Here is a 142,346-nt window from a genome sequence, read left to right as displayed (position 1 = left end):
ACTTAAGTCCGGGGAACGAGGAGGCCATTCAATAGCTCCTCTTCTTCCAATCCATTGTCCTGGAAACGTTTGGTCCAAATATTGATGAACCCCTGCAGCATAGTGGGGTGGCGCACCATCTTGCTGAAATACTAGACGATTTTCCAAGTACTCGTTATTTTCTAGTATATCCACTAATGCAGGATGAATCGTATTTTCTAATAACTCCAGGTACATCTCTCCTGTTTGATTGCGAGGTGAATAGAAGGGGCCTAGGATATGGTTACCAAAAATGCCAGCCCAAACATTCAATTTTTCGAAATATTCTGGGATTTGAATCAGCCCAATAGAAAAAAGAGCATTTATTTCAACTGTTTCAGGAAGTGGATAAACCATTATCACTGTTCAATGTACCGATTTTGCAACTAAATAACTTTAAAGTGCTATTTGTCACTACTATGATTTGACAACAACAATTGACAATCACTATTAAACTTCAAAATGTTGCTATAATAACGCTCTCAACAATAACCAAAATTTAACTAATTCATTTACTTTTTTTTTCCTAAGAAAATGTTGACACGTTTTTGTAACTTTTAATAGCCCCTGTATCGGCTAGGCAAATTAGTAGCGATTTAAAACTTAAGGGTTATAAGCCACATAAAAATACCTTCAAAATAAGGTATTACTCGACCCCCCATTCGATTTAAAATTTTGGGGGCGGTTGTCACCCCCGCTAGCGCTTTGCCCTTAGGGGGGCGAAACTAGCAAAAAAATGGTTCCCCCTTGAATCAAAAATTGACGGGTCCGAGGATTTTTTCGTAAATGTTTTGAGGTCCCCAAAATAGGCTCTGTTTCGTTTTCAAATGGCCACCCTGTATAGGCACCTCGAGTAAAAGTAAAACTAACGCCGAATCAAAAAATTGTTTTGCGCATATTTTTTTTTGTTAAGATTTTTAAGCGAAATTTTATATCTAGGCACCTCGAATAAAAGTAAAACTAACCCCGTTTCAAACAATTTTTTTTACAAGCTATTCCAATCTGGTGGGACAGAATCAACCCCTTAAGGTGCGTTGTACAAGTGATGGATGCGTGAAGATCTCGAGGATCGTTCGGTATTCAGTTGTATCGGATTTTTTTAATCAAAAATTCGTTATTCGTTATTCAATTCGAAATGAATATCAGTTTATGACAACTGTCAATAATTTTTATTGTAAAATTTATTCACTGAGGAAAACTTATTTATAATAAACGACGGCGGAAATAGTTACTGTATCCGATATTTGTTTTCCATGCATTTTAATGAGCGTCCCACTCCGTCTGTGTCAATTCTTTAGAAAATTTTCATGGCTTAACATGATTTTGGTAATTGGAGTTATTGCCGAATTTTGGATAAAATAATGAAGATTTTTCTATTTTAATATTTCAATATGGCTAGCCGGCATTCAAATATAGAAATCCAACATTAACTAACGGGCGATCAAAAATGAGTTGCTGTCGAGTCGCCTTTGAAAGTTTAAGTTAAGTGCGATTTCCCATGTAAACGAAAATTCCAAAGGTGACTCGACAGCAACTCATTTTTGATCGCATGGTATATACGGTGTATGTACACAATTTTCAGAAGCAAGAATATACAAGGTAAGTCACTGACAGAACCAACGAGTAGGTACAACAAGGTGGAGGAGCAAGTTTGGCGGAAGTTCAAAAATAAACAAAAGGAACCATCCCAACATGTACCTACCGGGTTTCTCAATGTTTATTTTCTTTGTTTTTTAAAATTTCACGTCGTTTTATTCTTTATTACTTTCGCCATATGTAGGAAACTTTAGAGAGGAGGTAAATTTTATTTTTTCATTTTATTTAGGCATAACTCGAGGACCATCTTTGGCCACCAACTAAGCTACATCTCTGTACCTCCTATTGTCAGCACAATTAGAGATTTGGAAACGTTGCACAGTAATTAAGTAAAACGTGTTCTCTTCAAATCAATCTCGTCAACAATACATTGAAGGGAATTGAATTTTATCCCTTTAAAACCCCGCAAGAATGAAATAAAAACCTAGCCTAACAGCCCATTGTCATAAACCTGTTTATTTAAACAGTCAGAAGAGGGCACAATAGAAATCAGTCAAGTGCGATTATGATGGAATGGAAATGCGTCGCTGAAAAACTTTTACATTAATAACTGATTACCCATTCCTTTTCGGTAGGTAGCGTTTGACAACTTTCTAAAGTTACGCCTTACTCCATCGATTTATTGAGCAAAACTTTCCGCAGGTGCGTTGTAAAATTCAACCTAATTGTTTCGATAATGGCAAGAAAAGAACCTACACCAATGTTTTCTGGCACGGTCAATATCATTAAAAGTTCAACAACCGTTTCAATTGCCAACTCACGAATGAATCAATTAACCTACATTATTTTTATGCCATAACTTCCTTAGAATTCGTACCGACTTCGCGCAATTATATTCAAATGATCGCTATTTCGCACCGGCTAATTAATTGTTGTCCTTCGTTTTTCATTCATAATCGCATAATAAAGATAAATTTTATTAGTCTTGCATAATCATTCAACCACACGTTAATGTTTACGAGATGCTTTTACTGTTCCATTAGGTATTACGTCCGTTATTTATTCATTTGTAAATCCGTTAATAATTTTCATAACAGATTTTCCATTTCCTCGAAATCTAATTTGTGCCTTTAATTTGCACACATTCTTTTCGCTTTCTACTTTGTCAAGGCTTTCTTATTTGTAACGAATAATTACAAGGTACCTAGGTAAATTATATGTTTAATTAGAAATTCATGTTACATTGCTTTAGTTTATGATATTCTGTAACTAACACACGCCTTTTCCTATAGAAGAAAATAAACATTTCCGTAACGGGAATAAGGACGAAAATGGTATATTCGATCGGATTGTCTATGGAGACATTTCAAAAGGCACATCCTGAACAGTCTGTTACTTTGTGCTCTATTTGTGCATTATCAGCATCCAATGAAATCGCCTAAATATAAACATAAGATCGTGCGGTAATTTAACACTCGACTACTAGCATAAATTTGCGCGTTTTGGTGCTCTATTATTATTACTATTATTAGCAACCAAAATACCATGCGCACGCACTTTGCACTGTCATTCTATATTTTAATAAAAAACGACAGTAGTACCTATGCTTTTAGTTTATGATGAAGAGATATTAAATTCGGCAGCTATTTCCCTTAAGTTTCTTGTAGGATTCTCTTCCACAAAAATTAAAACATTCAGTTTCAAATCGAGGGTTTTTTACGGTCTCTTATGTGGATCGCATTTAAACAACCACTAATTTTAAAGAGATCTACACAGAAAATAAATCTCTTACGCTCCTTAAACTGTTTCCGGCACTATATCAATTGACAACGTTTTCTTCAGTTGAATACATCGCATACGAACGAAAATAAAAATCCGGAAAACCATCTAATTGATGACTGTTGCTCAAACATTTCGTTGAAACAATTTGTACTAATATTGGCGCTATGGGCAGAAGCACCGTCTTGCTACAAAACATATTCTTTGCATTTTTTCAAAAATGTCGTAATGTAACCCTACTCAAAATGTAGGCAGATGAAAAGGACGCTACAAGAATACGCAAAAGAAGTATGAAATAATTAAAAACAAATGTGTCCCATTTTAGACACTTTTATAGGATATCTCCAGAGATGATATTCCAAAAAGATTAAAAAAATTCAACAAATATTCAAAACAGTTCAAATATAAAAAATAAATACGAAAAAATTTCAAATAAATTTACGAATTTTTAAATTTTTTAAAATGTGTTTTGAATCTTTTTGAATCAATATTGAATTTTTTAAGTTTTTTTATATTATTTTAGATTAAATTATATTGGATGATCCATTTAAAAAAATGATTCTTCTTCTTCTTAAATTTTCCCTCGAATTTTCCTTCGAAAAAAAATGAAAAAGGATTTAATTTTAGGGAAACTTGACGAGACCTTGAAAGGACATGCTGGGGACACTGTAGAGGCACTAGAGGGCAGCTTAAGTAGAATTTGAGAAAAACTTGAGAGCGGCTTGTGATGAAATTAAGAGAAGCGTGAGGGGAGTGTGAAGAACATTTGAGTAGAAATCTAACAGAAACTGGTACTTAAAAAAATTGAAGGGATGTTGAGAGCGGCATGAAGGGAATTTAACAGGGATTTGAGAAATTAAGCGAGAGAGTGGCTAGAAATCCACAACAAAATTAACAAAGAGACACTGCCTTGTATAGAAACTTGATTCAAACAATCAAAAAGTAAAAAAATGCACTGTTCACAAAAACACATACAAGGTCTGACTATGAATAGCAGGACCGATTTTTACTAGGTAACTGAGCACAGTAGATCAATTCGGCGAAAAGATTAGTGTGCTTACACCTTTGGGCATGTACATACCAAATTTCAGATTGCTAGATTACACGATTTGTCGCTAGTCATTTGTTAAACAACAACATGATTTATCCTGGCCAACAAGATCAAAAAGTAATTTAAAGAAAAATTGTCGAAAGATGTCCCCAAACTTTTCTTTGGCAATAGAAAAATTCTCCATTTAGAAAAAGTAACTAACATTCCAGTGATTTTGATTAGCTTTTAAAGAAAAAATCATGTAAATGACTAAACTAAACTGTTGAGGGCCCAGAACAAGAGAGGAATAATAAATAAATAAACATGTTGAAAAAGGTGTTAATTAATTAATAAAGAATAGGTAGGGATTATGTCGGGGATTTTTTGAAGGCATTCGAATCTGGACCGCCGGTGCATCCATATTCTGGTTGAAATTAATAATTTATGATATTATGGTGTGTGCAGCGAAAGAGATCGCGATAATTTTGTGGGTCTAATCCGGAGAAGTTCTGGAAGAGATTCGGCCCAGAACTACCAAGGAGTCATCAAAACGGAAAAATTCACGCGAGTTCTGTGAGTGGTGGAGTAAAGACAAAGTCATCCAGCGCGACAGTTCAATTTTCCGACTTAAACTATTGCTGAAGTTTAGTGTAACATGAAACAAAAGGGGATTGAACTATGTCGTAATTATAAAAATGTTATAGCCTCCCGCAGTAATGTCGATCAGTACAAAATCAAGCGCACCTAACACATACAACGACAATTTTTTCCTTTTGGAAATCATAGTCCACACACTAATTAATATTGGCGCAACGTGATCGATACGGATGGTTTAACTTACCCTAAGTCAACTTTACGTTTGACACTTTTATTGGGATTGCTAGGTAAATTATTGTCTCCTTGAAAATTGAATGTGGGCAAAGAAAGCACGTGTTCTACCAAAACTAAAATTGAAACGAAGGAACTTTTTCGTTATTTTTACAAGATTCGAACAAGTCGAATATGTCCAAACACCCAGACGTTCTGTTGAGAAATAGCTGACGACTTGGTCAGTCTTTTAGAACCTAAATGTACAAAGAAATGAGTCATGTAGAAAATTCGTATAGAGATACTGACATCCAATGAACCGATCCGCTTAATTTCTTCCTTCACCACCGCAGGGTGTAGCGATTACAAGAAGTGGAACAGAATTATTTTGAAACAGATCTTTACCAGACAACAGCCGTGAGCACAGACTATAAGCCGAATAAAATTACAATAAATAATAATTACGAAAAAAAGACAATATCGAACGTGCACGAAACAGGTTTTACAAGCATTTTAAAGAGGTCATTACAAGCGTGTACTATAAGTGTACCATATAAACAAACCGGTAGGTAATCATAATAATAAAATACGTACGCAAAGCCATAAAAGCAATAAAACGACCTAGATTTTGTATAATTCGAACTTGATCTTTATGTTCTAAATCCCAGATATAAATAACTCAATGACTGACCGTAATTACTAAATCTCTCATGCGTATGTTTAGATATCCAACAGAGTATTGATCGTATGACAAATCCACAGGGGGGATTTAAAAGTAATCGCGATCGTTTATTTTGAGGGATGTCGGGAAACGAAGACGTATTAAATTACAGTTAATCTATTACCAAACGTAACGCTGACGTTTCGATTATTAAAATCGATAAATGGGTTCTTTTATTCGCGTCGAACGTGTTGCATATGTCTACACTTCGAGCCTGTCAAATAAAGAATGTCTCCGCACGGTTTCCGATGATGAAATACAGAATCAATACACACACATTTATTTCGAGCTACAAGATCTCGTGACGAAGGTACGTATTAAACATAAACTACTCTTTTATCGGATATCAAATGCGTTCACCTTTAGAAACTCAATTTCCGCAAAAATGGAACGAACCTCAACTTTCCTTGCCTTGGTGGTGGTTATGATTACAAAAAATCCTAGAGGCTATTATTTATCTCGTTACACAAATTTGGAAGCCAACTGCGATGTACTCTGCATGTAATCTCTTTTTCCTCTATCTCATGCCGTAAAAATCCAATATGGCGTCCATAAGAAATAAGAAAGTAGTAGTGTGTAGCTTTCAACATCTAGCGTGCTATGGAAATTCTGATAACAGATTCAGATTCTCCGAAAAAAGTGCACATAGAAGGTGCTAACGGGACTTCCGACCGTTTAAGCTATGGAAAATGAAAACGAAAGTTGACATTTTCTATTTTTCCGTGATCAACCGAAGATGAAAAATTTTTATTTACAGTTTACAGTTTCAAAGATTTTTCAAAAATTTCAAATGCGTTTTTTCAGTCACAAATTTAACCCACACTGTCTCACCGTTACGGAGATTCCAATAGTGAGGCACGAATTTAAACCACCCTGTACATACAAACACGACGCACTAAGCAGTTACTTAAACATTTTCACACATTCAGAATATACCAACCAACCACTGAAGGAATCGTAAGTAGTCTTATTAACATGTAATTATAATACTCTGTTTATTTCCCAAATTGGGATTATTACGCTACACTTGTCTCTAATACATTATACGATGTTCTTTTAATTTTAGATCAGTCTCAGCCTTAAAAGTAGAAAATTACTTACGAAACAAAATACACTTACCGCGGTGAAAATCGATTCCTATACTAGAAATTAAAATTTAAAGATCCCATTAGCGAACGGCAAGCACACAAGCGCCGCTAAAAATACCATTTATTTTGGCTATGCGACATGGGCGATCATTGTAATTTTTACAATACCAAAACAAGTCTGATTATTACTTTTTATTGATGTACGAGTATGTCTCCATGTTGTTAATTACTTTAATTACTCACCTAATACCTAGTAATCCAAATAAATCTGATTATTTCTGATTATTACATTTTGCGTGTGTCCTTTTTTGGGCGAGCCTGTCCGTGTGCCACTTTTTGTGAAACTTTTAATACCACAAAAAGAATCAATCAATCATTTAGATTCCGGTTAGGTAACCTTCGATTCGTACTTTTATTTAAATTCCTATTCCTTTTACCTAGTCCTTTATTTTCGCGGTACATGTTTCTTTCACATAGTTATTTGCTTCGCCGACCGAGGTCGCGCAGTGTCTTCCATGGTATTTCTAATGCTATCCCTTCTTTAATTCAGTATTGCGCACAGTTGTATCTCTTTTCCCCTTTAGTAAAGCTTCTGTTCTCGAACTGATTAGATACAAATTTTCGTTTGGTATGCCATTACCCTTACTGGATTCGTGTCATACCTGTTAACATGGATTTATTGTTTTGACTTTACCATAATTATCTTTGGAGTGTTCTTGCTTTCTCTTTGATGTCTATGGTGACTCAATTGAAACGTTTTACGCATTTGTTTTGCATTTCTACAATACCAGGTAAGTTTCTCATTAAGTGTGTTATTTTTAGGGCTTTAACCTTCACTCAAGGTTTTTCATCGTTATTTTTTTTGGGTTACATTGTACCTACATGGATTTTACTGACGACCAAAGCCGTACCTAGATGATTTAGAGTTTTGACAATTGACATGTGGATGTTTCTACTACATTATCGACTTGGCATTTATCGCCATTTCAATGTAACTAAACAGCTGATTCTACCAACATTGGCCTACTTGGAATTTCTACCTGAAAATATATGGAATGAAGGTTATTTCGTTAAAAAAAAAGAGGTGGATAGATATGCAAATTTGAAGGTGGGGACATTAATTATGGATTTATTACTATCGCATGTTTTAATAGTGCCATTAAATTTTACCTCTAACTCGTATTACAGAGAAGGAATTAAGTCGTGAGTCTGGTTTCTATCCTGTGGTGAGTTAGTAGATCAGCGGGTCAGTCTTTCTGATCCGCTTGATCCATGGACCCAAAGTTACTCGCAAACACGTTCGTCGGTTTGCTTTTATCCAATTTATGAGCTAGTCGGAAATCAACTATAGACAACTAATTAATTAGCGATTAACAGATATCTCACAAATTTAAATGTTTATTTTAGATTAAATCTAAATCTATGAGAATCAAAGGCGCTTTTTACCACCCGCACGTTAGTAATGCAGGTATTGCATCGGGGTAAAGAATGACCCCCGCGTTTTGAAGCACCTGGAAACCGAATCAAATAAAATCTCGGTGATTTCGGTCTATCTGTACTCTCATTTCCGGCTAAACGGCTGAACCGATTGGAACCAATTGGTACATATATTCAAAGACATAAAAAGAAGAGCAGAATCGCGCATGCGCAAAGCGCGCGGGTGGTATTTGTGCTGCCCAAAGCATTTTTAGCGCATTTCCACAAAAAAAATGCGCTATTGTGGCCACTTTGTCCGTCCGTCCGCTCGTTTTGAGACGCTACTAGTTTTTTATCTTAAGAGCTATTGTTCTACTTTTTTCGCTATTTGGTTCGTTATGGTGTCGAGTCTTGCACCAAGGAAGGAATTTTTTCTGTACCGCTTACAAAAAAAGTTATTGTAAAAAAAACAAAAAACCGTTTTTTACATGTTCCATAATTTTACACTTTTGCCGTTTATTAACGATCCTAGAGATCGTTTATAATTTTGCATTGCTGTCTGTCGTCTGCCTGTTGGTCTGTCCGTCTGTTCCTTTGTCTGTCTGTCCCTCTATCTGTCCGTGTGAACGATAACTTTGTTTAGAAATGTCCGATCGCTTTTACATCTCCGTTAGTTATGAACTGAATTGCATGAAATTCAATATGGGCATAGCTTTAGCCATATAATACGCAATGCCAAAAGTTGAATCGAATCGATTCAAAATTCACAGTGCCCTTTTCGCATCTCGACCATTTATAAACCGAATTGCAAACTTTTTTACTTATAAAAGTATTTGAATGAAATTTGATACATAGGCACTTGGAATAAAGGAAAATCTAAACGCCAATTTCAAAATTTGGTTTTGCGCATGCGCAGTGCCAACTTTTTTATTTATGAAAGAATTTAAATGAAATTTGATACATAGGCACTTGGAATAAAGGAAAATCAAACGCCAATTTCAAAATTTAGGTTTGTGCATGCGCAGTTCCAACTTTCTTATTTAGAAAAGCATTGAAATGAAATTCTTTTCAGAAACTGAAATTGAAGTAGCACGTCAAAAATGAATTGCCCATGTGCAACGCTATCTTTCATATTTGTAACCGGATTTTTACGATTTTAACAGAAGTTGCATCTTACAAATGGGAAATGAATGCAAGTGGAAATGCGCTTTATGTAAATCGTCTACGATTACTTTTTTACTTGTTTTTTGTATTCCCTCACCATATGTACTGTAACCAAAGAGTAACTAATAATTATTAATAATTAGTAAGTGATCTTTGCTGTAACTTAGATGATTAGCATTATCCTTGAATTTAATATGAATGTATTAGAAGTTAGAACCATTAAAAGTATTATTATTATTACTGATGATGGCAAAGTATAAAAATGTTTTTCTTTGCATACAAAACTAGCGTAAAAAGAGATGTATGTGGTTAAATTTCAATGGTATAATTATCAACTTTTCTTTGGTTTTATTAGTTACCCGAAACTGCAAGGAGAGGCCAGTTATAACGTTCGTATTCGTTACACGTCCATTCAGTAATTTCTAACCATCTCGCCATTTCGTGAAAGGAAATGTGAACGGCTCGATTTTTATTCACTATTTTATAGTAGTAGTCACACCTTTTTTTACCAATGTCTACGCGACGTAATTTTATTTTAACAGATCCTTTTACGATAACATATTATTGACTCTGAAAATTCGCGGTGAAGTTTTTGTTTTGAATAAAATGACATAGATACAGATACAAAATATACAGGGTGAGTTTTTTCCGATGTTTAGTATGCGGATCTCATAATCCGTATAAGAAATGGACAAAGAATTGCAGAGTTTTATGTATCTAACTGTACAAGTAACGAAGTCATTGTCAAAAAACCGAAAAATGTCATTTTCAAAAATGCCCTGGCGTTCATTTATTTTCAAAGATATCAAAAATAGTTTTAACAAACCCTTGTTAATTTTTTCTTCGCTTTCTGATAGTGCTAAAATAAAATCACTTATAAGTTTCGAGTAAATAAGTTTCTTATTTCTTATGGACGCCATATTGGATTTTTATGTCATTATACACGGTGTCCATTTTTCGAGTGCCACTATGGGGATCTCACTTATCTTAACAGATAGAAAGTTGGTTAAATGTGGGCAAAGTTGCCAATTTTCATGCTGAATAAGAATCTGAAAAGACATTTCAAATATCTTCAATAGTTTTGAAGATATCTCAAAAAAACAAAAATTTCTGATTTTCGTTTTTATTTTTTTTATGATAAACTAATCGTAGTAGACATTTCTAATTAACACATTATTCAGACACTTTTTAATGGAGATTTCAAATATGGCATCCTGTTTTTAATAACTCTCCAGATGACGGAGAAACACGTGGCAACTTTAGTTTTTTCTTATGGGCGCCATTATGAATTTTCATATTTTGAGATTACGTCTTTTTTTCTCTTTGCAACGATATATCGCACACGGTGGTTCAGTATCACATTTTTCCTAAAAATACAATTTTTAATTTTCTGAGAAGAGTGCTTTGGAAAAATAAAACGTTCTTTTGTTGTGAACAAAAGGTTGACTTATTTCATGTAGTGTCATTTAGGTTTATGCTAGTTGTATTGCGAAAATGCCTTTTTCAAGTGCAGATCAAAGAGATATGATCCAAATTTACTACACTTCTCATCGAAATGCCCACATGACTGCTGCAACATACTTGCAGCGTTATCCAGAGGGGCAACAACCAACCTAGTTTGAGGTATTTTTCTTTGGCTGCAACCAGACAGATGGATCAAACTGTCAAATTTTGTTGACAACAAAAGAACGTTTTGTTTTTCCAAAGCACTCTTCTCAAAAAATGAAAAATTGTATTTTTAGGAAAAATGTGATATTGAACCACTATGGGTGATATGTCGTTGTAAAGAGAAAAAAGACGTAATCCCAAAATGTCAAAATTCAATATGGCGCCCATAAGAAAAACTAAAGTTGCCACGTGTTTTCCGTCATCTTGAACGTAATTAAAAACAGGATGCCATATTTGAAATCTCCATTAAAAAGTGTCCGAATAATGTGCTAATTAGAAATGTTTACTACGACTAGTTCATTATAAAAAAATTAAAAACGAAAATCAGAAATTTTCGTTTTTTGTGATATCTTCAAAAATATTGAAGATATTTCAAATTTCTTTTCAGATTCTTCTTGAGCACGCAAAATTTGCAACTTTGCCCCAATTAACCAACTTTCTATCTCTTAAGATAAGTGAGATCCCCATAGTGGCACTCGAAAAATGGACACCGTGTATAGAGAAAATCCATAATACTAAACACGTATTTCATTTGGGAATCAACTTTTCATCTTTGCCCAGAAGTTTACAATGTGTTTAGTATCACTGGTTAGTGGTTTTGTAATTTTTTTCTCTGTGACATCTAATATGGCGTCTATAAGAAATAAGAAAGTTGTGATTTACTCGAAACCCACAAGTCATAAAAATTTTATTTTAGCATAACCAGAAAAGAGGAAAAAATCATTATGGGTTTGTTAAAATTATTTTTTGATATCTTTGAAAATAAATGAACGCCAGCGCATTTTCCAAAATTTTTCGGTTTTTTTATCACATTGTCGTTATTTGTATACAGTTAGAAGATGAAGAAACTCTAACAGAACATAAAATTCTGCAATTCTTTGGCCATTTTAGCGACTTTGTATCTCTGGGTTTACGAGATCCCCATAGGTACTAAACATCGGGAAAAACTCACCCTGTATATTATTTTCGACGTTGTTCCATTTTTTTTAAATATACAGAATGACAACGAAACTACTATCCAAGCTCGCATTTTAAAATCGCTTCAGATAAAAAACTGAAATTTTTGTCAACTACATAATTGAAAAATGTGCAAATTTATTTTAAGCAAAAAAAAAACAATTGACCATCACTTCTGCTTTGACCGGAAACGATCAGAATTCCGTAATTTAACATGGCAACCCTAACATTATTATTGCCTTTTAGATATGCTTTATTATAGGTACTTGTAAAAATGAAAAATGGGGATAACAATGGAAAGAAGGTTTGAATATAGAAAGTGTCATTGTTGTAAAGTAAATAGTTTTCCTATGAAACTCGATCAAAGTTTAAAATTGACGCAATAAAAATATCGAGTTTTTTAAAATCTTTAAATCCGTTTTTTATTGCGCCATCGGAGAATGCCATGATTGAAGTACATCTCACACCAATTGTTTTTTTTATAAAATCCAAATAATGTTGAAATAGACTGAACGTCGTAAGTCACAAAGTATTAAGTTTCGGTATATGGTGTTTAAAATTTTCCGTAGAATTCTAATATTTAATAACATATTAGGGTTGCCATGATCAATTACGAAATTCTGATTGATTCCGATATAACGGGAAGTGCCTGTCAAATATTTTTTTTCTTAAAATATACACACTTCTCAAAAACTATCATTTTTTAACTTTTTAATTTTCAAATGTGAAAGAGTTTCGTTAGCCACCCGGTATAAGACACACTCCATACTTCACAATGAATATGGTCAATGTGACTTATTTTTTCTAATGGCAACCACTAAATAGTTTTCATTACATATTCTTAAAGAGTACCTGCACTTAGCAGCATAAAAAATTTATATTATATAATCAAATTTAAGAGAAAAACTCAAATGAAAGAAAACGGTTGTGCTAATTTACTAATTTCACTATTGTTTTGTTAGTTATGAATGTGAAAGCAATTTATTGTGCTAAAGATCACTAAAAAAATGTACGTAAATAATTATATACCTACTTAAAAATCATTTATAGTGGCGTGCGTCTAGAGCACCAAGAGGGTCACGATTTGCAATGAGAAACCCTATTTTTCGTGAGGTATTATTAAAGAATGAACTTTTTTATAATATGACAACATAAAAAAAAACTAGTAGAATTAAGAGATAAATTTACAAATTATGTTCCTTAATTTAAAGTTTTTCTCTTAATTTTTATTTTGTAATATAATACGTTTTGAATGCTGCTATATTCAAAAAAGTGTACTCTTTAAGAATATGTAATATAAACTAATGGTTGCTATTTAAAAAAAAATGCGCCCTTTGACCATGCAGAAGTACGCCACTGACCACAAATTTCAAGTACGTGGATTGGTAACAAACTTTTTATAATTTTGGCATTTAAAATGACACTTTTTAGAAATCGTTGACGTTGTCAAATGCCTTACGTTTCACAACCAGTTGTGAAAAGTCAAATATTTCGTGACTGGTGGTGAAAACTATCATTTTAAATGTGAAAATTAGAAAAAATATTGTGTGAAAGACGTTGGGAAACACTCCTATACAAAAAATAGTGCTTTTCCCAACTGGTTACCCAAATAACTATTATACTGTCCGGGAAATTTGACCCATAGTTGTTAGGGCGTTCTGTGCGGGTGCACCGGACTGTTGAAACCAACAAAGTTGCCAACTTTTATTTTTCTTGTGCCGTACATCGTATTTTTCACGGGTCATATAAACAAGTTAAAAAGTAATCGTAAACGATTTACATAAAGCGCATTTCCACTTGCATTCATTTCCCATTATTGTAAGATGCAACTTCTATTAAAATCGTAAAAATCCCACTGAAAAAAGTTACAGGAATTTTCCAATCGCCGTGCTGTAAAAATTGCAGTTTAAATCAGGGAATTAAAAATGTTTTGTGATATGTTATGTAAAATGAAAACGCATATGAGTATTACATGAGATAATACGTAAAAATATATTACTTGGGAAATTTACAGTGTAAATATGTAAATTCCCATAAGTTGACATTAAAATTAAAGTATGGGGTATGTAAAAAAAATAATTACAATGTAAGTATGAAAAACGTCAAACCTATACTGTAAGATTTTGTCCTGAATATGCCCTTGTGTAATATTACTGTCTTGATACTTGAAAACGAAGAACGTGATGTCATATTTATATTTTTGCTGAACTGCAGTTTTTGCGGAGAAGCGAAGTGAACGTCATAGCCTAGTCATTTGGTTATCCTGAACTGAATTGGTGTTTGTTAGTCTGTGTCCTGTAATTAATAGAATAATCTGCGATTCTGAAAAACTGAAGGTAAGTACGTATTTTAATTATGTTTAACTGTAATAATTGTAAATTTAAGTGCAGTAATGTCGAGAAATACGATTTGCATCAGTACTTGCATAGAAATAAAAAGGGCGCGCAATTCTTTTGCATTCGCCATCAGTGCAATAGATTAGCTTTTAAAACATGTTCTGGATTTAGACAACATATCTTTCGACATCACAGACAATTAAACCCCAAAAGTAGTGAAATTAGGGTAAAATGTAACGTTAAAAATTGCATTTTTATTGCTACTAATAAAAAGGAATTGTGTGCTCATATGCGCTCTCACATTAGAGAAAACGTTCCTATAACATGTCCATTTATTTCTTGTGCCAGTTGCAAAACTGTTTACAAAAATGTTCCATCGTTTAAGACCCATGTGATGAGGAAACACTTTGATTTTGCAGGCATTCATAAATTCGGATTTAACGTGACTAACGAAATAGATTGCAACCTACCATCTGGTTCTGAAGAATATGTGCTCGATAGCGAGCAAACTGAAAATGTTAACGATTTACATTCTCTAAACTCAAAAAAAGACTTGGAAGAAATTGGAGTTAAATATTTGGCCGATTTATATCTAACCTTGGAATCAAGTCACTTTCTTTGCCAAAATTCTCTCACAAAAATCATACGAGGTTTTTCTGATTTTGAGAATTTAAATCATGATTACATGTTAGCAAAATTAAGAGAACTCGATAACGAAAGCAGGTTAAATTACGAAAATGTAGCAAGTTTATTGAAAGATAGTTTGTTTGGGGTCGCTCATAATAAAGTGAGCGGTTCTTTGCGGACAACTTACATGCGACACAATTTTTATAAAAAAGAATTTCAGTTTGTAGAACCCCTCAAAATAGATTTAGGCGTAGTCGAAGAAAAAGATGCATTTTTTTACTACGTTCCAATACATGAAACTTTAAAATCACTCTTAAATGACCCAAATGTAAATAGTCAATGCTTTTCTGCGCCGCACGTTTCTTCCGACGGTGTGTATAGAGATTATTATGACGGAATCTGCTGTAAAGATAACACTTTTTTCTCAAGAAATAAACATTCTCTTAAAATAATTTTATATCAAGATTCGTTTGAAATTTGTAATCCTTTGGGCAGTGCTCGCAATAAATATAAAATCACAGGAATTTATATGACCCTTGCAAATTTGTATCCATGGAATAGAACACGAACTGAACAGATACAATTAATTGCTTTGTGTTTTGATAATAGTATATTAAGTATGGAGAACGGTAAGGGATTTTTACCGTTCGAAGACAATTGTTTGGAGGAGGAGCGAAGCGACGACTCCAATTATTGTCTGAGAACGGTACCCTTAACGTTCGACGTGCTTATAACATTTTTTGCGCGATCGAAATTAAAATTATGCAACCAATATAAATATGCACTAAGAAATTAACGAGCAGAATAAATCGAAATGATCGAAGTGGTATGGTGTATATCACTAGGTAACCAGTTTATTTGTCAAAATTGAAGTTAATAATTTCATAAAAATGTGCATGTGTCTGATGTAGTTTACTAGCTTTGAACTTCCTTTATGAATTTATGAGCGTCTTGCTATAGGAAACAACAGCACAAATTGTACGTTTAATGTACCTAACAATAATTAAAGATTAAATGTAATGTAAGACTGTTGATTTTTAAAAAGGCGTCGGTAAGTATTTTTGCTGTTCTGTTTTTAGATCGGTAAGTAATTTTGACGTCGTCGTAATCATAGCAACTGGTAAATTCTACCTACTGTCATGGAAACACCCATGGTAAATAGTCAGAAATGACCGATCGCGCAAAAACATATAAAACACTTTGGTTTTGGTACTATTCTTCGTCCCTTGATCAATGACTTAAAAATTTTGGAAGAAGAAGGGTTAAGAATTAATGAAAATGTAATAGTCAAAGGAAGCATACTTTGTACCGTCGGCGATAATCTAGGGAGTCACCAAATTGGAGGATTTTTGGAAACCTTCAACGTAGAAATGTTTTTTTGTAGGTTTTGTAAAATTCAAAATTTTAATGGGTCAACTTATTTTGGTAATTTGCGTACTGTGCAATCATATGACCATGATGTTAATATGGCTTTAACAATCAATAACCATTTTGAAGGAATTAAGCATAACTCTCCTTTAAATGAATTAAACTATTTTCACGTTGCTCTTCCTGGGTTACCCCCTTGTTTAGCACATGATTTAGTGGAAGGAGTAATCGCCCGTGATTTAATGTTAGCAATTAATTATTTTGTCCAAAAAAAGTACTTCTCCTATGAATACTTAAATTTTAAACTCAGGACGATTAATTTTTTATTTGAAAAGAAACAATCGGTCCCTGTAATTAAAAAAAGCCGATAAGTTATCGGGGACGGCTTCACAATTAATGTATATAAATAATGTTCTACCATTTATCTTGCTTGAAAAAATACCGTTAATTAAATCTAATGAACACGGGAAAGAAATGTGGCAAATGATTTTATGTTTACGAAAAATTTTGAACATAATGTTGGCGGTTGAGGTATCCGAAGACCAAGTTGCGGTTTTGAAAGATCTTCTCCTGGTATACATAGATTTAAGGAAACAGCTTTTTCCTGAAATAAAGCTTACACCAAAACATCATTATATTTTGCACTATCCTCATTTAATTAAAATGTGGGGTCCGCTTAGGTTATTATGGACATTAAGATTTGAAAGTAAGCATAAATATTTTAAAGATGCTTTAAGGCGATCACCGAATTTTAAGAATGTTTTGATATATCTTACAACTAAGCACCAATTCTTACAAGCTCTGAATTCGGAAAATAAAATCCTCTATTGTAATAAAGTTATAGCTGAAAACTTAGAAATTTTCAACCCAGTCAACTATCCTCCCGAGATGTTAAATTTGATATCAAGTAGATATATGTTGAGTACTTTCAGATTTGTAGCCGAAGAAATAACTCATAGGGGTACATTTTATAAAAAAAATATGCTAATTTGTCACGATAAAGATGAATTTGGTATTTTCCATCTGTGCGAAATTAAGTACATTTTAATTACAGAGAGTATGGAAAACTTGTGGTTTGTTGGAAAAAATGTTGAAATTTATTATATGAGTACCGGTTTATACGAAGAGCTACAAATCGAACACTCCCGAAGTACTGATGTAGATGTTTGTATATCTTTTGAAGAAATATTATCTTTTGAAACTGTTTTAAAATGTAAATTGAACGAAAAGTACTTGTATTATTTTAAATCGGCACCTTTAGAAAAATTCTAAATCAAAAACTCTAAACTTTAAAATAGTAAATCCTATTATTTAATAATATGCCCCCCTATTTCTTTCTATTATAAATATGATATTTTGTTTGGACCTCACTTCTCACTTACTTGCACTGCTAATCCTAAAATCTCAAGAAACATAACTCTCTAATGCTATGTATTATGCGTTTAAATTTATTTAACGAGCAAAACACAAAGAAGTTGTGCTCACATGTTAAATAAATTTGAATGCCTTTTTGCTCAGAATAACCATGGCGGCGAAAAAGATCTACACCGTATGGTCCCGAGATAGAGAGAGGAAAACTTTAATTTTGATCGATGAAAATGACGTGGATATGTACAAAACCTTAATTTTAAAGGGTAAGATGGCCATAATGCTCGGCTATTATAAATGAACCATGTCTTTCATTACAGCATCCCAAAAGCTACAAGTTGACGGTTCATCGTTAGCTTTGGAATCTAACGGCACGCCAATCGATTCAGAAGTTCTACCGTACCTTAACCAGATGGATATATTGATGTTATTGGAAAAGAGTGAGACCTGGAAATCAACCGATTCATTTTCTGTAGCAACAGGAAGTACGGTAACAATCGCACAATCGGATATCTCAGACTTGCTATTGCAACCATTTCCTGAAGGCGCCATCTTTGAGGAGAGAGAAGTTCACCCAACTCCAACTGAAAAACCTGACTCTACACCTATCGACAATATCGATTTGACCTGCAAAGTAGATTGCAATTCAGAATTTTTATGGACTAATTTTGAAATCCCCTTAGAGAGACTAAATAGTGAACAACTTGAAAACCTTGGAAATGGTGTGAGAAATAAACTCGATATTAAGTTTTTAGTCCAACTAATTGTAAATGACATGAGACTAATTAAGAAGGTCATTCCAATGAAAGCCTTCAAGATTGTGGCTAAAAAACTTATAGATCGATATCCATTGATTTTTAGGGATGTAGATGAAGATGGTGTTGTACTTGGGGATGGAAGCCATTCCTTAGTGAGCAAATTAGTAGAAAGGAACAACTACTTAAACAGGCCACACAAAAGAAAAAGCACCGAAGCACAATCTTCTCCAATCGTTTCAAAAAAACGGGTTTTAAGCGCTAGAGCAGGCTGTGTAAATTGGTCACCTGAGATCGGCCACCATGACAGTGAAAGCATAAGCAAGTTAACTGAGAATGCCGGAACTTCTGATGAGCAATTTGTGCAATTATTAGAAAAAACTTATCCTCAAATAAGAAAAGTGTTAAATGAAGAAGAGCCACCCTTCTCTAAGCTAATGGAAGAGTGGCCATTGCTGTTCTCAAAAAAGGCAATATTTTGGCACTTCAACAAGCTAACGAACTCTGACATCCATTTAATGGACCTCATCACCAGCAAATGCAATAAAATCACATCATTTTTAAAAACCAAGTTGAAAAATGATTTCGACGACACTAATCTCGTAGAAATTCGTACTATCACAAATATTACGAAATATTTTAAAGAAGATTTACAGAACCTTTTTTTAAAATGCAAGGTAAGAAATTAATAATTCACATGATATATGATTTAAAATCATACTTTGTGTTTTAGGACTTACCTGAAATTACCTTAGAGAGTATTCCCCTATCGCCATATATAATTCAGACTGGGGGTAAGTTTTATTTTTGTGTGCTACATTATATGAGCCGAGCCTACAAGATCAAGGCCTTAGCAAATTTTGGTTGTGTTTGCAGTTTTTGAACAATACTGCACTGTGTCCAAGATAACGAGGGCCACTATGAGTATTTTAGAAACGACAAAAGATAAAAATTTGGTTAAATGGGAAAAAAGTTGCGCAATTAAAAGTATTTATGAGATAGCGTTAAGAAACCCTTGAATTTTTTTTGGTTTTTTAAATACTTTGAAAAAATCGGATTTTGCGATTTTACAAGCTATTTTTTTTCTGGCGTTAATATTTCACCTAGAGCAAAACTAAGGACATTTCACTACAACCATTTTTAACTTTAAGATGGCGTTCTTAATTTTTTAATCCGACGTTTCGTCTTTACGGAACCATCATCAACTTCATTTTTTTAAATACAGACCTGTTCTTTCGATATCATATTCTTAAATCCCTTTTTATTCTGAATTAAATCAGGTATAGTACTTTATGGTTTAATTGCGCTTTAATCTTTTGTTTCGGGCTAAATTCCTATTACGACCTGCACCAATTTTTTAAAAAAATAAATAATTAACTAGGAGGCTAATTAACGTGAGTGAAATAAATAGAAAAAACAAACTCAGAACTAACTAAGAAATCAAATTGAATTAACAGAAAATATAAGAAATAAAATACCACAACGAACAAATTTGAATAAAACGACTAAATTTAGAACATATGTTCCAAAAGACTTTCATTATTTTCTAAACACAGATAGCATCTTCTGCTTCTCATTAAATTCACTTACGTTAATTGCCCTAGCTAATTATTTAAAAAAATTTATAATACAGGTCTGTAATAGGAATTTTCTTAATTAAACCCGAAAAAAGGCTAATAAAAGGTAATTAAACCATAAAGTTTAGTAACTCATTGACATCAGATTAAAAAGGGAATTAAGAAAATGATATTAGAAGATCAGGACCGTATTTAAAAAAATTAAGTTGATGTTGGTTCCGTAAAGACGAAACGTCGGATTAAAAAATTAACACCATCTTAAAGAGCGTTAAAAATTGGCGTAGAGAAGTGTACTTGGTTTTGCTCTAAGTCAAATATTAACGCCAGAAAAGAATAGTTTGTAAAATCCGATTATTTCAAAATATTTCAAAAACCAAAGAAATTTTCAGGGTTTTCTAAACGCTATTTTTTTATACCTTTGATTGCGCAACCATTCTCCCATTTAACCAAATTTGTATATTTTACCGTTTCTAAAGTACCCATAGTGGCCCTCCTTATCTTGAACACAGTGTATAGTTAGTCATGCATTTTTTTTCAATGTTGGTGCTTCCATAAACCAAACATAATTAGCATTCTGAAATGGAAAGTTGTTTGCATGGCCATAATAAATGCTAAAATATTTCTTTCTATCTGTAATCCTTAACTAGCTAATTGTAATGTGGGAATTCCACGCATTGTGAAAATTGCAAATTAGTTATATTTTCATTGGTTATCACATTTCATCACATTACCGACTAGTTTCTGTAAGCAGTCTTCTTTTCAGAAGAAGAAAACATGCTTTACTTCGTGTACCTAGAGAGAGAGTTGGTGCATCACGATGGGTATACCACATTCATAGAAGCTCTTAAAGTGTCATTCTCCTTATTTTTCATTTTAAATTTGAAGTATCCTCGCAATCTATGCGCTACCATGGAGTTGTTGCAGAGGATGATTCTGAAAATACATCCCGACGCTGGGTCAAAATCTAAAAAAGTGTGTGCAACGCGAAAAAAAGTGTTCAATTTTATGAACAGTATTAAAGAAGGTTAATATTAATAGAAATGTCTTCTTTTTAGTTTTAAGGATTTTATTAGAGAGGTTTTTTATGTTTCTGTTACTAATAAGAAAAATATACACTATTCACTATTCTTAACTTTTTGCTTTTATTTTATTTTTTGGCGTGCAAGGTTTCTAACGAGGATTCCAATGTTACCTAACATGATCTTGAAGACATATCCAAAGTATTTTGGGAGTTGTTAAACGTGTACAGGGTTTTCATTTTTATTTTGACACCCACCTACAGAGTTTATTAAAAGAGATAGGCAAAAATTGTTTATACAAAAGTTGCGTGTTTTTTTCTGTAATATATTTTCAACATATCAACAAAAAACAAATGAGCATCGTAATGTTAAAAAAAAGAACAAATTCCCTTAAATGGAACACTATATTTTTACTCAGGGTGAAATCCCTTTTCATCCTGATTCCAAAAATGTATAGTTTGCCGGTATTTCATTCGGCCTTTTTTTTTAAATATTTGAAGTTTATTATTCAAAAAATGCAGCAAGAGTTTTTGAAACACTGTCATGCATTGGAATGGGAAAAATTTGTTATATACTGAGATAATATATTGTTAAAAATTGTTATAGAATGTAAAAATTAATAATTCGAAAATTTATAAAAATAATAGTAATAATCCATAACAATGTTGATTATTAAGTTCTATTTTTGAATAATAAACTTAAATTATTTAAAAAACGGCTGAATAAAATACTGGCAAACATATTTTTGGAATCAGGATGAAACGGGTTTTCAGCCTGAGTAAAAATATACAAGGTGTTCCATTAAGTAAACAAAATAAAGTTAATTAAGCTTGGCGATGGTCATTTGTTGTTATTGATGTGTTCAAAAGAAAATATAGAAAAAAACACACAACTTTTGTACAAAATATTTTGCCTATCTGTTTTAATAAACTCCGTAGGTGGATGTCAAAATATATATGAAAAATAAACAAAAATAGGTAGGTACCATGTAAAAAGGGAAACTAAAGGTAGAATTCGTCTTGACAAGTACAGACGAGCGGACGGACAAATGTAATTTTCACATTTCTGAAATGGAAAATTACATTATAAGGCGAGCCTATGCGCACTAATGATTACTGAAATATAACATATTAAAATATGGACTTGCTGAAATTCCGTTATATGTTACACTTTTTTCATCAACTTAGTATGTGATATTCCATAAACTATACGTAACATACTAGGAAGATACTGTAATAAAACACAACTAATAGGAACAGGAAACCTAAAAAAAGTATGGATTGCCTTGTAACATGCTCTGGAAAATTAAATAGTAAATTTCCCATATTATGGTAAAATACAGTATAAAGTCTTGCTTTTTTGCAGTTGAAGAATGGAGAATCACTTTATGAAATGGGTTAATTTACAAGTTCCTCGTGTTATGCAAGAATAAAAATTGGAACTTACCTAAATCTATCATGAATTCATCTGTGAATATTAATGGTAAATTACGGTAGATGTTACAGTAAAATTTATTTACAAATCGTTAGGTATTTTCACAGAACTTTACGTTGGTTATAAATAGCCAACGTAAAGTTGTGGAATATTACATAAACTTTTTTTACCGTGCAGTTCGGTTATACATTTACGTGTTTTAATATTCGGAATCGACCTTTAAGTAAGCCGTAACATTACTCAATAAACACTCTAGTGGAGGAAAGTTTGTAATTAAAATTTCTCTGCTTTCGTGTTAAGTGACCGTTATCTTTATATGGTGTTAACAAGTAGTTAGTACATTTGTACGCCGAATCCTCCAAAATGTGGGTATTCGTATCTGGAAAGAGTTCAAAGGGTGTTTCACGAATTCTTTTCCCTAATGGTGAATTGTGCCATACACGCGCATCATGGACGCTTCCAGGATAGCCTATAAATTATGTACCGTTAATATGAACAAAAGCATGGATATTACCTGCAAAAACATCTGTGGACATATAATTGGCATCACACACACCTTGCAAGATTATAGAATGGTAGTGATGTCTATTACAATAACTTCCTTGATCTTGAGAAAGAGCCGTAATTGGTATATGTGTACCATCAACTGCCCCTAACACGCCAGGAAACCCCGCACGTTTGGAAAATTGCAGCATTACTTGATGTGCTTTCTGTCGAGTGGGCCACACAATATAATTAGACGATTGATCCGTTAAAATTGTGCATACTTTTTGCACATACAACCACGCTGTTGATGTGCTTACATTAAATTTCTCGGAAATGAGTCGATAAACTTGCTGGTTACACAACATACTCAAGGCTATGAGTAGTTGTGTTTGTGGAGGTTTTGCAGTCGGTCCTACCCCATTGTCTCTTTTTTTCTATTAAAAATTTACCAATTCCACCCAGAATGTAATTGAAGGTAGAATGTGAAAGTCTATAATGACTTTTAAAAACTGAAAGCAATATATTTTCATATACAACTGTACACATTGGTAATAACATACCACTATCATCATACAAAGATGCCACATTTTCAATATAATCTTTTACGGCAATTCGAGGTCTTTTTTGTAGATGTACTGACTTTGATAAAATTGTAATCATTTCATCTTCATCCTCACTATCACTCTCCATCAACTGGGCTATTGCCGCCAAAATTAACTTCCGTTTTCTATTACTTTTTGCAACTTCCATTACAAAGTAAAGAAAAACAAACCAAGAAAGCATGCAAATTTATGAAACAGTCCCTTTAACCTAACCTACAAAACAAATCTGACGCTCTCTATTTACCGTGTCGTTCGATAAATCAACCATAACCACGCTCACCGTAGCTGTTTACCGAATTTTACCGAGACATTTGTCTCGATCCAATTATCGTAAATGCCCTACTGATAAAATCGAACTGTTCACATTTAAAAAATCTTTCTATTCTTTCTCTCAGCTTATCTAGGTCTTCTTTCTTTGTCCTACAATTTGAATTTAGGAAACTTTCGGTTTCATTATTTGTATTACCTAATAGATAAGGGGAATCCCTAGTTCTCTTGATTTTTCCCCGAGTTCATTTTCTTCCTGTGGCATTGTAAGACACTTGTCTGTATGTGGTGAAGCTACAAATTCTTAACTGGGTTTTATCCGGCTCATCTGTGAGGATTATCAAGAACTAGTGAGCCCGTGGGCTACGCCCCACGTGGCGTAGCAAGGGTCCAAGGGAAAATAGGGAAATCTTTTGTTTGACACATTACACGGCCTCATTGAAAAGTGTATCACTTCCTCTGTCGTTCTGAAGGTTGATGGCGGTGGGGTTCATATTGACATAAGATGTGGGCTTAAAAACACCAACATCGACATGTCAAAAACATGAAATAATACACATTAGACTATTATTCTTTTTGCTTTATTGCAACGAAATTGAGAACGGCATACAATTAACATTAATACACAATAGTTGTATTCCATTGTTTGCTTTATTGCAACGCTCTTTCATAAACAATATTTTTTGTTGTTTTGGCATGTGTGAAGATGAATAATGAAGACGGTTTACCAACACGTGAGCATCCAACGTATAATTGTCCATGTGAGAAACATGGTGGTTCAAGATGTAATCCACATACTTGAAGCGATTGCCCTTGAGATTTATTGATGGTCATAGCAAATGCCAGTCGGACGGGAAATTGTATTCGCTTAAATTCGAAAGGCATATCTGATGGAATAATTGGTATACGTGGAATCAATACGTTTTCGCCTTTGTATTTGCCAGATAATATAGTTGCTTCAATGATGTTGTTCAGCAATTGTTTTACAGCCAGTCTTGTTCCATTACAAAGCCTTGGTTGATGTAAATTGCGTAACAGAATGATTGGCACACCAATTTTTAATTGCAGAATATGAGGAGGAGTTCCAGGTAAATCAAGTGAATTTAAAAATTCTATTGGATAATTTACAGCTTCATCTGGATCCATAACGCAATCAATAGATTTGTAGATGTTGGTTTGGCCACTAAGCTTGTTTTGAATCTCAATATTAATATCACTTACGTCTTTGTTTTTAGCTGCCAATATAGCGCGATCGCTTAACCATTGATGATTTGTATAATTATCTACAATGTTGGGATACACACTTGCAATTAACTCCTCTTGTGATTCAGTAGTAACACAAAAATCTGCAGGCAATGTTATTAATCCTGTTGTATTGTCCGTAGCACATTTTCCATTTCCAACGTCCAATAATTGGCTTGCAAATGAATTGGCTGATGCATCATTTTGTAACTGTACGCGCATATTTACAGTAAGCGATAGTTTGTGAAACAATCGCCACAAATGAGATGATTTTAAACATGCGTTTAATTGATCTGCTGGAGTTGATCGTGCGATGACTGGTAAAGTTTGTCTAAAATCACCTGCTAATAATATAATCGCATTTCCAAATGGCTGTTGGTTGGTGCGCAAATCTCGCAAGGTTCGATCCAGTGCCTCTAAAGACTTTTTGTGTGCCATTGTGCATTCATCCCATATAATAATCTTGCATTGTTGAAGAACCTTTGCCATTGCGGATGTTTTCGAAATATTACATGTTGGTGTTTCTGTTAGTTGCATGTTTAATGGCAATTTTAATGCAGAATGTGCCGTTCTTCCACCATCTAACAAAGTGGCTGCAATTCCAGAAGACGCTATTGCCAACGCGATATTGCCGTTTGATCGTACTGTGGCCAAAATCAACGCAATTAAATATGTTTTTCCAGTACCTCCGGGAGCATCTAGGAAATACAATTCACCGTTGTTCTCATTGATGGCTTGCATAATAGTGTTGTAGACGTGCGTTTGCTGCTGATTCATGTTTGTTATGTTGTCTTGAACAAATGTATGTAATGCATTGGTATCGTACTGTGTTTCACGTTGTATTTCACGATTGCAAACTTCTGTAATGGTTCGATTTGGTGATGGCAGTCCCAATTGATTAAGGAGTTTATTCGCCATCATCAAACACATGTCTTCAATGTAAATTAATGATTGATTATACATCTCCGCAGTGTATTGTAATTCTGTGTGTTCACTTGCATTACGTGCTTGATGTAAAATGTCATCTGTCATGGCGTCTTTATGTTGTTCCCACAGTTGTACAGGTCTTGATGGAAAGCATGTTGATATTATAATTGCGAATAATGTACGCATTTGATATGAAGAAGCTGTAAGTGATGCTTCGTGAAGGGAATTGTCCCAATGTTCATCGTTTTCAAGTAAATGTAAGTGTTGACAGGCGTCACGATATGATTCGCACAATACGCCATTTACAGTTCTTAAACTGTGAAATGATGTGGGGCCACGCACAGTAATCAGCAGCAAACGTAAATAATAGCATTCAGCCATGTTTGGATGTACAGTCTCTTGTAAAAGTAATGTCCCTCGGATACCTACCACTGTAGCATAGGCAACCAACATCCCAGCCGCCTAGTCCAAGTTGGATTTGCGGGTGTGCGAGGTAGCTATCTAATGCGGTTCATTTTCAGCAGATATTCCCATTTAGCCAAACTAAATACTAGTTAGTAGAATAAAAGTGAATGCCATCGATTTATTAGCTCAAAGGATCTGCGCTGCATATCCTTGGCTTGGTGCAGTAAACATTTTTACATTTCTTACAATTGGTTTGGTGCGTTTTAAATTTGCAAATAGTTTAGCTAGAGACTATTAAGACAAAATAATGGCCTTTCACTTTTTAATTTTTTGAGTAGGTTTTCTTCTAACGAAATAAAGGTGATATTCTTGTCCTTTAATGACATTGAAATTCCAGTGTCATTAATAATTACTTGCGAGTAGGTCTCCTCATGGAATGCGATTAATTGCCCTACAAGTGCACTGTGCAACAATACCTTTCTTTTGTAACTAGCATCAGAAATTAAATGATATGCATTTGTGATACTTGGTCGTGGTTGATTTTAGTTTAGGAGAGCTTTTACGTTGCATATTTTTGAGTAGGTAGGCATATTATAAGGATATTTAGTCCAGGTTATAGGTATAATATTTTTTGACAAAAAAATTAGTTACCAGTTAAACCGGCTTTTTCATGCAGGTGAAATGATTAGAAATTAGGGAAAAATAATTAAAACAGCTGAATTTTTCCGCGGGTGTCATCCCGGGGTTTGAAAGGAGTGGGAGGTGGTAGTTACAAAAGGAACGGCATTGTCGCGCTTCCAGTGCAGATAATCGCATTCCATTAGGAGGCCCGAGTAATTAATAATGAGACATCAATTTCAATGTCAGTATAAAACGACAAAATCATCACATTTATTTTGTTAGAAGAAAATCTACTCGAAAAAATTAAAAGTAAAAGGTCATTATTTTAGCTAAACTATTTCCAAATTTAAAACGCACCAAACCAATTGAAAGAAATGTAAAAATTTCTATTGTATTAAACCAAGGATAGATTAAAGCAGCGCAGATCTTTTGAGCTAATAAATGCCATTCATTTTCATTCTACTAACTTATTTTTAGTTTGGCAAAGTGGGAATACCTGCTGAAAACGAACCGCATTAGATACCTACCTACCTCCCACACCCGCAAATCCAACTTGAACTAGTCGGCTGGGATGTTGGTTGCCTATGCTACAGTGGTAGGTATCCGAGGGACATTACTTTTACAAGAGACTGTACAGTGTATAATCGACCCAAGGCATCACTTGAAAATAACTGTGGGTGGCCAGTTACTGGTTTACCTTGTTTCCGACGTTCAAATGTTTTTCTGGTAGCATTCCACGTGAAATAACGTGGAACTTCTGAGTACAATAACGTTCCAGCAAAGTCATCAGTTTGGCACAATGCAAAAAAAGCAGTCAATGTTGTTGCTGGTGGTTGTGCTGCTCGCTCGAAAACATTTTCTGTGGTAAAATATACTCGTTGTCCATTTTCTAAATGAACAGCCAAATGTACCACAGTTGGATATCTTTCGTGAATTGGAAATGCAAATATGCGCCATATTGCTTCGTTGCTGCTGATATATCTGCCAAGCTGATATTGTCGGATTTCATCTAGATTATTTTCAGGTGCCACTCCGAAAATGGCCATGTCACTGCCTTTGTTGACATATTTACAAATATATTTGATGGACTTCACAGAATTACAATATTCTACATTTATATGTGCTTTATAGATTTTGGATAATAATGGCGAATATGGCACTATCCAACGATTATCAATCTCAACGTCATTGTTGCGTACTTTCACCATTATTGATTTACCATTGTCATGTGTTGAACGACGGCGATATAGTGGATATCCATCGTTACCTGTTATTGTTTCTGGAATGAATTGTTTTGGATATCGTTTAGAGCACTTGCCATCAATCATACATGGTGAATGTAAATTAAGAGCACCACATGGGCCATGTATCATATTCTTTGTAATTATTTGGAATAGTTCAGAATCAATTGCAGAATCCGGTATTTCAGCACAAATAATACCATCAACTTCGTTTGGTTGAATTTTATCCATACACCAAATGAGAATATGCGCATGTGGCAATCCTCTCTTCTGCCATTCAATTGAATACATCCAGCATCGAACTGAACCAAACACGTTGTACTTGACAATTAAACCCATTAATGATTTTAGTTTTTGCTTAAATACTCGTGCCGTGATGTCATGACGATCAGTGTGCGATTGTCCGGGCAACAAACATTGTTTAATTTCATTCCAGGTCGGATTGCAGGTAAATGTGATGAATAAATCCGGACGACCATAATGCCGAACGTATGACATTGCATCTTGTGCATATTCATGCATGTGACGTGGACTGCCTGTATAGGTCGATGGTAGAATTGTGATGCGACCAACGTTATTTGCATTTCCATCCGTATTAATTGCATCACGTAGATGAATGTATTCCTCCAATCTTAATTGTCGTTGGTTGAGTCGAATGAATAACAGCCGCTCTGTCTCTATTTTTGCGTACATGTCCACTACATATTGATGGAACAATTGCCGACACTTCAGAATATGATTGTCTCCATTCTCTCGAATCATTAATCTGTACGCATAATAATTCATGCAACTAATTTTTTTGGTTGTTTCCGTACCTGTAATAGTGTCATATAGTTAGATTATCTTTAAATTACTTACAAAACACATTACTTACCGGTTGTTGGATTTATCATTTTCAAATGAAAATGATATCCATCATCTCCCTGCCAAAACAGTATTGGATATTGAAGTGCGTCATAGGAACGATGTGTTTCAGAGACACGTTGCAATGTATCATTTCGCCGATGCAAAACAATATCCCTAGCTTCAAATTGATCACCACCAATGACAATTGCTATCTCATTTATTGTTGGTGCATTAAATCGTCTTGAATGTTCACCTCCAGGTGTTTTGTCAGCTCTTATAACTATTTTGTGATTGTCGGACGGCATTCGGTCTATTGCAGTTTTAAATAATTTTACCAATTGATTGTGCTGATCGAGTAACATTTGTAATGACTCTACAATTTGACGGCGTATCCCAGAAGTAATGGCACATCTAGTGTTGACCTCATCATCCGAACTGCCAAGAAAATATATCTGTAGAAATTTGTGTTGTTCATCAGATATCGGCAATAATGAACCTACAGTGTGATATATTTGACCTTGCACTTTGAATGTTGGCATGAAGTGATCAGTAATTATTTTATCTGCACCAAATGACGTCATTTGGAAGCAACTGTTGTACTTCCGAATATTAGTGAGAAAATGTTTTGATTGAGAAGTAGTTCCAGATACTAATGTTAGTAACGGTTCCGGTGCTTGTTGTAAGGGTGTTAATTTTACTTGTCCATTAACGCAACACAACCCGGGCGCTTCCGTTTCGTATTTCAATGCTTGACAATGGGCACACACTTTATCCATATTACCAATATCAATGTTGCGATGCGAGTTATAATCAATTGTTGGATCATAGTCGAATGCAAGCCGTAGAAATGTTATTCGATTAGTGGCACGTGTTGCTGATCTTACTCGTCGATACGCAACACGTCGTTCTTCACTTCGCATTTGGCGTTGTTCTTGTGTAATGTTTTCACGGACGCGTGAATTGTGATTTCTAACTTGTTCATTTTCTGCTGCATGTTCCTCCTCTGTTCTTCGGGACCGTGCGTGACGGACGTAATTTATTTGTCGTGTACGGCGACCAATATCTGAACGTCGTCGCGGCATTGCGCTCGATTCAAACCAAATGTAATTAACAACCCGTACCGTACTCAGTACTAACCGTACTGCGAACCTCAGAACGGAGACCGTCTACCAGTTCTATTTTTAGAACGAATACGTACCCTTGAGATGGCAGTAATGTTTACAGGCAGGCGGTCGGGCGCACTTGAGACTGCCGTTGACGTTGACGTTATAAACTGTCACACTTCACCCCCGAACAATTTTTTAAGCTTTTACTTTACTTCGACATATCGGCATTCGGCAACAGTCCAGTGGTCCCCGTGCCTGGCGTTAGATCTCTGTTGTAATTAAAGTGAAAAATATTATAAAAAACGATGGACCGTTTTTGCAGTTATTGTGGGGCAAGGAGACAACTGGAGTTTGATCGTCCATTGGGTATGCATAATATAATAACATGTTACTATGTAATATCTATTATTACTCTTTACAGATCGCTGTAGCAAATGTGATAAATTCCCATTTATATTATCGCACGAAGTAAAGTCAGCGTCGGTATTGCGGTGTTCGGTGTGTACTGCTTATATCTGCGCGATAAACAGATATTGCGAAATATGTGGACATACGGTGGAAAACAGCAAACGGATAAGGGGCGAAAGAGCTGGACAAATGCAAATGGCAGGAAAAATTCAGGCGAAAAAAATGGAAGCTATCGAACGGAGAAAAAGACGAAAACTGGAAGCTGAGTGTTCATCGTTCAGTGCCTCAACCCCATCCACAATGACATCACTTTCGCCGTCAAAAAAGTCATCATCTAATCCGTTATCATTTTCATCCAACGATGATGATGATGTAGACAATTTGTTGTCGCAAATACCGGATTCGGAATTGTCGCAAATACAGGATTCGCAAACAAAGGATTCGGAATTGTCGCAAATACAGGATTCGCAAAAACCGGATTCGGAATTGTCGCAAATACAGGATTCGGAAGCAAACCCAGAGTGAATCTATAATATGTAATTATAATTAGGTAGGTGATTAGGTAATTAGGTAAGAGTGAATCAATAATATGTAATTATAATTAGGTAGCTGATTAGGTAATTAGGTTATCTTTATAATACATAAGTACATACTTTATACATTTCCATGTAATAAACAAAATAAACAATTTAAATTGAGTGTGTGGTGGTTTCAATTTTAAATCTTATACTCGAGACCCCACTTAGCAAACGAAATAGGTAAATCTTGTCACAGTTCTATTTTTAGAACGCAAACCGAAACAGATCTATTTTTAGCTATCGTGTAAACTTTGTTGCCTAGTGTTATTGAACACCTGCACTTGAGGTGATAGTACTGTTTGTCGTACAAACGTCAAATTCGAGATGTACACGGCTCACAACTCCCATAGTACATATATAAATTTTTGTCGTAATCAGTGCAGCCGTTTTCGCGTTTTTAACTAACATACACCAACGTCTCTTTTATATATATAAAGATTTAAGCTACATTTACGCCGCAATTATTATTTACTTACATTTCAATTGTTTTAATTGTGATTTGGCGTTTTACGCGTTATGCGGATCATAAACCACATGGCAGCATAAAACTTAGGCTCGTTCAACACCTGTAGAGGTAAGCCAACTTATTACCATCTTGCACGGGATTTAGGCATTAATTCTTTTAGCCATTTTGTTCTGCGTTTATCTCTGAAAATCAATTTTATATAATTAATCGAACGTCACTGGACACTACCTATTCTTCCGTCTTCGTCAGCGTCATTTCTATTTCTTCTGTCGCAACTTCAGGATAGCACCAAGGGTTATCGAAGCCGAGGGACACCTATTGTTGTACCCCGAGTTATACCAGCTTCCGAGGAACCATCTTCAGTTATACAACCATCGGCAACTAAAACACCAAAAGGTCAGCAACCTCTCCCAAAACTACCCTTGAAGTTACTCACTCCCTTTCTTCTCTTCCCTTACTCCTTCTTATCATTTTCCTCTTATCTTACCTCCCTGTAATCTCTCTTCCTCAGTTACGCATTCATATTCTTAATCATTCACCTCACACATACCTATCTATTCAATAAAATCTGTTTATAATTATAATTTGTGTAAAACTAATTTTTGACAACTACTTTTGTAGTTCAAGTAGGTACAAAACTGTCAGGTGCAATACAACTACCGCTTCACGGTGATTCATTTTAACTAATTTAAATTTTTTATTATCGCACGTCAGTCACGTACGCAGGCAAGTAGATAATACGAACTGATTTTTTTGAGTAGTGAAGCTTCTTACTATTATGTGGGGTTTGTCCTACAAGCAGACTGAGTAATCTCCTAAATGTATATTTGATTTTATTTCACTTCCACACTTAACAGTTCTATGTATTAGTGCGTTCGGTTTTACAAGATTTGGTCGCTCTTTTAACTCTTTAAGCTCGAATTGCGTTCGGTTTTCACCTCATATCGCTTATTTTAATCTATTATGTCGCAGCCGTTTAATGAAATTGGACATTTCATGAAAAGTCTAGACACTTCATGAAATGCAGCCAGATAGTGAAATAAAATGATATTTCACCAAGTGACTAATTATTTTAGTCACTTCATGAAACGCAACTTCTTTTCTGCCTCATGCTGAAATGTCGATTACATATAATGTACAAATAATTGTGAAAGAACACATCAGTTATCAAAAATGTAAATCTTTAATTATTTGTTTGAACATGGCAAACTTTGGTGGCACCTAGAAGTACACATCGATTTATTTTTCATGCAAATACACCTTCCGCTGTTGCATTGTTTTCTTCCTGGTTTGCACATGCATTTAACAAATCCTTGACCGCCGCTTGTCATCATTACAGCTTCTCTGATTGACAAGTATCTAGTTGTGTTAATAGCATGTATGGAAAGGAACGCTGCACCTGCTAGTGATAAACATTCTGGTCCAAACCAATCCTTTAACATTCCATGCTGACAAGCTAATTGATTAACGCCGTTTTTTTGGTCCATGATGATACATATTAAGTTTAGCGGATCTCCAGGTCCTCGATCTACCTTGGGTGTGCTTAACAACACACAATCGCCTTTCTTTAGTTTAGGTAACTTTTTCGTGGAACTGTTGAGCATTTTTTTTGCAGCTTCTTCAGTTTTAGTTCTAGTAGCTTGTCTTTCTCTAAGAATGTTACTTGAAGTAAAACATAACTGACATAATTGTGTATCAGCGTCTTCTTTGCTACAAGAAGCTGATATGCAATTGGGATGAACATTCTGTTGACATTTGTCACACCGCACTTTATTTTCTGAATTTAGTTCTTCTTCACAAATACAACACCTATCGAGTTGACAACTCGGATTATGATGAACAACGGTGTCCGTTACGCACGCACTAAGAACATCCGTCTCGATATTGTCAGTGTAATTTTCGTTATTTTCAATATCATTTTCCTCATTTTCGCCATCATTGTCCACATTTTCACTAACATTTTCACAATTAAGTAGTTCCTCTGCTTCTGCCGGTCGATCATTCAAAATCTCTTGTAATTCTTCTTCGGTTTCTATAGTCTTTGCCAATGACAATGGAATGTTACTAGAAGTAAGGCCAAGTTTTGGGTCACTTCCTAACAGAGCCTTGTATGGTGAACGTCCAATGGTTCTATGGAAAGAAATATTTTTTTGCCATTGAAGAAACTGTAAACCAATGGACCATTTCTTAGAATTATTGTCGTGCATCCAAGCGCGTATCATATCTTCTACATCTTTATTGGCCCTTTCAATGCTCCCTTGGCTTTGTGGATGTCTTGGGCGCCCATGTACCAGTAGACACTCTGGCCACATTGTTTTCAAGTCGGTGATTATGCGGTTAACAAATTCGCGACCATTATCGCTCTGAAGGATCTTCGGGGCCCCGATTAACAGAAAAATACTTAAAGAGTTCTTTAGCAACTTCTTCGGCTCTCTTAGATTCTAATGCTCGCAGAAAGATGAATTTTGTGGAATGGTCCTGATAGTTCATAATCCATTTGAATTTACTATCAGGCATTGACTGGAAATCAATTAAGTCTACCTGGCCCCGTTCATTAAAGTCTTTCGAAACGATTGGCCGCACAACTATTTTTTTCCTTCCTTGCTTTTTTTCATTGCATGGTTCACAGCATGAGATAAATAATTCAATTGCTGGACGAGGAATACTGTATTTCATACGTAAAGCAGCTTCCATTTTAATTCGTCCCCCATGACCAGTTTTGTTGGTATGAACATCGTCCAGTTTTTCATATAGCTCCTCATATGCAACCACATATTCTATTTTATCTTCCGCGCCATGTTGCTTAATTAGATATGAGTTATTTCCCACAGTCATTACATCGTACGTGCTTAATAAAAAGTATTCTCTCCTTTCTTTTCGTCCGCTATAAAAAAACAACATTAAGATAGAGTAGGTAATAGCATGTTACTGTACTTACGTTTTACTTTTAGCTATTTGGATTTCGTTAATCATTGACTTAATGATATCTTTTGTGAACGGTTTTTTATTTGGTTTATCATTGTAATAATTTAACACCTTTTCATAAAATAAGTTCTTGCGCACACTAACATTTGAATCGTTCTTCTGTGACATTTTCACAAGGTATGTCAGATGTAAAAGTATTTAAAGACTGTTCGCACAACGACCGCTATCTAAGGCTTGTCTCACAGTGGAAGCGTTTACGCGCGAACTGGGATTCGTACGAATACTTACGTTTACGGACGAACTATTCAAACGTACAATTTCAAACGGCCCTTCGCACATTAGCGATTAATAAATCGTCCGTATACGTGCGTGTAATTGCGACGTGCGAACCGATCCCATTTTGTTCGGATTTTTATGCGTATTCGCAGGTTGTAGACGATTGTTTGTGAACAGTATTGCTCAGCTCACGATGCATACGCAGATAATGTGAGAATGCGATATGTGCGTACACGGACGTACAATTTCTGACGTTAACGTGCGTATTTCAGTTCGCGCGTAAACGCTTCCACTGTGAGACAAGCCTAAGAGGTACAAGTGATCGAGTCCAGTAAGTACATAAGTAAAGGGTTACAATCTGCATTCAAGTTACACACATTTATAGATTAATTGAATAAAGCAAATACCTCACCTGATATAAAAAGCAAAAGCACACAGCAATGATTAAGGTATAACAAAATATTTCAAGATAAGCCGTACTTTACACACACTTAAGCCGGTTACAAGAAAAAGACCATGAACACACATGTTAAATTGTATTTATTGACTAGCCCAAAGGATAGGTAACTTATTGATCTCTTAACACCCCCAAAAACCACCCGAAAATCGCCCATTCCCTGCATTTCACGTATTTCTAGGAAAAAACTGGACTGCAGGTGTTTGAAATGGTAAACACATGTGGTCTTCCGAGAAATTCCATCCGGCTCATCTTCGCTCTCTTTCCCTTTTCTGTAATCTCACCAGATTTCGGCTGGCAGCTTGTGTAACTAACATGATGTATATGGTGTTTCGTATCGACAATCATACTCACAGGATGTTGTTAAGGTTGGGGTATCTCAGGCTACATGATGTGGGGTCGGCGCCATCCCCGAGCGTTTTTCTTCTACAGTTTTGGCCAGATTGTTTTCAAATTGGTATTGTGAGTTCGGTTAGTTCTTAAAATCGTATGGCCGCTATAATGACTTTTGAAGGCGTTATGTGACATGTCACTGTATCCGCGCACATGACGTTAAAGAAGAAGTTCAGGCGAGTTACATTCACATATATATGGTTACATTACGTGTCGCGCGCCATATTGTTCCCGCCATCTTGACCCTCATTTTTCAAAAGTACCTATAGATAAAATTGTTGTATTATAACAATTACAAACAATAGCATAACGGTAACACACATATGATTCTGCATTGCGGTTAAACCTCGTAAATTTCAAACACAGATATTCAAACACAACAAATATAAAATGCGGCGTACAAAACACAAATACGACATAAAGAAATGCAAAAATTACTACCTGCATTAAATAACACAAAATAACAACAAACATTTATGGAGCGACGCGTTCACGACCGCCATTCCAGACAAGATGCCAAACGTAACTCCCGTTCGTGCTTTCTAGGTGGCGCAGGCAGCTTTTCTCCACCTAGAAATTGCATGGTTGCCAACTCTCAAAAATGTATGTATCGCCGTAAGTTGTATCATTGTATATGTATTAAGGTGGGTTCATAGCTCTCCGTTCATCCGTTGCGTTGATCCGTCAAACGGATAGTACATTTTGTTAAGGTTCATAGCAATCCGTCCACATTGTACATTTGCAACGTATAACCATAACCTAAATTTTATTTTGTATTGTACCCTCCGTGATTTTCAGTATGAAAAAATGGTACGAAAATAAGAACACGTTGCTATCTGAATATCACCGTGAAGAACGAATAGGCGAACACTGTTAACGTACCAAACATAACCTCACTCTTGTTAAAAACGGACCAACGGAAACGTAAATGTTCAACTTCAACCAACTTTTCCGTCGTAAACGGACGACGTACGATTTAAAAATTTGCTGCCTTCTGATTGGCTAACGGACAAACGGAAACGTATGAACGGAGAGCTATGAACTTACCTTTATGGTTGTATATACAGGGCGGAACCTCTCAGTTTTAAATTAATGTATTTTATGACATAATCTGAAGTCATGTAATTGGACCGGTAATCTTCGATGGAACTTTAACTGCTCACCATTATTTACAAATTCTACTAGAAGATTTTCTAGACAACGTATGTTTCACAGAGAGGGTTGGTTTATGATGATACCTGCCAACAAACTGGCTGCCAAGGTTATATATTCACGAATTGTGTAGGTAGATTGTACATTAAAAAATAAATTAGGTATATGGAAGTAGCTACAACTATAATAATAATAACGTACACCAACAACCAAACCGTTCTAAAAGCGTGTTATATAGCACGTTACCTAAAGTAAACTGTCTTGAAGTGTGTCCCACTAATAATGGCCAGTATTTTAAACATCTGATGTAATTATTTTCATTCTTTTGTTGCCTCGAATAGATTTTGTTTGCTTTTTTTTAAATTCATCACAGACCACTTGAAAGCCGTTGATATAACTGGTATGTTATTATTTTCATTCTTATGCTATGATATACCTACCCATAGTTCGTTGTAAAGATAATTTAAAAATATATCAAGTAATCTAAAAATCCAATATGGCGCCTATTTAACTTTAGGAAGTAGATGTCCCTCCAAGGTAGCCATCTTGAATTTTTTTACATCAATTCTAAATTTGGCGTATCAAAGACAGTAAACTTTGATATAAAACTTTTTTTATATCTCTTGTACTTTCGATGATATAAGACATTAAAGGAAATGACCAATTCTAGTTGTTTTTTTTTAATTTACGTCGAACCTATTCGACATTTTAATTTCCACAAGGAAATTTTAAAATCTAAAACTGCAAAACATTGTCCATTTAACCAATTCTCTATCTTTAATAATAAGAAAGTTACCCATGCAATCCCACCCGATCTGGAACACACTGTATATATAATTGGTTCGATTTTGTCTCAGTATATTTATTGATTGCTGAAGATCCTTGGAAGACGCCAGATATATTCATAGAACATTCTATGGATATTTAGAATATTCACATACCTTCTTACAGCATATGTTAAAAGAATATTTAATGTTATCTGGGGACACTAGTGTAACGTTTATTTATTTTTACTATACTATTATTCAACTATATATTAGTAATAATACAATAACTATTTATTTTAAATGAGAATTATCTTTTCCTTTTAACGAGTCAACATGACGTTCGAACTCTCCGGTAAACTGATCTATGGGGGCAGTGTAGCCGAATTTTTCATGTTATTCATTGCAAGTGCCTCTTCCTCATTTACTAAAGTGCATTCCTTCCAGCAGGTTATTAAAAGAATTTGTTTTCCTTTTTTTCAACAAAGTACTGAATCCAAGATAATTCATTGTGTGAAGAGAGAAGCAACACCACCGCAGGAGGTACATAATTTTTTTGAAAATTGTCGATTGGACGTAAAGCAAAAGATAAAATATATAGAAAATATGGTGTATTTTCATATTAAGAAGGCAATAATATCATAGTAATCATTACAAAATCTATGAACAATGCAATGATACCGACGATTTTTTTCCAGTGAACAGAACCTTAAGATTAATCGTAATACAAGGAAAAACGACCATGCTATACAGAATAGTAGAGAGAACATAATACAAAAAAAAAGGTCAACAAATATTTCACATTCGGTTTTAGCCGTGTCGATTTACTTTAATAACAGTAAAGGCTCTTCGCGCGTCACATAATCAATTTACAAAAGAAATTGACGATTTGGTTTGGATCTTTGATTGATGTACAATTAAAAAGTCCTAAACGATCACATAAAAAATAAAACATTGCAAGTTTAATTCTAACAAACTCATAAATTAACAACCTTAACAATCAAATATAATGATTTGAATAGAATAGTAACTATAAAGTGTAGATCACTTCTAATTGTGTGTCTGTGTGTGTGATAAAATATATACAATACAAGGAATAGTTAGAAAAGCGTGGAGGAAGGTACTACACTTAAAAATTCATTTTTTACAATAATGGTACAAATTTCATACAAATCTTGAAACATGGGATTTTTCTACAAAACAAAATGAGACCGAAAAATACAAATGTTTCAAAACTAACCTCATTTCATACAGACTAGCATTAATCTATGATAACATATGGCAAAATTTTTAAAATCTCGCCATTATATGAAGGTGTATCGAGCACCTCGTGCCACTCCCGGAAAGTATGCGTATCACTATCACTATTAGCTTCACTAAAGGATTCATTTTTGGCAACACCCTCTATACTAACTTCGGGCTCGTCTCGCTCTCCTTCCGATATGCTGTACTTTTTAAAATTTTCACTTGCGGGCTGCGAATAGTCCATACTACTAAATTTGAGTAAATTCTCGGTATTTACATTAGGCACTACGTTTACATAAAGACCGTCGTCAGTTCGTTTAGGTTCTTCCTTACATTTCCCGACTCCGCAACTCCCATTCACGTTAGGTATACATTCCGCGTGCAATCTATGAACCTGTCTACTCAACAACTCACCGTTCAGACTTAGATTATATTTTTTAACGAGATGATTTCTCGCCATGCAACTATCGTCCTCCACAAACTCAAACGTACGTTGTAAATTAACCTCCTCGTCGTCCGCCACCGAAAAATCCGTCTTATTCTCGATCAGCTGGCAACTGCACCGCGGCTCAGGATCCGTTTCCTCGAGCACGCTGCGATCGATAGGTGGCAGTAACGCTAAGGCCTCTTCGACGGTCAACGACTTCGGAACGCCGCTCGACTCCTCCTCGACCGCCTCAACCTCGTCCCCCTTTTCGACGTCCACCTCCACCTCACCGTCGTCGACGATAATAATTTCGTCATCGGAACTTTTCACATTGCTAACGATTCCCGACTCGATCACCTCCGTCTTGACACTCGACTTCCTCTGGAAATTCCTGTTGTACCGATTGGAGGTCGCGTTCAGCTTCTGATCGATGATCGACACGCGCTCCGACAGCTTGGCCGCCTTCTCGTTCAAATCCTCGACGGGCTTGCCGGCGGCGGTCGCGTTGTTGCTCTTTATGTGCAGGTCGGCGAGCAGCTCCTGCGTCGTTTTCACCTTCGCGTTGCCGCGCGACACGTTCAGCTTGTTCGAGAACGACGTTTCGGCCTCCTCGATTAGGTTCTTGTGATTCTTCGAGCCTTTTTTGCGGCCCCGCTTCTTCGGCTGCTGCTGCTCCAACGGCGGCTCGTGCTTGTGATCGGGCATGCTCGAATTGGAGTCGGAATTGATGATTATGACTGACTTGGTGGTATCCTTAAAGCTGGAGTTCGAGTTGTCCGAGAAGTCGAGCTCGGACATTTGGCCGTTGACGCGCGGTCGCTTTACGTTCGGCTGCTGCAGGTCGGTCGGATCTTTCAACGGACGCTTTTTGTTTTGTACCGTGACCTCGTCCTGCGTGTGCTTGAGTTGTCCGTTCGAGTCCAGCAGCACCGAATCTCGCCATTTCTTAACTAAATCCTTCGCTCGTTTCGCTAACAACTTATTCGTAGTGTTGCGACGTAACTGATTAACGTACTTTCCTAATCGGGTGGTCTGTAGGGGTTTGGGTGTGATTAGTACGGGCGGTCATCGTAGAGTTAGGCCTTACCTCAAGAAGTTCTTTGGTAATTGTGATCTTTTCCAACTGAGATATAATTTCGATGACAGCTGGCATATCGATGACCTAATGGGAATGATCACTTTAATTTTGGCAATTTCTGGATATTTGTCAGAGGAGGATTTAAATATGGGATAAATTAAAGGGGATACATGTTTTTTGGGGCCATAATGAATTGGAATATACGAATTTCATTAGAGAAACAGACATTTAATGCTCATTTTTGAAAAACTATAAGATTCGTATTCATTACAGTCCACCTGCTTTTAGGTACATAATGCGACCGACACAAATTTATATAAAATTTCATTAAAACTACAAAATCTTACATTGTAATTGCTATCCAATGATCGGAGTAATTTCTGCGTTAATTCTGTTACGTTATTCTGCATTTAAAGTCGGTTTGTAACGATAAAACCGAATATATTTCGAAAGAACTTTGCGTAGTTCCACTCCGTAACAATGGCGGAGGTACATTGCGTTTTGTGCAGTTCTTCACTCCGCACTGTGAAACGGGGAACATGGAGCACACGAATAGACTGAGGAGGGGATCGGACACACGAAAAAATCTACGAAATACGCGTGCGTCGGCTATGTCATTTCAAATCATTCAAAATAAAAAGGGAGTTTTTGGCATTTTTTACTCAAAATTTTGACATTTCCACAACGATTTGCCTTTGTTTTTAACGAGACATTAAATCAAGTAGTCATTTGTGATTTGGCATACCTCCCTTACCGATTCACTTCTTTGCGAAAAAAGGAAATTGATTACCGATCTTGGTGACATCTTTTAGCACTACAACAATTTACGTTTCTTCATTTGTTTTCCTTACCTACTTACTAAATAAAAATAAAAGTTAAATATCAGGACATTCTTTTTTTTATCCTAATTTCATGACACAAATCCCCTAAACACCTTCTCCCTTGAATTGAGATACTCTTCTAACGTCCCACTAAAGTGTGTAGGTGTTATGTGATTGACCAGAAAGCAAGCAAGAGTACTTTCCTCAAATCCTATTTCAAAATGTTGCATTAATTTGCGAAATGGAACAAATGAATACGGAGAAATAATCCGCCAACTTTCATTCATTCCTTTTCGCAGAATACAAGGAAACATAATGCAATCACGTCCGCCTCAATTTTTTCACTTTCAACTCCAAACATCTTTATTTAGGGGGTGAAAAACGTCATGTAGCCCCAAAAAGAAACGGGAATGGGGTAACGATTAACATAACCTTTAAAATTTAAAGTTATGCGTTTGCAAAATAAATAATTACATAATCATTTTACAGGGTTGCCAAGACTTTCGCCCACATCCGTAAAGGTGTGTTCCCACCGAAACAATCGGCGCACGCACGAGTGGCAAAATAAACATGGTGGACAGCTGCGTTGCAAAAAGCAGTAAAGATTATTTTTTTAGCATTGTTTAGAATAACATAACAAATTAACAATGATATTAGTATGTACGTCCAAAACTAAAAGTGTTCAGTGCATACTTTCATTGCCATACGCGAAACGTAGGCTCCGAAGTGGAATTTTTTCCGAGATTGGAAATCGAATACTACAGGAGTGTTTGACAATTTGAAATTCCTGTTTATTTTTCTCCGCCTTGTAAAATAAGTATTGAATTAAAAGACCGCAGGCGGTAATGAGTAAAAAGTTAAGTCTAAACAATTCAACATTCACAGTGTCCTTTTCGCATCTCGGTCATGTATGAACCGAATTGTAAACTTTTTTATTTATGAGATGAGGGTATATTTAAACAGTCATGAGAATAAAAACAAATGTAATGCTAGTTCCAAAATTTGGTTTTGCGCATGCGCAGTGCTAACTTTTTTATTTACGAAAGCATGTAAGTGAAATTTGAGACGTTGGCACTTGGAATAAAAGCAAATGTATTGCTGGTTTCAAAATTTGAGTTTGCGCATGCGCAGTGCCTACTATCTTATTTATGAAAATAGATCCTTAGGCATTTTGAATAAAAGCAAATGTAGCGCCAATTCTAAAATAGGGTTTTGCGCATGCGCAGTGCTAATTGTCTTATTTACGAAGCATTTAAATAAAATTTGATACATAGGCACTTGGAATAAAAGCAAATGTAATGCCAGCTCCAAAATTTGGTTTTGCGCCTGCACAGTGCCAAATTTCTTATTTATGAAATTTAATACTTAGGCACTTGGAATAGCAAATGTAACGGTAGTTTCAAAATTTGGTTTCGCGCATGCGCAATGCCAATTTTCTGATGTCTAACTTGTCTCCGTGGAGCAGGTACCTAATACAGTTCGATCTTTCGCTGTAGGTATCTCTACTCGTCTCGTGCGGATCGCAGTTCTTGGCATCTTAGCAATGCGAGATATTTAGGGACACTCTCATTAACATTTCCTCTATTTAAAATATGTTCTGCTTAAGCGATAATCGATTTTCACATGAATACTTGCTATTGGCATTCTCACATGTACCTTTCGTGTTAAATTAATTTATGTTAACGGAAGGCTGGAGTAGAGCCACACCATTTACATGTTTCCTATGTACATGCAATTTATTTTTTTTACGAGTTGTGTTAGCTCAATTGATTGTACAGGTATTTTGATGTGTTTTTGTACTGAATTGATTTATCATTTGTTTAATTGCATTTAATTTGATTATCTGATTTTTATCATACAATTTGAGATGTTTTATTTATGTGTATTTTCGCTTGCATTTTATTGCCTATGCCGGGGGTTTTGTCCCGTAGAAGGTTTCCCTGGTATGGTCTTATTGCGTGCGTAATATATATATTTGTTCTTGCCATTTCTTACGCGCAAAAGTTCTGTCTTTTATTTAATTCTCTTCCCGATTATGTCTCACGTCCCAACACACACAAGAACCGATTACACAAAGTAGGAGTTCAATCGTGCCACTCATGTCGAGCCGACTGCCAAATTCAAAAGTGTTGCGAAACGTCTCTCGTTTCAATTTGAAAGGTAGGTGATTCTGCTCGTAGTTTTTTCCCAGACTTACCTACGGTAAGCATAGGGTAAGTCAACGTTTTCAGTGTCGGCTTGATAGACCCCTAGGACCATTACAAGGTTTAGGACATTTTTTTAAACCTTTTTTGAAATGCAAACTCATATAAAAATTCTTAACGAACCTGGACAGAGTGTTAGGGGCCTGGTTTTTCGGATAGTAGGCGTTGTGGTCACGTTCGGCTTAGTTCTTACTCTTATAGCTATTTCGTAATGTTTTTAACACCTTCAATGGCGGGTTATCTCTCAAAATAGCGAAGTCTAATTTTTTACGGTCGTTAATCAACTGCACACTTAATTTACATTTAACTTATACATTTAACTTGCATTTAATTTTTTTTTGCGTATGAGCACCGCCGTATATTTGTGGAATCGACCAGCTCTGTTGAACACCCGGTATATCTCGAAGCGTTTTAAATTGAGCGCTTCGCGTTACGAAAGTGTCGCGCCGAGAGTATTTGCGTTAAGTCCAAGAGCTAATTGATTTAATTTCTAGATTCGTTTCAACCGCCGCTACCGTAATTAACGCTACAATTAATCCATCCGCCGTTTGCAACCGTTCTTTTCCAGATATTTTAATGTTTTTTTTGCAACGTCTCGACGTCTCAATTCGGCCAATTAAGTAAGTGAAATTAACTGTAGCTGGGTGAATGTCTCTACGTGAATGTCTTGCAGTAAACTTCATTCACCCCGTGCTTAGTATCAAATTAAGTGCGCTTAATTAAGAAGAATTTTGAGTCCAGTCCTATACTTTTTCGTTAATCACCTGCCACGCAGTTAATTTAAGAAGTTTTAATTTTCGAGCGTTATCGCAAGGACACACCGTCGAGCAGGAAACTAGTTAATTCCACCATGGCACGGTCGAATTTTATATAAGGTATACGTTTAATTTAGAGGGGATCTTTTGCATTTTGGTGCCGTTTTAACCGTATTAAATTTGGATATTTTTCATGAATTTATTTTATATTTAGACCGTTTAATTTTTGTTTTTTGATTATGTTTATCGCATCTTCCTATAGTTTTTGTTTTTTCTTGTGCAGTAATTCCTACCGATCCGTTAAGGTAAGCTTTTCGCTACGTTCCGTTTTAGTAATTATACGAGGAGATATTTTCTTGCTTTCCTGCAATTGCCTTGCCGTAGAAACCGTTACCGAATCCGATTATTTACTGTTCCCGCTTAGATAAATTAGTAATTACTATTTACTAATTACTAATTCGAAAGGTAAATACCGGGGTAGTACCTTCTGCAGAGGCACCTCTATAACAAGCATTATACAGGTCACTCTGTAATTGGGCGCAAGCCTGTTGAGGGCTCAGAACAAGAGAGGGATAATAAATAAAGAATTTTAAAAAAATTAAATAAATAACACATTATTATGGCCACTTTTTTTCCTCTACACTACTAAGATGCTAGTTTAAAATTTTAAATCGGACGTTTCGTCTCCGGTTAACCATCATCAACTTTGTTTTTTCTTATAGAAGTAATTTTTAATTTTTGTGTCACTTGACAGAGAATTTTTTCTGATTTCAAAAATGTAAATATTACAATTTTTTAAGATGAAAATATCTCCATTTTTGCCTAGAAAATTTTGTCTTGGCAAAGAGTTGTATACACTCTTTGCTTGGCAAAGAGTATATGGTCTTGGCTAATGTACCGGGTGACCCAATAAGACTGTTCCTCGACCATATATCGGAAACCGTTCGTCATATGACTTAGGAGTATTGGGTAAATCGGTCATGAAGAATCGCTGGAAAATATTTTCAAGTTCTAAAAATGTCCAACAGAGGGCGGAACTGCCATCTTAAATTTTAAAATTGCATTTTCTTTAAATTTCGCATAATAAACTAAAAAATTGTTTTCACATTTTTAAAGAGAACCAGTTTATCTATCATTTTCGTAAAAACAAAAACCAGGTATTTCAAAAACAAAGATGGTGTAGGGCGTTCAATTGTTTTTGCAATAACCCTTTTTAACTGTTTCCAAGAAAACTTTCGCGCCATCGACAAATACCGGAAATACGTTAAAAGTAAATTTAAGACACAATTGAAGCATTTTTATTAATTAATTAATCTAATTTTAACAATATTTGAGGTTAGGAACGAGATTTTCAAAAACGGTTTCCACTGGCTTCTTTGGATGTTATTTGGTTACTTTTTCATAAAGAAAAAGTCATATCATTCCATTTGATTTATTTTATTTTTTTTGGATTTTGGGTCATAGTGTCAAAACTAGCCCCCTGGCGGAGAAAGATTCAACTAAATTAACTATATGTTGGTTGATTCTCATTGCCCAAGGAATAATAATATATTTAATGTCCAACAGAAAAAAAAACATTTTCCAATTACAGGACAACAACAAATTAATAGATATAGAGTACAATATAATATAAAGGAAATGAAACGAAATTCTAACCTTATGAGAAAAATACAGTGTGAACGTAATTAAATTAAGAGATATACCAAAACATGAAAGGCAATCTAAAGGGTAAACTAAATATATTAACACGTAATATAACTAAACATTTCGACCTTTTCAACCATACCACATTGGTTAAAATCGGACAAACGGTTAAGAAGTTAAAGCAGGTTATTGTAAAAACAATTGACCGCCCCACACCATCATGTTTGTTTCTGAAATAAATGAGTTTTTGTTTTTACGCAAATGAAAGATAAACTGGTTCTCTTTAAAAATGTAAAAAAAATGTTTAGTTTATTATGCGAAATTTAAAAAAAAATGCAATTTTAAAATTTAAGATGGCAGTTACGCCCTCTGTTGGTCATTTTTAGAACTTGAAAATATTCTTCATGACCGATTTACCCAATAATTTTTTTTACCCCTAGTCATATGACGAACTTTTCTCGAGATATGGCCGAGGAACGGTCTCATTGGGTCACCCGGTACGTACGTAGTTTCATGGGTTTTTACGAATTAATACCGCTATTGCTTATTAAAAGATAGGTATTGGTGTTTACATTTTTGAAATCAGAAAAAAATTCTCAATCAAATGACACAAAAAGTAAAAATTACTTCCATAAAAAAGTTGATGATGGTTGACTGGAGACGAAACGTCAAAACTTAAAATCTAAAAGTCGAATCGAGACACCATCCGATTGAATACATCCACTTGAATTGTACGAGATAAACCGGTTCGCTCGAGTTCTCGATCGGATGCGCGGAGACAACTCGGATCCTCTACTTTTGTCTTGAATTGACTGAAGTGGATGCAAGTGCCACAACATAAACACGATTGAAACGAATTAGTAAATCAGCTGTGCCTATATGTGCCTACGTTCGTATTATTTACTTTGAATTGTGAGGTTATTATCGTCTGTCTTTGTATAATCATGAACTTAAAAAAGAAAGCGGTTGCTGCTACCTTTTTAGCTTTTCAACTGCATTTATTGACATGCAGTATGATTTATTTTAGGTTAACAGAAATACCGTTTGCTGTCTTAAGCATTTGAATGTTACTAACTTGAAGTTAGTTGAAAATAGATTGCGATCTTGGTTTAACGTTACGTTAATCTCTTTTCAGTGGTAACGGCTTCAAAAGAGGATTGTCTAATCCTTTAAATTGTTGCGCGACAAAAAACTCTTCAGCTTGAAACGAGGTTTGACTTTCCTCAAGATGGCAACCACGTGATAAACGTAGTCATTTGTTCGAAATATCCTTTAAATAAGTTCAGTAAAAAATAAAAACGATTTTACAAATTTTCGTTTTTTTTCCGGATATCTTCGAAAGTAGTCGGAATTTGTTCAGTTTCAAAACTGCATTTTGTTAAGCATGAAAATACGCAACTTTACCAAATTTAAACTACCTCTCTTACAGTTCCCGAGATTCCCATGAGGGTCCTCGAATTTGAATCAGCCTGTATATTCAAGAGTGTCGAATGAAAAAAAATGTTTAAGTTAAAAGTGAGGCGTTGGTATTCGTCAAACGAGTACAAATTTATGTTATGATGGATAGTTTAGAAATTGAATCACCAACATAATTCTTCAATTCGATTTTATTTTATACGCCATTTACAATACGAACAAAAGTGAATACATATATCTATATTAGTAACCTCCAGATGGCGCAAGTATTTTTCCATCTACATTTATACAGTGGCGTAACACTTCCCGTCCTTGAAAAATTCATACATTACAAATTCAACTTATCAATAGGTTTAGGTGTACGTTTACTACGTCGTAAGTTAGGTACAACTGAAACAGAAGGCTCTGATATTACAGCATTATCTGATGTCTCAGCAGGATGTATTTCTTCTTGTCTTACCTCTGGGTTAACTATAGGATCCGGTTTACTCTCGGGTGGATTTATTATTTCATGATTCCTATAGTCACATGGTAATTGCCTTTCAAGATTTTCACCACAATTTGATAACTGATTAATATGTCTCCTCCAGACTAATCCGTCATCTAACGTTATTTCATAATGATTTTAATAACCCTGAGTAACCTCCAGATTATTTTTCCATCTACATTTATACAGTGGCGTAACACTTCCCGTCCTTGAAAAATTCATACATTACAAATTCAACTTATCAATAGGTTTAGGTGTACGTTTACTACGTCGTAAGTTAGGTACAACTGAAACAGAAGGCTCTGATATTACAGCATTATCTGATGTCTCAGCAGGATGTATTTCTTCTTGTCTTACCTCTGGGTTAACTATAGGATCCGGTTTACTCTCGGGTGGATTTATTATTTCATGATTCCTATAGTCACATGGTAATTGCCTTTCAAGATTTTCACCACAATTTGATAACTGATTAATATGTCTCCTCCAGACTAATCCGTCATCTAACGTTATTTCATAATGTAATAACCCTAGTTTTTTAGTAACTCTACCAAACTTCCACTTGAGTGGACCTAAGTAGTTTCTCGCTGCAATTCTATCTCCTACTTCGAATGATCTTTCTACTGGTTTTGGTAACATTAAAGAAAGAGTAGTTCTTATTGGATAAGCAAAAATCATTTCAGATGGAGATTTATTCGTAGCAGGATGTTTTGTGTTACGATATTGAGTTAAAATTTTGTCTAAATTTTCTTGCAAATTTAATTTATTTGCTTGTAAACATTTTATTTTACGTTTTATTGTTTGCACATACCTTTCCACTTGTCCGTTTGTCGCAGGGTGGTATGGGGCTGATCGTTTGTGAACTATATTTTGACTTTTTAGAAATAATTCGAACTTTGGATTTACAAACTGTACTCCATTATCGGTACATAAGCAATTTGGAATTCCGAAAATAGAGAAAATTCTACGCAATATCTCAATTGTATTATCAGTATTAATTTTGTGTAAAATGTGAACCTCTGGCCATTTTGAATATGCATCAATTAAGATGAGAAAATATACATTTAAAAATGGTCCAGCAAAATCTACATGAACTCTATCAAATGGTGAAGAAGGATAAACCCAATGATGTTTAATTTCAGGAGGATTATTTTTGTTTTCCGCACAGGTTAAACAATTTTGTACTACTGCTTTAATGTCCTCGTCTATTCCGGGCCACCAACATACACTGCGTGCTAATGATAACATTCGTGCTATTCCAAAATGAGCGCAATGTAAGTCTTTTAAAATTCGCTTTCGTAATATAGAAGGTATCACGACTCTATTCCCTCTTAAAATACAATCATTTTGAATTGTAAATTCTGATTGATTAATTCCAAATCTAACTAAATGTGGAACATTATTATTTTCTTTTAGCATGGTCAATAGAAGTCCTAGTTCTGTGTCTAATTTTGTTTGTTTGCTTAACTCATCTACTGTTACAGGTAATGTGTGTATTTGGGAAATTTCATAAATGTCAGATTCTTCTACAGTATTTTCAATTTTGGATTCTACAGGTAATCTAGAGAGCGCATCAGCGTTTGCATTTAATTTTGAACTTTTATACCTTATTTCAAAATTGAAACTTTGTAGAAAAATAGCATAGTGTTGCATTCTACTCGCAGACATTATCGGTAAGCCTTTTTGTGGAGAAAATATTTGAGCTAATGGTGCATGGTCTGTATACAAGACAAATTTCCGACCAAATAAAAATTGGTGAAAACGTTTCACTCCAAAAATGATCGCATATGCCTCTTTATCAATTTGAGACCAATTACGTTGTGAACTAGTTAAGGATTGGGAAGCAAATTGAATCGGTTTTTCCGAGCCATCTGGCATGATATGCGATAACACAGCACCTACGCCTACAGGCGATGCATCAGTGGCTAGGATAATTTGTAAATTGTTGTTAAAATGTACTAAAAAATTATCCGATTTCATCATTTCTTTTATTTTGTTTAAAGCATTCTCACAAGCCTTTGTCCAATTCCATTTTACACCTTCACGCAATAACAATCTCATTGGCTCTAATATCTCGCTTAAATTTTCAAAAAATCTACCATAGTAGTTTATAAGTCCTAGTAATGATTGAAGTTCTTGGATATTTTTTGGTTGTAAAGCATTGACTACCATATCTACTTTACTTTTAGTTTTATGAATACCAAACTTATCAATTCGGTAACCACAATATTCAATTTCATTTTTTAGGAACTCTGATTTACTTAAATTTACTTTGATATTGTAATTTAATAATCTTTTAAATACCTCTTCTAATCGTTCAAGATGAATTTTATCGTTTGGAGCAGTTAGTCTACAATCATCTATGAACACAGCAATGCCGGGTATTCCTGACAAAATATTTTCAATTTTTCTTTGAAATTTAGCAGGGGCGCAACTTAAGCCGTACATTAATCGTGTGCATTTATAAAGACCCTTATGTGTATTTAGTGTAAGAAATTTCTGGTCCTCATCACGAACTCTCATTTGTAGGTATGCTTTAGTTAAGTCAATTTTAGTGAATTTTTCCCCTCCAGCTAAATCTTGAAACAATTCATCAGTGGTAGGCAAAGGATGTTCATCCACCACTAAATTTGGATTTAAAGTTACCTTAAAGTCTGCACATAAACGTATTTTATTTCCAGATTTTACTACCGGTACAATAGGTGTTGCATAATCACTGTAATCTATTTTTTCTAATACACCTTCCCTAACCAAATTGTCAATTTCGTCCTCAACTAATTTTTTTATTGCAAATGGAACGGGTCTAGCTCTAAAGAAAGGTATATTTGCATTGGCTTTTAAATTTATTGAAACAGGTTCACCTTTCATTTCTCCTATTTGCTTATCAAATAAGACAGAATATTTACCTAATAATTTTTTAAGAACTGATTCAGTGCCAGTAACGGATTGGCCAGTATTTGAAACTTGAACAGCATTTACCGTATGAAACATTTTACTTAGCGTATCTGCTGAAAATCCCCTTATCCATTCTCTACCAAATAATGGTGTTTTATTTCCTGATATGACATACAAAGGAAGTTCTTTTGATTCCTCCTCGAGAGTCACCGTCACCTGTAGCTTCCCTAAAACATTTAAATCATTATCAGTGTAAGATTTCAACCTAATTGGAGTAGGTATTAATTTAACATTATTTAGATGTTTCTTATAATCTACATAACTAATAATTGAAACAGCTGAACCGCTATCAAGCTCCATTTTCATGAATTCATTATTTAACCTCACCTCTAACCACATTTTTTCAGGATTAAACTCATCTTCTACATTATTTATATAAAATACTGGTTGGTTCTCATCATCAGTATCGTCCGCATCTACTTCGTTAACGGATTTTTGTAATTGCATGCGTACTTTTTGAATGTGCCCTTTTCGTTTACAATAATTACAGACACTGCTTGTATGCCGACATTTATTTGCATAATGACAACCACCACATCGAAAACATGAAATACTATTTTCTTTCTGACCTGACTGTGGCTTGGCTACAATTTTTTTATTGCTAACATGTTTAGGCATTTTATTTTTAACCGAAGTTACTGAATGAATAGACTTATCTGAAATTTCGTTGGCGTAAGATGACTCGATACTTTGGGCTAGCTCCACCGCTGTTTTCATGGTAAGGTCCTTCGTTTCTAGGAGGCGATCCCTTATTCGTTTATCCCTGATGCCACATGTGAACTGATTCCTTAATGCAGTCTCCAGGAAAGTACTAAAGTTGCATGTTGCCGCCATCCTACGTAACTCCGTAATGTAATCACGAATAGATTCCCCTTCGTTCTGGAGGCGATGATGAAATTTAAAATATTCTGCTATTTCCAAAGGTTGCGGGTCGAAGTGGTTTTTTAATAACGTGCACAAATCTTCGTATTTTTTATCTTCCGGCGCATCCGGTGAAAGAAGATTGCATACCAGGTCGTATGTTTCACCCCCAATGAAGTGCAGAAAATAATGTAATTTGGCATTCCCTTCTACTTGATATATTTTGAACGCTCCTTCCAATCGTTGAAGCCATCTTTTGAATTTCGTTTTAGCGTCGTAGAATTCAATAAAATTGGCTGGCACGTGGTGCGTTGAACTTGAAGTCATCGTAGAAACGGGATACTGCAGCAATTATATTCTTGGGTATTCGTATATTGTATTCTCGATCCTCGTCGCCAAACTGTTATGATGGATAGTTTAGAAATTGAATCACCAACATAATTCTTCAATTCGATTTTATTTTATACGCCATTTACAATACGAACAAAAGTGAATACATATATCTATATTAGTAACCTCCAGATGGCGCAAGTATTTTTCCATCTACATTTATACAATGGCTCGAAAATGAGAGATGCGCCCAACTGTACCTACTACATGATGCGACTCTGTGTTTACAAGCGGTTCGCTTCTCTTCGAGTCGCACCGGTACAACGCCGAACCTGCACGATATGAGTCATAATGAACAATAATAAAGAAGAATGATTAAATTACACTAAATTAAATTAATTCTCTTGCCATACTACGCGATATTTCAAATTGAATTTGTCAGGAGCTAACGGGCAGTTCACTAATCTATGATATGATTTTCTTTGTCCGAAATGTGAAATGCACCAATCGCGTCGTCCGAATCCGAAAATCAAACCGAGCGTTTTGATTGGAGGAGAGTTTAGACTCGACCCATATTACAACCGTCGTTTTCCATTTCCAAGCTTTTGTAAGCGTATGTTGGGAAAGTTGTCTAAATAAATATTCGCGAATTTGTATTGTCGTTTTTTTATTGTTTTTAGTGAAAGTGAAAACATCAACACAAAATGAGTTTCATTAGGAAGTTGGATTTTGATTTTGATGAGTCAGACAATGAACAGTTAGATTCTTCCTCAGGATGTGAATTAAGTTCTTTGGATAACAATGGTTCCTATTACAGTTCTGATGGACACAGCAAGACGCCGACGTTCGATTGTAACACCGAAGTCGTGGTGAGTGCCTCTAGTCCACCCTATAAGTGTGTACGTGCATTGAGACTCTGCGACAACCCGCTCACCCCGAAGACCATCGTACATAAATCGTCGACCTTAGATTCACCCATGCCGCGTACGCGACTGCTGACCCCCTACGATAAAAGACGCGGTTTCGCTTGCACCTATCGAAGCAACGATCAGCCCGCCGCCAACGTTAATCCGTTCACACCTAACGGAATGACGGCAAATAAGAAACGAACTCGTTCGTACGCCTCACTCTTGGCGTCCCCTAAATTGGGGACATCGAACGACGATTCCGATATGAGCGACGCCGAGATCGAGCAGCCCACCAAGCGGCGTGCGCTCGAAGATAACAACATCACCCGCTATCACCAGGAGTTTTTAGAGTTGGAATTGATCGGGTTAGTTTTTTTTACATTCGCTTGTTTATGGGGTACCAACCGTATTAGTGAAAAAAAAATAATGCCGAAACCCCTTCTAACGCTGTCATCTTTCAGGTCAGGCCAGTTTGGTTCCGTCTATAAGTGCATTAATCGTCTCGACGGCTGTTTTTACGCGATAAAAAAATCGTCGAGACCGGTGACGGGAAGCATACTGGAAAAGTGGGCTCTGAACGAGGTCTACGCGCACGCCGTCCTAGGCGGGCACCAGCACGTCGTACGGTACTACTCCGCATGGGCCGAGGACAATCACATGCTGATCCAGAACGAGTACTGCAACGGCGGTTCGCTCGCGCAGAAGATCACCCAGGACTGCCTGAGTATAAGCGAGCTGAGACAGTTGATTTTGCAAGTGGCGGAGGGCCTCCGGTACATTCACTCGAAGGGCCTCGTCCATCTCGACATCAAACCGGCGAACATATTCATAGCGAGCGAGAAGAAGGCGCAGTATATCAATTACGATTCGACCGACGACGGTTTTGAGGATACTGACGAGACTTCGTTTTCCGAAGAGGAACAAATTATGTATAAGATAGGCGACTTGGGACACGTCACCAGTATTTTAAATCCGCAGGTAAAATTCGACTGTCGTATCTTACAAAACAAATGATGGCTCATGTGAGGTTAAACCTTCATTTATAAAATTTCGCAAGTTTTGGAGGCCGTCCTTGATAAATCTTGGAAAGGGTTCTCACTATTAAGTCTCAAAAGAGCAATTTTGAAAATAGGGCGCGTCAACTTCACCCCTTTAACATGCAATTTAAAAAAAAATTGAGTGACTACAAAATTCTAATCGAAACTCAAAATTTGTATAAAAAATGTTCTAAAATACAGGGTGTAACATATAAGTATGGGTGGTAGAGGACACTGAAACCAGCATTTTTTCCAAATAAACCAAGAGCCCAATGTGTTGCGTTGAGAGCTACTCAAAAAAAATGGTGAAATTTACATCTTTTTCTCGGCAACCCTAAGATGTACAGGGTAGGTTTACCCCAAGGTGCTAGCTACCTAAAGATGGTGTTCGAAAAAAATTCAGATTTTGAACAATTTCAAACCTGAAAATTAGGAGTTCGAAAGTATTTTTTAAAAATTTGAAAAAATTCGTGATCTGTCCGCAAAAACGGCAAGAATTCCACAAGATTTGTTGTGTACAGGGTTATTCCCTATAGTTAGACAGCACAAGAATCGCCAGAAAATGTTCAAAGTAAAAAAAAACAATGAATATTTTTAATGGAACGCCCTGTATATTTTTCAAAAATTAAATAGATCTTTTCTTTTCGATTTCAAAAATATATGTTGACATTTGCTTTAGCTGTGTTTGAAATATTTGCATTTATAGCATATTACTTTTACACAATAAACACTATTATTATTATTATTATCAAATAACAATTTAATTGTTTTACCAAATTGCAATTGCCATAACAAAACCAATGGCCATTATTATTTTTATAGCAACTTTACCTTTTAATATTTATTTTCAATAAACAAAATACATACGTGAAGTAACAAAAATTTACAAATGTTGTATGATCAGTGATCACTTTTTTTTTTCAAAAACGGTTAAAGCAAATGTCAACATATTTTTGAAATCGGAAAGAAAAGATCTTTAATTTTTGAAAAATATACAGGGTGTTCCATAAAAAATGTACCAAATTGTATTTTTTAGTAACTTTAAGATATTCCTTTGTTTTTTTTACTTTACATTTTCTTGCGATTTAGGATAACTTTTGTACAATCAATAACGTTGCGCTAAATCAATAGAATTTATAATTATTATTATGCTGTATCTTAAAGATGGAGACTTGCGGTTTTCGCAATCTTGTGAAACTTTTAATACCACAAACAGATTCAATCTAGATACGTTTGTTTCAGAGATACAGGGCGCAAACGAAAAGTTTGACTTTTTGGGATGTTATTGGCATCTTACCACTCATCTAAGATAGAAAATTTGAGCTATGAGCCAAAAATAAAAACCTTATTTTTTACGGCTTTTAAATAGTAGACCATAGATTCATATAGATATTGATTTGTTTATTGTATTCATGGTAACTAAAACCTATAAAAATGGCTGATGGCAGAAACATGTGATTTCAAAAATTTGAAAAATATGATATAAAAAAAGAATGCAAGAAACGTACGTTAAGATATACAGAGCGTTTCATTAAAAAATACTAACTTTGGGTCAGATCTCGGAAACGGTGGTCCAAAAATGTTTTTTTGACTACGCCACTGGATTCTATGTAAAAATATATCGAAAACCTTTTTTCTATCTTTCATAGGTAGTAGGTAAGATCTAAAATTCCAGAAAGTGCAACTTTTCATTTTCACCCTGTATCTCAGAAACAAATGCAGCTTCACTGTTTGTAGTATTAAGCTTCACAAAAAAGTGGCACGTGAATAAAGGGCGAATATAGCAAGAGGTGGGGTATAGAATAATATGAGTTACGCTCTTTCATGTTAGCTACATGTGTACATTTTAATTTCAAAAGATAGCATATTAATTCTCTTTAAAATTCACTATTGATTCAAAAATTAAAAAACGATTTTAAAAAATGCAAAAATCTTCAAAATTTTTGTGTTTTCTTTTAAATCATTTCAACTTTTTAATCATTTTGAATCACTTGTTTTTTGAATTTTTTGAATACCATCTTTGGCTTGTTATATTTTTGAAAAGAAAATTTAATATGCTTTTTTTACATTAAAATATACACCTAAAAAAATGATAACTTTTTTAGTCGACCCCGTATACTTATTTTGAAAATGGCAGATTATTCATAAAGAAACTTTTGTAATATACATTTTTTTTAACTCCTAATTTTATGTTGCGACAGAAACGATTTAGCCACATTTCTTTCTAATATACAGGGTGAAAACGAAAAGTTTGATTTTTTGCGATGTTATCGTATCTTACTACCCAATGAAGATAGAAAAAAGATAAACTGACCATTTTAGTTATTTTTATGTAGAATCCAGTGGCGTAGTAAAAAAAATTTTTGGGTCATCGTTGATATTTTGTAAAAAATTTCAAATTTTGATTTTACCATTTTAAGTTGGACCCAATAAGAGTACCGTGTGTCCTATTTTGGTTGCAACAGAAACGATTTAGCCACGTTTCTTTCTAATATACAGGGTGAAAACGAAAAGTTTGATTTTTTGGAATGTTATCGTATCTTACTACCCAATGAAGGTAGAAAAAAGATAAACTGACCATGTTAGTTATTTTTAGGTAGAATCCAGTGGCGTAGTAAAAAAATTTTTGGATCATCGCTGATATTTCGTCAAAAATTTTCAAATTTTGATTTTACCATTTTAAGTGGGACCCAAAAAGAGTGACGTGTGTCCTATTTTGGTTACGACAGAAACGATTTAGCCACATTTCTTTCTAATATACAGGGTGAAAACGAAAAGTTTGATTTTTTGGGATGTTATCATATCTTACTACCCAATGAAGATAGAAAAAAGATAAACTGACCATTTTAGTTATTTTTATGTAGAATCCAGTGGCGTAGTAAAAAAAATTTTTTGACCATGTCTGATTTTTACAATTTGCGATGTTTGCCTATAATGCTTATAGGCCATGGTTAAAATGTTTGTCACTTTCCCGTAGTCTTTTTTTGCATATCACCTGATAATAAAGACGCTAACGCCAATTATTGCCTCCCTCAGTCGATGTAATCGCATCTTATTTACTCTTCAGGTCGAAGAGGGCGACTGCCGCTACCTTCCCAAGGAGATACTTCAGGAGGACTACACGAATCTAACGAAAGCCGACGTGTTCTCGTTGGGCATGACCTGCTTGGAGGCGGCCGGATCGGGTCCGTTACCGAAAAACGGCGAGACGTGGCACAAAATTCGCGACTGCAAGTTGCCGCCTCTAAATCTGGCGCTCAGTCGCGATCTGACCGACCTCATTAAGTCAATGCTTCATCCGGATCCGATCATTCGACCATCACCGATGCAGGTCCTGCAGCATCGTGCCGTCTCGCCGCGCGGCGGTAAGAAGTCAAGGGCCCAGTTACAAAGGGAGTTGAACGCGTTGAAGTTAAAGAGCGAAATTTTATCCAAGCAGCTGGTCGACGCTACTAAGTATATCAAGGTGGTCGCGCCCGAAGTTAATCAAATGAAGACTCTTACAAGATATTCGTCGAGAATCATAGGGAAAAAGTTAAATCGCAGCTGTAGTACCACTGCTTTTTAGATGCTTTAGTTCGTTTGCCATTTTTAACTGTGTTGTAAAGGCTGTTAATTAGTATTATGTCGAGGAGGTTAACTTGTTACATGTTTTAATATTTGTTTTATTGTTAGATTTCGCAAGTTTTCGTCCTCCCCTAAGTGATATGTCATTTTACTATTAGTTTGTATCCCTCCTACTTTTTTTGAATTGACAGCTGTCTTTTTCAACTAATTAAGGTTTCTAATGTAACACGGTGGTTATCATGGTGATTTTTCGTTTTTGTTAAGTATTTTTTTGAAAAGTCACAATCGTAACCATCACAGTTTTTCATTTTCTTTAGTTGTTAAGCATAAAATGTTCAAGTATTTAGCAAATCAGTTATCTATAGGCTACTTTATATATTTATACTAAAAAAGATTCAAAATAAATTGCACTATTAAATATTTTGATGGTACTGTACGAATTACATGGGATCCTTTAATAGTCATCTTAATGTTTTATTCTAGTTATTAAATATACAGTATGTACAAAAACTAATGATGGATATGCACGTGGATATTGCCAGCGCAACCCACTTGAGCCGATCTATTTATGGACCGTTTTATTTGAAATTTTAACGCAAACACGTTTTATTAAACCTTTATGCTCCTTTGTGGTGGGTTCCAGGGCATTCAGATATTGCAGACGATCTGGCAAAATTACATAAAACCAAACAAATATTAATATATTATAATCCAACCAACGTAACAATACAAAATTACTTAAATTTAAAGCCCAACTGATCCAGTTCCTCTCTTGCAAGTTTTATTTCCTAAAAGAAGAATTATCAATACGTATCTACACTCTTATTCGTATCACCTTTTGCAATTCGAAAGCCTCTTTCTCGCAATTATTAAACGTGACCGTTCTGTATAAAACTATTAAGGCAGCGTACAACTGTAATGCAACTATTAATGAGACTTATCGGGAAGGTAGGTAAGGTAGTTACCCCAAAGAACATTATAAAGACGATCGGAGAATACAAAATTTCCCTATAATACTGCCGGGTCAACGTCGAATCGAATTTATTTGTAATTAGGGCCGCCCAAAGACAGAAAAAGAAACCAATTGTGGCTAGCCATTCCATAAACTTCGTCATTTTGGCCAAATTCTGAAGCTTTTTCACAAGTTCATAAAAAACATAACCTTATCTTATCTGGCTTGTGGCTGTGAGTCATATACCTATCAAATTATACGGGGATGGGCAAAAGAAAAAGACTGCAACTGTAGAGAGTCGGATAAGGACTTCGTGACAAGGGTCAGCCTATTTTCATCGAAGCATAAAGTGTGGTGTATTGGTTTTTAATTGACAAACATACACAAAAATCAATTTTTGTATAGCTAATGTCTTGGAGGTGCCTCTAGTCTCTAATTTGCTTGTGTGTGGCACTTTGAACATACAGCATAATTACCGCTTGACATAGAGCAATACAACCATTGACATAATGAATACAAAGCACAATAACTTGCAGAAAGAAATTGCAAGGCCAAATCCTTGCATGCAACATTTATTATGCACACCATAATCAATGCATGCACTAAGCATTACATTCACTTTGATTATACCTAGATATTTGATATGGTGCAACTCAATTTCAATTGCCACATGTCTGCCAACAGAAGAAAAAGATGGATTTGACAACAAAGTTGCTAACCCCAAATAAAAATTAAATTTTGATTACTTAAGAAACATAAAAATTACAAGAATAAATAAGATTAATAAAAACTATTTAAATAGAAGACTATGGAAGGAGCGTTCCTATGTATTATTATAGGACCCTATTAGACTTCTCAATATGGCGGACCTACAACTACAGTGGCCTTAGACTATGAAAGAAAGGGGACTGATAATATCCTATCAAGGGCAATGCTGCGCGTTGAAGCCTGGGGCGGCCATGAGCCAAAGTTTCTTTAATTTTTCATTTTCGTGATTATGCGATCCTTAAGTCTCGAAATGTGCAATTAAAAACATTATTGGACAATGGTACATTGTAGTGCACGGAAGTGATAGCCAAAAAACACACGAAAGTATGTCGTTTCACAGGTATAAATTATAGGTTAGTTTTCGGTGAAATACCAAACAAATGTGAGCTTCACTTTACGATCATTATTATCACTCCTCATTCTTTCCTTCTCGAAGACAGTGGCCGACTTTTCATGGCGGAGCCGTTGTGACGCATGCGCGGTGCGTAACTGGGAAAGAGGCACGATTTGGCTGTGTTCAGTTACATAATCACAAAGCAGCGAGCAATATCTTTTCAGATGCATCAGATTCATTTGTAAATAAACGGACGTGTTGGAGCAATAATTTAACATGCCAATTACATTTTACTTTTCACTCACTTGTACTGTACCCCCAGGTTCTACGCTAACTTCACACTATAAGAACACGGAAATAAAGTCAACCCGGCAACGTTTAAAAATGGCAACCTCCAAAACTATGTCGACAATTGAAAATTTCCGTGACATTCCCATCCTTGGTTCGTGACTCACCCTGTATACGAGATGGATACTTGGATGGACGAAGTCGAACCACAGCCATTTTATAGTGGCAGTTGCAAGTTCGGATGAAGCAGAAAAAATGTTTTCAGGTTTGTTTTGAATTTCCATGCTTTTTTTAATCATTTCTGTGCCAGGTTCTCCCTTGAAACGTAAATGCGAGACATCCGACGATGATCAACTACAATTCAAACGCCGTTTTATTGAGGAACCACCTGAAACCACCACTCACATACTCGATTTCTCCGACTGCGTTTTACTGGAGATTTTCAAGCACTTGGACGCCACCAGTCTATATCATCTTAGCCTGTAAGTTACTCGATGTAAGGGAGCCACTCGTACAATCTTTTCTAGCACATGCCATCGTCTCGCTGGTTTGGTAGACGACCAGTCATTGTGGATCTCCATTGATGGGCGTCTACGTCCCAACAGTACTGAGAAGCTCGAATTCTGCTGGAGGCACGTTACCGAAAAGACGAAACGTCTATTGCTCGCGGCCGAAGCACGCAGCCGCTGCATTCTGTCGCGTAGTCTCGTATTTTGTCCCGAAAAACTCGCTAACCTAACAGTCTTATCGCTCGAACACCAGTGTATTAAATACGTAGGTAAGTCGAATGCACTATTAAAACCTTCAATTCGATTCCTCCTTAGTGTATGTTAATCGACTTTCCTCAGTCTCTTCAGGAGCTAAGTTTTCGCCATTCGTTTATTACTCAGCATACACACTTTTTCCGTTTCTCTGAGAAGTCCATGTCGAATTTAAAGGTGAGTGGGCGTCTTACGCCGCTAGGAGATAATTCGGGCGCACTCTTCCGTTGCAGACCTTAATAATGGACCACTGCCAGTGGTTCGAGTCGTACAACCTGGTGTCGATCTGCAAGTACCCGAAACTGGAAATTCTGTCGTTGTACATGTGCAAGAGACTCGGCAGCGACGATATCGCGAACGTAACCATCTCCTCGCGTTACGGCTTTAGCAGTCTCAAAGTACTCGACGTACGTTTTACGGGTACGTCATCGGACCCTCCGGCCCGAATCCTTTGCGATGTTGTTCTTGTTCGTAGGTATCGGCGATCAGTTCGCGGACGTGTTCTCTAGTAAGGCCAGCATTCAGATTATGTACTTCCAGTGTCATCCGACGACGTACTACTCGGACCGTTATCAGCGTCAGTTGGATTTGATGCGGGAGGGGACGAGCGCCGACGATAACTCGTATATGTCCGATGATGACGCCCAAGATAACACGCCCGCGGCGCTGAAGAAGAGATTTAACGCGGGAAATTTTCAGAAATATGAAACGCACGGCGTGACAAATAACGGTGTCATATCGTTTAATAAGTTGGAACCGGCGTTGGGTAGTCGGTCACGACCCAAAAGCACCTTGTACAAATATCCGTATACCCGATGTACTTGTCGCAATAAAGAGAAAGGTAAGTGCCGTTTCAAAATAAAAGAGTCGTTTCCACTCCTGCCATCTGGGACCGCCTTTATTTTTAAGAGCATGATTTCTAAGTCTGTTGGACTTTTTGTGCTCAAAATTTTAAGCTCAAGGTCATAAATTAAACTTATTCTTCCCGCCATTTTTAAGATAATAATTTTTGAATTTTTTTTCAAAATTTTGTGTAGTAGCACGACAGCAATTTCTCAATTTTAAGTTCAGTTTTCAGAATTCGAAATTTTGGCACTGCAAACTTTAAGAGGACAAACTTGTTCCCGCCATTTTTTAAGATAATAAATTTTTGAATTTTTTGAGTTTTTTTTGGCAAAATTTTGCGTAGTAGCACCACGGCAATTTCGCAATTTTAAGTTCCGTTCTCAGAATTCGAAATTTTGGCAGCGCAAACTTTAAGAGGACCAACTTATTCTTCCCGCCATTTTTAAGATAATAATTTTTGAATTTTTGAGTTTTTTTTTTCAAAATTTTCGTAGTCGTACGACAGCAATTTCCCAATTTTAAGTTCATTTCTTAAAATTCGAAATGTTGGCAGGACAGACTTGTGCCAGCCACTTTTTAAGATAATAAATGTTTGAATTTGTTTGAGTTTTATTTTCAAAATTGTTCGTAGTAAGAGGACAGCAATTTCGCAATTTGCTCTCAGAATTCGAAATTTTGGGAGTGCAAACTTTAAGAGGACAGACTTGTTGTTGCCGCCATTTTTCAAGATAATAAAATTTGATTTTTTTGAGTAGTTTTATCATAATTTTGCGTAGTCGTACGACAGCAATTTCCCAATTTTAAGTTCAGTTCTTAGAATTCAAAATGTTGGCAGGGCAACTTGTTCTCCGCCAATTTTTAAGATAATACATTTTTGAATTGTTTGAGTTTTTTTTCAAAATTTTGCGTAGTAGCTCCACAGCAATTTCTCAATTTTAAGTTCAGTTCTCAAAATTCGAAATGTTGGCAGAACAAACTTGTTGTGCTCTCCACTTTTTAAGATAATCAATTTTTGAACTTTTTTGAGTTTTTATTTCAAAATTTTGCGTAGTAGCAGGACAGCAATTTCGCAATTTTAAGTTCAGTTCTCAGAATTCGAAATGTTGGCAGTGCAAACTTTAAGACGACCAACTTATTCTTCCCGCCATTTTTAAGTTAATAATTTTTGAATTTTTTTGAGTTTTTTTTTTTTCAAAATTTTACGTAGTCGCATGACAGCATTTTTGAGTTCAGTTCTCAGATCTCAATTGTGGTGTCAATTTACATTTTCAATGTCATCCAAGGTCAAGGACCCCATGTTTGTGTTGTCAAATTACAATTTCAAGGACATCCAAGTCCCAGTTTTTTTTTCAAAATTTTGCGTCGTAGCAAAACAGCAATTTCGCAATTTTAAGTTCAGTTCTCAGAATTTGAAATGTTGGCAGTGCAAATTTTAAGACGACCAACTTGTCTTCTGGCCATTTTTAAGTTAATAATTTTTGAATTTTGTTGAGTTTTTTGTCAAAATTTTGCGTAGTTGCACGACAGCAATTTCGCAATTTCGAGTGCAGTTCTCAGATCTCAATTGTGGTGTCAATTTACATTTTCAATGTCATCCAAGGTCAAGGACTCGATGTTGTCAAATTACAATTTCAAGGACATCCAAGTTCCAGTTTTTTTTTTTCAAAATTTTGCGTAGTATCAAGACAGCAATTTCGCAATTTTGGGTTCAGTTCTCAGATTTCGAATTCACCAGTGCAAACTTCAAGAGAACACACTTCTGTTCCCGCCATTTTAAGATAATAGATTTTTGAGTTTTTTGTTTAAAAATTTTGCGTAGTAGCTTTTTTCAAGATTTTGCGTAGTACCATGACAGCAATTTCGCCATTTGAAGTTCAGTTCTCAGAATTCGAAATTTTGGCAGTGCAAACCTTAAGAGGACCAACTTATTGTTCCAGCCATTTTTAAGATAATAATTTTTGAAATTTTTTGAGTTTTTATTTCAAAATTTTTCGTAGTAGCACGACAGCAATTTCGCAATTTTAAGTTCAGTTTTCAGAATTTGAAATTTTGGCAGTGCAAATTTTAAGACGATCAACTTATTCTTCCCGCCATTTTAAGTTAATAATTGTTGAGTTTTTTTTTTCAAAATTTTGCGTAGTGGCATGACAGCAATTTCGAAATTTTGAGTTCAGTTCTCAGATCTCAATTGTGGTGTCAATTTACATTTTCAATGTCCTCCAAGATCAAGGACTCCTTGCTTGTGTTGTCAAATTACAATTTCAAGAACATCCAAGTTCCAGTTTTTTTTCAAAATTTTGCGTTGTATTAAGACAGCGATTTCGCAATTTTACGTTCAGTTCTCAGAATTCCAAATGTTGGCAGCGCATACTTTAAGAGGACAAACTTGTAGTTCCCGCCATTTTCTGACAATACATTTTTGAATTTTTTTGGGTTTTTTCTAGGAGGAAACAAATACCACTTTTGGTGTACACCAAAAATTCAAATTCCAATTAGTTCACGTTAATTCAAATTAATTCACGTTAATTCAAATTAATTCACGTTAATTCAAATTAATTCACGTTAATTCACATTAATTCACGTTAATTCAAATTAATTCACATTAATCACGTTAATTCAAATTAATTCACGTTAATTCAAATTAATTCACGTTCGTTCAAATTAATTCACGTTAGTTCAAATTAATTCACGTTAGTTCAAATTAATTCCATTAATTCAAATTAATTCACGTTAATTCAAATTAATTCACGTTAATTCACATTAATTCACGTTAATTCAAATTAAGTTCAGTTCTCAGAATTCGAAATGTTGGCAGCGCAAACTTTAATAGGACAAACTTGTAGTTCCCGCCATTTTTCAAGATAATAAAGTTTGATTTTTTTTTCAAAATTTTGTGTAGTCGTACGACAGCAATTTCGCAATTTTAAGTTCAGTTCTTAGAATTCAAAATGTTGGCAGTGCAAACTGTAAGAGGATCAGCTTATTCTTCCCTCCATTTTTAAGATAATAATTTTTGAATTTTTTTGATTTTTTTTCAAAATTTTGCGTAGTAGCACCACAGCAATTTCGCAATTTGAAGTTCAGTTCTTAGAATTCGAAATATTGGCAGGACAAAGTTGTTGTTCCGGCCATTTTTAAGATAATACATTTTTGAATTTTTTGAGTTTTTTTTCAAAATTTTGCGTAGTATCACGACAGCAATTTCGCAATTTTAAGTTCAGTTTTCAGAATTAGAAATTTTGATATTGCAAAGTTTAAGAGGTCAAGCTGGTTGTTCCCTCCATTTTTAAGATAATAAATTTTTGAATTTTTTTGATTTTTTTGTTTCAAAATGTTGCGTCGTAGCATGACAGCGATTTCGCAATTTTAAGTTCAGTTCTCAGGATTCGAAACTCTTTAAGAGGACAAACTTGCTCCCGCCATTTTTCAAGATAATAAATTTTGATTTTTTTGAGTTTTTTTTTTCAAAATTTTGTGTAGTAGCAGGAGAGCATTTTGCAATTTTAAGTTCAGTTTTCAGAATTCGGAATTTTTACAGTGCAAAGTATAAGAGGTCAAACTGGTCTTTCTCGCCATTTTTATGACATTTTTGAATTTTTTTGAGTTTTTTGTTTCAAAATTTTGTGTAGCACGACAGCAATTGCGCAACTTTAGGTTCCGTTTTCAAAATTCGAAATTTTGGCAGTGCAAATTTTAAGACGACCAACTTATTCTTCCCACCATTTTCAAGTTTTGCGTAGTGGCATGACAGCAGTGCTGTCAATTTACATTTTCAATGTCATCCAAGGTCAATAACTCCATGTTTGTGTTGTCAAATTACAATTTCAAGGACATCCAAATTCAATTATTGCATTTTTATGTGGTGTCGAATTACATTTTGGTAACTTACATCGCAGGTCGATGAACACATTTCCCGTGTCAAATTACATTTTCAAGGTCATAGAAGCGAAATGATCTCACTTTTTCCACCTGGCGGTGATCTTGGAAAGCAGATCAAGGTGAAGCTCAAGGTCATCGGGTGTCAATGGCACCATTTTTGTGTGTTGGAAACAAGGTTACCAAAGATCAATAACCCCACGTTTTGCAGTGTGCAGTCAATGACCTCATTTTTCTAATGTACTTTATTTTCAAGGTCATCCAAGTTTAATGACATAATTGTCATATCTTATTTCATTTTCAAGGTCAGTAATTCATTTGCAATGTTATCCGAGATTAATGACCGCCATCTCTTTGCGGTGTCATTCCACTTTCAAGGTCATTAGAAGTTAATCGCTCCTGTTTATGCGGTGCCACATTTTATTTTCAAGGTTCTCGAAGCTCAATTTCCTCCATTTTTTGCGAAGTCATATTTCATTTTCAGAGGTCTGTCGACACTTAGCGATGACCTCGATAATGTAATTCGACACCACAAAATTCAGTCATTGAGCTTGGATGTCCTTGAAATTGTAATTTCAGCACAAAAATGGAGCCATTGACCTTATATGACATTGAAAGGTCATTGACCTTGTATGCTCTTAAAATGTAATTAACACCACATCAATGGTTGACATAATTTGTGACAGAGGAGACACTTATTTTTTTCGCATTTATTCTTGTATAGTGACCTTTCTCCTCGCAATTAAGACACTTGTCTTACCCCTACCACCTCGGGTGCAAGCCTTAACACAGCCACACTTGGCATTTAAATGAAATTTGATACACCAGGCTTAAAATTTGGTTTTGCGCATGCGCAATGCCTTCATATCGGATTTAAAACAATTGCGCTACAAAGCAGGTCACTACTTGATGCCTCTTAGTTCCTCTTTTTGCAATTTATTTCCAGATAAATCTAAAGCATCAAATGAAGAACCGGAATTCCGTGAGTTGCAAGAGAAGCTAGAAAATGAACAGAAAAAACAAGCACACGTTCGCGAGAACAAGTTGAGCAGTCACGTTTGCCTCTTTTATCCGAACACAACTTACGTGTGCAGCAACATCGTGCTCGATTCCTGCTTCATTCCGACGTGGTACCACAGGGAAGCTCGCCCCGACTTGCCGTTGCACAACTGGCTATACGCTCGCGAACCGAAAAACGACTACGAAATTGCGATGTACGAGAATACGGATAAATACATACAGTCTCACATTACGTACAGGTATTTTGTTGTGGCGCTACTTTGGACCCTTACGGATTGTATTTTAGGTGTGTTCCGAGAGACTGCATGTGCGAGAACAGTCAGTTACACTACGCTCATGACACACCGCCCGATTTTACACTAGTCCTGGCCGACAGAGTTGACCGATTTAAAAACTGCGCGGACGTGAAAGACGAAGCGCGTCAGTTTCTCGCGTTCCTTTTCGAATGTTGCGATGTGCGGAATGACGAACTGCTGCAAGATGAATCTTTCGTAGACGAGATCGGCTCGATTTTACACGAACTGTCCAAAAAAGTAACCTACAACATGAGACGCGTCTTCAAGTACCACGGCTCTTGCTTCAATCTTCTATGGAACGTTTTGAAAAGGAACACAAACATCGATCACAATCTGAGGACCTTTTTTCGCAACTTGTTCCTGAGCGAGTCCGGGGGGCATTGCGCGCTCAGCGACGAGATTTTCAATAAGGCGCCCAATGTGTGCGAGGTTCCCGACAGCGAATTGGAGAAGGACAAAACATTACAATCGCTTGACACCGGCAATAGTCGCATACTGTTAGTTGATTTACCATCGGCCGTTGACCGGGTGCGCGAGGTCCCGACGCGTTTCGTGACCGTCAGTCGACGCGAAGGGCCGATCAAAAAGCAGCCCAGCTTTCTGAAGGAAATCTCGTTTCGCGGCAGCGTGCTCATTACCGATGCCTCTCTGGTGCATTTGCGCCATCTCGAGTTGGACCTGTTGGACGTTACGGGCACGAATATTACAAGAGAAGGCGTGCAGGAGTTTATGAAATGCAATCCTCAGTGTTGGGTAATTCACGAGTCGGTGTGTGTTTGTCGTCCTAGTTTACATTTTTAAGTTTTTACGTGTTCGTTTGGTAGCGTTTTATTACCAAGTGAGAAAAATAAATTTGCAACATTTAAATTAACTCCTAACCAATTCATTTATGCCTAATAAAAACGTCAAAACCAATCTACTCCTTGACAGGTGAGTAAAAAATTCTACGCGAAAACGTTGACGACGCGGCAGGCTACACCGCGGAAAACCTACAAGGCAAAAGTTAAAGGAAAATTACCCCTTTTTTAGAAAAACTTTACAAACAGATGTTATTTTTCCTCTACTATCATTTATAAAATTATAAAATGTAGGACTCGACAAAACTTGCGATTAGTTAACGAGGGTAGATCTGAGTTCTGACAAGAAAGACTGACTATTATTATTATTATCATCACAACCCAAACGCAAAACCAAACAAACACTTACACAATAAACAACGCCACTTAATTAAATTGCTAAACTTGTATTTGTTTTATTTTATTATTATTTTTATTTTATTTATTTTTTCTTTACTATCATTTATAAAATTTAGGACTTTACTAGACGAACGACGGACTAACGACTAACTAATCGTTACTTGATTTTAATCCGTGCGATTAGTTAACAAGGCTAGACCTGAGTTCTGACAAGAAAAACTGACCATAATAATAATAGTTTTTTTTTATAACAGAACAAACAGAATGGTTCCATAAACTAGGACAGTCTTAGGTAAATATATGTTTTTGTTGTCTATGAATGAAAGCACTCGTACAAATGCCGCGATATTACAAATTGAAGCAGTACATTATATTCTCGGTGCTGCGCAAGTCATAGCGGAGCTGGGAATTAGTCCAGTCAACGATTTTTTCGTAATATATCTCTTCGTCAACAGGAAATGCCTTCTGCTGGTGGTCGTGTACTTCGGTAAGTGATCGGAGTGTCAATTCCCATTTTGAACAACATAAAAATCTTGCGCGAAATAACGCAAGCCGTGTTGGTTCCACCCAACCCATCACGCTTCTAGTGCGAATCACACGTCATACTTCCTGGAAAGAACGCATCACTTCCGCTTTCATTCCTCAATGAACTTGATGGCGACTTGATATCGTTCTAGAAAATTCGCTACAATAAAAGAAAAAGAGATGTAGATGTATTTAAATGGCAGAGAATAAAATTACAAAACTCAAAAATTCAAAAACGTCGCCGATTCGATCTATCGACGCGTCGGACGCATAGATAATTACCCTCTTAATTATCTATGGTCGGACGTTGCAATTTATCCCAAAGAACACGTTACAAGAGGTTTCGTCGAAATACGAGCACTACTTCGAAAGTTATGCAAAAATTTACTTTCTTCGAAAAAATCGAAAAAAAAACGTCAAAAATCGTCGCTTTTCCGATGTCATCTTATGCATTTGGGCGCGGAGATTGCAAAAACGAAAGAAAATTCTTATAAAAGATTTACGGTTTCGGCGGTAGGGGGCGCCTTTTGCTTTTCGAATTTTGCCTACCTTTACAAATAAATTAATATTTCGCCAATATTCGAGGTATTCGAACGGTCGACGCGGCGATCGTAAGAGCAAGGACTGGGCTATCCTACAATACGTTCACCTCCCCCAAAAAATCAATAGCGTCTACGGGAGAGGACGCCAAAGAAAAAATTAAAGTGCTAATGAAAATGGGCACTTGCCGGTGGAATTCTGGGGTCTTTTTGTTACTAAACGATTACGTTAGAGTCCCCATCGGTGTGCATAGGCTTGTCGCAAGCGCTTCAAATAGAAATCGATATGAATACGGCGATTTTTTGACGAAAAATTAATAACTTCTGTTTTTGCCTACTTTAAACTACGAGACTAAGTGCGCATACAAGTTTGGCGAAGATTTGAGGTTCCTATGTGACTTTTGGGCACTCTAACGTCGATATACGTTAAAAATCGCGTAAATTTTTAAATGAGAGACAATCGAAGATAGTTAGGTTAGGTCGGCGCGCGCCGTTAGGTTAGATCGCGGTTAGGATAGGTTAGGTCGAAACCGCGTTTGGGTTAGTTCAAGATGGGCCGTTAGGTTTGATAGACCTACACCTGATCTGGAACCTAACTTAACCTAAACGTAACCTAACTCATTCTAACCGCGTCGCCGAGACCTTTCCTACGATACCTCTCGCGCCTTCCTACGACCTTCCGTTTCGTCGTCCGCCGCTGCCGTCGCGATCCGTCCAAATTGTATCCTTCCCTCATCGTCAACAAACGGGTCGCGAAACGTCGATAACAACAATTTGGGTATATATATATATATATATCACTTATATATTATTTAAACACTCCCGTATCTACTCGTACGCGATCGATCTCCGAAGTTACACGTATAACACGGGAAAAATTTCGACCGCTTCTTCAGTAGGCGTCGCGGTCGGGCGTCCTCCTCTGTCCGAAAACGGGAGTCCGTGTCGCTCGGGAGGCGGGTGTGTGCCTTTTTTTTCCACACGCATGGAAGCGTTTTACAGGGCCGCACATCTCTTGATATCTCCCTTATTTACCGGCCAATTTGAACCAAATTTGAACGGTAACTGCGCCCGAGCGAGGGCTCGAAATGGGATTTTCAAATTTTTTTCATCCCCTCCCCTGTTCGAGATATCGACGCATCTCCGTCGTCTTTCGACCTACGACCTCGATACTTCTAAATCACGCGTTTCGCGACATTTCTAGACGATCTACGCAAAGACCGTTTTTTGGATATTTTTTTATCAAAAACTTAAGTCGCAATATCTCGAGAATGGAACGTCGTAGATAAGGGTTCATGGGTGTCTTTAGAAAGGTCTTGACCTAATCTAACCGATGGGAGGGTCTGAATTTCAGAACGGAGGTAAAAGCTCGGAAATGGCGGGAAAGGATTCCCCGAACCCCCCAATACCAAATTTCGCCGAGATCGGACGGTAAATAACGAAGATTAGCGATTTGTAATTTCAAATTACTAATTTGACACCAGCGAAATCACTTAAAACGTTATATCTCGAGAACGGTGCATCGTAGATAGGGCTTTATAGGTATCTTTGAAAACCTCTTGATGTAATCTAACCGATGAGATGGTCGGAATTTCGGAATGGAGATAGAAGTACCGAAAGGTTGGGAACGGGTGCCTCCATTTCTCCAACCTCTGAATACCTCATTTGGACGAAATCGGACGGTAAACAACGGAGATATAGTGATTTGACACCACAGAAAGACTTAAATCATGATATCTCGGGTTCCTGGGTATCTTCAGAAAGGTCTCGATCTAACCTAACTGATGGGAGGAAATATTTCGGAATGCAGGACACCAATTAAAAGACATTCGTGCGCATGAACGATTAGGTTGAGTTAGGTTAGGTTAGGTTCAAAGTCAAAAGTAAATCTCGATTTAACCCACCAGCACATCCCTACCTACCCTAACCTAACTGTACATTTCAACCTAACTTAACCGCCGTCTCTTATAAAAAACAAACAAAATATATACGCAGAAAGTCGTACTACGAATGCGCAAAACTCAATTTTTTTTCAAACTTTCTTATTTATATCAATAAGTGATAAAGAATTGGTATACAGTTAAAACAGAATCGTATGTTACCTATACTGTAAAAATAAAGACCCAAACGCAAAAAATACCCCATTTTCGGCGAAATTTGTGGGAATTCAATTTACCAATACATACGTCGAGTTTGACTAAACAAATACTATCGATATATTGGTGCTTTTTTGAGCCGAATCAAAATTATTTTCCTTTGTTTTTCGCATTTTATAAAATTGCCAACGTTACTTAAAAACAACCCAAACTACAATCGCACAACGGTCGAGCTAAAAAAAAATTGACAAACGGAAAACCATAAAAAATGGCGCGTGATAACCAAACGCCGTGATCGGTCGGAGCGAGCGACGCGAGCTCCATTCCGATCTAGTTGAAAATGATAAAAAAAACATGTTTTATACAAAATACAAATAAAGAAATACTATCACCATAAGTATAACAAAAGAACAACAATACGATGCTTTCTCGCCGACAACTCAAACCAAGATGGCTCTAACGTAGAAAACACAAATTAATTAGCGGTGCCTAGGTGCTGTTTATTTTAATGTTCAAGACAGACCAATATCGCTAATTTAAGCCTTGAAAATTGCCGGTTGTTAAAGAATATATGTACTACGCTGCTTCTGATACTTTAATAAGCGAATACTACATCGAGCGCTCAAGTTTGATGATTTCATTGGGCGCTCAGCCGTATTCAGCGCGTGCATAGCTGTTTTTCCAGCGCCAAAGCAGAAAGTATTTTTGCTGAAAAAAAATGGCGGACTCCGATAAAGTTACATTGGCGCTACGACAGCAGTGGCCCGGCTGAACGCACCCATTGTTTCCACACGCGCCCGGATAAAAGAAAGAGTTGATGAAATTTACAGCGAGTTATATCTTAATTGCTAGATAATGTATTCAGGTCATTACCGTAAGAAAAAATAAGAGCCATTACAATTTATTGTGATTAAATTCATTAATATTTGTTACATAAAATTAACGGTGATAATAGTCCCGGAGCTTTTCACTTACCCTGTATAATACATTAACGTAACCTAAAAAGTGGCATGGCTAAAGTCGAATTCATTGTTTTCTTGCCGAACGATATAAAATTGTGATGTCTGCTCTTGTTAAAGTGGAAACGAAAAAAGAAGAAGAAATAACTGCATCTCTGGATGTAAATGTTTTTCTGACCAACAATGACTCCCCAACCATCAAGGAGGAATTGCAAGCATTCCCGATCAGTGCAGATATCACAGAAAATCAAAATAAAGGACACCAAAAAGTTGATTATGTTGAGAAAAGAGAATTTGAATGCACCCAGGATGCGAACACATCCAACCCCAAAGTCGTTTTCAAGACTCCGAAAGATTTTAAATGTGACCTTTGTGATTTTGTAACCTACTATAAACCTAATTTGAACAGGCATCTGTTGAGACACAAGACTTACAAGAACTTAAAATGTGATCTGTGCGATTACAAAACTAATAATAAATACACTTTGAAAATGCACCTATTAACGCACAATTTCGCAAAATCTTTAAAATGTGATCAGTGCGATTATGCAACGAACTTTAAATCCTACTTAAAAAGACATTTGTTGAAACACAAGATTTCGAAGACCCTAAAATGTCACCATTGCGATTATGTCACAAACAGTAAACGCTATTTGAAAACGCATATGTTAACGCACAAGGCGTCCAAGTGTTTGAAATGCGACCAGTGCAATTACGCAACTAATCACAAGGATAAATTGAAAAGGCATCTCGTAAAACACAAAATTACCAAGGAATTAAAATGTGAGCAATGCGATTATGCGACAAATTGGAAACGTCACCTCCAGAAGCACACCTCGATACACGCCTCGAGGGATTTCAAATGTGATCGATGCGATTATTCGACAATTTTCAAAAGTGCCCTTAAACAACATCTCGTAAAACACAAGCCGTTAAAGGATTTTAAATGTGCCCAATGTGATTATCGAACAAACTATAAGAGCCAGTTTAAACAACATATTTTAACACATATGAGACATATAAAAATATGACTGTTTTGCCATACTACCTCGGTTGTTTTGCCAATCTTTGTCTTCGGCAATAACGTTTAGGTTTAAGCAGTTTGGGTTGGTTTCGTTTATTTACAATAAAGTGATTGCTAGTGTATTATCTTTTGTATATCTGGAAACAAAGTGGCTGTTGAATTAAAAACAATCCACAATGCACAAAAAACGAACATTAGTAATTGGTCATTGGTAAACAACTAGAAAGTACCTACAAATCTGCAGTGTTCATTTTCGTCAGAAAGAGTTGCATTGTACTTATTCCGGGGCGCAATTGCATCTATAAAATATTAGGTAATTTGTTTATAAATGGTAATAAAGGGAAATCATACTTGATTGTCTTGGAATAATTATGATTTTTAAGGGTGGTCTACCAGATCCCTGTACCTACCACCGGCATTAAGGCCGATTGTACCCTCTAGTTTTAAACTCACTTCCTTTTAGACAGGAAATCTAGAATCTTCCTAGGCATTTCCCGGTGCATCTTCATTCTCCGAAGGAACCCTGTGCACTTACCTGTCGTATGCCACACAGTACATGCAGCTCAGTTGCAAAATGGGTCCTTAACATGTACGCATTTCTAGAAATCTGATTATGAGAATGATGCTAGAGAGTCTGCCTTTAAGCTGTATGCTATCCTCTTTCAATGCCCTGGCTTTTACTACTAAAAGTGTAGAGGAAGCTAAAAGGGAATTAGCAATACCTGTATAAAGATAAAGCAGGTAATAATCCCGTTTAGAAAAGCAATTTTATGTCAAATGTAAGTAAATAAATAGGATCATAAACACTGCTTTACGTACGCATATTCAGAATGATGTAAATAATTATTAAGTATGAGTCATTGTGTATAGTGTACTCGAGTGTACTCAATGAATAGTACTTAACCAACAGGTTCTACGCTAACTTCACACTACAAAAACACGGAAATAAAATCAACCCGGCAACGTTTAAAAATGGCCACCCGAATGACTATTCCTACCATATATGTATTATACATATATGATTCCTACCCTCCCAACAATGAACAAAGAAAACCAGGAAGGAGCTCACAGGTTGTATACAAGGGAGAGTGAGACGGAAGTAGGCCATTTGCAAACATATGACTCTTTTTGTAGTGGCTTTTGCAAAGACAAAATAATGGTTAGTTGTGCTTGTGGTTGTTCCAAATCGGAAAAAAATAAAAGTTTGGGAATTACATTTCATGTGTAAGTATTGATACCACTATTATTTTTATATAGTACATGTAAATTTACAAATGTTTTATCGGAATGTAGTTTGAGGTTAGTTAAACAAAAGTCATAGGCGGAGTAGACACATGGGGGTTTAGATTGTTTTCGTGTAAAATTCTTTATAATTTCTACAACTGTAAGGTAAGTACGCCACTGGAACAGGGAACTACTGCCTGCCATTTGCAAAAGCCATTGCGGTCTCGGGTAAATTGTTGATGTTCTCCTTCCTGGTATTCTTTATTCATTGCCTCCCAAACTTAACAAGATACCGCTTAAATTTGAAAAGTGGCACGTGATAAGGCACCAGTGCCCCCTTACGTTAGTTGTAAACAACGCTTTGACCTGAAGCACAGTAGGGAAGGAACGTTAAATAAAACACTGAAATTGTGAAAAGTTTGTTTAATAATGATCGTAATTATTATGATTGTAAAAGCTCGGAAATTTAGATCGAAATAAATTACATTGCAAAAATAAACTTTGAAAATGGTAGTTCACCGAATCGAAATAGAAATAGGCTGGAAAAAAGAACTTACCAATAAAAAACCAGCCGTCAAATTAATATCAAATTGTGTTGTAAAATTAATTGTTTGTAATGATGTGAATGCGTAACATGAAATTATAACATCACAAAAAGTAGCAGGTAGACTTCAAGAGGTAACATTCGGTTAAAAACAAGTTTTGGGAATTATGGATCAGGTGAGCAGGTACCAAGATTTTAAGAAAGGGTGAAATACCCAGGATGGGACTCATCTTTGGTGCCATAAAGTCATTTTGTTAAAAGCAAGTTGGAAAATTACATAGCCTTGTAGGCAAATTTAACTAAAAACAAGATATGTGGAAATTACTGAATCGCCACTCATTTATCGCACATAGATTCTAAACTTTGATTAGCGTAATCCCGCTCCTGTAAGATGGGTAACCCGCCCCTGGTTTCGGGATTTTGAGCCTACAGTTGAATGTCGAAGACAATCAAGGAATTAGGTGTCGTAACTTAATTTTGACTACAGTTTTTACCACCCCCCGTGACTGCTTCATTCACGGAGAAAAATGTTAGTAACAAACAAGAAGTCAGTACATACATCAAACGAATCGGTAATTTCCACATATTAAAATAAAATGATCAAAACTTATATGAATGTAACTTCAGGGACAAAACCAAGTACCTAATCAACTTCAATAAACATAAATTAAGCAAGCATTACACCAAAAACGTAAACAATTACAAACAATGGCATAACGGTATCATAGATGTGATTCTGTATTGCGGTTAAACCAAGTAAATTTCAAAAACAAAGATTCAAACACACAAAAAACATAAAATGCGGCATACAAAACACAAATACGAGATAAAGAAATGCAAAAATTACTACCTGCATTAAATATCACAAAATAACAACAAACATTTATGGAGCGACGCGTCCACGACCGCCATTCAAGACAAGATCCCAAACGTAATCCCCCGTTCGTGCTTTTTAGATGGCACAGGCAGCTTTTTCCCACCTAGAAATTGCATGGTTGCCAGCTCTCAAAAATGTATGTAACGTCGAAGATGTATACCGGGTGGTGCCTAGCGCGACGCAGCATAGGGATTTCAATGGTAATATCTTTATAGTCAATTACTAGCTCCCCTAATTATTTTAGAGCAAAAGTCTAAATAGGTTTTTTTAGAGAAAAAATACTGCACCTGTTCATATGATCACTCATAATTTTCCGTTTTTCAAAACTGTAGAAATCGACAAAATAAAAAATTACATTTTTATAAATCAGTGTTGCTTTGGAATCTTTTAACAAACTACAAGCGCATCGCATCTAAGTTATCGTTGTTTAACGTCGAACGATTTTCATATTTAATTCTGTTTCAAATAACCGACGCCAGAAAAAGCATCTATGGAGTAATCTTTTATTAGAAAATGCATATTTGTTTATCATTTTCCGGAACCAGGGTACATAATCGAAGAAAAAGAAATAGATTTGAGGAAGAATTGTTCTTAAACTTATATTCGGATTTTCCGCTACTGCAGCCAAAACGTTGAATGTATTGTTGTTTTGCTGATGGTTTTGACGGACATTTTGAACGTTATTGCACTTGCAGAGATTTAACACTGTTCCTGTTCCTTGAAACTTGCCAACAATTCTGTCCACTGTGGTACTGCTTGGAATCCGTCGATTGGGGTACTTCACAGTAAATAAAGACGTTACTGGGCGGCCATAAAACAGCTTTAACATTTCCTCTTTCTCTTCAGTTAAATACATGATAAACAATTTATAATTAACTAATTTATAAACAAGTATAAATTTAATATACGTCAAAGGCAAATAATGAAACGTTGCCGCTGTTTTTAGGTAATTCCAAGGCATATCTGATTTATTGTAAAATGTACCTTTTTATTTTGTCGATTTCTACGGTTTTGAAAATCGGAAAATTATGAGTAATAGTATGAATAGATGCAGTATTTTTTTCTCTGAAAAATACATATTTAGACTTTTGCTCTAAAATAATTAGGGGAGCTAGTAATTGACTATAAAGAAATTAGCATTGAAATTCCTATGCTGCGTCGCGCTAGGCACCACCCTGTATACAGGGTGGAACCTCTCAAAGGTAATTTATTTATTTATTGTCCCTCTTGTTCTAGGCCCTCAACAGGCTTACGCCCAATTACAGAGTGACCCGCATAATGCTTTTTAGAGGTGCCCCTGCAGAAAGTCTTAAGTTGTTCTATACTACTCCGGTATTTACCTTACGAATTAGGAAAACTGCAGGAAAACCTAATTCGGATCTCCAATTGAGTGCTCGCCCGTGGTTCAATAATGATGATGAGTTGTGTGAAGTCAGAGAGTTGTACTGATCGTAACCCAACCCCAGGTTCGTAGCTAATATGACAGATAGTAAGGCAAAGTGGCAACGTTGAAATCCCAGGATCAGGCCCTGCTTAAATTTAAAAACAAAAGAATGGCGCATGATCGGATCGTCTAAGATAGGCCTCCGTTACGTTATACGAAGACAATACAATGGTTAGGAACACTCAAATAAAACGCTGTAATGAATTTGGATGGTGTATATTAAGAGCAAAGCAAATAAAACTCAAAGGTAAAAGCATACTGCGAAGGGAAAAAGAGCACGACTAGAGAAAAACATTGACATTGAATATGAGCCAAATTATGCTAATCAAAAGCAAATAAAAAAAACATAAAGCACATAAGCAGAACATTTAACACTGGATTAATGTATGGGCGTAGTCAAGTAGTAGAAAACGTTTGAAAGATGTTTGTAAAATATTCGTCACATTAATCCATTAATCTCCTCATGTCTCCAGAATTTCCCACTACTTGACTGATTCAATCCGACAACGAAATATACAGAGTATTGGAAGAGATATGGATACATCTCAAAATGGTGACTGACTGGGTCCTGGTAGTTGAGATACCTGAACCGAGTAGAAAGTAAAATGGTAGCAGTGGTTTCTTGTTCTAATGTCTGTCTAAGGTCACAGCAAGAGAGATTTTATTATTACACAAAGTATACACATTACAGACAATAATCACTGACATTTTATTTTTAAAAAATGTAAATTACAAAATTCTACTTAATTCAAAAAACTTGTGCCTTAAAAATAAAATAGTACATTATATATCAAGGTAGAGAAGTCCACTATTATTGCCTGAGCACCAAGATTACATCTCGAGGCGCTTGCGCCGAGGGGTGTAAGGTGCGAAGGCAATAATAGACTTCTCTACCGTGGTATATATACTATTTTTTTCACTACTAGCACTTTAAATCCTCTAAATTAACATATTATATTGATAAGAGAGTTAACGGTTGGACAGAATTGTTTGTTTCTTAATTTAACATGTCAATCAAGTACGTGGAAGTACAAGTCAAACAGGCCGTATTTTGTTCTGTCATTGAGATTTTTCAAAGAGTAATTTCGTTCGAATTTTTTCAAAATGTGATAATTTTAGGTATGTAATTTCTCTGGAAATTGCGAATGGTGGCAATTATTCGTTTTAGAGAACTTGTCTAAACGTTCATTGAGCGAAATTTCGGGTTGTGTTTTCTAAAAGTGACAGCGTGACAGTTCTCATTATTGACTACTAGTTAATAATAAAAAATTATTAACCACTTTGAACAAATGCCGAGAAAGCCTACTTTACAAGTGGAAAAAAGGTTAATAATCATGTCATCAGACGCTAGTAGTGAAAAAAAATAATTTTAGTATTGTATAGTACAGTCGTTACCATTTATAGTGTTTAGAGACGTAATGTATTAAACTATGTCGTTTAAAAGTCCTTTTGCGATGTGTGGAATAATTACAAATGTCACACCTTGGAAACGTGTGTTAAGAAATGTTGTTTGAAATAACTGTTGTTTTATCACATTTAAAATATTTAGAAACATTGTGTCTTAATAGATGTCGCCTCAATGCAGCTTTAAAATTTGTGGCATAATTACAAATTTCACATTTAAAATGTTTTAAAGCTTTGTGTGATAACAGATGTTGTTTAATATTCGATTTAAAGTTTGTGGCATAATTACAAAGGTTACATTTAAAATCCTTAGAGCTGTTGTGTATTATGAGATGTTGTTGTAAACCGCCTTTACGTTTTGTGGAAAAATCACAAATGTTACATTGAAAGTCTTTAGCCACGTTGTGTATTAAAAGATGTCGAATTAAACTGCCTCTATGTTTTGTCACAAACTCACAATCGTTACATTTAAAATCTTTAGACGCCTTGTGTGACAAGAGGTGTTGTTTAAAATACTGTTTAATGTTGGTCGCATAATCGCAAATGTGACATAGAAGTTTTTTATCGATAGTGTGTGTTAAGCGATGTTGCTTCAAAGCGCTGTTACGATTTGTGGCATAATCACAAATATCACATTTAAAATCTCTAAGATCGTAATGCGTTAACAGATGCCGTTTTAAAGCAGATTTATGGTTAGTGGCATAATCACAACTTTCACATTTAAAATCTTTAAACATTTTGTGTTTCAAGTGATGTTTTTTAAGATTACTCTTTGTATTCGTTGCGAAATCACAAACGTCACATTTAAAACATTTGAGAATGTCTTTTATTAAAAGTCTCTTACTATTTGTAGCATAACTACAGTTGCTACTATCATCTTCTGCATCAGATGTAGTCTCATTGTATTCTTCTTTTATAGTTGTCAAATCGTCATTGCTTAAAAAAATGTGTTCGTCAAGGGATGCATTCAGCTCTTCTTCTTGTTTTGGTTCAATTTTAACAAGTGCATTACAGTCATCCATGGCTATCTATAATAGTCTTCAAATTATATGACCATACACAAAGGACTTAAGTACCTTAAATGGATGCAATGCAATTCCAAGAGTTGCCAAATATTCACTGTCTCATTTATACGTCTCAATCATTTAAATGGAGAATGCACCCGCTACATAATGGTTTACGGTTCATTGCGGTTTCAAAAATATGAGACACTGCCGAAAGCGAGAGTGGAGAGCTTTTGGTTTTACAAAAAATGTAATGTTTAACAAACATAACCACAAAATTCATTATACCATAGACCTATATACAGGGTGTAAAATGAGTAGAATAACATAACTGCTATCTTTGTTGTGTAGTATTTGATTCTAATCTAATGGAATCACTTGATTTTGTAATTTTTTTCTCTATCGAGTGACGTAAAAATCCAATATGGCGTCAATTTAAAGTAAGGAAGTTGATGTCTCGCAAAATGCTTTTCCACACCCATTGAATTTATTCCATCGAATTTTGCAACTTTTATTTGAAACTTTTTTCGATAGCTAAAAATTGGCGACGTTCACTTTTTTCCAATTATGTACGAGACGACTTATTTTTTTCAAAAGGTCGCATCGGAATATCTATCAGCATCAAAAACTACACAACTTTTCCAATGTTTGTTTAATAATAACAAAGATTGAAGACACCCTGTATATCGAAAGAACAACAAACTTAAAACTACTGCGACATCTTACGTGTAGTTGAGGAACTTCGGTATAACTATTTTTATAGCGTTGGTAAAGTCTTGTGGTACATTCACAATTTAAATGGAACTGGAACATACATCGAAAACTGGCATCCTTTGGAAGTCCGGTCAGTGGTGAAAGTAATTTGCACTACATCCAGTTGTATGTGCATGGTCACATGATTTAACAATTTTTTTTAGAGAGCCATGGATGACTGTATTGTTGCTGTTAAAATTGAACCAAAACAAGAAAAAGAGTTAAATGCATCCCTGGTAGAACACATTTTTGTAAGCAATGACGGTTTGAGGTTGATGACGATAAAAGAAGAACACAGAGAGACTGCATCTGGTGCAGAACGTGGTAGCGATGTTGTCCACTGCGATTATGCTACAAATAGTAAGAGAGTTGTAACAAAGAAAATTTTTTTTAAAGATTTTAAATGTAACCTTTGCGATTACGCAACAAATGTAGGGAAATATCTTACAAAACATCTTGCAAAACACAAAATGTTTAACAATTTTAAATGTGAAATTTGTGATTATGCCACAAAACGTAAAGACTCTTTGAGGCAACACCTATTAATAACTCACAGTGTCTCAAAAGAGTTTAAATGTGACATTTGTGATTATGCTACAAAACGTAAAGCCTGTTTGAAACAACATCTATTAACGCACAGTGTCACAAAAGAATTTAAATGTGCCATTTGTCATTACGCCGCTACACGTAAACGCTGTTTGAAACGTCATCTGTTAACGCACAATGTCTCGAACGATTTGAAATGTGACATTTGTGATTATGCTACAAAACATAAGGACTATTTGAGAGGTCATTTATTAACGCACAATGACGCGAAAAAGTTCATATGTGACATTTGTGATTATGCTACAACACTTAAAGGGAATTTGAAACATCATCTATTAACGCACAATGTCGCAAAGGCGTTTAAATGTGACATTTGTGATTATGCCACAAAACGTAAAGACTATTTGAAACAACATCAATTATTGCACAATGGCGCAATAAACTTTAAATGTGACATTTGTGATTATGGCACAAAATTTAAAGGGAATTTGAAACAACATCTATTAACACATAATGACGCAAAACCATTTAAATGTGACATTTGCGATTATGCCGCACAACGTAAAGAGCATTTGAAACGTCATCTGTCAACGCACAATGACGCAAAGGAGTTTAAATGTGACATTTGTGATTATGCCACAAAACGTAATGAACATTTGAAACAACATTTATTAACGCACAATGACGCTAAGGAGTTTAAATGTGACATTTGTGATTTTGCCACAAAACGTAAATGCAATCTGAAACGACATTTAGTAACTCACAATGTACAAACTAAAAGACATTGAAATGATAGTAACAAATAAAATAAATGTTAAATTTCGTTTATTTTCAAACCTCGATAACCCGAACACGATTGGATCTATTTCAAGTCCAACGACTTACGACGCCCAATAGTGGAAAGTTGTCCAAAAACTATACTATTCTGGGGAGAACTAGGACAATCACTACTGCCTGTTACATTTGAATTCGAACTAAGAAGAGCTTCAGAATAGATCTCGGGACCACACTTATTTCCTTATCATCATTTTTTGTATATGAACAATGTGATTATTCGTATCTGCAATATAAACAAATTAACAATCCAACGAAGTAACTCTTGAATTTGAATAATGTAAATCTGACAATTTGATACGCTAAAAAATGGCCATCTCAAAGCAACTCCACTCCTTTCCCATTTGTGAAAAAGCCATTAAGAAGTCTCTTATATAAAGTATATGAAATACCTGCATTGTTAATTAGCTGGACCTTTTTCAGTCCGGAAGGTATCTGAAGATTTTGGGTGCGGTAACCTTAGACCAAAGTTGTGTCTCGAGTCGCTAAGTATCCCGTATCTACCTCTGCACGGGCAGGTAACATTAATTACAATAAGTAATTTCAATTTAAACCATGTGCATTACCATTTTGAAATGTCAAATGGCAGAAATGTTACACAAACGTCAGGCTTTAGGCATTCGATCACGTGCAATTCTATGATTTCAAATTTTGTCGGTGCAATCTTAACAAGTTAAGCAAGAAACATGAGATGGCAACATTGGAACACTGTCAAACAACGCTTGTAGCACAGTTTAGTTTGTGTTTGTACGTTGTACCAACATATTTGATTTTAAGTTATGATTTCCAACCACCACTTTAAACCCCAACTGTTTCTCATATTTTTGCCAATGTGGCAGTAACAGCTGGTTAGGTATTTTGGTACATTCACAATTTCAATCGTTAAGAAGTATAAATCAAAGATACATTGTAAACTGGATTCTTTTGGAAGTCCTGTCAGTTGTGAAGGTAATTGCATTTGAGGTAAGTCCAATATATGTATGGTCACATGATCTAAAAATTTTGAGACAGCTATGGATGTCTGTATCGCACTTGTTAAAATTGAACCAAAACAAGAAGAAGAAGTAAATGTATCGCTTGAAGAAAACATTTTTGTAAGCAATGATGGTTTGGCAACGATAAAGGAAGAACACTATGAGACTACATCTGGCGGTAGCAACTGTGATTATGCTACAACTAGTAAGAGAGTTTCAACGAAGCTCTTTCTCAAACATAAAATTTCTAAAGAATTTAAATGTGACCTTTGTGATTACGCAACACATGTTAAAATATCTCTTAAAAAACATCTTGTAAAACACAAAATGTGTAAAGAGTTCAGTTGTGACATTTGCGATTATGTCACAAAACGTCAAAGCCATTTGAAACGACATCTAGTAACACACAATGTTGCGAAAGACTTTAAATGTGACATTTGTGATTATGCAACAGGTTCAAAGGATAATCTTAAAAAACATCTCGTAAAACACAAAGTTTGTAAAGATTTCAATTGTGAAACTTGTGATTATGTTACAAAACGGAAAGACGACTTGAAACGACATCTTGTAACACACACTGTCGTGAAAGAGTTTAAATGTGACATTTGCGATTATCCCACAAAACGTAAATACGATTTGAAACGACATCTATTAACACACAATGTCACAAAGATGTTCAAATGTAACATTTGTAATTATGCCACAAATCTTAAAGGGCCTTTGAAACGACATCTATTAACGCACAATGTTGCAAAAGACTTTAAATGTGACATTTGTGATTATGCAACAAGTGTAAAAGATAATCTTACACGACATCTCGTAAAACACAAAATTTGTAAAGATTTCAATTGTGAAACTTGTGATTCTGTTACAAAACGAAAAGACGACTTGAAACGACATCTTTTCACGCACAATGTTGCAAAAGACTTTAAATGTGACATTTGTGATATTGCTACGAATAGTAAGCAGAATGTAAGAAGTCATCTATTATCACACAAAGACTTAATTAAATGAAAATATTCGGTTCCTACATATTTGGTATATATTTTTCTGTGAATTTGGAATTGAAATAAAGTTTTTTAAATCACTATTTTGTGTTTTACATTTTTAAAAATGAAGGTTGTAGGGCGACACCATATATAGTACATGATGCTTTCCATACAAAATGGTGGTCACGGATAAGGGGCACTGTAGTCGTGGGTATGTGTTACAGTGCCAGACAGTGTCGACAATAGGAACTGAGCCGCAATGTGGAATCAATAATTCAAATTAGAAGGTACACAACACAAACTGCAGCAACCGCACTCGCAGTACGACCGTCATGCGGCCATGTGTTGGAAATGTGTCGTTTTTTTTATCTATTGGGCGACACACCGCCGTGCTACGCGGCGCGGACATGTATGTTCAGGCCTTAATAGGTGTGTGAAGTCATAAAAGCGGCGAAAAAAGTGCGGCCGTCGAAGCGGTAGGAAATACTGTAAGGTCTGAAGGTGACGTGGCAATGGATGATTTTGATCTCGCTCTAAAAATTAGTCTCTCTGAAAGAATAAACTCGGAGAAAGTGAATCTAGTATATTTAAAAATTAGGATATTCTTTCAACTGCATATTCTAAATATTTTCATGTGTCCTGACAAAGTCGATCAGAATAGCATCGTGTTCAGCAGTCTACACTTCTTCCGAACACGTTTGTAGATCTACTAATGGAACGGAATTCAAATTATTGTTCAAAAGTAACCTCAACATTGAGATGATCAATTTCAAATTTTAAAGGACCAGTACCGTTGGCGTATAAAGAGACACCGTTCAAACGACCAGTATCGTTGGCATATATAGAGACACCGTACAAAACAATGGTGGTTCCTGTAACAATATAACAATTTATTATTGTTGTTTTAATTGCTGTCGTTCACACTCTAATGTGTGTGCATAAAATTATATTAAAATGTAAATTATACTCCCAGAATCTGAACCATGACTGGCCGTAAACGTTCAATAATTAAAACAGACGAGAGCAAAAGGGCTAGAGTGGATCCATCTATTGCTCAAGTAGATACTCCTCGTAGAACTAGGTCCTCAAGTCGCACAGCAGCTCAGAACAGAAATTCACCTCCAGACGAAACAGCTCATCCTGAATTCTCGCAGTTCATCCCAGCAGCTCAGTACAATGAAAGCAGCCGTACACTTCCTTTACATATGGAACCTCGTAACACCACCGTATGTGTTTAATACTCCTTTTTTTACGTATAGTATCACTTTAGATGAGTAATGATTTTTTTTCTTGCTTTCTCAGAGCCCCAGATGCATAATGAACGCCAGTACATCAGAGTTTGGAAAGGTGATAAAGCAGCGTGGTTTTATCGACAAATCACTTCTCCTCAACCTGGTTCTACCACAAAACCAAGAAGAAGGAGCAGAAATATTCATTGTAACAGAACCAAGGAGATTTGGTAAATCCACCATACTCAGTATGGTAATAACCTGCCTTGATATGCAACCGACGCCCTTGCGGAATACAGAAGAGTTCAGGAGGCTGAAGATTATGGATGACCAGTATGCTGCTAAAAGAGACCAGTATTTTGGTAAATGCCCCATTATTTTCTTGAATCTTCTGTGTACAGCAACTTTTACTGATCAAGCTGCTGCTTTGCAATTTGTTAAAAGTCGCATTCATGAAGCTTACAAAACACATAAATATCTATATAAAGACGAAAGCAGTGATGCTCTGGAAGCAGATGAAAAAGAACTTTGTAAACATTGGTGTGAAAGAAAATACCGTCAATTAATTGATAATAGTGAAGTGAACGAAGGGCTGAAAAAATTGTCAGAGTATCTGGAGAGGTACCACGGAAGAAAACCTTACTTGTTGATCGATGAGTACGACAACATGATCTCCAAATCACTCAGTGATAAAACTGGTCATCAATTTGAAATTGCCATGGAAATCTTCCATAACCTGATGACTGAGATCCTTAAGGATAATCCTCATTTGGAAGGAGCGTTAGTTACTGGGATATTACCAATACACGGTAAATCACAATCGCCTTTCAACAATGCTTTTCGATCCACGTTTTTAGATGGAAGTCATTTCAACAAATTTTACGGGTTGACAACACTGGATCTTAATGATCTCGAAACAAATCTTCAAAATGGAACCCCGAGCATTTCTGTTTCTGATGAGGAATTAGAAATAATAAAATCAGCATATAATGGTTATTTTTCCAGAGAGGGGCTCAATGTCTACGGAATCTGGTCAGTTGAAAAATACATCGCAAAAGGGAAGCTGGAAGCCGAGACATTTTGGGTTGACAGTGGTTATGTAACCAACTTCAAGGTTGCTTTCAAAAGCTATTCATTGAAAAATGTGTTAGAAAGTTTGCTGAGAGGTGATCACATTGCTCTCGATGTCATGCAAGTGTTCTCAGAAGAGGATCTTCTTATTTTAGCTACCATGAAGACTGAACCAGCTGATGTTTCTGAAGAACTGTTCCTCAGTTTTTTGTTTCACCAGGGCTACTTATCATACGTGGATGAAACACCAACACATATAAAAATACCAAATACAGAAATAAAAACAATGTTTGTTTCCAAAATAACAGAGTTCTATAAAACCTCTTTAACTAAGGAGTTCTTATCAGCTGCAGCAAAAGAAAGCCCCATCATATTTCAAGTCCTACAAAATGGTGTGTATGGAAGTGATAGTGTGTTTGAGGAATCTGTAGGGAATGCGAAGAAGAAGCTTCAAATGCTGTTTGAAAAATTCTCTGCAATTTGCATTAAAATGAATGAGCCATTCATCCACATCTTCATGGGTCAGATTGTAGCTCATGCAGGCAATTATGTATTAGGTCCTGAAATATATGTTGAGAGAAAACGAAACACCAAAGCTAGATTGGATCATGTTGTAGTTGAAACAACTGAAAAGAAATTTGCTGTTATATTTGAGTATCAGCATGATAAGGGCCAATTTTCAAATGGTTACCATACCAATGCACATGGTTCACTAAAGAAATGTATTGTCAAGAATTACAGTAATGTTTTTAACAATTCTGAGCTTTATCCACCAAGTCTGTACAATATTGAACAGTTTATTCTAGCTGGTGTTAGCATCAATGATATGAAGAAAGTATCGTTGAAATGTATTAGGAAAGGTATGGATTTGTCTAGGGCTGTGTTCATGGATTATGAGATTTAAAAATTGCAATTATTTTGTGATAACACTGCTTCCTCTTCAACCTGGATGTGCTAGTGCTAAGAATGTCCCACATTTTTTTTATCATAGATTTTTAGTACCTACAGTATTCTAATTTTGTCTCATCACCGTTTGACCATTTCGTCATGGTGTTTTTTGTATTTTATGTTTATGTAATCTGACAATAAAGAACGTAAATGTAAATTTTAATTTCAAAATAGTTATATTCGGCCCTATGCTGTATCACTATCGTTAAGAATAACGATATCGTTATGCGGCGTTACCATAATTTTTTAAAAATCGGTATGCTGTATCACTCATAAAAAGAGTGGGATAACGACTATCGTAATTCTCTATCGTTATTTTGCAAACATAAGCAGAGAAACTTAACGGCAGGGTGCATGCTATCCGTTTGGCGCGTAACGGTCCTGTCATCGATTCGTTCGGAGTTTAAGGGGATGTTAAAGAGAAAGAAAATGAATAATTGCAAGGATTTTTGCAAGTAGCTTTGTTCGGGCAATTGGAAAATGTAATAGGGAGGTGAGTTCTGTGCCTTTTAATACTCGTAGATTATGTTTTTATTGAGACATGAGGAAAACATCCAACGAAGAATTTTACGAGACAACAGTGATCCGTTTCAGCTGGGTGAAATTGATTTTCAAAAAAATTTTCGTTTACCAAGAGAATCTGAATGTACAAATGGTAAGGACTAACAGCAGCATGTTTCAATGAAAATTTGTTTAACATGCAGATTTGTGATGCGAACATAAAAATCCTGAATTGTAATGCACGGTTTCCAGGATCTACTCACGACTCTGCAATATGGGATATGAGTGCGGTGAAAAGGCACCTGGAAGAAAAGTATTTAACCAATGAGTTACATTCATCTTGGTTAATTGGTGAGTGTGGCTGTTGTGACCTAACAATTTTGCCCTTTTACAAACTTGTATAGGTGATTCAGGATATGCACTGCAGCCATGGTTGTTAACGCCAATAGAAAATGCAGAGGCAGACCCACTTTCACCACAGGGAAGATACACTACACAACACATTTTAGCCAAGAATGTAATAGAACGCTGTTTTGGAGTGTTGAAGCAAAGGTTTAGATGCCTCTTGAAGTACAGAGTTCTTCATTACTCCCCTGACAGATTTGCGAAAATTGTGTGGTGCTGTGCATTGTGCAATACTCCATAATATTGCGATACAGGAGAACTTACCACCACTCGAGGATAATGAAGGTGATGTAGATATACCTCCACAGAATATGAGAGAAAATGAAGGTATTTGTACCTAATCCTCTAAAAAAAAACAAACTGTTGTATGGCCTCTTATTATTCTCTTCGACATTCGCCATGTCGTGAAAAACCAACTAGGTAGGTACATTTACAATTAATAATAATAATTTTAAAGAAACGTCTGCATTTCCAAATCTGGCGGGTATTTGTTTTAAGATTAAGCGCCCTCTTATATTTGATCGCTGTGGTATTTCACTCTTACACGCACTGCCGTTGCGCAGCGTTCCTTGTTTTCTAGAATGCGACACTTTTTTCCGAAATAGCCACTGCGAGATACCGGACAACGTAACGATACCGTTAAAATATTGATACAGCATATCGCGTTTATCGATAGTCGTTGTGGTCATCATAACCTTTGATCGTTAATCTGCGATAACGATTGATCGTATAGAATAACGAGAGTGATACAGCATAGGGTTGATTATCATAGAAAAAGTAATGTTTTTGTGGTATAAAATTTCGTTTACAGGGGTACATTTACCTAGAATTTTGATGGGTTTTTAGCTTTAGCAAGAGTAGTGTCGTTTTGCATTTTCATATTTCACATTATTATTCAAATTCGTATAAATTTTAGTGTGGGGATCTAGTTTTTTTGCTATTTTTTTAGGTACATATACGTCGATTTTAACATTTTATGTACCGCATTATTGATAAAATTAATTATATTGTGATCTCCAAACTCAGACACTCGCAAAATACTTAAAGACTTTATTAAAACCAACCATTGAAAAATACTACATACTACAAAAACGTCATAGACGCCAGTCTTATTCTTAATAACAACGTGAACTTCTCTTATATATATATGGTACTTATCTACTTACATGTCAACCTTCACATTTCAAAACAGTGTTGCCACTTTTTCCTATAAATTCTATACAGCGCTGTTGCCAACAAACCTCTTACAATATGGAGTTTTTTACTGGAAAAATGAAAAATATTGCGTGTGGGGACCGAAGACAAGCGCGTTAGCACGATTTACCGTAAGAAATAAGATTTGGGCATTTCCTACGTACCGTAACCGTTCTAACGCAACGTTAACGCGAATTATAAATGTTCACGTGCAACAAGTAGGGTTTAATTCCAAACGTTACGGTACGGTGTTGCTGGTACGGAACTATAAATTCAGCTTTAGCTTTTTAGCCATTTAGCAGTTCATTGGTTCCTTATGTGTTTGAGTTTACAACATCGAAAATTATTATATGCTCTGTATATGCCAACGGTATTTGTCGTATGAAAGGCGTCTCTACTCTATATACGCCAACGCTACCCGGCCGTTTAAAATTTGAAAACAAACGTAAGCAGTCGTCAAAATTGTTACGTAATATGTATCCTACTGGTTGGTATATTATTATAGTAGCTATATATCCTACAGAAAGGAATAAATTTATATTACGATGCTCTGTTTACGCGCGACGATAAATCGTAACAATTCGCCAGTTACGATTAATTGCTAGAATATCGCAGCTCTTTAACACAAGTATTGCATGAAATATGAGATGGCAACATTGGAATACAAAAGATTTTATTTGTTGAGGTTATCAAGTACAACCACCAACAAATCCTTGTAATTTACTGTTTCTCATATATTTTTTTGTAATACACCAGCCTGAAGTTACATTCGCTTTTTTTTTTAAGGACATTCGCTTTTGGGGTAGTACCAACCTAAACGGGAAAACAAAAAATAACTAGGACCGGGCTGAAGTTACATTCGTTTTTTTTTTTGTTTTTTTTTTATCAATGGCCATCGAAAGTGATGGCACCGGGACCAATTCTCATCCCCTTTTCGGAAAATAGCCCTAAACCCCCGACAAATTCGTCCCCGAAGTTGACAAATTCCGCAAGTGTGTGAATGAGTGAGTTTTGCACGCGGAGGATAACGACGCCGTGGAGGCCCAAGGGCCCACCTAAAACCCCCTACCTGTAGTTTTTCGAAAAGTGCCCCACAGTTCGAGAAATTCCCTTTTGTTTGGTCAATGGCGCGGTATACGAATAATGCAAGTTGCAATTCAAAATTGATTTATTAAAATTGAGCGAGTTTTGCACGCGGAGGATAAGTACACCGTGGAGGCCCAAGGGCCCACCTAAAACCCTCTACCTATCGTTTCATACGATCAGCGGTTCTTATTATCTTAGAAATTTAGATTTGTGGCCCTGAAAAGGGCCGTTTTTTATCAGCAGAACGCCGGCCGGCTAAGCCTTTATGGCACGTCTTATCTCGCGTTCCATGGCGCGCAACCCTAATACGTTGGGATGGATTCCGTCCGTGTCAAACCAATGGATGCCTGGCCGATGGAAAATTCGGTTTAGGTCAGCAAGAACTAGACCCTGTTTTTCAGCTAGAGCTGTAACAGCTTTGTTGATGGCGGCAACGTTGTGGTCACTTCTGGTTGTGCGTCTATTGGGTGGAATTGTGCACAAGACGATTCTTACGGACGGTTTCATCCGCTTGAAGTCCCGGATCAGCCACTTCAGCGTTCTTCTAAATTTCGGTTCGTGGAACTCCTTCCTCGCTGCGTCATTGGTCCCTATCATAATGACAGCGGTGTTCACGTCGCTGGGGATACTCCACACGCTTCCTTTTGCAGCTGAAGAACTCAAACGGCGCCTTAATTGATCAATTGTCTGCCCACCTACACACAATTCCGCACACCACTTTCCTTCTTCATTTTTGAAAGAGTTGATCTCACTCACTTTGCAGAGCATCCTTCGCAATATGCTGTCCCCCAGGTGAAACGTCATGATCAACTATCTCTCATCAACTGTTTCCAACGACTGGTTGTAGGTCCAAAATAAATTAATTTGAGATATAATGACAGGGTCAGGGTCATTAGGTAATGGTGTCAATTATTATTTCAAGTACCTACCTATTATAAATAAATCTACCTTTATTTTCGAATATGTAGATATTATGCAGATAAATAGGAAAGTAATGAGAGCATTAGTATTGTTTCCGCTAATGATACCTTTAATGAATATACACCAATTAAGCTCAAATGCAAAACTGCATAAACAATTGGAATGTGTAATTTCCATATCAGTAATTAAGTAGGTACGGTACTTGAAATAATAATTGACACCATTACCTAATGACCCTGACTCTGTCATTATATCGCAAATTAATTTATTTTGGACCTACAACCAGTCGTTGGAAACAGTTGATGAGAGATAGTTGATCATGACGTTTCACCTGGGGGACAGCATATTGCGAAGGATGCTCTGCAAAGTGAGTGAGATCAACTCTTTCAAAAATGAAGAAGGAAAGTGGTGTGCGGAATTGTGTGTAGGTGGGCAGACAATTGATCAATTAAGGCGCCGTTTGAGTTCTTCAGCTGCAAAAGGAAGCGTGTGGAGTATCCCCAGCGACGTGAACACCGCTGTCATTATGATAGGGACCAATGACGCAGCGAGGAAGGAGTTCCACGAACCGAAATTTAGAAGAACGCTGAAGTGGCTGATCCGGGACTTCAAGCGGATGAAACCGTCCGTAAGAATCGTCTTGTGCACAATTCCACCCAATAGACGCACAACCAGAAGTGACCACAACGTTGCCGCCATCAACAAAGCTGTTACAGCTCTAGCTGAAAAACAGGGTCTAGTTCTTGCTGACCTAAACCGAATTTTCCATCGGCCAGGCATCCATTGGTTTGACACGGACGGAATCCATCCCAACGTATTAGGGTTGCGCGCCATGGAACGCGAGATAAGACGTGCCATAAAGGCTTAGCCGGCCGGCGTTCTGCTGATAAAAAACGGCCCTTTACAGGGCCACAAATCTAAATTTCTAAGATAATAAGAACCGCTGATCGTATGAAACGATAGGTAGAGGGTTTTAGGTGGGCCCTTGGGCCTCCACGGCGTCCTTATCCTCCGCGTGCAAAACTCGCTCAATTTTAATAAATCAATTTTGAATTGCAACTTGCATTATTCGTATACCGCGCCATTGACCAAACAAAAGGGAATTTCTCGAACTGTGGGGCACTTTTCGAAAAACTACAGGTAGGGGGTTTTAGGTGGGCCCTTGGGCCTCCACGGCGTCGTTATCCTCCGCGTGCAAAACTCACTCATTCACACACTTGCGGAATTTGTCAACTTCGGGGACGAATTTGTCGGGGGTTTAGGGCTATTTTCCGAAAAGGGGATGAGAATTGGTCCCGGTGCCATCACTTTCGATGGCCATTGATAAAAAAAAAACAAAAAAAAAAACGAATGTAACTTCAGCCCGGTCCTAGTTATTTTTTGTTTTCCCGTTTAGGTTGGTACTACCCCAAAAGCGAATGTCCTTAAAAAAAAAAGCGAATGTAACTTCAGGCTGGTGTCAATTGTAATAGTAACTGCATCAATTTGAGGTAAGTCCTATTTGCCATGGTCATACAATTTAAACATGTTTCTAGATAGCCATGGATAACTGTATTGCCATTGTTAAAATTGAACCAAAACGAGAAGAAGATATAAATTTATACCTCGCAGAAGACAAGTTTGTAAGCAATGTTGGTTTGACAACGATAAAAGAAGAATATGATGAGACTGCATCTGGTGGAGCAGCTGGTAACTGTGATTATGCTACAACTAGTAAGAGAGTTTTAACAAAGCACTTTCTTAAACATAAATTTTATAAAGATTTGAAATGTGACCTGTGTGATTACACAACAAATGTGAAGGTATATCTTAAAAAACATCTTGTAAAACACACTACGGTTAACAATTTTAAATGTGAAATTTGTGATTATGCGACAAAGCGGAAAGACAATTTGAGACAACATCTCTTGACACACAATGTCTCAAAAAAGTTGAAATGTAGCATTTGTGATTATGCCACAAATCTTAAAGGGCCTTTGAAACGACATTTATTAACGCACAATGATGCAAAAGACTTTAAATGTGACATTTGTGATTATGCAACAAGTGTAAAGGATAATCTTAAAAAACATCTCGTGAAACACAAAATGTGTAAAGAGTTCAATTGTGAAACCTGTGATTACGCGACAAAACGTAAAAACGATTTGAAACGACATCATTTAACACACAATCTCGGAAAAGAGTTCAAATGTAGCATTTGCGATTATGCGACAAAACGTAAAGACCATTTGAAACAACATGTATTATTACACAATGTCGCAAAACATTTTAAATGTGACATTTGTGATTATGAGACTAAACGTAAAGAAAATTTGGCCCAACATCTCTTAACGCACAATGCCGCAAAAGAGTTCAAATGTAACATTTGTGGTTATGCAACAAAACTTAAAGGGGCCTTGAAACGGCATCTATTAACGCACACTCTTGCAAAAGACTTTAAATGTGACTTTTGTGAATATGCGACGAGTGTAAACGATAATCTTAGAAGACATCTCGTAAAACACAAAATGTGTAAAGAGTTCAATTGTGAATCCTGCGATTACGCCACAAAACGTAAAGACGTTTTGAAGCGACATCTTTTATCACATGTCCCAAAAAGTGTTTAAATGTGACATTTGTGATTATGAATCTATACTAAGCGGAATGTTAGATCACACAAAAACTAATGTGAGACTAAATTGAGAGTGTTTGGTGCGTATTATTTTTCTGTGAATTTGGAATTTAAATAAAGTTTTTTGAATCACTATTTTGTGTATTGCTGTACTGATCTTAACCCACCCCAGGCTCTAAGGGAAAATGACAGATTTCACGGCAAAGTGGCAACGTTGCAATCCCAGGATCAAAACACGGTTCCCGCTCAAAATTCAAACAAAAGAATGGCAAGCGATTGGATCGTCTACGGTAGGGCCCCCTTACGTTACACGAAGCTAATACAATGACTCGGGACCCAGTCGGGCAGGAACACTCAAATAAAACACTGTAATGTCTGCGAGTTTATTTATTATAAACTTATTCTGAAAACCCGAGAATTTGGATGTGGTACATTAAAAGCAAAGCAAGCAAAACCTAAAGGTGCCGCACTTTCGCAAAAGCAGACTACCAAGGCGAAAAAGAGCGCGACTTGAGAAAAACCTTGGCCTTGAATAAAACCCAAACTATGTTAATCACAAGCAAATTAAAACACCAACCACCTAAGCAGAACATGTAACACTACCTTAATTAATGAATGAATTCGAGTAGCATGCAGGGGACGTTTGAACAGTATGCGTAGAGTATTCGTCACAACATGTCATGTACTTTTCTTTAATCGCGGCTAGAAGGCAACTCACTTTTTAGTTAATCATTGGGTGGTGAACCTGGTTATTGTTATAGTAGGGGAGCTAGCACGAAATCCACTGAACGAGAATGATCAAAATTTTAACCGATGGAGTTCCATTTTACCCTATCAGAGTATGCTAAAATCGATCGTCTGCCGCCTCAGGTCATATGACTTAAGGCGCTGCGGGTACTTCTTGCGGTACCAATTCTGAAAGGTTGTTTTTCGAGAAAATAAGTTATACACCAAATGGAAACGTTGATAATAGCTCTTAAAAAAATATTTAAAAAAATCGCGCACATTTGATAACTCCGTAAAAAAACAATTCTTAGTCGGTTTTTCACGAACTTTCTACGGATATAACTAGGTTACGATTGGACGAATGAAGCTGATTTTTTTTACAGACTGATGATAGGTACTACTAATGACTTAACGGTGTTTCGTTTTTAAATTTTTTCTCTAATTATAAGATTATCTTATTATCTTAACATTATAAGATATCTTATAATTAGGGAAAAAATTTAAAAAAGAAACACTCTCATAGTCATTATTATTATTATTATTATCCCTCTCTTGTTTTGGGCCCTCAACAGGCATGCGCCCAATTACAGAGTGACCCGCATAATGCTATTTAGAGGTGCCTCTGCAGAAGGTCTTAAGATGGTCTATACTACTCCGGTATTTACCTTACGAATTAGGAAAACTGCAGGAAAACCTAATTCGGAGTAGCCGGTAGAATACTCGGAACTGGTCTAAGGTAATTTCCATCTCCGCCACAGATGAAAAATTCACCTCAACCCAGGTTCGAACACCCGACCTTCGGATTTATAACCCAATGCTCTACCACTGAGCCATAAATCCGTCATTGTCTGTGCCCATCATTAGTCTGTAAAAAAAATCAGCTTCATTTATCCAACGGTAACCTAGTTATATCCGTAGAAAGTTCGTGAAAAACCGACTAAGAACTGTTTTTTTACGGAGTCATCAAATGTGCGCGATTTTTTTAAATATTTTTTTAAGAGCTATTATCAACGTTTTCATTTGGTGTATAACTTATTTTCTCGAAAAACAACCTTTCAGAATTGGTACCGCAAGAAGTACCCGCAGCGCCTTAAGTCGTATGACCTGAGGCGGCAGACGATCGATTTTAGCATACTCTGATAGGGCAAAATGGAACTCCATCGGTTAAAATTTTGATCATTCTCGTTCAGTGGATTTCGTGCTAGCTCCCCTACTATTAGGTTTGGGCCAGCGTCTTCGCTTGATTGCCCTCCTGTTTCACGGTTATATTTTTAGTGATCGGGCTGGCATATTTGCCTATTAACCCGTAACGCAGTTAAGATTGTTAGGGGCAACACATTCACGCGTTTATTGGTATAAGTCACCTTACTAGTTATTCATATCATTATATACCGAATAGAGTGGTGTGACGTTTGTAAAAACACGTCTGATCTATTATTTATGTTGTGACGTAACAATAGGCAGTTATGACAACACACAGTGTGCTCGTGGAGCCCCCAATTATGCGCAGTTTCCACATAATGACATTGGTATAAAACCCAGACTTCCGGAACTACTACCTGTGCTTCGTAACACTCCCCGGACATCGGTCTCGTAACGACACAAAACTGAAGGTGGTTAAGAGATGGGTCGCCGCCCATGGGCAGGATGGCCTTTGTTACAGCACTTCATCCCTAAAGTTGGAGTTTCTGAGGGCCCTCGGATCCTTTTATGCATTAGCTCTAGAACACCTTTCTATTCTAGCGTCCGAGCTCCCTCTCACGGTATAAAGATATTAGTTACATACAACAAGGCACACACATTCGCGAATGTTACGAGTCACCCTAAACTAAATAGACCTAGCATTGCATGCCCTACTTCACGGAAGTCGAGGTTCGACATAGGTTCACCCCGTGCACCGTGTACCTGAGTAAACGTGGTCTAAACCTGAGATATTGTAGACTTCCACAAGCACATGGATATTAGTTAACACCTCGCATGTTGCAAATTACATATTAGCACAATGGTAGATGGAAAATATCTGATTTAACAAATGGCACAATTCATATAAGTACATAAGATTAATGGCCGTATGCACCGAAAAAATTAAAGATGAGCTCAGCTTAAGCCTAGCTTAAAATCATTTCAACCATTGTCCCATAATCGTAACCATGGATATTAAGCTACACTTAAACTAAGCCCGTTTAAACTTTTTTGGTGCATACGGACATAAACTACATAAAATACTTTACCCGACACCAAAGTGGTTGAACTCACAAACACCAAAAACAAAGCTAAACTCTATGAATACAACTCAAAATACAATAAAGTCCACCACCAACAAACTTTAACAAACAACAAGTGATCATGTGACGCCAAGCACCCTAAAATCCCCAAACATCCTCCGGAAGCTACCAAAAAATATCGACAGGTGGTGATGGCGGTGGCTCATGTCCCCAGAATCTCCAACTACTTGACCGGTTGCATTCTAAGTTGAAATATACAGGGTATTTAAAGGGATATAGATATCTCATTACATTCTTAGAAATGAAGACTGTTGAAAATGTTAGTTGACAAACAACAAGTCAGTACGTATACATACATCAAAACAATTCGATAATTTCCACGTTGGCACGATGGCAATGAATAAAGAATACCAGGAAGGAGCATTACTTAAGTTGTATACAAGAGAGAGTGGGACGGAAGTCGGCCATTTGCAAAAGCCACTTATGACTCATTTTTGTTGTGGTTTTTGCAGTGACATAAAATAATGGTTAGTTGTTGTGCTTGTGGTTGCTCCAAAGCGGAAAAAAATAAAAGTTTGGGAATTACATTTCATGTGTCAAGTGATGATGTGACGCCAAGCACTCAAAATCCCCCGGAAGCTATCAAAAAAATATCGACAGGTGGTGATGGCGGTGGCTCATGTCCCCAGAATCTCCAACTACTTGACCGGTTGCATCCGACGTTGAAATATACAGGGTATTTAATGGGATTTAGACATCTCATGGTTGCTCCAAAACGGAAAAAAATGAAAGTTTGGGAATTACATATTGTGTAAGTATTGATACCAATATTATTTTTATATAGTAGGTACATGTAAATTTACAATTTTTTTATCGGAATGTAGTTTGAGGTTAGTTAAACAAAAGTCATAGGCGGAGTAGACACATGGGGGTTTAGATTGTTTTCGTGTAAAATTCTTTATAATTGTATCCTTCTACAACTGTAAAGTAGGTACGCCACTGGAACAGGAAACTACCATAGATAATTAAGATCTATGGAAACTACTGTCCGCCATTTGCAAAAGCAATCGCGGAACAATTGTTGATTTTCTCCTTCCGTATTTATTCATTGGCAGATGGTGACGGCAGTGGCTCGTGTCCCCAGAATCTCCAACTACTTGACTGGTTGCATCCGACAACGGAATATACAGGGTATTTGCAAGCATATGGTCATCTCACGTTACTGAAATAGTTATTTACATAAAAGTCAGGAAAATGATACATTACTGGCGAGGAAATATTGACGAGGCCCCTGTGGTGCCGAGTACTTTAATTTCCGAGTCAAGTAGTGTCATTTTAGTGACGAGTTTTGTATCAAATTTTACCCGAAATCGTATTTTAATATAAAATTTCAATTTTTATATAGTACTTTTGATTAATGTCAATTTGTCAGTGATGACAAGAGTTGATTATAGAGACAGACATCTGGAAATGTCAAAAATGCGACCGGTAAAGTGACAGGTGCCGTCAGTAATAGTTATTTACATAATAAGTCATGAAAGTGGTTGTTTACATGACGCGGAGGCTTATTGAAAAGTACGAGGAGGCGCAGCGTCCGAGTATCTCTTTAATGCCTCCAAGTCAAGTGGACTCACTTTCATGACGTATTATGCATAAAATTTTACCTGAAACCGCAACATGTAAATAACTTTTTCAAATTAAATTATTCATTATGTATGAAATTTTGATACCTAATCACGCATGCTAAAATCACTATTTAATTGTTTCCTTAGACATTTCAAAACAATTAAAACAGTCAGTGTCATTTTTAATGCAGTTTATGCTTTGTACTTTTAAACTATATACAGTCTTTATAACTAGGTACAAAAGCAGGTATCAGTGAAGAAGAGTACCTACACAAGACGTTGTTATAATGTAGCCGAAGCTGCGGCCGCCGTAGTGCAATATTCGCTCCCCACAAAGTCAAGAAAGAGGTACGAAAAGGCGTACAAACCTCTTAACGACTGGCGCAAAACTACAGGAATAATTACTTCCACACATATTCCATTAATATTGTTAGTAATCAAAAACCATTATCCTTTGTGTAGGTATAATTAATATTTAAAAATATCCACATAGTCTGCATTTTAATTATCCAATCGTTGATTGAATAAAACGAGTGGCATGAAAAAACTCACTTTTCGACAAAAAAGGCGGCGACCATTAACACTTCAACCTTTGGCAGACTATCTAACTGCCCCTTTACGAACCAGTCAGAACTCAGTTTATGGCAGATTGCCATAATAAGTCGAATCGAACTCCTATCAGTGTCATGCAATGCACTAATATAACTCCCGATCGGCAACTTGCGTAGTGACGTAAGCGACGCTCGGTCAATATCGGCATGTCGTCGGTTGCATGACAAAATTTGAAAGTTTTACGATATTATATGTTGTTTCCTGACATGTTGCAATTAGAAAAAAAAGTTCTGTATATGAGATGTTTAATTACAGGTTATAAACTTTACAGTAAGACACAAAAAAGTTACAATATTTTTTTTCAGGAAGACCCTATTGTTACTTTGCATGTACTAGGACTGTAATGGGAGTCAGGCAAAAATATTACAGTACTAGTCAGGTAAAGATCAACTTTCTAATGTCAAAATAGCCCTGAAATTTAGATTTTCTTGACGGTTTCAGGTAAAGTAACAAGCGGCAGGAAACGTAATCTGCTATGCCTGCCTTCTTTTTGTGTTATACGACACTGTTGATTCACAGCCGTCTATAATTACAAGCCGTGCTGAGAATTATGGCAACACTGCATGGTAGGCCGATTTCCTAATTCAACTTGACAGATTTCAGGTGTATTTTATGTGTGTTTTGGGTGTAATATTCCTTTTTACCTGTTTTAACAGAGCGAGATTGCGACAATTTGTGTTACTCCGTACGGAATGAACAGAAATTATTATTCAGGTTAAGTTGCTAAACGAAATATATCGATTTATTGTCATAACCTCTAAAGCAGGCTACTCCTTAGTGGACCTTTTACAAGCACTTGTATTTGTTCAAAGTACCTGTACAAGCTCAAATCTGACCTACACACTACGTGGTACGTAAGTACGGTAAGTGTTTATCGTGAAAGAATACAATAATTATTTTATTAGTTGGTATTTCAGATATTCTAGCACGGACATGTCAAGTCGATTTTCTGAAGGAACCTTCCGACTTATTCCCAGGAGTTTACGGTACGGGAATTTGAAGTCTACGGGGCTCCCCTCTTTAAAAGCTTCGTACCTAGACCCACTGGAGTACCGACTGGCTTAAAATCTGCCATTCCGAATCACACCTGGTCGTTGATAAAACCTCGCTGATGCACATCGATTTACTGTCCTTTTGCCGAAATTAAGTGCCCAAGCATGTGCTTCACCTCGACCTCTTTCGACAGAAGTTCACCAATTTCGGAGATCTCGATGGAAAACACATTATCATGCAGTTACCAATTTACAGCGTTCCGAATTTTAACGTTAAATAAAAATGTTATCCATTTTTGTAAATAAATTAAATATATGTACAATTGTAAGCTGCTTCAGTATCTTTCTTCTGTATTAAAACCACCAAGGCGAAACACAGGAGAGAGGAAAAATGCAATTTTTCAAGAGCAACAAGACGCCATTAAAATGATATCGGCCCACCGATTGACGTTCGGACAACGTTGCCAAACTTCTCAGCATGGCTTGTAATTATAGACGGCTGTGGTTGATTATTGCTACCGAGATTCGAAAGTGCCGCGAAACGTCCGTCATGTCGACATGAAACCTTTACCCTACCTTAAAATTGTAAGTACAGGGTAAGTCAAGTTTGCAGTATACCGGCTCGGAGGCCGCTAAGACCATTGTAATTTAATGTATTTAGTGGCCAGGGACCTAAAACAATGTTTCCCGGAATGTATTAATTACCTGTGATCGTTTGATTCAGTTTATCAAGATTGCACCGTTTCCTTCAATGATGCAGTCCACTTAAGGCAATGAATTTTGCGATTCAATTCAGCCACCATTGTAAATGATAATCAGGGGTTGGAAACCATATGAAATTGTGATGATCTTAGCCTCCTACTATCTTGGCGAGCTAACGCCAACTTCAAAGCAGGGTATTGCAAAAACAATTGAACGCCCCACACCATCATGTTCGTTTTTGAAATAACTGAGTTTTTGTTTTTACGAAAACGATAGATAAACTGGTTCTCTTTAAAAATGTGAAAAAGGAATGTTTAGTTTATTATGCGAAATTTAAAGAAAATGCAATTTTAAAATTTAAGATGGCAGTTACACCCTCTGTTGGTCATATTTAGAACTTGAAAATATTTTCCAGGGATTCTTTATGACCGATTTACCAACTATTTTTTTTACCCCTTATGGCGAACGGTTCTCGAGCTATGGGCGAGGACCAGTCTTATTGGGTCACCCGGTACGAAAAAATGTTGTGTACACGGCCTTACTCTTCTTTAAAGGTCCAGAAACGATGATGTCTATGGTAGCAGTTTCAGACGGCAGCGTGCGTTGTGGTCAGTGTTGTAATAGGTACTTTTATTTCAGTATCTAGGTACAGTTACAGGTACTTGAACAAATAAATACTTAGGTACAGGTATAGGTACATATTTGTCACAGTACCTAGGTACAGGTACAGTTACAGTGTAAAAGTACCTAAAAACTGTAAGTAGGTACTTTAAAAAGTACATTGAAAAAATGAACGCTGTTAAAGAAGTTTAATGTCTATTCTAATTTCACAAAAAAGTAATACATACAAATGTACTCATACCTTACAGATTAATTGTGATTTGTGATATTACTGCAATAGGTCTGTTTGGTGACGTAAGAGAAGAAGAATTTCAAACATTTCATCGGAAAGACGGTTTCTTTTAGGAGTCAGAATTTGTCCTGCCGTACTAAATAGCCTTTCAACTGGTGCAGATGAAGGCAAAATAGTATTATAAATTTTGTATACTTTCATAACGAGGGGATAATTCAATAAAGATAGCTTATCCTTTGATTTGTCTTGAAAATACCTTAGGCATTCCATCTCAACGATACTTTTAAAAGCTGCGGATTCCACATATTCTTTCTCTGACAAATGCAAGCTTGACGTTGGACTAAGAGGACTTTTAAGAATATCGAAGAAATCATCATCTTCGCTGCCAGCAGAAGCAGCGCCACTTTCCTCTTCATAGGCTTTAGCAGTATCTCTTTTAGAGGCTTTTTCACATTCAGTAATGAACAAGGATTTGATAAGCTTAGTTGTGCTCTCAATAAGGTTCACATCTGATGTTGTTGAGGTTATCCACTTTAACTTAAATTTTGGTATCGAAACAGTGGCCAAAATATAGGGTTTTGAGGTACTGCTATTTAAATTCAAAATATCCTTATATCTCTTATTAACGCCATCCAATATTGCGTCTTTTAATGCTGTGCAAAATACCAAATGCGAAAGAGAATTTAACGTTTTTTTAATTTGAAATAATGTAGGAAGTAAATACCCTAAACAGCAACTCTCTTCGCCTTGCAAAATATCAATAGATTTAGCAAGCACTTCCATAACTAAAGCGTACTCTGACAAAAATTCCAACTCAATATTTTTTAATTTTGGTTTTTTTAATTTTTCACATATTGTTTCTAGATGCTCTCGTAATTGCAGGATTCTTTGTACACTATCGAATAAAGAGTTCCATCTGGTGGGACATGGCACTAATAATTATCTGAACCACTGCACAGGGTTCTAAAGGATCAGCTTCTTCCTCCATCAATATTTTAAAAAACTCTCCATTTAAAATCAAAGGCAGATTGTTCTCTTTTGACGCAATCAGAGGATCAGCCATCGCCATGTCTATCACTGATTATCAGTCGTGTATCACTCACTTATCACTCACTCAGTAGACACAGTAGCTGTGTCAGCACTTCAGTTAAAACAAACTCCAAACAGAACTTCTCGCAAGCCGCAAAGCGAAGAACAAGAAGCCATTTTGAAATCTTATTGATATGATATCCACATGTACATTAGCGAAGTAATAAATTGCCGTATGTAAACACGTCTTTTGAGCAGCGGCGTACCAACAGGGGTTTTTAGCGGTTGGTCTTCCCTTGCTTCTGACTCTGACAAAACCATTTATCTTTGAGATTTTGATTTTGTTAAATGTTAATGTACCTAAGGCTTGTAGGTATTTAGGTACCGTCAAAAATGTATCTAGGTACAGGTATAGGTACACTTTTTTTTTTGTACCTTTGCAGGTACTTAGGTACTAAATTAGTACCTTAGGTACAGTACCTAGGTACTTGTACCTAGGTAAGTTACAACACTGGTTGTGGTGAATCTCTTCACTCCGTTTTTGTTTTAGCACTTGTAGCACCCTGTATGCATAAAAAAAGGAGTTGTGCAGTCACAAGGAGTGATTTACCATCAAAGTCTTATAAATACCAACGGTTTCTAGGAACCGCAGATCATAAACCACTATTTAGAGCTAATTGGGCGTTTTTGGTGCATTCACACAACACTTAAGTGATGGTAAATGGTAAGTCATATGTGTAGGTACATGTGACCATAATATAATTGAACATTTTTATAGATAGACATGGATGACTGTATTGCATTTGTTAAAATTGAACCAAAACAAGAAGAAGAAATAAATTTGTCTCTTGAACAAACCATGCTTGTAAAGAATGATGATTGGGCAACTATAAAAAACGAACACGAGACAGAATATAGTGAAGATATAGCTAGCTGTGATTATGATACAAATGTTAAAATAGTCTCGGCAAAACACCCCCTCGAACACAACATTTTTAGTAAAAAATTTAAATGTGACATTTGTAATTATGCAACAAATGTAAAAAGCAATTTGACAAGACATCAGATTTCACACAAAGCTTCTAACAATTTTAAATGTGGCATTTGCGGTTATGCCGCGAAACAGAAGAGGACGTTGACCAAACATGTTTTAACACATATCGTTTTTAAAGATTTGAATTTTAAATGTGACCTTTCCGAATATTTCTCAAATTATAAAAAGGCTTTCAAACTGCATCTGTCAAACTATAACTCTACAAATTTTAAATCTCACAATTGTGATTATCAAGCGCATATTAAAAGGTATCTTCAACAACATCTTTTATTATTAGCGTAAAGACTTGAAGTGCAAGATATATGTGATTATGTCACAAACTTTAAGCATTCTTTGAAACATCTCTTGACGCATAATGTCTCAAATTGTGTGAATATACAACCAACATTAAAAGTTCTTTAAAACAAAATCACCTTACACACATTTCTTTGTAACTGATTGATCTTGACTATACTATATATGATTCAATAAATTTTAAGTATATATTTTTTCTACCATTAGATATAGCTGTAAAATAATAAAAAACTGTAATAGATATAAAATGTGTGTCTACCTTCAATACATATCTCGCGCAGAACTTCAGGACAAACATACAAAAAATAAACGACTGTCTCCTCTGCCCCTGAAAAATGACTTCAAACGACAACAAAGACCAGATGTACAAACAAAAAAACACTCAGCTAGCCTAAATTACAAGATACTTTCAATTTACTGGGTTCGTAAAAACACTAGACTGTAATGATCTTAGCCTCCTACTATCTTGGCGGGCTAACGCCAACTTCAAGTCGCATCGGAATATTTGACCATATTCTGTAGGAGCGGGAATGCCAAACTAACATGGCTGCCTAATTGAATATTCTCGCTTAAGTTTCCCGCGAGAATCCGTCACTCGGGTGCCACTCCGAGTGCACCAAGATCGTGATCACCATGTAGGGCACCTACGTTGTGTAAAAACTGGGTTCTCAGCAGGCACTGAGGGCGTTTTATGGGTAAGGAACACCAAAAGCAATAGCTGATTAAGATTATATTGAAGCTAATACCAATATGGCGCTCCTGCAGAGGGTCTTAAGTGGTTCTATACTACTCCGGCATTTACCTTACGAATTAGGAAAACTGCAAAGCCTACAGATAACATCTAATGTACAGCACTTTTGAGCCCTCTCGAAACCGGGGTAAATACTACATACACGCTATGAGTAACCAAAATGGAATCGAGCCATACCCCAGGTATTACAACACCTACATCAGACAAAACTAAGAGATATTAAATATGCCTCGCCGGAGGGTAGGATTACCCAGGCCCAGTGGGGTGCCTGTAGACGTGGGCTAAAGTTGTTGGGTTTCGGAACGAGTGAAAATGTTAGTGTTAGGACTGTTAGGTTCACCAAGGCCCGTATAAACTTGAATAACTCAATCTCCTCTAAACAAGTACACTTGATTACTCACAGCCCCAAATAAGCAAATATAATGAAATGCAATGAAATAATCGAGAGTGACTAAAAAGCACAATACACAAATATGTACACATGCAAGTATGTACTGCACAGATACAGCCCTCCCGACAATGAAACATGATTGGCAATACCAACAAAGGTTACACATTAAGAGGAAGTGATTGAATCCAGTAAGTACATAAGTAAATGGTTACAATCTGCATTCAAGTTACACACATTTATAGAGTAATTGAATAAAGCAAATACCTCACCTGATATAAAAAGCAAAAGCACACAGCAATGATTAAGGTATAACAAAATATTTCAAGATAAGCCGTACTTTACACTTACGCCGGTTACAAGAAAAAGACCATAAACACACATGTTAAATCGTATTTATTGACTAGTCCAAACGACCGGTAACTTGATCTCTTAACACCCCTAAAAAATACCCGAAAATCGCCCATTCCCTGTATTTCAGGTATTTCTAGGAAAAAACTGGACTGCAGGTATTTGAAATGATAAACACATGTGATCTTCTGAGAAATTCCATCCGTCTCATCTGTGCTCTTTCCCTTTTCTGTAATCCCACCAGTTTTTGGTTGGCAGCTTGTGTAACTAACATGATGTATAGGGTGCTTCGTATCGACAATCATATTCACAGGATGTTTTTAAGGTTGGGGCATCTCAAGATTATGAAAGCTCGGAAATTACCAATAAAAAAAACCAGCGGTCAAATTAATATCAATTCAAGGACAAGGCCAAGTAATCAACATCAATAAACATAAAATAAGCAAGCATTACACCAAAAACGTAAACAATTACAAACAATAGCATAACGGTATCACATATGTGATTAGGCATTGCGATTAAACCAAGTAAATTTCAAAAACAAAAATTGAAACAAAAAAAAATATAAAATGCGGCATACAAAACACAAATACGATATAAAGAAATGCAAAAAAACACAAAATAACAAACATTTATGAAGTGACGCGCTCACGACCGCCATTCAAGAGAAGATATGCCAAACGTAACCCCCGCTCGTGCTTTCTAGATGGCGCAGGCAGCTTTTTCCCATCTAGAAATTGCATGGTTGCCAACTCTCAAAAATGTATGTATCGTCGTAAGTTGTATATACAGGGTGGAACCTTTCACAGTTAAGCCGGGTAACATATTTCGCGTACCGTGAGGGTATTTGTGGATCTTAGAGGAATTTATGGGAGGATTAGGGACAATCGATCTACTCTAAATTTGGGCCTTGAACCGGTAAATAAAACTTTGGGACGCATTTTCTATATTCTCGTCTTCCGACGGATTGCGTAATTGTTGCAATCGCGTGAAATTAAAATTAAGTTAAGCCGGGAGTTTCCAACCACTGATTTTTCTTTGTTCGTCAACCGCTTTCCTTTTAGGTCACTGAAACAATCTTGGCAAATAACGCGGGTCGCTTTTAACTTAACAAAAGTCTACCCATATCATATTTAATCAAAATAATTTAATTCACTAATGGCCATTTGCACCGTCAATTTTAAACAATGTTTCAATTTCACAATGCAAACGATTCTAATTGAAGAACTATTCTCCTTACTAAAGAACTAAACTGGACCTTTTTACACTTAACAAAGATAAACAATATGAAAACAAAACACTAGTTATACCACAGTCAAACCATTATTCGGGAAATTGCGGTTTGACCGACCGATCCAAATCGACGAAGTACGGATGCGCGACTATTCCCTTCGCCGATATCCGCTTGGGGGGATCGTACACGAGCATCTGCTTCAACAGATCGAGTCCGCTTTCCGAAAGGCACTTCACGTGGTTGTCCAAACTGTACGTGCTCCAGCACGGGAACGTCGCCTTAAAATCGGGCAGCGCGGAAACTCCGGGCCACAATTTCTCGTTGGGTGTCATCAGGACGCGAAAGATTCTGAACAGCTGATCGATTTCGGAGTCGCCTTGAAACAGCGGACATTTCGTCGCCATCTCCGCGAAGATGCAGCCCGTCGACCAGACGTCGATCGGGCAGGAGTAGCGCGACGATCCGAGCAGTATCTCCGGGGCGCGGTACCATAACGTGACCACTTCGTGGGTGTACACGCGAACCGGTACGCCGAAGGCGCGACCCAGTCCAAAGTCGGCCACCTGCAATTTACCTTTCATGTAAAAGTTCAGCTATGACTGTTGTCCACAAATAAGAAAGTTGGATCTGCGCATGCGTTTTACTTTTCAAAATGTGACAGAACCGAAGTTGCAAATTCGATTTAATTATCCACTGGCCGCCACAAAAGAAATCAAAGGAATTACGCTTTGTTTCGTCTCAGTGGAACACGTGTTTTTTCTTCGTGCCAGTAGAAAAAGCAAAGCGTTCAAGCAAAACAAAAAGCGCGGTTTCAGCTAAGGCTACTCTACCAACCTAACGACATTTACAAATATCCGTGCCCGAACCCGGATTCGAACCAGGGACCCTTAGTACCGCAGTTGAACGTGCACGCCACTGCACCAAACAGACCCGTTATTTCTTTAGTTTAAAATCTGGAAGGTCTATTAAAAAAATGAGGTTAGTCCCGCTAACTTTTTTGCCTGAGCTCGTATACTTATTCTGAAAACGGTAGATTCTTCAACAACCAGGGAAATGTAAGGTCATTCCGAAATCAATCCCTATATTACTTTTTTTGATAGCACTAACAATTACGGAGATATATAAATGTCGAAAATGGGACACCCTGTACATAGCTTAAGGCTGTAAGTTCATTTAAAATGGTGATCCGTTCCGGGGAATTACGTAGCGGCACGAGTGGCTGCTGCTGCTTCTTCTTGACGCGTTTTGTTGCTCTGGAGTGCGAAGGTTTTCTCTACCGATAACTGCAGAGATTGCTCATTGGGCCATAGTTTACAAGAGCGATACCTATAAATAAGAATGTCAGTAGTGGAAAATCAGCAGTCGTTAGGCGATTGTACGCAGTGAACAAACCCGGGCGGATCAAGAAGAAAGAAATCAAGTCAGAAGCGAAGCGAGCCATCGTCTACATCAGGTCACCTTTGCGCTACGGACTAAGATTTTCGCAGTTTTTCCAAGGGAGAAAACAAGGAAGTTAAAAACTTCCCCGGCGGAACGCTAGTGCGGGTTCTGTCGGCGGTCCGTGCAGAGCATAGCTTGAAGATCAAGCTCTATTCCGAATTGAAGCGAGAAATCTATAGCCGGTTCGTGCAGAGTACAGCTGAAGAGTAAATCTCCGTTCTATTCCGATTGAAAGTTATAGCCAGAAGGCATCTAAAACTCCTGGTGCATAAACAATAAAGGGATTTTCGCGTTGCAGTTTTGCCGCTTTCCGTCGTTTCTTGCCCCGTTGTACATTTGAACTAGCGTTGAGGTGTATTTGATAAAAAACTATTAAATCGAATTTTAAGCTCAAGCTCTATTTAATTTAACCACTTACTTGCGATTTGCATTAAGTTGGTGTTTTTGTGGACACCGCTTGCTTGTAAAGTCTTACACTCGCGCCCGGAAATTCTTAATATATTAACGTATTGCATTCCGATTTATTTTTATTGTATAGGATGTTTGTTAAAATACAATTCATTTTCTTTTATCACCTGACGGGTGTCAGGTGTATATATACATTTATAAACAAAGTTGAATATTTCCTATCAATGCAAAATGTGGCCTTCCAAAATGAATTGTAAAATGCACTAAAAATAGGTAAGTATAATGCGACAAAAACTGAAACACCCTGTGTAAAATAGAAAAATGGTTACACTACAATATTAAAAATCCCAATAAAATTATTTATATATTGCATTTTCACTTACCGTTAACGTTGTACACAGAGCAAGGTAAAATTCTTTTCTGCGATTGAATGATCCTAGGCAAAATACCTACTTTTATAAATAATGGTCGAATAACAAACCCGGCACTTCTAATAAAGATTGAGGGGTAAACCAATTCAAATTTTGTGAACAACTAAAATTCTAAAAAATTCTAAAAATTGTATAAAATAATAAATTCTATAAATTCAAGAAAAGTTCCAAAAAATTCTACAAAATGCTACAGTTTCCTCTGAGTAAACCACATCAAATGTTGTGAACATTAAAATTCGAAAAATTGTGTAAAATAATTGTGTGCGCATGTGCGGTCGAAAAAAATTCTATAAATTCTAGAAACCTAAAAAAATCTAAAAACAGTAGGTACTTCTGTGTGCATGTGCGTTTGGAAAAAATTCTAGAAAATTTTAAAAATTGTATGAAATAATAGTATGCCCATGTGCGGTCAAAAAAATCTATAAATTCAAGAAAAGTTCCAAAAAATTCTATACAATTCTAAAAAAATTCTACAAAATGCTAGTTTCCTCTGAGTAAACCACATCACATTTTGTGAACATTAAAATTCCAAAAATTGTGTAAAATAATTGTGTGCGCATGTGCGGTAGAAAAAAATTCTATAAATTCAAGAAGTTTCAAAGAATTCTAAAAAAAACTCTACAAAATGTTAAGAAATTCTAAAAAATTCTAGAAACCTAAAAAAATTTAAAACAGTAGGTACTTCTGTGTGCATGTGCGTTTGGAAAAAAATTCTAGAAAATTTTAAAAATTGTATGAAATAATAATAGTATGCCCATGTGCGGTCAAAAAAATCTATAAATTCAAGAAAAGTTCCAAAAAATTCTATACAAGTCTAAAAAAATTCTACAAAATGCTAGTTCCTCTGAGTAAACCACATTCTGCAAAATGTTAAGTGTCCTCGGGGAAACCATATCAAATTTTGCGTACACTGAAATTGTAAAAGAAATTCTAAAAAATTCTAGAAAACTAAAAAATCTAAAAACAGTAGGTACTTGTGTGTGCATGTGCGTTTAGAAAAAAATTCTAGAAAGTTTTAAAAATTGTATAAAATAATAATAGTATGTGCATGCGCGGTCGAAAAAAATTCTATAAATTCTAGAAAAGTTCCAAAAAATTCTATACAATTCTAAAAAAATTCTACAAAATGCTACAGTTTCCTCTGAGCAAACCACATCAAATTTTGTGAAGATTAAAATTCTAAAAATTCTAGACAATTCTAAAAAATGTGTAAAATAATAATTGTGTGCACATGTACGGCCGAAAAAATTCTATTAATTCAAGAAGTTTGAAAAAATTCTAAAAAATTCTAAAAAAAATTCTACAAAATGCTCTAGTGCGGTCCAAAAAATTTTATAAATTCACATCAAATTTTGTGAACATTAAAATTCTAAAAATTCTAGAAAATTCCAAAAATTGTGTAAAATAATAATTGTGTGCGCATGTGCGGTCGAAAAAAATTCTATAAATTCAAGAAAAGTTCCAAAAATTACAGAAAATTCTAAAAAAAATTCTACAAAATGCTAGTTTCCTATGACACAGTACAGTACAATTCAAAAAATTCTAGAAAATTGTATAAAATAATAATAGTGTGCGCATGTGCAGTCGAAAAAAATTCTATAAATTCAAGAAGTTCCAAAAAATTCTAGAAAATTCTAAAAAAAACTACAAAATGTTAGTTTCCTAGGGGAAACCATATCAAATTTTGGGTACACTAAAATTGTAAAAGAAATTTTAAAAAATTCTAGAAAACTAGGCAAGCCATGGTATCATCACTTGGCAGTAACTATATTCAAATCAGGCCGTAACGCCTTATGCATTGTACCCAGTAAAACCCAAAAGCTCTTTAAGAATATGTGTACCAAATTTGGTTGCAATAGGTTCACCCAGAAATGAGAGTACAGACAGACTGACACGATTGAGATATTGTTTTTGGTTCAAATCTCAGGTGTTTTTCCATAAAAAAGGAGGGGGTCATTTTTATCCCAATGCAACTAACGTGAGGGTGGAAAAAATATCTCAATCGCTATAGTTGGCTTACTTTAATCGAACCATCCTTGCCGATGAGTAGGTTTTGCGGTTTCAAGTCACGATGCATTATGCGCCTTTGGTGACAAAACAAGATTGCTTGATTAATCTGGTAGAGGTAACTTTGAACGAGCTTCGGATCCATCAGCTCCGTCTTCGACAACTTATCGAGGTACTTCTTCAGGTCCATCGATAAAAATTCGAAAATTAAATAGAGGCGAGATTCATCCATTAGAACGTCATCGAGGGTTACGATATTGGGATGCCGCAACTCTTTCAAAAGAGAGATCTCGCGTATCGCCGTGGACGGTACACCTTCATCCTCGGATTCTACCCTATACATGCTAGTGACATGTACGTACTCGAAGACCATTCGAGATTGCTTACCTTATCTTTTTCATCGCGACCAGTTGACCCGTCTTTTTGTTGCGCCCCTTGTATACAACCCCATAGGTTCCTTCACCGATTTTTTCCATTTTGAAAAAGTCCTCCATTTTCGGTGAGGGTTTCTGAGCAGGTAGAGGTAATTAGGGAAATGTAACTGATTTGAAACTTACCGAAATACGCCCGAAAAATGAGATTTCCTCAACTTTTACTATTTTAGTAAACTGTAACGTACAAATACAAAAGCACTTTCACAGTTTGAATAGAATGAACCAATCACCAATCAGTACGGTTAGACTACGAAAACAACGAATACGCAGTGGCGGCTCGTGCGCTTTATATATTTAAGGTCTCACAATGCTTCATTTTGATGGCGCCACTAGCAAAATGTTTCTGGGCATTGGCACTGCCCTTGTTAGGTTCGTAGTGGAGTTGAGTCTCATTTATTTGAGTTGTGACGAGTTTGTTGTAAAAACGTTAAACAGAGCGTCTAAGAAAATCGCCATGAATAGAATTTAATTTTTCACGTACCTAACGCCATCTTTATGTGTGTAGCGGTAACATTATAGCGTGGTCGTCAATCAGTGCGCACCCGATGACTATTCATTTCTCTTTGAATAAAAACATCTCCGGCATGTATGTGAAATTCTAGTGTACTTAACCTCAAGGTTCTACTCTAACTACACACTACAAGAACAGGGAAATAGTCAACCTGGCAACATTTAAAAATGGCCCCCCGAATCACTCTGAGACCTTAATGACTATTCCCTCCAAAACTAACATGAATCCCGTTTAAATTTGGAAAGTGGCACGTGACGCGGGGCCCCCTTACGTTAGTTATAAACAATGCTATAAACTGAAGTACAGTTGGGAAGGAATGTTTGGTGCAATAAGCTTGGAAAATTACATGGGCAAATTCAATGTTATGACAAAATATATGGAAATCGGCGAATCGCAACTCATATATCACATAGATTCTAAACCGGAAAGTGTTGATTAGCATAATCTTGCCCCCAAGATATTAACTCGCCCCTAGTTTCGAGCCTACAGTTGAATGCCGAAGACAAACACGGAATTAGGTGTTGAAACTCATTTGATTACAGTTTTTTGCCACCCCCTCTTTGGTTCGCTCAAGTTGAGGCACAATTCGCGCTCGCACTTATCACCAAGTACTCATATATGATAATCGCACTTGGGTCAGCGCTATGCAAACGAGGTCGTATACCACCCTCAAAAGTGAGATCATTCACCGTCTATCTGTATCAGAAGAGCGTGGAGGAAGAACTTGGTACGACCGCATCCCTTCGCAGTTTTTTCGCTATTCGTGCTCTCTAGTCGGTAGCGCCACCGTTCAAAACGGCCCATTTGGATGCAGCCCATGTTCAAGTCATGGGTACTGCAACCTCAAATAATCAAACGGGTCTTACCCCCGACACGCTCGCCGTTACGACATACACGATTATAGAGGTTCGGGGGTCTTCCAAATGCGCTACAGATCATTTTTCCCAGCGTTTGGATTAACTTTTCCGACAGATTTCTGTCATGAAAATAGAGATCAGCGAATTAAACGAAAGTTACTATCGATCTCGGATTCAAACCCCCTCAGCGAACGGTCGCAACCGACAGGGTCCTTTGTCAGCCACAAGACCTGTTTCCTGGTATCATCGACGTTTCGGTGACTAAGCCAGCAAGTGTATCAAACCGTGGCCTTTCGATTCAGAAACTCCACGATCCATGCATACGGAATGTTTTCTCTCAACTGTGATCTCGAACTTCGCCGTGATCGACGATATCATTGGCCTCTACGGTTCTTGTCAGTCAGCACGTATTCTCCAGATCAAGGAAATCAATCTCGATTACTGCTTTTTTTTTTGGTGTTAATAGCTTTTTCGCCTCTGCAGAGGTAGACACCGAAGTGTAAACAGACTTCGCGGCGTTGAGCTCGAAATACAACTTTTAGTCATATGGTTACCGTATTCAGGACCTTCAGATACATTCCGGATTGGAGGAGGTCCGGGTAATTAACGATGCATTTTATGTACTTCGGAATGCTATCCTTCACAAATGGGATCCTTTATCTACTTTGTAGTGCATAACCCCCAGGTTCTACGCTAACTTCACACTACAAGAACACGGAAATAAAGTCAACCCGGCAACGTTTAAAAATGGCCACCCGAATGACTATTCCCTCCAACTCCAAAACTCTACCAATAAAAAATAAAAGGAGCGATGGTGGGAAATAGCATAACACGCGAAAATATCACTTCCTTTGCGCTGGTCAGTTATGTCGACTTGATTTATCATAAAACAGAAGAGACTGTGATAATCCACCCTGATGGTTAGGCAACACACATTTACATCCGAAACAAAAATATAATATGCTCTGTATATAACCAACGACCGTTTTGCGCAGATGCCGAATACTAAGGGATTTTGGGAACGAAGCTAGGGGAGAATAGAGAGAAGATGGCGACGAGGTCGACGGAAGACACACGCTTTCCCGGTTTTTTTATTATTCTTGATTATTTTTGGTGGTGGTGTTTTGAAGATGTATTTACAGGTAGTAACCATTTTATTCTTTCTTGTACTAGATATTTAATCATTGAATTTCTTGCCACAATGTGATATTTACATTTTGCTGATTTTGCATAAACTACGATATCTGAATCATGGCGTACTCCATGCCTTTGTTTCGTGTACCGTTAGATGAATCATGTTTGTAATATTGTACAGATGATTATGCCATTATTTTGTTTAATTAAGTAATTTACTTCTGTTATTCATGAGGAGTTGATTATCGGTGTGATGTTGCTCTGTTCGATTGACCCATAACAATTCCGTGAGGGAAGCGCCTAATACAGTTTGATTGTTCGCTGTATCTGTTACTTTCTTATTCGTGGCGCATTAGCTATACGACGGGGGGCTCTTTTATTTGATGTTTCGATGTTTGTGTGTGCGAGTGGGTAATTCTGTCTCCGTGGAGTAGGTACCTAATGCAGTTGGATCTTTCGCTGTATCTGTTGCCTACTCGTCTCGTGCGGATTGTAGTTCTTAACATCTTAGCAATACGAGTGGGGGCCCTCTCATTTACATTTCCTCTATTTAAAATATGTTTTGTTTGAGCGATAATCGATTTTCACATGAATACTTGCTATGGACCAATGGCATTCTTACATGTACTTTTCGTGTTAAATTAAATTATGTTAACTGAAGGATGGAGTAGAGCCACACCATTTACATGTTTGCTATGTACATGCAATTTGTTTATTTGACGAGTTGTGTTATCTCTATTGATCGTACAGGTATTTTGATGTGTTTTTGTACTGAATTGATTTATCATGTTTTCCACTGCATTTATGATGTCTTGTGTATTTTGTTTTTATGAACTTGTTTAATTGCACTTGATTTGATTATCTGATTTTTATCATACAATTTGAGATGTTTTATTTATGTGTATTTTCTCTTGCATTTTATTGCTGTAGGGTATTTATTTCATGTATTTGTGTGGCCTGTGCCAGGGTTTTAGTCCCGTAGAAGGTTTCCCTGGCATGGTCTTGTGTGTGCGTTAATATATTTATTTGATCTTGTCATTTCTTACGCACAAAAGTTCTGTCTTTTATTTAATTCCCTTCCCGATTATGTCTCACGTCCCAACACATAAAAGAACCGAGTACACAACGTAGGAGTCCATTTGTGCCACCCATATCGAGTCGACTGTCATCCAAATTCCAAAAGTGCCGCGAGACTACCATCGTTTCGACTTGAAAGGTAGGTGGCTCTGCTTGTAGTTTTTGCAGAGTTGCCAACCGTAAGTATAGGGTAAGTCAACATTTTCCGTGTCGGCTTGATAGACCCCCCTAGGAACATTACAAGACGATGTCAGTTTTGTTTTATTACACCACTGCCAATAATGGCGCGTTTCTCCCTACTCTTCTCGCACTTTTATCACTTCCTTTTTGTCCATTTCCGTCAAGTCTCCTTTTAATGCAAGGTTCTCTCCTTTTATTTTTTACTCGTAGCCAAAACTAAACAAGATCCCGCTTAAGTTTGAAAAGTGGCACGTGATCAAACATTTAAGGCACGTTACTTGTAGACAACGCTTTGAGCCTGAAGCACAGTAGGGAAGGAACGTTAAATAAAACACAGAAATTGTGAAAAGTTTGTTTAATAATGATCATAATTATTATGATTGTAAAAGCTCGGACATTTAAGTCCAAAATAAATTACATTGCAAAAATAAACTTTGAAAATGGTAGTTCACCGAATAAAAATAGAAATAGGCTGGGAAAAAAAGAACTTACCAATAAAAAAACCAGCCGTCAAATTAATACCAAATTGTGTTGTAAAATTAAGTGTTTGTAATATTGTGAATGCGTAACATAAAAATATAACAGCACAAAAAGTAGCAGGTAAACTTCAAGAGGTAACATAGGTTAAAAACAAGTTTTGGGAATTATGGGTCAGGTAAGCAGGTATACTCGTACCACGATTCTAAGAAAGGGTGAAATACACAGGATGGGATCATAGTTGGTGCAATAAAGTCCTTTTGTTAAAAGCAAGTTGGAAAATGACATGGCCTTGTAGGCAAATTTAACTAAAAACAAGATATGTGGAAATTACTGAATCGCCACTCATTTGTCGCACATAGATTCTAAACTGAAGGGCTTTGATTAGCGTAATCCCGCTCTGGCAAGATAGATAACCCGCCCCTGGTTTCGGGGTTTCGACCCTACAGTTGAATGTCGAAGACAATCACGGAATTAGGTGTCGTAGCTCAATTTTGACAACAGTTTTTGCCACCCCCGTGACTGCTTCATTCACGGAGAAAATGTTAGTTACAAACAACAAGTCAGTACATACATCAAACGAATCGATAACTTCCACAGATTAATTCAGGGACAAGACCAAGTAATCAACATCAATAAACATAAATTAAGCAAGCATTACACCAAAAACGTAAGCAATTACAAACAATAGAATAACGGTATCACATATGTGATTGTGTATTGCGGTTAAACCAAATAAATTTCAAAAACAAAGATTCAAACACACACAAAATATAATATGTGGCATACAAAACACAAATACGATATAAAGAAATGCAAAAATTACTACCTGCATTAAATAACACAAAATAACAAACATTTATGGAGCGACTGGTTCACGACCTCCATTCAAGACAAGATGTCAAACGTAACCCCCGTTCGTGCTTTCTAGGTGGCGCAGGCAGCTTTTCCCCACCTAGAAATTGCATGGTTGCCAACTCTCAAAAATGTATGTATCGTCGTAAGTTGTATATACAGGGTGGAACCTCTCAAACCCCTGGTTCCGATTCCGAGTTCGTGTTTTTCCCGCTTTTGTGAGCATGGTAGCTGTCAACTTTGGTACATCACAACTTCAAATCGGATTTAAGTATGTAATCCTCTGGTAGAATAGCGATTTCGTGTTCTATCCACTCCTCTGTAAGACGAAATCTATCCCGAGAGGATGAGAAAAGTAATTCGGTTAGATGGGGATCTTGGGCAGGAGGTTCATTGTCATCAGAGCGGCTTTGTAGGTCTTTAGTCAACCCGATTTCGCGACAGAACAAAAGAAATTGAAGTGAACGCTGGTAATGCAGTGGTACAGTCATATATATAAGAGAAACAGTACGTACAATACCACGGACAGTCAGGATGTGTGTAAGACCGATGCACGGAAGATAATAGGTAGAATCAATCCATTGGACACGTTCGACTGGGAACAAATGGAAAATCATGTTCTGTGTTTCTTGACAGTAGTTTGACACATTATTGTTTAGTGGTCCATTAAATTGATCTGTGCTTTGTCTATGAATTGATCCACTACTGCTTTTGAATAAATGACATTTGATAGGTTACGAAATATTGAGTTTTTGCGAGAAATTCAAAGATTTCGCAGACATTTTGTATTACCCGGTATATCTAATAAATCAAAATCTAGGGTACTTAGTTATTGTGCAGTTTGTATGAATTTGGTGTATTTTGTTATTTTAATTTTGAGTTTTTGACAACGAGAACGACGTCCTTCTAATCAAAATAAAATTTCGGGTTTTCCCGTTTTATTTCCAAATGTAAATTAAACAGTATAACGAAAACATATCCGAACAAAGCTGTCTTGAACCTAAATCGATGTCACCTACTAACAGTCTTCAACTAACTTCCTTTGTACATCAAAATTACCGATACCAAAGCAGCAGTTTGCTATCTACTTAGATAAAAGTTTACCAAATGAATAAGCGCCGTTTACACGTTTAAACTGTACACATTCCGAGGCTAGTTATTCCATATGGCTCTAACAATGGACAGCAATGTAGTTCGTTTTGTAACAAAAGGTGAGGCCGTTGACTCGGGGAGACGTTCTAAGGGTCTGCTTTCAGACACAGATAAAATCACCAGGGAGAACTATGAGAACTTCAAGACACAGATACAAAAAATCGACGGGACCGTCGTTGCGTATCCTCAAGATCTATCTTACCTAGATGTTACGATACCGGAGGCGAATTATCATCTGGTACAGTGAGTAATCTGGCTAATCACTTATGAGTGTGTACCACATTTTTGCTTTGTTACAAAACTGTATCAAATCTTTCACTTTTCTTAGAATAAGGTCATTTACTTTCTCTTTCATCACTCACAAACAAAAATGTTTTTCTAAGCTGTGGTCTCAGTGCCATTTTCTTGTGGTTTTAACTTTAACCATCATGGATAATCTCGCGCTGTTTTTTCCTCAGTAAGTATTCAGCTTTATTTTAATGCACCTCAAATAAACGGTAATTTCAAAAGGTAATAATAGTAATCTTATCTCCTATTATCGGGCGTTGTTTTTTCTTATCCTCAGGCACGAATTTACTTATTTACACGTTCTAGTGTTAAAAATGAAAGAGGAGACGTGGCCTCTCCTCGCCGAATTTGAGGGGTGCTGCCACATTCGATTGTTGAAGTATTCTAATCGCATATTTTTCTCGTAGGGATGCCACCGAGACTCTCGGCTTGAGACCGTTGACCGACGTGAGTAAGGAGAGTGGGGCATCGCTGCTTACCGCCACCGGCGACGGGTACAGAAATGAGGCGCCCGGTCCGGAAAGCGCCGTCAGAGTTAATATTATTGGCATGACGTGTCAGTCTTGCGTACGTAACATTGAAGAAACGGTAGGGAAGAGGCCCGGTATTGTTAGTATTAAGGTTCATTTAGCAGAGAAGTTCAGCTTCGTGCTGTACGACACGAGCCGGTTAACGCCGCAGGATATCTGCGATTATATCGAGGATATCGGTTTCGAGGCGTCACTGCCGCTTCTGCAGGATAGCGAAGGTTTAGTCAATACGTGTGTCGTACATATCGAGGGGATGACGTGCAATTCGTGCGTGAAGAGCATAGAAGGTCTGTAAACGTGGGTATTCGTTTTATGGTGTTGTTGACGTAGGTTTCAGGTATGCTTAGCGTTAAGGAAGGAATTAGAGATGTGAAAGTGAATTTAAATGATAAGGAAGGTATTATACAGTTCGTGGCCAAGGTCTCGCCAGATGACATCATAGAGCAGATTAAGGATATGGGATTCGATTGTTACATCAAGGCAGTGAATGGAAAGACAGTTAAAAGGGGTTTGTATTATTTGTATGCTCAGCTCCTTGGAAATTTTCTACAAAAGAGTGTGTCAAAGCAAAGGAGTTTCCTCAATTTCTCTACAGTCATTTCTATGACTTGTTTCTGTGCAGAGAATGCATGGGGCCAGGTCACTCTATTGTCACCTGTTAGGGTAAAATCGAGGGGAAAATATATGATGAAATTAACGTCATAGTACCCAAATTGACCTTTCTAGCAAGCGCGCATTTTCGTCCTTCAAAATTAAGAAGGTGAATAACGCAATTATCGAAATTATGTTCGTGAAGGTTATTGTTGACAATTGTTCATTATCTCATGGGTACAAACGGTCCCCAAAAACGTTGTACCTATATGTTAATGTACCAGGTGACCCAATAAGACGGTTCCTCGGTCATATCTCGATAACCGTTCGTCGTATGACTTAGGGGTAAAAAAAATTATTGGGTAAATCGGTCATGAAGAATCGCTGGAAAATAATTTACAAGTTCTAAAAATGACCAACAGAGGGCGTAACTGCCATTTTAAATTTTCAAATTGCTTTTTCTTTAAATTTCCCATAATATATTTTAAAAAATGTTTCACATTTTTAAAGAGAACCAGTTTATCTATCATTTTCGTAAAAAGAAAAACTCAGATTTCAAAAACAAAAATGGTGTGGGGCGTTCAATTGTTTTTGCAATAACCTACTTTAACTTCTTAACCGTTTGGCCGATTTTAACAAATTTGGTATGGTTGAAAAGAGCATTTCTCGGGCAACGAGAATCAACCAAAATATATTTAATTTAGTTGAATCCTTCTCCGCCAGGGGGCTAGTTTTGACACTGTGATCCAAAATCCTAAAAAAATCAAAAAAATCAAATGGAAGGATATGACTTTCTCTTTATGAAAAAGTAGCCAAATAACATCCAGAGGCTAGTGAAAACCGTGTTGCAAAATCTCTTTCCTAACCTCAAATATTGGGAAAATGAGATTAATTAATTAATAAAAATGCTTAAATTGCATTCAGAAAGTGCAGTTTTTTGAATTACAAATACCGGAAACCCTCTTTTATCGAAACACTGATTACTTAACTTTAAAACAGAGCAATAATCGTTAAATAAAATCCATTAATTGCGTTATAATTAAAAATTAAAGATATGTCTACCATATTTACACTTTACGGTTGGCAAGATGGAATGATTATGATATGACCTTGTTCTTGTGTTTACATTTTCCCAATTGCTAGACTTGGTCGTTTACTTGCCTTTAAAGTTAAGTAATCAGTGTTTCGATATAAGAGGGTCGATATGCTTATTTAATGCGCATAAGGTCAGTATAAGCCCGTAAAGAGGACCTATTTAAAAGTGATACTTAATGTATGGGGCGATAGGGGTCAATATCTTCGACAGTAAACCAGCCAAGTCCAGCATTTCGAATTTCCCGCTCAAATTTGACGTCACGCCATTTTACATGCGCATGCCTTTAGTGGCAAGTAAAACTTTTGAAAATGGGAAGGGGGGGGGGGAGGACCACACGTTTTATCCATTCATGGTATTCTAATTAAAGGTGTCAACAAAAGGAACTGTTTTCTACGAACTATCGCCCTTTTTTCTGACTGAAAAAATTCGAAATTACTACAAACGATTTTTTGAATTTTTAAGAAATCTTTTTTGAACCTTTTTGAATCGATATTGAATTTTTTCAGTGTTTAATTTAAAAAAAAAAGAATTTAATATGCTATTTTTAGATTGAAATATTCAGGGTATGCCATTTAAATAAAATTAAGTTAGATCCAATAACTTTTTTACCCGATAGTACTGTATAATTATTTATTTTGAAAACGGCAGATTATTTATAAATAATTTTCAAGAAACATTTTTTTGTTTCTGTTTTTACTAAGAATATATACGGTCATTCTGAAATTGAAAATTGTTTGATTTATCTCCGTATCTCTGAAGCAAAAATGTGCAAATTTTGATTTTAGCATTGGAAGTTTGACCCAAAAAGAGCCCATAACGCCTATAAAAGTGTCGAAAATGGGACACCCTGTAGATGAAACACTATGTAAAATTCCAAAAGGAAAATAAAAATGTATTTTCATTTAAAAAAAAGTTGTTGGTTCTTATTTTTGAGCATGTGGTCTTTTTAAACTTTAAAACTTAATACGGTAAAATCAAAATTTTCGCTCGGGTAAGAAATACAGGGAAAACCACAAAATTGTTAATTTCAAAATGATTATCGGCCCGTATTATAAAACCATACAGCATACTTAACTATGTTGTCAGCTAACAGTGTTGTTAAGACATGTGATTGGATGTTTTTACAAACAATAACCATTTTTAAGCCGGCTCGTGTGTCGCAGTTAAGTTGAAGCTGGACTACGGTACTAAGGGTCCCTGGTTCGAATCCGGATACGGGCATGGGTATTTGTAAATGTGTAGTGGGTTAGGTTGGTAGAGCAGCCTTAGCTGAGACCCCGCCCACTCAATACTCAAGACAACAAGTTAAAAAAGTAATCGTAAATGATTTACAAAAAGCGCATTTCCACTTGCATTCATTTCTCATTTGTCAGATGCCACTTCTATTAAAATCGTAAAAATCCGACCACAAATATGTAAGATAGCGTTTGTATATGTGCAATCCATTTTTGACGTGCAACTTCAAGTTCAGTTTATGAGAAGAATATCATTTCAATGCTTTTCTAAATAAGAAAGTTGGAACTGCGCATGCGCAAACCTAAATTTTAAAACTAACGTTAGATTTTCCTTTGTTTCAAATTTCAAACTTCAAATTTCATTTAAATGCTTCCATAAATAAAAAAGTTTGCAATTCGGTTTATAATTACTCGAGATGCGAACAGGGCACTGTGAATTTTGGATCGATTCGACTCAACTTTTGGCATTGCGTATTATATGGCTAAAGCTATGCCCATATTGAATTTGAAGTTAGACGACAGTTTTAGGACCGTCTAGGCCATTGTTTAGCAGCAAACAGTGATTTAACTTTTTTTGTAATTATCTCTCTTTAACGCATTTTTTGCAAATTTATTTGTAACACGGTCGTTTTTAATCGCACTTTGGCCGGCGGGCTAGCTGGCTGGTAGCAAATGAGACCCCATAGAAGATCGCTTGTAGAAAGATGAGGAGTGTACTTGTACCTACCGGGCCGCATAATTAACAATTCTTTAGGGGCGGGGCTACATGATGTGGGGTCGGTGACATCCGGGCGCCATCCCCCAGCGTGGTTTACTAACGTGGTGATTTTTCAGTTTTTCCTGCAGAAGAAGATAGGAAAAAACTAAAAAATCACTACGTTAGTAAACTACGCTCGGGGATGGCGCCCGGATGTCGCCAACCCCACATCATGTAGCCCCGCCCCTAAAGAATTGTTAATTATGCGGCCCGGTAGGTACAAGTACACTCCTCATTTTCCTACAACTGCAGAAGAAGACTAGAAAATCACCACGCGGTTACCTTTTGAAAAAGTTACTTTGTGACTTTCATGTTGCAATATAACAGGCTAATAGAAACTGGTCTACCACACAAAAATGCGCTGAAGTCCATTCGATCTCATACGATTTTTTTCTCATAACGTCATATTTAACCTTCGATACTTACTATTAATTGTTGTGTGCGTATTGGATTTCGTTTCGCACATTTTATAGAATAAGTAGGTAATAAATTATTCGACAGAGTACAATCAATGTATTTTTTTACGGAATGCGTCCTCTTAAAAGGTCGAGCAGTAAAGAAAAGTGAAAAATTGTTTGATTTATTTAAAGAGAATGTGCGTAAATGTATCAGTTCAAGGTCAGACATTATAAATGAATTCGTAAGTCGCGGCTATGAGTGGTTCATAAACGCATTCAGCTACCCAATTTAGTGATCTGTCCTACATAACAGAGGGCCTGAATGAAAATTTTCCCACGCTTACATCGCCATCTACTTATGAGGTGTGTGAAAGGTGGCCACAAATTAATAAGCGTCTGAGATTAATTAATTAATTAATTGAAATGCTTAACTTGTATCTTAAATTTACTTTTTACGTATTGCCGGTATTTGTCGATGGCGCCAAAGAAAAGCACCCTATACTTTTAGGTAGGCCTTGGAAAATTAAACAAATGAAACACGATGTGTTATAAAATAATAACAGCCGTAATTTGTAAATTATTCTGCTGTGCATATTAAATGCTTCTTGGTGAGAAAGCTGTTATTATTTTATAATGTATCATGTTTCATTTGTTTAATTTTCCAAGGCCTATCTAAAAGTGTAGGGTGCTTTTTCAAACAATCTTTCGCGTCATCGACAAATACCGGAAATACGTCAAATAAGATACAATTTAAGGATTTTTATTAATTAATTAATCTCATTTTCCCAATATTGAAGGTTAGGAACGATATTTTGAAAAACGATTTTCCCTGGCCTTTTTGGATGTTATTTGGCTACTTTTTCATAAAGAAAAAGTCATATCATTCCATTTGATTTTTTCAGGATTTTGGATCATAGTGTCAAAACTAGCCCCCTGGCGGAGAAGGATTCAACTAAATTAACTATATTTTGGTTGATTCTTGTTGCCGAAGGAATGCTCTTTTCAACGTTACCAAATTTGTTACAATCGGATTAAGAAGTTAAAGCAGGTTATTGCAAAAACAATTGAACGCCCCACACCATCCTTGTTTTTGAAATATCTAAGTTTTTGTTTTTACGAAAATGATAGATAAACTGGTCCTCTTTAAAAATGTAAAAAAAAGAATGCTTAGTTTTTATGCGAAATTGAAAGACAATGCAATTTTAAAATTTAAGATCGCAGTTACGCCCTCTGATGGTCATTTTTTAAAAACATTTCCCAGCGATTCTTCATAACCGATTTACCCAATAATTTTTTTACCGACGAACGGTTCTCGAGATATGGTCGAGGAACACTCTTATTGGGTCATCCGGTACATGGAATAATTTTCCACTAAAAATAGAAATCCAAGGCAATTATGACTTGTATTTACAATTTTCGGCCTAGGACATCATATGATGATACAGATAAATATATTTTTTGATTTATTTTTTCCGATAGTATAAGTAAAAAAATTTGCTGTGGCTAGCACAGACTCCACCCGCACACCTCGACACGGACCGACCAACATCATTGAGATTTTGTTTGATTCGGATTCCTGGTGATTCAAAACGTGTATTACCGTAAACAAGTAAAAAGGTTTTCGCCATAAGGCGAGTAACTTCAGCGCATTTTCCGAATGATCAGTACTTCCCAAAAGGCCATAGCTATGTGCGCTGTGATTTTCTTGACTAGAGGCATACATGCTTAAAATTTCAAAGAAATATCTCCATAAATAAGAAAGTTGGCATTGCGCTGCGCATGCGCACATCTGATTTTTACTATGTGCGATATATTTGCCTTTACCAGAAATATCTGTGGTTAAAAAAAGCTCTGATCCACTAAACTCCTTCTCCCTAATTCCATTTGTGTAAAGACTCCTACTGCCTTCTTCCAGTGATGCCAGTCTTTCATTCAACCTTCTTATGGTACCGGGATTAAAGCAAACGGAAAGTTTCTAGAAACATCACGGAACATTCTCAAGAACTCCTGAATTAGCTGATCACATTTCTCGGAAAGAACGCGTCACGTAGTCCGCTTTCGACCCTTATCGCCGGTGACTAATCTATTATCGACTTGATGGCGCCCCATTGTACTTGATCAGTATTTATTTTGAGGATGAAACGACCTTTACTCAGTTTACTTTATTCGAAATTTCATGTCCTTTCAAAATACTTAAATATATACAGGGTGTTCCATTGAATAAAAGTTACTTTATGTGCCAGCACCTACTCGATGTTATAACCCTTATGTTTATCTTGAATATTATGTTAAGTTGTTTTCAATAAATGCATTATTATTATTTAAAAACACGAATGTGGGAACGAGTCATACACGCGCGAGCCGAGCGGAGGGGAATTGCCCTAGAGTTCTGATTTTTTGGAATAGGTAGCCTATACCTGAAAGGCCTTCAAATTTTATTGTTTTAAGGAGGGTGTTGCCTCTAGTGGTGCCAAGTTAAAATTTTGAAAAAAAAAGGGTGGGAGTGTTGGTCTTCTAATGAAAGGTATCATAGAAAGGAATTGGTTTATATAAACTATAACTTTCCAATGCGACCCTTGTTTTCTACCAACTACCGCCCTTTTCGCTTACACTTTATCAAAATGGGGGGGGGGGGGGGAATAACTGGTTTTATCCTTCATGCTACTCTAATTAAAGGTCTCAACGATAGGAATTCATTTCAACCAATCGCAGTCCTTCTTCTTGACCCTTTATCGTGATCGGATATAATTCCTTATATCTCAAGAGCATATTGTCGGAAGAGGGTACTCACAAAGGGAGACCGGGACGTCTGGCAGAAATATATCCATATCAAAACTTTAAGAGCGAATAGCAAACGGTAAGAGTTACGTGGTCGCCGCCGCGGGTCAGCGGGTATTGATGATGGGCACGTCGAACCGGGTAGGGTACAATTTTTTATCGCCCCGCCCCTCTCGCAAGAGGTGAAAAAACACCTTTTTGGACCTGGACGAAAGGTTCTTCGACCTACGAGGTCTGTACTTTCGGAATCCGTAGTCGTTAGGGGTGGGTACTTTTGGATTTTTTTCGATCCGGTTTCCCCCCCTCGGGAGGTAAGAGGGCGCACCCCCTAGGCCGTTTTCAGGGAAAGTCGCTACTTTAAAAATTCGTAGCGGTCGAAGGAGGGGAGATACGAAACAACTTTACGTTGCCCGTTCTGTGGCGCGAACGAATGGAGGGGCACCAGGAGCGCGTAGGAATGTTTCGATAAAAGTGCGCTTTTTGGGGTAAAACGGATGTTCCCGCGGGCGTTATGGGAAGGCGGATATGGCGAATCGTACGCGGGACGTGAGGACTCTTCGAATACGCGGTCTGCCGAATTTGGACCCCTCCGCCCTCTCATGCACCATGGAGGAAAAGTCGAGGGGGGGGGGCGTACCGTGTGGTGGTTTTTTTTCGTTGGCCTCGTAGTTCGATAGCGGTTCCGAGGTGCCCGATCGGAGGGTTCGATCGCGGAGCGGCGGGGGGCGAGGAGGCGAGAGTGACGTTTTTAGGCACCTTTTCGCGAATCATTCGAAAACGTGAAGATACAGAATTTGATGAAAGTGTTATCGCCACGAGAGCATTGGCCGACACGCCGTCTGTATTTTTTTCAGAAAATATCTATCTTGGGGGGGGGGGGTCAAAGAAAGAAAAAATGCGTTTCGCAAAAGCGAAGATAGCGAATCGGACGCGAGACGTCACTATGTAACGACTTCGCACCCCCTCCCCTCCCGCGCAGAGGTACAGTTATGCCCCCCCTCCCCGTACATACATTGCTTATACATGGCAATTTTGGCGTTTATTCGGAAACGACGGAGGCAGTCGCCGAAGCCCAAAATGTCTTCTTCAATGTACGAGACGAATCCGAGCAATGTGTCAACGCGGTCCTGTGCAAGTGTGAGATTTGGCGTCATCTACATCCGGGTTACATGTAGACGGCCCCCCCCCCCCTCCCTCAAATGGCCTATGCGTATGCGCTATCTGTGATAGGTCCCTCCAATGAAAGTAAACAAAACGCATGCGCATGAGCAAGGCGCGACTTTCGTATTTATCCAGCAATTTGAACGAAATTTCTATTGTAGGTCCCTCTAATGAAAGCAAACAAAATACATGATCCCAAAAACGTATTACCCGCAACTTTCTTGCGCTAGCGAAGTCTTTACCAGCCTGTACGCTGAATTTGACTAAAAAAGAGACTATCGATATATTGGTGCTTTTTTGAGCCACATCAAAATTTTTTTCGTTTCGTAAAAACAACCCTAATTACATTATCACAACAATCAAGCATAAAAACTTAACAAACGGTATTTACTAACAAAACGGGAGTGAGGATAAATATCACATACTACTACCTTATAACCCAATTATTAATTAATTAATTATTGGTTTTATTAGGCAGATAAGTGTACAGTCTATAATACTTAACGTGTCAGCTGATATCAATAATAGGGCGAGGCATGGAAGTGATTGAAGCGCTTCTAAGGAAGTTATCTGTCAGATAAAGCCGAAACAATTGCTTTATGACTAATGTAAAACGTGATCTGCTCTGTTTTTGAAATCCCAATACCACTTGAACTTTGATTAGTGTCGTAATTCCGATAGCACTGATAAATAAATAAATGATCTAATCGTTGGTATAGTACAATGCTCTGATTTATTTGTTTATCTTCCTTTCTGACTGTGATCCCTTTGGATTGGTTTGGATGAAAGTTTGCAACAAGCAGACTTTGTTGTCTTAAGAACCCCCCCCCCCCCCCAACTATGGCTGTTTCTGAAAGTAAAACGTGCATAAGTTTTACATGCCACAGCCAATTCCTCTCAGATTTGGCATACGCTTCTAGTGGTGCCAAGTTAACCTTTTGAAAATTGGAGTGGATGGGGATAAACACGGAACTATCACTGATCAAAATCGAGGCGCTGGACGGATACTAATGAGGCCTCGACCCCTTGTCGTGATCGATTTATTCCGAAACACATGAAACGAAAATTTAAAACAAAAGCTTGTTTGGACATAATACCCCTCACGCAGGCGTTCAACAAAGAAAATAAGAAAATCTAAAAATTAGTTATTTTTTTCTCTTTTATAACTTTCACAATAAACTAATCTCCTTCCTCAAGATCTTTCACAAACACCACCAGTCATCATTAGGCTTGATAACGCCAGCTTCTAAAGGACGCGCCCCCACTTACGTCTAACTAATGCGCACATCGTTGAACACCTACATATCTCTTCTAACAGCGATAAGAACACGTGCGATAATTAAATTTCGTCCGATAACAAAACTTCTTATCGCAAACGACCAGATGTGCCTACATTTTACCACGCATTTTCACGTTTTACAATTTTACCAACAATTCTAAAAGGAAAAATAACACTGAGACAAATTAAAATGACTCGAAATAATTCTGTGTTTATTCGTAAATAATGTTTGGTGGTATTCTGGATTACGAAAGTTCGATAATAATTTTTAGTATATTTCTGTTCGATAAACAGACTATAACAACGTTTTATTCTTCAGATTCAGACAGTCCACCGCACGAAATTGTCCAAATACAGAAACAGCAAGAGGAAGATGTTTATTTAGAAAAATGCCAACTGCACATAAAGGGAATGACTTGCGGATCGTGCGTCGCCGCCATCGAAAAGCACTGTCTGAAAATAACAGGTAATATCCGTTTATCGCTCTTTTCGAAACTGACCGCGTGCGATTTTTAGGATGTCACAATATACTGGTGGCGCTGCTTGCCGCAAGGGCCGAGGTTACCTACGATCCGTCGTGCGTCACGCCCAGAGAGATAGCCGACTCGATTTCGAACCTCGGATTTCCGTCGTCGGTGCTGCAGCAGGCGGGCGCCGGCGAATCGGATGTCGACCTGCAAATTTCGGGGATGACCTGCGCCAGTTGCGTTTACAAAATCGAAAGCTCGATCTCGCAACTGCCGGGCGTGCTCGGCGCCAAAGTCGCACTGACCACGCAGAAGGGTCGATTTAGGTACGATCCAGAGGTGACGGGCGCGCGTTTTATCATCGACGCGATCAACGCGCTCGGGTTTCACGCCGAGCTGTCGTCGCGCGAGCGCAATAACGACTACCTGAAGCAGAAGGAGGAGATTCGCAAGTGGTGGCACGCGTTCCTGGTGTCGTTGGTGTTCGGCGGACCGTGCATGCTCGCGATGACGTACTTCATGATCGCGATGTCGGCGGGGTATATGTCGCACGAGGAGATGTGCTGCGTTGTTCCGGGACTGTCGCTCGAGAACTTGATCATGTGGGTGCTTTCGACGCCTGTGCTGTTATTCGGAGGCAAGCACTTCTTTATACAGGCGGCGAAGGCGCTGAAACATCGCACGACGAACATGGACGTGCTGATAGCGATGGCCACCTCCATTTCGTACGTTTACAGCTTGTGCGTCATCATCGCCGCGATGGTTTTGCAGCAGAAAACGTCGCCCCAAACTTTTTTCGACACGCCCCCCATGCTTCTGCTGTTCATCAGTTTGGGAAGGTGGCTCGAGCACATCGCAAAGGGACAGACTTCGGAGGCGCTATCGCGTCTGTTGTCGCTCAAGGCGACGGACGCGGTTCTCGTTACGTTAGGCTCGGAGGGTGAGATCCGGACCGAAAGTCAAGTGAAGGTGGATCTCGTTCAGAGGGGCGATTATCTCAAAGTGATTCCGGGTGCCAAAGTTCCGGTCGACGGACGCGTCGTGCAAGTATGTTATAGTTTGGTACTGGCCCATTTGAACACCCCTTGGTTAAAAATCCAGAAAATGTAGATTTCAGACAAATCTGATATTCCAAACTGGAAAATAACGGTTTTTCTGCCTCGGCTGGCTCACTTTATTTAAAATTACCTTGATTCAATTTCCTTATAGTAAGAGGGGATTTTTCGGATTCATTCGGTTGACTAAGTGTTGAAAGGTGTGCATTTCAAGAATCTGACGATTACAGGTTTCTGTTCCTTTTGAGAGCCTTTTAGGCGCGTTCTAGATTGTTCTCTGCCCCTCCCAAACTACGTTCTACTAACAACTCTAAATCTTAAAATGTATATATTTAACTCAGTTGGAAGATTTCCGTTATTTAGTATTGAATTTATTTGCTGATAATATTTTATATAGTGAAAAATTCAAACCGAATAGACAGTCTTTAAATAATGTTTGTATTTACGGTGTAACCGTCAAATTTCCAACCCATCAAAGTCCTTAAAGGACACCACATATAGAAAAGTCCACCTTACCTTACATGCGTCGCATCTAAAGGTACCCCTTGAGTCGTCCAACTTTGGAATATTGGATCACCCTATATTTAGGTCTCACGGAATGAAGCCGAAAGTTGTCGATGGTAAAATTACACTTTACCTTAAATGTACAGCGTCTAAAACTACCTCTTGAGTCGTCCAACTTTGGAATAGGTTGTAGTAATTTTAGTAAAACTTACCATGTTTAAAAAAAGGGTTTATGGCAGGTGAGTAATGCGGTTCAACAAAGTCTTACTCGAATTTTACGTAATTCCTCGCGTATGTTCTTGGCACTCACTCAGCCCTTGATTAAATTTCACTTATCGCGCTCCCAACTTAACGCTTCCTTGACTTTTTTAACCATGCTACTTCAGGATCACCCGTATAAAATTTTTGAGCTTGTGCTTACGAACTCGACTGCCTAGCACTTGACGCTTCCGCCGCCAAAACCTGAATGCCCTATCAATTTTTCATTATTTCATCCCTACTTTCGTAATGTTTACAAAATACGCCTACAAAATGGGGCCGAGACGATTTGTGATTTTGTGATGGTCCATATCGCCGAGTAGGGTGCCGCTTCCCTAGATACCGCCATCTTGGTTTTTAACGCATTTAAGATTTGCTTACTTATCTGTCATGGTTTTTGACGTTTTTTTTCTCTAAAAATTGAAAGACGCAAGGGTGATTCAAACATTTGTATCTCTTAAACCGATCAAGATAAGTAGATGCTCTTTTCTTTAATTGAATCCTTAAAGTCGAACGAATTTTTTGAGTGACCGCCGAAAGTGTTTCAAGGGTTGCTGAATTTTTCAAAGTTATGCCATGAACTGTAGTTTTTCAAACAAAAGTTGCCCCTCTCTCATAATCGCACGAGAGTAGCTCTAGGGACAATGATGACAAGGAAGGAAAACCTTCCTTTCTCACTTCTTTACCAATTTGCGTTTTGCAATTTCACATTATAATAGTTTTCAACCCGTACGATAACATTGGGGAATTATATCTCCCTCATAATCATGACTACACTGATTTTTAAAATATTGGCCCGTATGAATAAAAGTAAGCAAATGCTTATACTTGCAAAATTCAAAGTAAATACTCGTAACTGCCCCTTCATACTGGTCTGTTTAGCATGGTTTAGCAGCGCTGCTCTGCGTCCTGTCCTTCTGCTTAGAAGCGCTGGTAAGTCGCCCAGTGCGAAGGAGCACTTACGAGTATTTACTTTGAATTTTGCAAGTATAAGCATTTGCTTACTTTTATTCATACGGCCCATTGTGTCACCGTCTTTCACGGACCTAAAATTATATAGGTACCTACTGAGACTGTTATGTAACGAAATCCGACATTCACACCAAGGGCTCGCTGGAACATAACCTGTCTCAGTATAGTAATGTATAAGGTTATAATTTGAATTAACGTGAATTAATAACTGGAATTACCGTGAATTAATTTGAATTTACGTGAATTAATAATTTGAATTAACATAAATTCATAATTTGAATTACTGTGAATTAATTTGAATTTAAGTGAATTAACTTGAATGAATACGAATTAACATGAATTTACGTATTTTGAATTAACGTGCATTAATTTGAATTAGCCTGAATTAATTAGAATTAAAGTGAACTAATTTGAGTTAAAGTTAAATTAATTTGAGTTCGCGTGAATTTACGTGCATTAACTTGAATTAACGTGAATTAATAGTTTGAATTACCGTGAATTAATTGAATTTACGTTAATTAACTTAACGCATGAAACACAACTCGAAATAAATTGACAGATCATGTATATTGAGGTCTAGAGGGAAACAACTTTGAATTTTTGATGTACACCCCTTTGAATTAATTTGAATGAACGTATATTCAATTGAATTAGCGTGAATTAATTTGAATTTACGTGAATTAATAATTTGAATTACCGTGAATTAATTTGAATTTACGTGAATTAATAATTTGAATTAATTTTAATTAGCGTTTATTAATTTGAATTTACGTGAATTAACGTGAAATAATAATTTGAATTACCGTGAATTAATTTGAATTTACGTGAATTAATAATTTGAATTTACGTGAATTAACGTGAATTCATAATTTGAATTACTGTGAATTAATTTGAATGTACGTGAATTAACTTAAATGAATACGAATTAACATGAATTTACGTGAAGGACTTTGAATTAACGTGCATTAATTTGAATTAGCGTGAATTAATTAGAATTAAAGTGAATTAATTTGAACTAAAGTGAATTAATTTGAGTTCAAGTTAAATTAATTTAAGTTCGCGTGAATTAATTTGAATTTACGTGCATTAATAATTTGAATTACCGTGAATTAATTTGAATTAGCGTGAATTAATTTGAATTTTAAGTAAATTAACTTGAAATAATAATTTGAATTACCGTGAATTAATTTGAATTTACGTGAATTGATGTGAATTCATAATTTGAATTACTGTGAATTAATTTGAATTTACGTGAATTAACTTGAATGAACACGAATTAACATGAATTTACGTGAAGTATTTTGAATTAACGTACATTAATTTGAATTAGCGTGAATTAATTAGAATTAAAGTGATTTAATTTGAGTTAACGTTAAATCGAGCGTTAAATTAATTTGAGTTCGCGTAAATTAATTTGAATTTACGTGAATTAACATGAACTAACGTGAATTAATAATTTGAATTACCGTGAATTAAATTGAATTTTCGTGAATTAACTTAACGTATGAAACACAACTCGAAATAAATTGACAGGTCATGTGTATTGAGGTCTAGAGGGAAACAACTTTGAATTCTTGATGTACACCCCTCTGAATTAATTTGAATTAACGTGAATTTACCTGAATTACTGTGAATTCATTTGAATTAAAGCGAATTAATTTGAGTTAAAGTTCAATTAATTTGAGTTCGCGTGAATTAATTTCAATTTCCCTGAATTAATAATTTGAATTAGCGTGAATTAATTTGAACTTACTTGAATTAATTTGAATTACCGTGAATTAATTTGAATTTACGTGTATTAACGTGAATTAATAATTTGAATTACAGTGAATTAATTTTAATTTACGTGTATTAACGTGAATTAACGCGAATTAACATGAATCTACGTGAATTATTTTGAATTTGTTTTGTTAATTTTGTTTGAGTTAATTTGAATCTGAACTTTTGCTGTATACCAAAAATGGTACTTGTTTCACCCTAGATTAAGGTTTGGTTCACCTTATCACGCTAAATTTTTTTAATCGCTCTTTATTTGACGCCCTCACGTAAAACAAACAAAACCCCTCACTTATCGCACAAGCTGATAATAAAAATTGGATAGGATGGAAGTGTGGTCAAATTGTTCTTTTTTGGAGGATCTTCCATACACGAGAGTTCCAAGGGTTGAAAGCTTTGTGGGAGAATGTGGCACCATGAGGTAGGGGGGGGGGGGGGGAATACACTGCCATGGTGGTAAATAAATGTATCGAAAATACCTCCCCACATGTTGATGTCTTGGCGTTCTGTTTAAACGTGGATTGGTTCTATAGCAGAATCTGGTCTTCCGTCGAGAAACGACGCGCTTTTTTAAAGTACCATGTACTTTAAGGTTTTATTTATTATTATTTATTAATTTGCTAAAAGTTCATTTATTTGGCTGTCTCCTTTCAAGATACTTCTTAGAACAATTTCGATTGGCTAAGATGACATATGCCACCATGTCATAGAAAACATACTAATTATTATACAATAAATTAAACACCAAACCAATACGTGGAAAAACCAACTGTGATGTTTTACAATGTAAAAAATTTGAAAATCAAAATCGATACGTTACCTGAATTATACCTTTAAATCAGTAAATACTGCCAAATGCAGGTATCGCGTTTATTTATGATGCAAACGTTATAGGTAACAATTTAAATAAAAACAATTCAATGTAAGCTTGGTAAGATTGTTTTTTTCTAGGGCAAAGACCTTTAACCAGCTTCCACCTTGTATATAGTTTCTCAAAATTGTAAGACTCAACTGTTTTAAATCTGATTTAGAAGAATTTTGGGCAATTTCGACATCTTTTGAGTACAAATTTATTTTTAAAACTGTACGTTTCTTTCTCTAACAGATTTAATTCTAGGGAAGGTCCATGTGCGACGAGAGCCTAATAACCGGCGAGAGTATGCCAGTGCCAAAAAAAATCGACAGCAACGTCATCGGCGGTTCGATTAATCAACATGGACTGCTGATAATTCAAGCCACGCACACGGGCGAGGCGACGACACTCTCGCAAATCGTCCGACTCGTCGAAGAAGCACAAACGTCGAAGGCTCCGATTCAACAATTGGCCGATCGAATCGCCGGGTACTTCGTCCCAATCGTCGTCTTTCTCGCGCTGCTGACGCTAGTCGTCTGGTCGATAATCGGAGCGGTTAATATCGCGAATCTTCCCATTTCGGAGGCGGAGAAGGAGGGGTTTAGTAATTCCGAGATAATCTTGCAGTTCGTGTTCAGATGCGCCCTAAGCGTGCTGGCGATAGCGTGTCCGTGCGCTTTGGGTTTGGCCACCCCGACGGCGGTTATGGTCGGCACCGGCGTCGGCGCGCTGAACGGTATTCTAATCAAGGGCGCCGAGCCGCTCGAGAACGCGCACAAAGTTCGGGCGATAATGTTCGACAAGACCGGCACAATCACCAAGGGAGTTCCGGCCGTTTCCAGGATATGGTTGCAGGCCGACGTTGTCAGTCCCGCTGTGATCTTCTCGGCTTTGGGATGCGCCGAGAGTAGCAGCGAACATCCGATCGCGACGGCCATAGTTACTTTCGTCAAGGACTCGCTTACTACCGAACTGAGCGGCGCCTGCGACAATTTCCAGGCGGTTCCCGGTTGCGGTTTAAAGTGCACAGTGTCGAGGATCTCGGGAATGGTGAAGAACGCAAAGAATTCGATCGAGTTCAGTCACTTCTCGTCGCTGATCGGCGGCGGAAGTTCGGGCTTTTTCACGCTGCACGGCGTTGCAATCGAAGTTACCAACAGCGGCGGGCAAAACTTGAAGTTGGGAGAGTTAATTGGGATCGAAAGACCCGCCGAGCATGGCAGTGGCCAGTATGAGGTTTGTATTGGTGTGATTCTTCTGTTGGTAACTTTTAGGTTAGGTCCCTAAATTAGTGGTTTATAATTACATTCCAACTAATTTACTAAATCTTTTATAAAAATTTTTGAAAAAAAAATGGTGCCCATTTTGCGACCATTTCGGTTAATTTTTTAATTTTCACTTTTGGCTAGTTTTTCGTAGACGCTTGTGAATTTTTTAAGGCGCAAAGAGTGGCATACGTTAGCCCCATGGTTCTTCTTTAGAACGCCGTGTTAACAGTTCGGGTACCTTCAATATTAGTGAAATTATTAATTTTTGTGTGAAAGTATGCAAATTTCGAAAGATGAAACCGGTTCGTTTTTCATAACGAGATTTGGTTATTTTTGCAATCCCCGTGGCGAAATGTATAAGATGTCATCGAAAAAGCGACGATTTTTCACCATTTTTTCTTCGGTCATTGTAAGGTTTTCTGTAACTTTTAAGTAGGACGAAACCTTCTTTCTGATAAAGCGCAACGTCCGATATGTCGATAATTCTTTGTTTATCACAATGAGTCAGTTTATCCCGTTTTTATTGGAAAGGCGCTTCACCGATTCTAAAATGTTCTCTCACCTAAATTTTAACACTCGTAAATTCACGGCTTTGTGACGAATTAGGCTGCCAATCCGTTTTAGCTTTCTCCTTTTTGCGTAAAGTTAAACTCTTCGATAACTCGTACTGTGCCACATATTCGGTTTTGTTTAAATGTTTCCCATCAACGTAATCGAAGTTTTTTTTAAAAAACGCGCCACTGGCACGAACAAATTGGTACATTTCCATTTTTGAAAAAATCTCACCGCAAAATACTAAATTCTCACTAAAATCATACGTGCTCACTCTTTGAAAGTGGCGCCTCGTTTACCGACAACTCGGTCTCATTAGCTTTTTATCTCGACAATACACACTTTGTTATCGCTCTTATCTGAGACAGACTTTTGTTCACGTTCGCTATGAAGCGGTATATGTGTAAATTTTGCTATGTTGAACAAAATTCAAATTTGAAAACAAAATTTTTGCAATTCTAAGGCCGCCACCCGGATGGATTCAGCACGAATCAAGCAAATATCAGTCAAATGACATTCAAAGCGAAAGAGTGAGTGCGATTTGTGCCACATAAATCAAGCAAATATCAGCAAACTGATACTCAAAGCGAAAAAGTGAGTGTGAACTATGCCAAACTCATCTCCGGTTCGCTCGGCATATGTGTATATGTACATTTAAAAATCATATCTTTACCAATGCCGAGCGAGCCGAAGGCGAGTTTGGCATAAATCCAGCAAATATCAGCAAACTGATACTAAAAACAAAAAATAGGAGCGATTTGTGTATATGTACTTTTAAAAATTATATCTTTACCAATGTCGAGCGAGCCGAAGGCGAGTTTGGCATAAATCCAGCAAATATCAGCAAACTGATACTAAAAACGAAAAATAGGAGCGATTTATGGCGAACTCACCTTCGGTTCGCTGGGCATATGGGTATATGTACATTTAAAAATCGTATCTTTACCAATGGAAGGCGAGTCGAAGGCGAGTTCGGCATAAATCTAGCAAATATCAGCAAACTGATACGCAAAGCGAGAAAGTGGGTATGATTTGTCCCACAGTCGTCTACCGCTGGCTCGGAATCTGTATATATGTACATTTAAAAGTCATATTTTTACCAATGCCGTGCGAGCCAAGGGCGAGTTTGAGATAAATCAAGCAAATATCAGCAATTTGATACCCAAATTGAAAAATCGAGTGCGAGTTATGGCGATCTCGCCTACCATTGGGTCGGCATCTCTATACAGTGTGTCCCAAATCGGGTGGGATTGCATGGTAACTTTGTTATTATTAAAGATAGAGAATTGGTTAAATGGGCAATGTTTTGCAGTTTTGGATGCGTATTTAAAATTTCCTTATGGAAATTCAAAATGTCGCATAGGTTCGACGTAAATTCAGAAAAACTAAAATTGGTCATTTCCTTGAATGCCTTATATCATCGAAAGTATAACAGATATAAAAAAAAGTTTTATATAAAAGTGACTGTACGCTTAATATAGAATTGATGTCAAAAAAAAATTCAAGATGGCCACTTTTGAGGAACATTTACCAACTTCCTAAAGTTAAATGGGCGCCATATTGGATTTTTAGATTACTTGATAGATTTTTAAATTCTCTTTTCAACGAGCTATTATAACATAAGATTGAAAATAAGATACCAGTTATATTAACGGTTTTTGTATTTTAATCAAGTAGTCTGTGACGAATAAAAAAAAACAAAACAAAATCTATTCGAGGCAACAAAACAATGAAAATAATTCACCAGATGTTTAAAATACTGGCCATTATTAGTGAAACACACTTCAAGACAGTTTAGTTTAGGCAACGTGTTGCCATTGATGATTATTATTATTATTGTAGTGGTAGCTACTTCCACTTTACTTTTATTTTTTAATTAAGTACTTACTTTTATAATTTAATGTACTGTACATAATTCGTGAATTGTGACCTGAGCAGCCAGTTTGTTGGTAGATAGCATAAACTAACCCTTCCTTCGAAACATATGTTGTCGAGAAAAATCCTTTAAGGAAGTTTATTGGAAAATTTGTTTATAATGGTGAGCAGTTAAAGATCCATCGAAGATTACCGGTCCAATTACATGACTTCCCATTATGCCATAAAATACATTAATTAAAAAAAATATTACTTGATTTCGGCGTGAAATTACAACATGTAGGTTTTCCTGTGACGAGTAGTGTTCATAATGTCGATTTGAACACTTCGCAGTTAGAAAAATAAGATTCATCTGTCCATATACTCGGACTGGTAAAACTGTTAGTTTCGATATTCTTGCGGATAAACCACCTACAAAATGTGACCTGGGACAATGCATCAATGGTAATACATTGTGTAAAATAAAGCGAAGTGTCTTGAAATGTCTTTAACTGGATAATGGCATGACTTTTTTCGAGGGGATAGTTTGTAGTTATACCACCATTTGTAGGTATGTAAGTATGGATAATAAGTCAATAAGTGATGTTATAAAAATCAAATTTTTCTAGACCTAATGCTTATATAAAATTTTGGAGGGAGTTGTAATGCCCAAACCCCCCCTCTCATGAGTGGGTCCCTGATTTTGATGTAATTATTTTCATTGTTTTGTTGCCTCGAATAGATTTTGTTTTGTTTTTTTTATTCGTCACAGACTACTTGATTAAAATACAAAAACCGTTGATATAACTGGTATCTTATTTTCAATCTTATGTTATGATGGCTCGTTGAAAAGAGAATTAAAAATCTATCAAGTTATCTAAAAATCCCATATGGCGCCTATTTAACTTTAGGAAGTTGTTAAATGTTCCTCAAAAGTAGCCATCTTGAATTTTTTGTTGACATCAGTTCTAAATTAAACGTATCAAAGACAGTAACTTTTATATAAAACTTTTTTTTTATATCTCTTATACTTTCCATGATATAAGACATTCAAGGAAATGACCAATTTTAGTTTTTTTGAATTTACGTCGAACCTATGCGACATTTTGAATTTCCAAAAGAAAATTTTAAATAAGCATCTAAAACTGCAAAACATTGCCCATTTAACCAATTCTCGATCCTTAATAATAACAAAGTTACCCATGCAATCCCACCCGAACTGGAACACACTGTATATGTACATTGAAAAAATCCAGCAAATATCAGCAAACTGATACTCAAAACGAGAAAGTAGTTGCGATTTATGCGGAACTCGGCATATGGATATATGTACATTTAAAAATCATATGTTTACCAATGGCGAGTTCTGCATAAATCCAGCAAATATCAGCAAAGTGATACGCAAAGCGAAAACATAAGCATGATTTGTCCCAATGTCGCCTACCGCGGACTCGGAATCTGTATATATGTACGGTTAAAAGTGACAACTTTACAAATGCTGAGCGATGCGAAAGCGAGTTCAACATAAATCAAGCAAATATCAGCAAACCGATACGCAAGCGAAAAAGTAAGTGCAATTTGTGCCGAATCACCCCGGCATTTGTTATTACAGCATATAAGTCAAGCAAACCTCAGCAAAATCATGTAAAATATGTTTTAAGTCCAGTTTGGGTTATACTGGACGTTGATACCAATTTGCTTATTTTAAATGCAATTGTTCCGAATAATTTTTGATTTTTTGAATTTTGAATGTTTTTTGTATACATTCTGTATTTTATAGTTGTTTCCCACTATGCCTTAATTTTTTAATAATCCAAATCATGTTTTTTTGAATTTTCTCTAATTTTTTGGATTTCAAAAAACACTTTATGATGAAAAACGAGGTAGATATTATGTTATAAAAACACGGAGGGAACCCAATTTAATTTTTCCGAAATTTTCAAAGTGGATTTTCATTAATTTTCAATTCTCCAAATTTTTGCTATTTCTTATTTTTCCGATTTTTCTAACTTACTGAATTTTTCTCACTCGGGCAAAGTAACTATGAATTCATATTTACGTAGCAGATTTTTTCACTTTTGAATTCTAATTTTTTTATTTTTCGAATTAAAAAAAATTAATTCGCTCGTGACCAATCGATTTTTCGAGTTTTTAGAACCCGGTCGAGCTCGCGTCTGCCACTTAACTACCTAACACGGCCTGCGTTATCCTCGAAACGCGCATCGTTATTTTTCTTATCTCCAGACATACCTTCGTTCACGTTTACTATAAAGCGGTATACGTGTAAATTCCCCCAAAATACAAATTCGAAAAAAAATTTTTTAAACTGAAAAGCGATCACCCGTTACCGTATTATTTATAACATCAAAATCAAGGGCGCGTGGTTACGAGGAAATAATTTTGAGTTGGTTAGAGTTTTTATTAATTTACTTTAGCTATGCGTGAATTACATATTGTACCACTACAGGTAATTGTTGGAAATCGAGAGTGGATGAATCGAAACGGATTAATAATTCAGGACGACATCGATCGAAAAATGATGATCGAAGAGGAACAAGGACGATCGGCCGTCCTGTGCGCCATTGACGGTTAGTGCACAAGTCGACTAAACTAAACTAACCTAACTTTGTAGGCCAGATCGTTGCTATGCTAAGCGTAGCGGATACGGTGAAACCGGAAGCCCACCTGGCCGTCTATTGCCTGAAGAAGATGGGACTCGACGTGATTCTACTGACGGGGGATAATAGACAGACCGCGGCAAGCATCGCGCGACAAGTCGGTATAACGAAGGTGTACGCCGAGGTTCTTCCGTCGCATAAAGTCGCTCGCGTGCAAAGGTACCCGCTCCTGTTACATTGTTGCCAAGTTTATACTGTGTGGATTTTACAGGTTGCAATCCAAAGGTATTAAGGTGTGTATGGTGGGGGACGGTGTCAACGACTCGCCCGCTCTTGCACAGGCAGATGTTGGTATGGCCATCGCGGCCGGTACCGATGTGGCGGTCGAGGCCGCTCATATTGTACTTATGCGTAACGATCTCTTAGACGTCGTCGCCTGTTTGGAGCTATCCCGCAAGACAGTACGACGGATACGGCTCAATTTTCTTTTTGCGAGCATGTACAATCTCCTAGGTAAGTACGTCGAATCGGTCTTACGTTCGCTGCAGTCGGCATTTCAGGTATTCCACTCGCCGCCGGGGTCTTCAGCAACTTCGGCCTAGTCTTACAGCCTTGGATGGCGTCCGCCGCCATGGCGCTTAGTTCAGTATCGGTGGTCGGTTCTAGTCTCTTATTAAAAACGTGGAAGAAATCTACCAAACGCGATCTGGAGACGCCGGAATATTTAAGTCTGGCGAAACACGACGAGTTAGATACAATTTCGATTCATCGCGGTCTCGACGATTTGGAACAGCTCAACGGAACGCCTACCGCCATATCAAGGTACACACGAAGTTGTAATTCCTGAACCGATTATAAAATTAATTTGTAACAGTTTAAGATTAAAAATTAGTTTCCTGTTTACTTTTATCAATAAGTCGTTCAACCTTATCAGTAACTGCTCGGTTAAATGACGCAGTTTAGTTTTACGACGCAATTAATATTGATCTGTTTTAGGATTTTGGGACGAAAGAAGATCGAAGAACCCCTTCTTCTCTCTGTGGATTGAATCTGTGCATAATTTTATTTAAGAAGTAAGCTTTAAATTTTATTCGTACGTGTGGTAACCTCCTTTACTTAATGGTATTGTACAATTTTTTAATTATCTAATATTAAAAAAATATTTTGTTTAATAGGTTTGCTGTGATTTTGTCTTATTCTGGAAGATGCGTGAGTTCTGACGAAGATATACTTAACCGTGCATTTTTTCAGGTTACAGCAAATAGTCCAATTGTATGTGAATGATGGGTGGATATACTCAGTGCGTCATGTTTCGAGGCTGTGGCACATTTTTCTAATAAAGAAAAGTTAGGTTAGAAAGATCGATCAAGTGCACCTTATGTCCAAATTGGCTCCTACCTACCACACCTGCGCATGCCAGATGCTTTTTTGTATGTTTGCTTTAAAAAAATTAAGAAAAAATCTTAAACTTGCAAATAAGGGTACGCATTTAAAAAGAAATGTCTGTACCAAAGAATCAAACTCGAGTCGCCCGATGCAAACCTAGTATCCGTGCCAGTAGACGATTCCATCGTGATTGAAATGAGAATTACACGGCAAGAATAAGCTTTGGAAATGGTAGTTCACCAAGCAAAAATAGAAATAGGTTGGGGAAAAAAGAACTTACCAAGAAAAAAACCAGCCCACAAACTAATATTAAATTGTGTACTAAAATTAATTCTTTGTTGAATGTATAACATAAACAGGATTTATACAGGGGCGAACCCGGCTCAGTTCAAGGTCGGTGACCTTGGAATTAGTTCAAGGTGAAAATCGCGTGTCACGTGCGTGATGACCTTGGAAATTAGGTCAACAATGGATGTGTTAATTTACATTTTCAAGGGTATACAAGGTCAATGGCCCCATTTTTGAGGTGTCAAATTACATATTCGAGGTCATCCAAGGCCAATGGCCGCATTGTCCAATTACATTCTCAAGGTCAACGAGTTCATTTCTTGCCGTGTCAAATTACATTCTTAAAGGCATCCAAGGTCAATGGTCCCATTTTTTTGCGATGTCAAATTATTTCTTCGAGGTCATACAAGGTCAGTGACATCACTTATGTGGTATCTAATTACCGTCCAGGTCATCCAAGATCACATTTTTGCGGTGTGTTATATGACGTCTAATTACATTTTCAAGGGCATACAAGGCCCCATGTTTGCTGTGTCAAAATACATGTTTGAGATCATCCAAGGTCAACGACCTTATTTGTATGGGGCGTCTAATTGCATTCTCAAGGTCATCCAATTTCAGTTCCAAGGTCAATGGTCCCATTTTTGTACCATGTCAGTTTTGTGTGGTAACATGTTTGCACCGACTTAGCAAATTCTGCAGAGGCACCTCTAAATAGCATTATGCGGGTCACTCTGTAATTGGGCGCATGCCGGTTGAGGGCCCAAAACAAGAGAGGGATAATAATAATAAATAATAAAGGTTGACCCAAAACCAATATTTAGCCATTGCATGTCAAAGGTTAAGTAAAAGAATTGATTAGGAGTAGGGTGTAGTGTACTTAACCCCCAGGTTCTACACTAACTTCACACTACAAGAATACGGAAATAAAGTCAACCCGGCAACGTTTCAAAATGGCCACCCGACTGACTATTCCCTCCAA

At 36.6% G+C, this 142,346-nt stretch overlaps 16 protein-coding genes across 23 annotated transcripts; 10 read left to right on the top strand and 6 right to left on the bottom strand.

Moving 5' to 3' along the window:
* Window positions 1–14,462: 14,462 nt before the first annotated feature.
* Window positions 14,463–17,606, top strand: LOC116166303. Its single transcript, XM_031481225.1, has 2 exons — window positions 14,463–15,752; window positions 16,333–17,606. Exons 1-2 carry the CDS (start codon window positions 14,540–14,542, stop codon window positions 16,884–16,886), a joined length of 1,767 nt encoding a protein of 588 aa, XP_031337085.1. The 5' UTR covers window positions 14,463–14,539; the 3' UTR covers window positions 16,887–17,606.
* LOC116166304 lies at window positions 17,603–21,287 on the top strand. Its single transcript, XM_031481226.1, has 4 exons — window positions 17,603–18,149; window positions 18,204–19,315; window positions 19,372–19,432; window positions 20,979–21,287. The coding sequence occupies exons 1-4, from the start codon at window positions 18,041–18,043 to the stop codon at window positions 21,242–21,244; spliced, it is 1,548 nt and encodes a 515-aa protein (XP_031337086.1). The 5' UTR covers window positions 17,603–18,040; the 3' UTR covers window positions 21,245–21,287.
* Window positions 21,288–24,674: 3,387 nt separating this feature from the next.
* Window positions 24,675–26,573, bottom strand: LOC116166411 (ATP-dependent DNA helicase PIF1-like). The gene has a single exon (XM_031481364.1). The coding sequence runs from the start codon at window positions 26,571–26,573 to the stop codon at window positions 24,675–24,677; it is 1,899 nt and encodes a 632-aa protein (XP_031337224.1).
* A 4,056-nt stretch (window positions 26,574–30,629) lies between these two features.
* Window positions 30,630–31,517, top strand: LOC116166502. The gene is made up of 2 exons (XM_031481467.1): window positions 30,630–30,777; window positions 30,833–31,517. Exons 1-2 carry the CDS (start codon window positions 30,717–30,719, stop codon window positions 31,342–31,344), a joined length of 573 nt encoding a protein of 190 aa, XP_031337327.1. The 5' UTR covers window positions 30,630–30,716; the 3' UTR covers window positions 31,345–31,517.
* Window positions 31,518–38,423: 6,906 nt separating this feature from the next.
* On the bottom strand, window positions 38,424–41,266 carry LOC116167128. Its single transcript, XM_031482366.1, has 3 exons — window positions 40,928–41,266; window positions 40,590–40,664; window positions 38,424–40,534 (listed from the first exon to the last, which is right to left on the bottom strand). The coding sequence occupies exons 1-3, from the start codon at window positions 40,988–40,990 to the stop codon at window positions 39,092–39,094; spliced, it is 1,581 nt and encodes a 526-aa protein (XP_031338226.1). The 5' UTR covers window positions 40,991–41,266; the 3' UTR covers window positions 38,424–39,091.
* Window positions 41,267–47,593: 6,327 nt separating this feature from the next.
* LOC116167422 (uncharacterized protein K02A2.6-like) lies at window positions 47,594–52,287 on the bottom strand. Of its 2 annotated transcripts, none has more exons than XR_004144526.1 (2): window positions 48,083–52,280; window positions 47,594–47,698 (listed from the first exon to the last, which is right to left on the bottom strand). XR_004144526.1 is itself a non-coding variant. In XM_031482785.1 (2 exons), exons 1-2 carry the CDS (start codon window positions 52,045–52,047, stop codon window positions 47,749–47,751), a joined length of 3,915 nt encoding a protein of 1,304 aa, XP_031338645.1. In that variant the 5' UTR covers window positions 52,048–52,287; the 3' UTR covers window positions 47,594–47,748. The 2 variants fall into 2 exon arrangements, 1 of the variants encoding a protein (XP_031338645.1); XM_031482785.1 differs by having other exon boundaries at window positions 47,594–47,975; window positions 48,360–52,287.
* A 111-nt stretch (window positions 52,288–52,398) lies between these two features.
* Window positions 52,399–57,948, top strand: LOC116167425 (wee1-like protein kinase). The gene is made up of 3 exons (XM_031482787.1): window positions 52,399–53,323; window positions 53,420–53,936; window positions 57,063–57,948. Exons 1-3 carry the CDS (start codon window positions 52,755–52,757, stop codon window positions 57,561–57,563), a joined length of 1,587 nt encoding a protein of 528 aa, XP_031338647.1. The 5' UTR covers window positions 52,399–52,754; the 3' UTR covers window positions 57,564–57,948.
* A 297-nt stretch (window positions 57,949–58,245) lies between these two features.
* Window positions 58,246–58,771, bottom strand: LOC116167426 (dolichol-phosphate mannosyltransferase subunit 3). The gene is made up of 3 exons (XM_031482788.1): window positions 58,528–58,771; window positions 58,398–58,475; window positions 58,246–58,350 (listed from the first exon to the last, which is right to left on the bottom strand). Exons 1-3 carry the CDS (start codon window positions 58,675–58,677, stop codon window positions 58,297–58,299), a joined length of 282 nt encoding a protein of 93 aa, XP_031338648.1. The 5' UTR covers window positions 58,678–58,771; the 3' UTR covers window positions 58,246–58,296.
* Window positions 58,772–60,015: 1,244 nt separating this feature from the next.
* On the top strand, window positions 60,016–67,574 carry LOC116167423. The gene is made up of 8 exons (XM_031482786.1): window positions 60,016–60,169; window positions 60,215–60,386; window positions 60,432–60,678; window positions 60,729–60,842; window positions 60,899–61,085; window positions 61,141–61,506; window positions 66,334–66,646; window positions 66,694–67,574. The coding sequence occupies exons 1-8, from the start codon at window positions 60,160–60,162 to the stop codon at window positions 67,502–67,504; spliced, it is 2,220 nt and encodes a 739-aa protein (XP_031338646.1). The 5' UTR covers window positions 60,016–60,159; the 3' UTR covers window positions 67,505–67,574.
* A 10,855-nt stretch (window positions 67,575–78,429) lies between these two features.
* LOC116166617 (zinc finger protein 525-like) lies at window positions 78,430–79,808 on the bottom strand. Its single transcript, XM_031481617.1, has 2 exons — window positions 79,612–79,808; window positions 78,430–79,563 (listed from the first exon to the last, which is right to left on the bottom strand). The coding sequence occupies exon 2, from the start codon at window positions 79,555–79,557 to the stop codon at window positions 78,628–78,630; it is 930 nt and encodes a 309-aa protein (XP_031337477.1). The 5' UTR covers window positions 79,558–79,563; window positions 79,612–79,808; the 3' UTR covers window positions 78,430–78,627.
* Window positions 79,809–80,226: 418 nt separating this feature from the next.
* On the top strand, window positions 80,227–81,934 carry LOC116166614 (zinc finger protein 64-like). 2 transcript variants are annotated; one of them, XM_031481613.1, is made up of 2 exons: window positions 80,227–80,383; window positions 80,457–81,934. In XM_031481613.1, exon 2 carries the CDS (start codon window positions 80,463–80,465, stop codon window positions 81,624–81,626), a length of 1,164 nt encoding a protein of 387 aa, XP_031337473.1. In that variant the 5' UTR covers window positions 80,227–80,383; window positions 80,457–80,462; the 3' UTR covers window positions 81,627–81,934. The 2 variants fall into 2 exon arrangements, with proteins under 2 accessions (XP_031337473.1, XP_031337472.1); XM_031481612.1 differs by having other exon boundaries at window positions 80,227–80,396.
* A 571-nt stretch (window positions 81,935–82,505) lies between these two features.
* On the top strand, window positions 82,506–83,666 carry LOC116166616 (zinc finger protein 64-like). The gene is made up of 2 exons (XM_031481616.1): window positions 82,506–82,635; window positions 82,684–83,666. Exon 2 carries the CDS (start codon window positions 82,686–82,688, stop codon window positions 83,658–83,660), a length of 975 nt encoding a protein of 324 aa, XP_031337476.1. The 5' UTR covers window positions 82,506–82,635; window positions 82,684–82,685; the 3' UTR covers window positions 83,661–83,666.
* Window positions 83,667–84,481: 815 nt separating this feature from the next.
* On the top strand, window positions 84,482–87,046 carry LOC116166613. Of its 2 annotated transcripts, XM_031481611.1 has the most exons (3): window positions 84,482–84,861; window positions 84,938–85,673; window positions 85,722–87,046. In XM_031481611.1, exons 1-3 carry the CDS (start codon window positions 84,619–84,621, stop codon window positions 86,837–86,839), a joined length of 2,097 nt encoding a protein of 698 aa, XP_031337471.1. In that variant the 5' UTR covers window positions 84,482–84,618; the 3' UTR covers window positions 86,840–87,046. The 2 variants fall into 2 exon arrangements, with proteins under 2 accessions (XP_031337471.1, XP_031337469.1); XM_031481609.1 differs by having other exon boundaries at window positions 84,483–84,861; window positions 84,938–87,046.
* A 5,159-nt stretch (window positions 87,047–92,205) lies between these two features.
* LOC116166615 (zinc finger protein 64-like) lies at window positions 92,206–93,736 on the top strand. Of its 2 annotated transcripts, none has more exons than XM_031481615.1 (2): window positions 92,206–92,480; window positions 92,530–93,736. In XM_031481615.1, exon 2 carries the CDS (start codon window positions 92,532–92,534, stop codon window positions 93,594–93,596), a length of 1,065 nt encoding a protein of 354 aa, XP_031337475.1. In that variant the 5' UTR covers window positions 92,206–92,480; window positions 92,530–92,531; the 3' UTR covers window positions 93,597–93,736. The 2 variants fall into 2 exon arrangements, with proteins under 2 accessions (XP_031337475.1, XP_031337474.1); XM_031481614.1 differs by having other exon boundaries at window positions 92,526–93,736.
* Window positions 93,737–106,320: 12,584 nt separating this feature from the next.
* LOC116166297 (cyclin-dependent kinase 1-like) lies at window positions 106,321–111,409 on the bottom strand. The gene is made up of 4 exons (XM_031481217.1): window positions 111,281–111,409; window positions 111,111–111,232; window positions 110,737–111,058; window positions 106,321–107,000 (listed from the first exon to the last, which is right to left on the bottom strand). Exons 2-4 carry the CDS (start codon window positions 111,215–111,217, stop codon window positions 106,527–106,529), a joined length of 903 nt encoding a protein of 300 aa, XP_031337077.1. The 5' UTR covers window positions 111,218–111,232; window positions 111,281–111,409; the 3' UTR covers window positions 106,321–106,526.
* Window positions 111,410–117,118: 5,709 nt separating this feature from the next.
* On the top strand, window positions 117,119–141,359 carry LOC116166663 (copper-transporting ATPase 1). 4 transcript variants are annotated; one of them, XR_004144380.1, is made up of 14 exons: window positions 117,119–117,459; window positions 117,505–117,643; window positions 118,096–118,505; window positions 118,556–118,726; window positions 127,833–127,979; window positions 128,030–129,027; window positions 133,663–134,634; window positions 139,540–139,660; window positions 139,705–139,909; window positions 139,962–140,203; window positions 140,251–140,512; window positions 140,687–140,812; window positions 140,866–140,899; window positions 140,942–141,359. XR_004144380.1 is itself a non-coding variant. In XM_031481696.1 (13 exons), the coding sequence occupies exons 1-12, from the start codon at window positions 117,414–117,416 to the stop codon at window positions 140,736–140,738; spliced, it is 3,765 nt and encodes a 1,254-aa protein (XP_031337556.1). In that variant the 5' UTR covers window positions 117,119–117,413; the 3' UTR covers window positions 140,739–140,763; window positions 140,942–141,359. The 4 variants fall into 4 exon arrangements, 2 of the variants coding, with proteins under 2 accessions (XP_031337556.1, XP_031337555.1); XR_004144379.1 differs by having other exon boundaries at window positions 140,866–141,359; XM_031481696.1 differs by lacking the exon at window positions 140,866–140,899 and having other exon boundaries at window positions 140,687–140,763.
* Window positions 141,360–142,346: the final 987 nt, after the last annotated feature.

The sequence above is a fragment of the Photinus pyralis genome, unplaced genomic scaffold (genome assembly GCF_008802855.1).
Source record: "Photinus pyralis isolate 1611_PpyrPB1 unplaced genomic scaffold, Ppyr1.3 Ppyr1.4_LG3b, whole genome shotgun sequence".
Lineage (NCBI taxonomy): Eukaryota > Metazoa > Arthropoda > Insecta > Coleoptera > Lampyridae > Photinus > Photinus pyralis.
This window is presented reverse-complemented; position numbering and strand designations above follow the sequence as displayed.

Bases quoted from the DNA above. Each gene is read 5' to 3' on its own strand.
- LOC116166411 (XM_031481364.1), bottom strand. From the start codon at position 26,573: ATGGCTGAATGCTATTATTTACGTTTGCTGCTGATTACTGTGCGTGGC.
- LOC116166303 (XM_031481225.1), top strand. From the start codon at position 14,540: ATGTTTAACTGTAATAATTGTAAATTTAAGTGCAGTAATGTCGAGAAA. The intron at 15,753-16,332 runs ATAGTATATTAA...CGATCGCGCAAA, and splicing joins AATTGCTTTGTGTTTTGATA to AACATATAAAACACTTTGGT.
- LOC116166663 (XM_031481696.1), top strand. From the start codon at position 117,414: ATGGCTCTAACAATGGACAGCAATGTAGTTCGTTTTGTAACAAAAG. The intron at 129,028-133,662 runs GTATGTTATAGT...ATTTAATTCTAG, and splicing joins TCGACGGACGCGTCGTGCAA to GGAAGGTCCATGTGCGACGA. The intron at 134,635-139,539 runs GTTTGTATTGGT...GTACCACTACAG, and splicing joins ATGGCAGTGGCCAGTATGAG to GTAATTGTTGGAAATCGAGA.
- LOC116167426 (XM_031482788.1), bottom strand. From the start codon at position 58,677: ATGACGAAGTTTATGGAATGGCTAGCCACAATTGGTTTCTTTTTCTGT. The intron at 58,476-58,527 runs GTAACTACCTTA...GTTGCATTACAG, and splicing joins TCTTTATAATGTTCTTTGGG to TTGTACGCTGCCTTAATAGT. The intron at 58,351-58,397 runs GTGATACGAATA...TTCTTCTTTTAG, and splicing joins AGGCTTTCGAATTGCAAAAG to GAAATAAAACTTGCAAGAGA.
- LOC116166297 (XM_031481217.1), bottom strand. From the start codon at position 111,217: ATGGAGGACTTTTTCAAAATGGAAAAAATCGGTGAAGGAACCTATGGG. The intron at 111,059-111,110 runs GTAAGCAATCTC...TAGCATGTATAG, and splicing joins GTCGCGATGAAAAAGATAAG to GGTAGAATCCGAGGATGAAG. The intron at 107,001-110,736 runs GTAAGCCAACTA...GGTAAATTGCAG, and splicing joins GCAAGGATGGTTCGATTAAA to GTGGCCGACTTTGGACTGGG.
- LOC116167422 (XM_031482785.1), bottom strand. From the start codon at position 52,047: ATGACTTCAAGTTCAACGCACCACGTGCCAGCCAATTTTATTGAATTC. The intron at 47,976-48,359 runs GTGAAAATCTTG...TATCAAATTGTG, and splicing joins TAATCAGTTATCAAATTGTG to GTGAAAATCTTGAAAGGCAA.
- LOC116166615 (XM_031481615.1), top strand. From the start codon at position 92,532: ATGGATAACTGTATTGCCATTGTTAAAATTGAACCAAAACGAGAAGAA.
- LOC116166614 (XM_031481613.1), top strand. From the start codon at position 80,463: ATGGATGACTGTATTGTTGCTGTTAAAATTGAACCAAAACAAGAAAAA.
- LOC116167425 (XM_031482787.1), top strand. From the start codon at position 52,755: ATGAGTTTCATTAGGAAGTTGGATTTTGATTTTGATGAGTCAGACAAT. The intron at 53,324-53,419 runs GTTAGTTTTTTT...GTCATCTTTCAG, and splicing joins TTAGAGTTGGAATTGATCGG to GTCAGGCCAGTTTGGTTCCG. The intron at 53,937-57,062 runs GTAAAATTCGAC...TTTACTCTTCAG, and splicing joins CCAGTATTTTAAATCCGCAG to GTCGAAGAGGGCGACTGCCG.
- LOC116166617 (XM_031481617.1), bottom strand. From the start codon at position 79,557: ATGGATGACTGTAATGCACTTGTTAAAATTGAACCAAAACAAGAAGAA.
- LOC116166502 (XM_031481467.1), top strand. From the start codon at position 30,717: ATGGACCGTTTTTGCAGTTATTGTGGGGCAAGGAGACAACTGGAGTTT. The intron at 30,778-30,832 runs GTATGCATAATA...TACTCTTTACAG, and splicing joins GGAGTTTGATCGTCCATTGG to ATCGCTGTAGCAAATGTGAT.
- LOC116167423 (XM_031482786.1), top strand. The intron at 60,843-60,898 runs GTGAGTGGGCGT...CTTCCGTTGCAG, and splicing joins AGTCCATGTCGAATTTAAAG to ACCTTAATAATGGACCACTG. The intron at 61,507-66,333 runs GTAAGTGCCGTT...ATTTATTTCCAG, and splicing joins TTGTCGCAATAAAGAGAAAG to ATAAATCTAAAGCATCAAAT.
- LOC116167128 (XM_031482366.1), bottom strand. From the start codon at position 40,990: ATGCAGAATAACGTAACAGAATTAACGCAGAAATTACTCCGATCATTG. The intron at 40,665-40,927 runs GTAAGATTTTGT...CATTCCCATTAG, and splicing joins CATTGGATAGCAATTACAAT to GTCATCGATATGCCAGCTGT. The intron at 40,535-40,589 runs GTAAGGCCTAAC...AAACCCCTACAG, and splicing joins TTACCAAAGAACTTCTTGAG to ACCACCCGATTAGGAAAGTA.
- LOC116166613 (XM_031481609.1), top strand. From the start codon at position 84,619: ATGACTGGCCGTAAACGTTCAATAATTAAAACAGACGAGAGCAAAAGG. The intron at 84,862-84,937 runs GTATGTGTTTAA...TTGCTTTCTCAG, and splicing joins TGGAACCTCGTAACACCACC to AGCCCCAGATGCATAATGAA.
- LOC116166304 (XM_031481226.1), top strand. From the start codon at position 18,041: ATGGCGGCGAAAAAGATCTACACCGTATGGTCCCGAGATAGAGAGAGG. The intron at 19,316-19,371 runs GTAAGAAATTAA...TTTGTGTTTTAG, and splicing joins ACCTTTTTTTAAAATGCAAG to GACTTACCTGAAATTACCTT. The intron at 19,433-20,978 runs GTAAGTTTTATT...TCTTCTTTTCAG, and splicing joins ATATATAATTCAGACTGGGG to AAGAAGAAAACATGCTTTAC.
- LOC116166616 (XM_031481616.1), top strand. From the start codon at position 82,686: ATGGATGTCTGTATCGCACTTGTTAAAATTGAACCAAAACAAGAAGAA.